General features: G+C 43.6%; 12 protein-coding genes, 1 long non-coding RNA gene, 4 other non-coding genes and 4 pseudogenes across 22 annotated transcripts; 9 read left to right on the forward strand and 12 right to left on the reverse strand.

Moving 5' to 3' along the window:
* Nucleotides 1–3,849: 3,849 nt before the first annotated feature.
* Nucleotides 3,850–4,943, reverse strand: LOC127774590 (uncharacterized). The gene has a single exon (XM_052300859.1). It carries the CDS (start codon nt 4,789–4,791, stop codon nt 4,144–4,146), a length of 648 nt encoding a protein of 215 aa, XP_052156819.1. The 5' UTR covers nt 4,792–4,943; the 3' UTR covers nt 3,850–4,143.
* A 7,282-nt stretch (nt 4,944–12,225) lies between these two features.
* LOC127772593 (WEB family protein At2g38370-like) lies at nt 12,226–15,178 on the forward strand. The gene is made up of 2 exons (XM_052298534.1): nt 12,226–12,615; nt 13,469–15,178. The coding sequence occupies exons 1-2, from the start codon at nt 12,298–12,300 to the stop codon at nt 14,966–14,968; spliced, it is 1,818 nt and encodes a 605-aa protein (XP_052154494.1). The 5' UTR covers nt 12,226–12,297; the 3' UTR covers nt 14,969–15,178.
* A 289-nt stretch (nt 15,179–15,467) lies between these two features.
* Nucleotides 15,468–22,168, forward strand: LOC127772762 (DNA replication licensing factor MCM3). Of its 5 annotated transcripts, none has more exons than XR_008017464.1 (17): nt 15,468–15,664; nt 15,752–15,864; nt 15,947–16,155; nt 16,642–16,772; nt 16,862–17,100; nt 17,180–17,416; nt 17,506–17,660; nt 17,733–17,941; nt 18,029–18,191; nt 18,283–18,488; nt 18,630–18,689; nt 18,776–18,868; nt 19,076–19,239; nt 19,737–19,805; nt 19,908–20,049; nt 20,157–21,385; nt 21,484–22,168. XR_008017464.1 is itself a non-coding variant. In XM_052298724.1 (16 exons), exons 1-16 carry the CDS (start codon nt 15,599–15,601, stop codon nt 20,211–20,213), a joined length of 2,313 nt encoding a protein of 770 aa, XP_052154684.1. In that variant the 5' UTR covers nt 15,468–15,598; the 3' UTR covers nt 20,214–22,168. The 5 variants fall into 5 exon arrangements, 1 of the variants encoding a protein (XP_052154684.1); XR_008017465.1 differs by having other exon boundaries at nt 21,604–22,168; XR_008017466.1 differs by having other exon boundaries at nt 20,157–21,077; nt 21,147–22,168.
* Nucleotides 22,169–26,614: 4,446 nt separating this feature from the next.
* LOC127772763 (CBL-interacting protein kinase 28) lies at nt 26,615–30,733 on the reverse strand. 2 transcript variants are annotated; one of them, XM_052298727.1, is made up of 2 exons: nt 30,615–30,733; nt 26,615–28,201 (listed from the first exon to the last, which is right to left on the reverse strand). In XM_052298727.1, exon 2 carries the CDS (start codon nt 28,084–28,086, stop codon nt 26,776–26,778), a length of 1,311 nt encoding a protein of 436 aa, XP_052154687.1. In that variant the 5' UTR covers nt 28,087–28,201; nt 30,615–30,733; the 3' UTR covers nt 26,615–26,775. The 2 variants fall into 2 exon arrangements, with proteins under 2 accessions (XP_052154687.1, XP_052154685.1); XM_052298725.1 differs by lacking the exon at nt 30,615–30,733 and adding an exon at nt 28,998–29,292.
* Nucleotides 30,698–32,400, reverse strand: LOC127772764 (uncharacterized). The gene is made up of 3 exons (XM_052298728.1): nt 31,874–32,400; nt 31,532–31,581; nt 30,698–30,907 (listed from the first exon to the last, which is right to left on the reverse strand). The coding sequence occupies exons 1-3, from the start codon at nt 32,058–32,060 to the stop codon at nt 30,698–30,700; spliced, it is 447 nt and encodes a 148-aa protein (XP_052154688.1). The 5' UTR covers nt 32,061–32,400.
* Nucleotides 32,401–33,532: 1,132 nt separating this feature from the next.
* On the reverse strand, nt 33,533–34,448 carry LOC127774890 (CBL-interacting protein kinase 28-like; annotated as a pseudogene).
* A 57-nt stretch (nt 34,449–34,505) lies between these two features.
* Nucleotides 34,506–35,430, forward strand: LOC127774252 (CBL-interacting protein kinase 28-like; annotated as a pseudogene).
* A 518-nt stretch (nt 35,431–35,948) lies between these two features.
* On the forward strand, nt 35,949–36,655 carry LOC127774253 (CBL-interacting protein kinase 28-like; annotated as a pseudogene).
* A 672-nt stretch (nt 36,656–37,327) lies between these two features.
* LOC127774799 (CBL-interacting protein kinase 28-like) lies at nt 37,328–38,595 on the forward strand (annotated as a pseudogene).
* Nucleotides 38,596–54,583: 15,988 nt separating this feature from the next.
* Nucleotides 54,584–54,722, reverse strand: LOC127775270 (small nucleolar RNA Z247). The gene has a single exon (XR_008017941.1). It is a non-coding gene; the product is annotated as a small nucleolar RNA Z247 (small nucleolar RNA).
* A 4,807-nt stretch (nt 54,723–59,529) lies between these two features.
* LOC127775036 (U-box domain-containing protein 16-like) lies at nt 59,530–61,863 on the forward strand. The gene has a single exon (XM_052301345.1). The coding sequence runs from the start codon at nt 59,618–59,620 to the stop codon at nt 61,661–61,663; it is 2,046 nt and encodes a 681-aa protein (XP_052157305.1). The 5' UTR covers nt 59,530–59,617; the 3' UTR covers nt 61,664–61,863.
* Nucleotides 61,864–70,772: 8,909 nt separating this feature from the next.
* On the reverse strand, nt 70,773–71,328 carry LOC127772724 (NEP1-interacting protein-like 2). Its single transcript, XM_052298679.1, has one exon. It carries the CDS (start codon nt 71,326–71,328, stop codon nt 70,885–70,887), a length of 444 nt encoding a protein of 147 aa, XP_052154639.1. The 3' UTR covers nt 70,773–70,884.
* Nucleotides 71,329–74,704: 3,376 nt separating this feature from the next.
* On the forward strand, nt 74,705–76,443 carry LOC127774706 (uncharacterized). The gene has a single exon (XM_052300989.1). The coding sequence runs from the start codon at nt 74,705–74,707 to the stop codon at nt 76,127–76,129; it is 1,425 nt and encodes a 474-aa protein (XP_052156949.1). The 3' UTR covers nt 76,130–76,443.
* Nucleotides 76,444–81,098: 4,655 nt separating this feature from the next.
* On the reverse strand, nt 81,099–83,554 carry LOC127774079 (40S ribosomal protein S26-like). Its single transcript, XM_052300351.1, has 5 exons — nt 83,403–83,554; nt 83,175–83,267; nt 82,970–83,054; nt 82,744–82,874; nt 81,099–81,354 (listed from the first exon to the last, which is right to left on the reverse strand). Exons 1-5 carry the CDS (start codon nt 83,403–83,405, stop codon nt 81,256–81,258), a joined length of 411 nt encoding a protein of 136 aa, XP_052156311.1. The 5' UTR covers nt 83,406–83,554; the 3' UTR covers nt 81,099–81,255.
* On the reverse strand, nt 81,605–81,704 carry LOC127775285 (small nucleolar RNA snoR99). Its single transcript, XR_008017955.1, has one exon. It is a non-coding gene; the product is annotated as a small nucleolar RNA snoR99 (small nucleolar RNA).
* Nucleotides 81,896–81,996, reverse strand: LOC127775287 (small nucleolar RNA snoR99). The gene has a single exon (XR_008017957.1). It is a non-coding gene; the product is annotated as a small nucleolar RNA snoR99 (small nucleolar RNA).
* On the reverse strand, nt 82,244–82,341 carry LOC127775286 (small nucleolar RNA snoR99). The gene has a single exon (XR_008017956.1). It is a non-coding gene; the product is annotated as a small nucleolar RNA snoR99 (small nucleolar RNA).
* A 1,741-nt stretch (nt 83,555–85,295) lies between the features above and the next one.
* Nucleotides 85,296–88,088, reverse strand: LOC127774610 (uncharacterized). Its single transcript, XM_052300880.1, has 5 exons — nt 87,951–88,088; nt 87,672–87,870; nt 86,367–86,522; nt 86,096–86,283; nt 85,296–85,970 (listed from the first exon to the last, which is right to left on the reverse strand). Exons 3-5 carry the CDS (start codon nt 86,515–86,517, stop codon nt 85,650–85,652), a joined length of 660 nt encoding a protein of 219 aa, XP_052156840.1. The 5' UTR covers nt 86,518–86,522; nt 87,672–87,870; nt 87,951–88,088; the 3' UTR covers nt 85,296–85,649.
* Nucleotides 88,089–97,714: 9,626 nt separating this feature from the next.
* Nucleotides 97,715–99,166, forward strand: LOC127775171 (uncharacterized). Its single transcript, XR_008017882.1, has 3 exons — nt 97,715–97,933; nt 98,014–98,090; nt 98,989–99,166. It is a non-coding gene; the product is annotated as an uncharacterized LOC127775171 (long non-coding RNA).
* A 6,674-nt stretch (nt 99,167–105,840) lies between these two features.
* On the forward strand, nt 105,841–109,451 carry LOC127775170 (uncharacterized). Its single transcript, XM_052301489.1, has 5 exons — nt 105,841–105,919; nt 106,061–106,241; nt 106,655–106,874; nt 106,986–107,081; nt 109,205–109,451. The coding sequence occupies exons 1-5, from the start codon at nt 105,897–105,899 to the stop codon at nt 109,261–109,263; spliced, it is 579 nt and encodes a 192-aa protein (XP_052157449.1). The 5' UTR covers nt 105,841–105,896; the 3' UTR covers nt 109,264–109,451.
* A 2,616-nt stretch (nt 109,452–112,067) lies between these two features.
* Nucleotides 112,068–115,119, reverse strand: LOC127772693 (uncharacterized). The gene is made up of 4 exons (XM_052298646.1): nt 114,803–115,119; nt 113,514–113,631; nt 113,123–113,399; nt 112,068–112,458 (listed from the first exon to the last, which is right to left on the reverse strand). The coding sequence occupies exons 1-4, from the start codon at nt 115,036–115,038 to the stop codon at nt 112,298–112,300; spliced, it is 792 nt and encodes a 263-aa protein (XP_052154606.1). The 5' UTR covers nt 115,039–115,119; the 3' UTR covers nt 112,068–112,297.
* Between the last annotated feature and the right edge of the window lie 8,108 nt (nt 115,120–123,227).

Genomic DNA, 123,227 nt, shown 5'->3' on the forward strand with positions numbered 1-123,227 from the left:
CCGCGAGTAGCGGCGCCGTTAACCGTGTAGAAGTTACTGCTCGATCTCCGGATGTCGGATGGCCCCGACACAGGTACAAAACTCTGACCGTGTACAACTATCAGCTGTACATGCATATGGCCTCATAAAGTTGGCACTTGGCAGTAATTTGGTAGCTAGGCTAGATTACTGATGTCAACGAGTTAGATTTGGTAATTGGTACTGCCAATTTATACTAATTAATTAATAGAAGCGTACGTGAATGCAGCTACACGCCCATGGCAACTTGCTCTGCATATGGAAGCTGTCATTGACCGTACAACGTTATTTTCTGAGTTACTCCATTTCGTTAATTAGCACTTCTGCACGAGAGAAATGGATTGTCTCGTTAACACGGGGGCTTCCATAGCACTTCTGTTTTGTTGGCATGCATATACATGGATGCGAGAGAGAACAGATAAAAAAAATGAGTTGTGTCGTTACACGGGGACTTATAGAGACAATTGTTGCCTCAACCTGCACATACGTACCTGAGTTTCATGATCATGATGGTATGTGTTTTGTTGTGGAATATATATGGATGAATATATAAGTTAGTACGGAGTATATTTTAGGATGGATGGAGTAAGCATTATACAAATGATGAGTAAATATGTTAAAATACTATGAAAACGATATGAGAGATCACTGGTGGAGGAGAAACCATCTTTGGTCGGTCGACCAAATTCCATAATAGTCCCGGTTGCAAAAAAAAAAAGGGACTAAAGATTATTTTTAGTTCCGGTTAAAAAAAATTTGATCTTTAGTCCCGATTGGTAACAGATCATTTTTACTCCCAGTTCAAAGAAGTTGGTGGGTCGAGTCAGGCTCCAGTTATCTTTAGTCCGGTTGGTATAAACAACTGAGACTAAAGATCTATTTTTAGTCCCGATTGTTTATACCAACCGGGACCAAAATAAACTGCCAAGCCACGCGCCGAACTTATCTCCTCGGTATCCCCTCCCCTTTTTTCTCTCTTCATTAAGACTCGGTATCCCCTCCCCATTCCTTCTCTCGAAGTCTCGATCAGAGAGAGGCCCCCTCCCCTTCCTCCCCCTTCCCCTCTCCTCCGATCCCCCTCCCCGCCTCCTCCTCCTCCTCCTTCCCCTCTCTGTTGCGGCCGGGCGGTGGCGATGGAGCGAGCCGACCGCGCGGCAGGCGGCCGTGCGGCGAACGGGTGGCGGCGGAGCGAGGCGGACGCGCGACAGGCGGCCGTGCGGTGGACATGTGGCGGCGGCGGCCGGTGGGGCCGCGCCTGGCGGCCGTCGGGGCCGCAGGCGCGGTGGCCGTGGCGGGCGGCGGCAGCGGCAGCCCGCGTTGTTTTCTTTTTTTTATTAATTTGTGATTATCTGAGATGTACTTTTGTATGGATAATTTTGTGATTCATTGCACATTTGTATGGATCTATGGTGTATTTGATTTGTTTGTAATTTTTATAGGATTTGTGATGTATTTGATTTGTGTGTATAAGTAACTTTAAGATTTGTGATGTAGATTTGGGATGTTACTTTGATTTGGGGATTTGGGGTTTGATTTGGGGATATGTATCCCACTTGATTCTGGAGAAAATAAAAAAGAAAAAAAGAAAAGGAGACCTCTCACTGCCGCTACCCTCTCTTTAGTCCCAGTTGGTAACACCAACCAGGACTAAAGATACCAACCAGAACTAAAGATCGATCTTTAGTCCCGGGTATTTGAACCGGGACTAAAAATAGCGATCTTTAGTCCCGGATTCTTACTCCCGGTTGAAAAACCGGGACTATAGAGGGTTACCAACCGGGAGTAAAAAGGGTTTTTGCACCAGTGGATGATGATTAGATATGTTTGCATGTTGATATGTATAATTCATTAATTTGTGATATATTCATGTATAAGTTTTGACATGTAATAATAATTGATAGGGCATGATGACGTGGTATGTTTGTATGTTATGCTTTTTAAGTTTAGTGTGTAGGTATATAGAATTTATAGATACGTTACGGTCCGAAATCCCCGCTAGGGATGGTAATTTTGCTCATGGGTCCGGGTATACCGCGCAATGGGCACGGGTGTGGGTGTGATTTTTTACCCGTGGGCACGCCCGCCCGAAACCCGTAGACATCATGGGCAACAGCCGGGTTTCATTTTTTGCCTGTGGGTAATACATGCCCGACCCGATACATATGTATTAGCTAATTTCGACTTATCTCTTAATTCTTATCCCCCTTTCTTTTGGTTTATTTGTGATACTAACTAATATAAGTTATGATGTAATTCAAATTATTATTGATAACTGATAATTTGGTAAATTGTCGATTTTATTTCTCTTTGTTAAATTATATATCTTTCGAGTTATTATTCATGTGAGATCCATGGATACCCGCCGGGTATATCCGTGCCCGTCGGGCATGGTTACAGACACAGAGTTTTACCCGCTAACCCTAGTGGGTAGGGTTTGGGCGGGCGACGACGGGCATGGGTTCGGACATGGTTTTGCTCTATCCGTGCCCGACTCGATCCGCTGCCATCCCTGATCCCCGCTACCAAGGACCTCATCTTTATGGACTACTGCTGATAGCCTAAAAATGTCCATCTTTGCATTCAAGTTCAATCATAACTGCGGACGTTGACATCCACATGATGGTTGATGTGTACCAGTTGATTGATTCCGCATGAGAAAACAAGAAAAGGATTCGGTCATTCCATTTTGTAGGCAAAAAAAGGAATCATTTCGCCATGACCAACCATTAAAACTAGAATTATTTACAGCGCTAGATTGGTACCGGACAGACAAAATCTCTGAATTTATTTCATCATCTAAAACCAATTATCTTATCTGGATAAGACATCAAAGACGAGATCAATTTTTATTGTTTTAACAAAGAAAACAAAAAGAAATTGCAGAGGAGATGAGAAAATTGAGCATGTTGCCATGTTCATGCATCTTGATGTGCTGATATCTTAACTAATTCGCCATGCTTAACTAGCAAGGAATGCTTAGTCAGGTAGAGAGATGACCACCGTTCATAGCTTTCTTTTTCACTCCAGTGACCTGATCACTACACCAGAACTTCAGAATTGAGACCACCGGACACATAAACACGTGAACTGTCAGTTCCATTCGCCATCGACAAAACTCATTTTCCACAATCCAATCACCGGCATTTTAAAGGCAAGGCAGAAGAACAAACGTTCCAGCCAGAGATAGAACGCCAACCCATCGATGATATGCTTGTGTGTGTGTGTGTGTGTTTTTATATATATATATATATATATATATATATATATATATATATATATGGGAGCGTATCCTATGCACACAGGCCCTTACATGTACACACCGTGTACACCAACTAAAAATTATCACAAAAAATTCTAGGAAAATTCATACATATACTTTCAATAGTATTACATCTACGTGCAAAGTCGCATCTTCAAATTCATTCTACATAGAGAATAACAAAAAAGATAAAATTCTGACAAAATTGCAACCTTAAAACTGTCAGATTTTTTGTTTTTTTTGTTACGGCTAAAATATAATGAATTTGACGTTAAGATTTTAACCCTAGGTGTAATACAATTGAAAGTATGTGTATGATTTTTTCTAGATTTTTTGGTGACATTTTTTAGTTGGTGTGCACGTGTGTACACGTGAGGGCCTGTGTGCATAGGATATGTTGCCTATATATATATATATATATATATATATATATATATATATATATATATATATATATATATATATATATATATATATATATATATATATATATATATATATATATATCCAGCCATCCAGGCACCTAGCAGCAGCCACACAATACGGCACAACCAAAAAAACGAATCATGCAAATCCATACACTTAATATTGAGAATTTCTTATATGTTGTACATTATCAGGACACAGCAGCAGACACTGGATCGAACAGCTAGCTAATTACCAATGCACACAAATACGTGACAGGAACGATCGATGTCGTGTACACCAATCTTTCTATAGTAGGTTAATTTAAGAAGGCCCAACCACTGCATGTGACGCATGATGGAGTACGTCCGTGTACGTGGACGACGGTGTACGTGCATTTCTGTTACTGTTACACTTACTACCGACGCCGACTTGTCGCCGGCTCGCCGGCGGCGACCGGCCTACGCCCAGCCGTGCGTAGCCCAGCTGCTGCCGGTGTCGACCCTCCTGATGCTCCGGACGCCGCAGAGCTGCACCATCCACGGGCTCGGCCGGACCCCGAGGCAGAGGAGGCCTCCCTGCTTCGTCGACGCCGGCGAAATCGCCGGCGGCTGCGGCTCGTCGCTGGTCTCGACGCTGCCGGAGCCGGAGAAGAGCCAGCGGGTGGACGGCGAGGGCTGCACGGCCGACGAGGAAGCCGACGCGCGGGATGGCTTGCCGAGCGCGAGGCGGCGGAAGACGGCGGCGATGAAGCCGATCTTGATCCACTTGAGCCTGCAGTAGCCGCAGTACTTGCCGCGACCATTAACAACATTCCTGCGGCCGCTACGGCCGTGCGGCTGCGGCGACGACGACATGGCGGCGGCGGCGCGGAGGTGGTAGGACGGCGGCGGGGTGATGGCCGGGACGCCGCCGGCCTCGGCGAAGGGGGAGGAGGCGTCGACCTTGGGCGTGCCCGGGTGGGACTCCCAGACGAAGGGGACGGCGCCGGTGCCGGCGCCGTAGTAGCGGAACGACGGGTTGCCCTGGGAGCTCTCCTTGGTGAGCAGCCGCGCGTAGAACTCGCCGTCGTGCGTGATGCGCAGCGGGCTCTGCGGCTTGCTCGCCATCTCTCTCTCTCTCTCTCACTCTCACTGTCTCAGTCTCACACACGAACTGCCACTATTGTGTGAAGTGGAGGAGTGGATCGGTCAGTGTAGGGGGTGAGAGAGAGAGAGTGCGGTGTGGCGCGAACGAACGATCCGAGAAGACGAGAGATCCAATGGCGCTTTTTTATACTTGGCCTCCAGATCGATCGGCGCGGTCACTTGCGACTCAAGGTACTTAGAGGCACTTTTTTCACCCACTTGATGACATGCTGGCGTCTTAATTTCAGAGGAGTGGACAAGTCAGCGGGATAATCTTTGCTCTTTTTTACTAAGTTCTTCTACTAGTTCTTGTAGCTTAGCAAACCATATGTTCCAAAACATAAATATTTCTAGGTTATTTAGTAACTATAAAAAAAATTTTAGTCACTTCAGTTGTTAATTTTGGATTACTAAGATTTAGAGTATATGTGGTTTATTTTGGAATTATTGACATGATGGAATCATCAGAATTAGTGTATTTTGATACAAAATTTGAATCATACTAATTCTTATATTTCAATAGGATAGGAGCCCGTGCATTACAACGGAAAACAAATTAAGTTACTAGCTTATTAAATCAATTAATAAACACTTATTCAGTCTAAGTAGTACTATGATTTTTTTTATTGAACAACTAAATAATTTTGAAATTTGGTGAGCCAATAGTGAAATGGGGCGACTTATTGAAAAGTGGTGTAATAGTACAGATTGTAAATCTAGATGTTAGTGGTAGAGGTGGTGTGAGTATGAACATCACCACCAACAACATTTTAAGCATATAGAAAACATTGATATATATGAAATGTTGAGAGGGATAGAGCGGACAAGGTCGTGAGTTCTCTGCCTGAGCCTAACATGCTTGATCGAACATGCCTGCTGTCTGTTTGAGTGTCATAGGTGCAGTGAAACATGCATGAAGGCTGCCTGCCGATTCAGTGACATACTGGCGTGCAGAAACATGCATATGCATGCTCCACACACTTGCTTACAAAACCATTCGGCGTCACCACAAAAATGTGTTGGTGGGACTCAATTCAGGTTCAAGTGTCTGATTAGGAAAAAGGAATTTTTGACACGCGAAATTAATGCCAGTTGGAATCTGAGACAGGTTTGTCGAAATCTGGCATTCTGACTGTCAAACTTGGGCCAAGAAAAATAGATGGAAAAAAACAAGTAAAAAACAGTTTTCGTGATATACAGCAGAGTACAAGTTTTTTTAAGAGGAATACTTATACAGGCAACATATAGTACATGTAAAATAGAAAGTGAGGTGACCACTGACCAAGCATGGTCCGACCTGGCCCATGTACAGCCCATAGCAAGGCCCAGTCCTCGTAGGAATCCTCTGAAATGGACCGTTAGTACCCTACTGGGCTAATTAATTTGTAAAGCCCAACCAATATCCAGGTCACGGGCTAATTTCCTATGTAGGCCCAACCCACTGTAATGGGCCTCTTAGGGCCATCTGTAATGCGTTCAGTTCACGGCGAACGTGAGATGACGACTCCCTTATTCATGGCACCGTTCCTTGTGACAAAATTACAGATTTACAGGAACGAATGAAGCGCAGCTGCTCTCACTAAAACAGCATGACCAACAAAGACACAAACATGCATCATGCATTCGAACACTGCACTAGTTATTACTCTTACACGTCCGTACGCACCCCATAGTCCCTACACAGAGAGAAGCGTGCGTGTATGTGTATTTATTTAGGCTCCATTTACTTCCCACACAAAAAAAATTCCACCATGTCTCATCGAACGTTTGAACACCTGTATGAAGTATTAAATATAGGTTAAAAATAACTAACTACACATATTGCAACTAATTTACGAGACGAATTTTTTAAACCTAATTGCTCTATGATTTCAAAATGTGTTGCTACAGTAATCATTTGCTGATGGCGGATTAATTAGGCTTAATAAATTCATCTCACTGTTTACTGATGGATTCTACAATTAGTTTTTTTATTAGTGCCCGAATACCCCACACGACACTCTATATAATACCCAATTTAAGATTGAAAATTTAAAATTTGGGTGATAAGCATAAGCGAAAAAAATGAAATGAGATCCTGTAATTAAGCATGCTTACTAAATCAAATCAATCACCCTTTTCCAGTTCAGTGATGAGGTTTTTTCTTTTTACAGCGGTCAATGTATGCTCCAGTACTCCGTACAAAGGGGCGATGGCAAGAAGAGGGTACTCTACAACTGTACAAAGACAGTAGTGAGACATCCATCATCACGGTGACGGCTTCATGGGCAGGTGGGACCGATGCACTACCATGATCAGCCTCATACTGGCCATATGCCCCGTCCTGTCTCCTGCAGGCGCAGCGAGACGTACGTACGACAATATGGAACCTCGAGGGGTTTCCGATGCGCCGCAGTGAAAGTTCCCAGCTTTTTACCACACAGCCTTCTACTGTAATTCTCGCGAACAGAGTGCAGAGACAGTCTTGCACTTGCAGTGCAGCATTGAGGCTAGAACACACTCATTACTTCTGTTTTTACCTTGTTGCTTAGTACCGTAGTACGTGTCTACAGGATAAAAAAAAAAGTAATTTGGAACCATGCCATTATAATTTTTCAAAGTTTGAGATATGTCATCGGTATCTCAATGACATGTAGGACCCATATGAGTCAATAACATGTGGGTTAGGATGACATATCTCAAATTTTAAAAAATTATAATGGCATGGTTCTAATTTTCCAAAAAAAAGGGATCAGATCTAAGAGCAAGGTCAATAGTGCAGCCCACTAATAGCTCCAAATCTCTATAGCCAATGTAATAGCTAATTCATACAATAGTTGCTTACTATACTATTTATACCTGGTCCCACTTGTCATACACACATTATATCTTGGAGTTCGTATTGTAGCTGGCTACAGATATGTAGCCCGCTGTCCTTCTCTCTTTTCTTTTATCTCTTTAAAATATGTTTATAGGTGGCTTATAGCCTCCTATTGTACCTGCACTAAGTGCCCGGGAGGATTGGTTAAAAAAAACAACCATAAAAAGCGGGATACTCCAATTAACCCTTGCATGATGATTCAGGACTCGTATTAGAAACTGACAAAGCCCTGGTGCCACCGACTGCATCCATGGAGGTAAGCCAGATTCCAAACAAGGGCCCACATTTGACCCCTCCTCTCATGTGATGCGGTCTGGCAGGTGGGCCCGGCTCTCTTTGGGCACCGGGGCCCACTGTCAGGGTCTGGTCTCTTTAGCAGTGCAGCTTTTGGTTTGGATTAGTGTAAGCGCGCACCGAATCTGAGTAGGACAAAGGCGTACAGGACACGTCGTTCTCACGAGTGCGCGCGTGCAGCGCAGGGAAGGACCGAAGAGGACGAGTCTAAGATTCAAAAAAAAAAAAAAAACGAGGACGAGTGTGAAATTGGTGGATTTCGCCAACTCAAGATTAAACATTCAGGGATTGTCCTATGACTTTGCTGGGATTTAAATTCTAAAAGCTTAATTTTAAAATTAACTAACATGGTGGCCCGAACAGATTACGTGGCTAGCATCATTATATTTTCTCTCATATAATAGCATATATGTTTTCTCATTATATTATTCAAATATATTAAAATGACAACATAATTTTAAATTTTGCAATAACTTTACAAAACTACTAATGTGTAATATTCATATTATATTTTATATATGTGTTAGTTATTAACTATTTTTAATATCAAATTTTAGTTATTTGTAAATTATATATATTCCTATATGGACTCTAGACTCGTCTTTTAATATTTCTTTTTTAAAATTATGAATTTTCTGTAAATTGTATTTCTATATAGACTCTATGTTCTTCTTCCAATATTATTTATTTTTATTTCTAAATTTTTATTATTTCTAATTGTATTTCTATGTGGACTCTAAACTCAACTTTCAATATTTTTTAATTTTTAATTTCGAATTTCAGTTACTTCTAAATTGTATTCCTATAGTTGTATTCCTTTATTGACCTTAAACTCTTCTTCCCATGTTTTTCTCAATTTTGAATTTTAGTTTTTTTGTAAATTGTATTTTTATACGGACTCTAAACTCTACTTTTAATTTTATTATGTTTATTCCAAATTTTAGTTAGTTTTAAATTCCTATATGGACTCTATACTCTACTTCTAATATTCCTTTTTTTTAATTCCGAATTTCTATTTTTTTTCTTAATTGTATTTCTATATGAACTCTATACTCTACTATTTCCTAATTGTATTTCTATATGGACTCTATATTCTACTTCTAATATTTCTTATTTTTAATTCCAAATTTCAGTTATTTCCTAATTATATTTCTATATAGACTCTATACTCTACTTCTAATATTCTTTATTTTTAATTCCGAATTTTAGTTATTTCCTAATTGTATTTCTATATGGACTCTATACTCCACTTCTAATATTCCTTATTTTTAATTTCGAATTTCAGTTACTTCCTAATTATATTTCTATATGGATTCTAGTCTCCTCTTCTAATATTCCTTATTTTTTTAATTCCGAATTTTAACTATTTCTAAACTGGATTTCTATATGGACTCTAGCCTCCTCTTCTAATATTCCTTATTTTTTAATTCCGAATTTTAGCTATTTCTAAATTGTATTTCTATATGGACTCTGCTTTTTCTTTTTCTCCGATTGATGTGAGAATTTCTAGGCTATGAGAGCGAACGTGGAGACTCTTTTTTCTATTCCTTTAATAATATAATAGATTTTTGACATTAACGTAGTTCTTTTTAATATTGACTTTTAAATTGCTAAAAACACGTATGTAAAAGTTTTATGCATATATTATTTTTTATTATTAATAAATCGCATGATTTATAATCTGTCATAGGTAACCGATGATGGAGACTTTATAATGCAATTTTGACAGCAGTACGTGCTGTACTTCGTAGTATTAATGTGGAGTACTATTTATGGAGTACCCTGCACTGTTTACCGATTTCGTTTTTATCTCGCCGACATTTCATGTTGCGTAACGTGTCTCGGTATGATAATCACACAAATTTTGAGTGCTCGATTTAAGATTGGCATTTCAGCAGTGCCAACTTAATTATGAACGAGAGAAATACCAAATTATTAACATTTTAGTCCTCATATAAAACTTGTTTTGAAACATAAACCCTTGCAAAAAAAAATTAACACATAAATAGACCATCCTCGAAGAAAGTTGAGGTATTGTCTGAGATGACATGAATTTTCGATGTCACAATAGCACTCTATTGTACGAGTAGTTAAAAATGTGTACGGGCGGGGTCTGTTTAGGAAAGAGGGACTTATTCCAAGTCCTTGTCATATAAGATGTTTGGATACTAATTTGGAATATTAAACATACACTAATTATAAAACCCATTCCATAACCTTGGACTAATTCGCGAGACGAATCTTTTGAGTCTAATTACGCCATGATTTGACAATGTGATGCTACAGTAAACTTTCATATATTATGGATTAATTAGGCTTAAAAAATTCGTCTCGCAGATTAGCTCTTATTTATGAAATTAGTTTTTTTATTAGTCTATGTATAATACTCCAAATTAGCGTCCAAACATCCCATGTGACATGGACTAAAAAGTTTTAGCCCCATCTAAACACCCCATAGCTAGCAAGGAGTAGATAGTACTTAGTACTCCTAGGTCTTTTGACTCTCGTCCAAGGGACCAATGTTTAAACCCCGTCCATGCTTTTCTTTTTTAAAAATAAGTTTCACTTGAGAATTACTCTTCTAATCTTCTCTTTCTTAGAACAATATATACTCCCTCCTCCGTCCCACAATATAAGGGATTTTAAATTTTTCTTACAACGTTTGACCACTCGTCTTATTCAATTTTTTTTACAAATATAAAAAACGAAAAGTTATGCTTAAAATACTATAGATAATAAAGTAAGTCACAAATAAAATAAATAATAATTTCAAAAATTTTTGAATAAGACGAGTGGTCAAACGTTGCAAGTAAAAACTCAAAATCCTTTATATTATGGGACGGAGGGAGTATGTTTTAAAAATTATCTCTGAATATAATTTAGAATTTAGAGTATAAGTGATCTTAAATAAAAGATTGTAAGAGTACCTATAAAGTACAAGGCTACTAGAAGATTAAGAGAGTGACATCATAAATTTATGCCACCTTACGCAAGATCTTAGAGCCAGTGTTGAACGCATTAAGGCGTTATAACGTAGCACCTCTGGGGATGATCGATGCTGAGCCGAGTGTCCATTATTGTGATTAGTTTTTTAGGGATTATTTATGAAATAAGTTTTATATAAGGACACAAATGTCAAAAATTGGAAGCACTGCTCCACGTAGAATTCTATGATGGCGGTGTCACGATGGTGAGTTGAACGATAAGGGGGCGCCAAGGATATGCCAACTAATTGGAGCTACATATAAAGGATGCACGGGAAAAGTTAAGAGCTCATAAGGAGTTTCCCCTCTCTACTACGGTATAAAATATACGTATGTAGAAAATAATATAAAAATTACCATTCACCAGCAACACATGAGAAACACGCGATAGACTTCTAAGAAAATTATACTTCATCTGGATCGATTAAAAGTTGGAATGTCTACCCAAAAACTCAAGCTCAACATGTAGCATTTTACGTAGCTGAGAATGGTTATCATGGGATATGGATATAAAATAAGATGTAAATTCAATTTTGATTTAGAAGTATTTGGATGGTTACCGGTAAAATCCCTTCAAATATTGGATTTGATCCCCCCAACCCACTCACTAACATATGTTTGACTAGTCTGTCACCCTACTCAATCCGTCTCAAAATATAAAAATCTAGAATTTGGAGAGACATGTCTAAAATATACTCCCTCCGTTCCATAATATAAGAGATTTTGAGTTTTTGCTTGCACCGTTTTACCACTCGTCTAATTAAAAAAAATTATGCAAATATAAAAAACGAAAATTTATGCTTAAAGTACTTTTGATAATAAAGTAAGTCAAAAAAAATAATTTTAAAATTTTTTGAATAAGACGAGTGGTCAAACAGTGCAAGTAAAAACTTAAAATCTCTTATATTATATTATGTGACGGAGGGAGTAAGAACTTAGACGTACTGGATTCATATTCATAGTACTGGGAAATATTTTGGGACGGAGGAAGTATTATGGCATGTGTACCGAGCCGGCGAGAGCGAGACCAAAACCCATATACACCGCCGCCGCGCCACCACTTTCACCCCTTGATCGATCACGCCAATTACCGGGTGCAGCTTCAAGCCTGCAACGGCCAAAATGTCCTGGAGGCTGGAGTTACGGTTTTACCTCTCCGCTCCGCTCCGCGCGTCCAGCCGCGGCCCGCCCGACCACCTTTTCACCTCCGGATCACCACCGCAATGGCTCGCCGCACCACGCGACTATTTTACGGCTCCCCAGGCAGCCGCCTAACCACAGCCCACACACCCACATCCCACAGGCCGCGCTTTCTTTCTCAAAGCTTTAAAGCGCTCTCCCCCGCACGCTATGGACACGACAACGGGAGCCGAAAACCGCAGGGGGGTCACGGGCCGCCGCCCCCACTGCACCCTCTCCCACCCCCATCACGGCGCCTCCTCGCCCTCGCGCCGCCCGCCGTGTGCCATGGCGGAAGTAGCGGCGACGCAGCACGGCCACGCCGTCGCCGCGCGCGCAATGCCGGGCCGCGGCGAGGTGGACACGTCGTCCCCGTTCGAGTCCGTGCGCCAGGCCGTCGACCTGTTCGGCGGCGGCGCCCTCTCCCCCTGGCGCCACCACCACCCGCCTCCGCCTCCGCCGCCCCCACCCCTGCAACTCCGCCCGGAGGTCAGTCCATGTCCATCCCTCGCAGCTACTCTACCCTGTCGGCATCTCGCCTAGCCCATCCAACTGACTGCTTTTGCTTCTGCTCACGCCGCGACGCTCGCCACCTTCGCCTTTTATCTCCACTCCGTTCCCAAATCGCTCCATTTCTTGACCCATCTGCTCCGAGAAATCTTAGTACAAACGAATTGATCGTGGTAGTACGGGTGGTTCTGTAATCCCACCATGTTTGCACTTTCCCACGTTGTTCAAAGCTTCAGCGACTGTCAGGTTCGCATTAAATTTGGGGGTGAGGAGGATTGGTTGTTTGCAGCGCTAAAAATGCTTCCTTTTCGGTGGAGTGGTTCGAGCACTGGTTGTTGTGGGCGGCTGTGACATCACACTATGAGGGGCATTGTCGATCGATTCCGAGCGGAAAGTAGCCGGATACATCATCACATTTAGTATCGGTAGATACACACGACCTGCTCGGCCCGACATTGCGAGGGCATAAAGGGCCACAGCGATTGGATCTTGATGTTGACGGTTTAATTACTGCCAGTAGGTGAAACAGGCCCCTGGCATTGCATTGCATTTCCAGATCGAATTATGGGTATCAGTTCGACATTACAGAACAGAAATCTCTGCATAGTGGGAGCAAATTAGTTTCTGAATTTTATGTTTGTAGTGGCATTGTTGGTTGTTAGTGGCACCGCCATGATTCTCATTGCTAGCAAGCTTCTTTTAACATGTTTGGCCTATGAAATTGTTGCTCTTGTCCTATACATTTGTTACTGTCTACGAAATATCTCGGTTTCTCGGTTCACATTGCCTGAATATAGACATTCATTGTGCAATCTGGGATGCCCTTTTTCAGGAGGTAGAACTTATGAAAGTTGAGGAACAAACTGTGAAGTTAGAGATGGAGCTTTTTGTCAAGGAAAAAGAAACGTTTAAGGTTTTGAAAGAATTACAGGCAACAAAGCAGGTTGCTGACAACCTGAAGTTACAGTTAGAGAAGGCGGCATCTGAGAGTGCAGCTTCTGCAAGAGGTCACAGTGATGCAGGGAAGGTGTATCCACTCCCTGACACCGAACGGAAATGCAGTTACCATACTGAGCAGCTGGTCGAGAGCGCAAAAGGAAATCAGTCCGCGCTAACCACATTGATCAAGCTGAATCAGGCAAAGGCATTCCTAAACATGGATACTGTCATGACGATTAAGAGGCAGATAGAGGAGGAGAAAGGATCACTTGAAAAAACTCGTGAGAGGTTACAGTTGAACAGAGCGAAGGCTTCATCACTTGAAGCAGACTTAAACAAAATTGTTTCACAGTTACAAGCAGCAAGAGGCCCCAAACCTACTCTTGAACCTTCTGATATCTGGTTGCAGATGAAACAGTTAAATTCAGAGAAAGAGAAACACAGGAAGATTGCTGATGACTCGAAGAATGAGATTGGCGAATTAACCGCCACGATTGAGCACACAAAGTCCAGGACGAAGACCCTACAATTCAGGATTGTCATGGCTGAAAAATTGAAGGAAGCCTCAAGGCGCGGAGAAGCTCTTGCTCTTGCAGAGAGAAATAACCTGAGCAATGGGGAGCACGAGGCCAGTACCGCATCCGATGTCACACTTTCTGTCGAAGAACACTCAGTGCTGGTGCAAAAAGCAGAAGAAGCAGACGCCGCGTGTAGGAAGAAAATCGACGCGGCAATGCAAGAGCTGGATCAAGCAAACCGGGGCAAACTGGAACTCTTGGAAAGAGTAGAGGAGGCAATGGCTGCGGTTGAGACCAGCAGGAAGGCTTTGGAGGAAGCCCTAAAGAGGGAGGAATCCACGAACAAAGCGAAGCTCGTAGCCGAAGAATCACTCAGAAAGCTGAGGTCCGAGCAAATCATCCAGAATTGGCGGCCCACCGGCAACAGCTCCGTCAAATTCAAGACCTCAGCGACGACGACGGCGGCGGTGGTGGCTCACCGGAGAGCCGGCTCCGGGATCTACGACGTGAACGGGCTGAGCCTGGTGACGGCGACGCCCAAGAGCACGAAGGCGATGTCCATCGGGCAGATCCTGAGCATGAAGCTGGACCACCGGGAGCTCGAGGTCGCCGGCAAGGGCGGCGGCGCCAAGAAGAAGGTGTCGCTGGGGCAGATCCTGAGCCAGAAGTACGACGCCCTGTCGCCGCTGAGGATCGATCACGGCGGCGCGTCGCGCAGGCAGTTCCACCCCAGGAGGAGGAAGCTGGGGTTCGTCGTGTACGCGCTGCTCCTCGCCAAGCACAGGCACAGGAAGAAGAGGCAGCCCGCCGCCGCCGCCGCCGCCGCCGACTCCTCTTGCACCCATGGCAGCTTTAGCACCAAGGCTGTGTATTAATTAGCAACATTTTTTTTTTCTTCTGGATCAATGAGTAGTAGCTATGCAGTGTAATAGTACAGACTTATGAATAATCAGCATGTGTAATTAGTTAGTGCTATGCACAAAGTTGAAATTCAGCAGCTACTCCCGGTTGTAAGTATGTACAAACATCTACTGTTCTTGCGGTTTCGAGAGAAATTTCAACCGCGGCGATGATTGCTCTGTTAAATTTACTGGATTTGGGCCGTAGCTTTAATGTGGGCCGTGAGACCCAGAAAGCCCATGCATGAAAATGTGGAGTCCTTTTAGGCCCTGTTTGAATTCCTGAATTGGGCCTTAAATTAGGAATTCAATTGGAGGCCCAGTACAATTCAATACTCCTTTACTTCCGGCCCATTTTTAACCCAGGGGCCCACACGGATCGCGGTCACGTCACGTGGTCCAGAGTCCAGAGTCCCGAGCGCGGGAAAGGGCACCTCTTCCCGCCACACCGCGCGCCTCTTCCCGCCAAGACGTGCCCTGTTCCTCCCCAAATTCTACCCCCAAATCCGAACCCGCCGCCACAATCCCCCGCCCATTCCCGGCTTCCCGCTCCTCTCTCTCTCTCCCTCCCCTCCGGTCGCGCGTCCCGTCTCCGGAGCAGCAGCCATGGACGTCAACGAGGAGGCAATGGTGGCGCACAAGCGCGCGTTCCTCGACTTCCTCGACCAGGATGTGAGTCCCTCTCGCCGTCGCTTTGCCTCCCGCCGCCGCCGCCGCCGTGTTCTCCGGATCCGTGGCTGACGCCCGTTGCATCTGCAGGTCGGGAAGGGGGTGTACATGCAGGCCGTGCGCGACATGGTGCAGAACAAGCGCCACCGGCTCATCATCGGCATGGACGACCTCCGGAACCACAGCCTCGATCTCGCCCGCAGGTGGGTCTTCTCCCCCGCCTGTGTGCTGCCCGTTCTTGCCTGGTCGATTGGTCTGTGATTGGATCTGTTCTTGCGTTTGTAGGGTGATACGGAGCCCTGCGGAGTACATGCAGCCGGCGTCGGACGCGGTGACGGAGGTGGCGAGGAACCTGGACCCCAAGTTCTTGAAGGAAGGGCAGCGCGTGCTGGTGGGATTCTCGGGGCCCTTCGGCTTCCACAGGGTCACGCCCAGGGACCTCATGTCGTCCTTCATCGGGACTATGGTCTGCGTCGAGGGCATCGTCACGAAATGTAATTGAATCTCCCTAATTTTGGACATAATCTAGTTTGTTCATAGATTTTCGGGTTGCAGTTGGCTGATCTGGGTTTAACTTGTGGTCTTTATGATTTAAGAAGTTCAAGTTAAGTTATAATGTTCTACAGTTGATCCTGCTGGTGGAAAAAGTATATATCACAGTCCAGTCGGTTAGTAGTAATGGTAAAGCATAGCTAAGAATGTGACTAGAAATTGCGAATATTAGCTCTGGCTGAGACAGCGAAAAATTTAGGGATAAGAATGTTCACCTGTTGCTTATGCTTGATTAAGTAATACTATGTGTATCTATGTTTAGTTTAGTGTTCAACTGATCATTCAATTAAGTTGTGCATATTCCATATATTAAGTTGATAGCTCATTAGGCCTATTACATCATTACTCTGTGCCTGGCTGCCTGCTACTTCACAGTTCAGAATCATTTAAAGATATATTGCTAATGCTATTTTACTTAAAAAATTCAGGTTCACTAGTAAGGCCGAAAGTTGTTAAGAGTGTTCACTATTGCCCTGCTACTGGAGGTACTCTCTCACGTGAATACAGGGACATCACATCTTTCGTAGGCCTACCTACTGGTTCGGTTTATCCAACAAGGGTACATTCTTTTGATCATCCTTTTGCTATTTTATTCAATGAAACCTATTTGTTGTTTTGTTTGTAACGCTGCTAATTTGGAATACTTAGGATGAAAATGGTAACTTGTTGGTCACTGAGTATGGGATGTGTGAATACAAGGATCACCAAACACTCTCCATGCAAGAAGTGCCTGAAAATTCTGCCCCTGGACAGCTCCCAAGAACAGTGGACATTATTGTAGAAGATGACCTAGTAGATTCTTGCAAGCCAGGTGACCGAGTATCAATTGTTGGTGTTTACAAGGCTCTTCCAGGGAAAAGCAAGGGCAGTGTTAGTGGTGTGTTCAGGTGAGTTCTATGACCTTAAACTTTCCTGAACTAAACTTCATTGTTTTCTGAAATCCTTTATATTATACAATGCCTATAGGACTGTCCTTATTGCAAACAATGTTTCACTTATGAACAAAGAAGCAAATGCACCTGTCTATACTCGGGAGGATTTGAAGAGGATGAAAGAAATATCAAGGAGAAATGACACATTTGACTTACTAGGAAATTCACTTGCTCCATCTATATATGGCCATCTGTGGATAAAGAAAGCAGTAGTTCTATTAATGCTTGGTGGTGTCGAGAAGAATCTGAAGAATGGAACTCACTTGAGAGGGTCAGTGCTGTTTCTTCGTATCATTGCTTCTGTTGTAACTTGCTTTCAATGATTGTAGTGTAAATATATCTTACTTATGTGGTATGCAGAGATATAAACATGATGATGGTAGGAGATCCTTCAGTTGCCAAGTCCCAGCTTCTAAGAGCGGTTATGAACATTGCCCCTTTGGCTATTTCAACTACTGGAAGGGGTTCATCTGGTGTTGGTTTGACTGCTGCTGTCACTTCTGATCAAGAGACTGGTAATTATTGAAACTTGTTTCATACATATTTGTTTGATTCTTATAGAAGGTCTGAGCGATTCTTGTGGTTAGGTGAGAGAAGGCTGGAGGCTGGTGCCATGGTTCTTGCTGATCGTGGTGTTGTCTGCATTGATGAGTTTGATAAGATGAATGATCAGGACCGAGTGGCTATTCATGAAGTTATGGAACAGCAAACTGTGACGATTGCAAAGGCAGGAATTCATGCGTCACTAAATGCGAGATGTAGTGTGATTGCTGCAGCAAATCCAATATATGGAACTGTAAGTTCTTATTATTTCTCGTCCGCTGCTTTTATGGCGTGATAATGTTCTTGCATTTTCTGATAATAATTTTTGGCTGTGTTACAGTATGACCGTTCATTGACACCAACCAAGAACATTGGGCTTCCAGATTCATTACTCTCACGTTTTGATTTGCTTTTTATTGTTCTTGATCAAATGGATCCTGAGATTGATCGTCAAATTTCTGAACATGTTGCACGGATGCATAGATATTGCACTGATGATGGAGGTATTTTTGTGTTTTATTACAACAAAGTGAGATATTTCAGCCTTTTCAGTTATTCTATTTGCTTAACTGAAAACAAACATGTAAACTGCAGGAGCAAGATCTCTTGATAAAACAGGATATGCTGAAGAAGATGACGGTGATGTTAATGCAGCCATATTTGTTAAATATGATAGAATGCTCCATGGGCAGGACAGAAGGAGAGGCAAGAAATCCAAACAGGACAGACTGACTGTCAAATTCCTGAAGAAATATATTCATTATGCAAAGAACCTTATTCAGCCAAGACTCACTGATGAGGTGATTTTCTTAAATGAGATATTATTCTTGTTTATCATCGCTATGTATGAAGTGTTATGTTGATAACTTTCTTCATAGTAAAAGAAAATTTCTGTTGATAGCTTCTTCAGATATATCATTTAAGCTTTTGTGCTCCTACAGGCATCTGATCATATTGCAACTTCATATGCTGAGCTCAGGGATGGTGGTGCAAATGCAAAGGTTTGCTCTAAGCATGGCTCCTTGTTTTGTTTTGATGTAATGATGTTATATGTTTGTAATTGTTTTCTTTTCCATTTGTTCTATAGTCTGGTGGAGGTACACTTCCGATCACAGCGAGGACACTGGAAACCATAATTCGTCTATCTACTGCTCATGCCAAGATGAAATTGAGACATGAGGTAATTTGCTACATACACCATGGGCTTGTTTAATCAAGTAACCTGTAAGAATTATCTAGATGAACTGACATATAGTTCCCTGAAACATGACAGAAACTTGTCCTTTCTACTGTAGTATTATAATTCTGGGAATAGTTTTATCTCATTGTTTTGAAGGATAGAAAATGCAGGGCAATCTAATGAAGTTGCATTTATCTTGCATTGCAGGTTCTAAAAACTGACGTTGAAGCTGCACTGCAAGTTCTGAATTTTGCAATATACCACAAAGAGTTAACTGAGATGGAAGAGCGTGAACAGAGAGAAATGGAAATGAAACAACAAGCTGATCATGATGCAGGTGCAAGTGGTGGTAATGCAGATGAGCATAGAAGGTGAGCATAGTGCCTGTCTTCTTAAAAATGATCCTTTAAAATGGAAAAGCATTTGACACTGATTTCTGCAGTCCTATTTTTAATGTAAAGCAATGTTCTCATAATGCATTCTCGTTCCTTTTTTTCCTCAATAAATCTTGCTCGCTTTGACTTTGCAAAAAAAAAGAGCCACATTTAACTGACATAATGTTTATTTTGCACTAAAATGCATCCTTCTCCATTGACATAAAAGAACTGTTTGTAGCATGAAAATGAAAGGTCAATTTCTTTTAGAAATGAATGGCGTGCTATGGAAAATTGTTTGTCACCATGCAAACATGTAAAAACATAGAATAACAACTCAGCACTCAAAACTGCAGTATTTTCTTAACTGCAATAATCTTATTTTCTGCAAATTAAAATGAATGCAGTTTTATTCTCCAGATTACAATACATCGTGTTTAGCTAGTTGCTTTAAATAGTCTCACATATTTTTATCCCCTTTCAACTCCTGCCAGTTCTGGAAACGACCCAATGGATGTGGATGTAGGAAATGCATCGAATGATCAGGATGTTCCTGCGGAGAGGTTACTACATGACATGACCTCAAATTGCAAAATCTGAATCTTTAGCTTAGGTTTCTTTTTCTCAGCTAATTGTATTCTTCCTGTTATGTCATATTTCTGCAGAATTGAAGCATTTGAGGTGATTCTTGGTCAGCATGTGTTGGCAAATCATCTCGATCAAATATCAATTGACGAAATTGAGCAAACTGTTAATAGAGAGGCAGCTGCACCTTACAATAGACGTCAAGTAGAATTCATTTTGGAGGTACAAACAAGAACCGGCTATGCTTTCAGTATTGTCCCAAAATTAACTATGATATGCCACTTATTTTTGGTTCAGTTGTATTTAGTTTCATTTCCTTGTTTTTTCAGAGGATGCAAGATGCAAACAGGATAATGATACGAGATGGCATCGTTCGGATAATCTAACTTCAAAAATCATGTCTTGCATTGTGGACAAGCTGATTACTGTGCATCATCCTTGTCTTTTTCATCTGATACTTAGCCAGTTTGGCATTGCAGAATGTCTGCATCTGCACCGGAGGTTGATGTACCCGTGTATCTTAATTTTTAACAGCGAGATTTATGATGATCATCTGTGTCTTTGTACTTTAAATTCATGTACCGTAGCGTAACAATTCTCCTGATCTAGTGATATGTAGTCCCTGATTTTATATGGTCACCATTGTGTGCTGATAGATAGTCTGGTTACTGTCTTGGAATGGCTTCCAATTAGATGCAACTGTTTCTTCAGACCACCTGAGGTTACAAACTATAAACTCGTTTCAGAAGAAAGCACCGGTCGTAAAATTGCATATACTACTCCAATCAGCTTTATTTCCTTAACGGTTATAAAGCTCGTTTTCGCCTTTCTTTCTTTTTTTCTTTTGATGAAAAAAATGCTCTTTTTTCACATTTGCCAGACTGCAGCCAGACGATGGTTTCTCTGAGAAACACCAAGGCAAGTTCTAGGCTATTACCGATTTAATGATAGTATGTACTTAGTACGGTACCGATCAATCAGCTTCAGTGTAAAGTATCCGTGTTACCGTGTGGACCGAGGTGCAAGCAGACATTTGCACAGTTTCACATCAACTTCATACAACGAGTTCATATTTATATAGCTTGGCTTGTTCGATTGGGAATTTGGGAGACGACTTGCTCCGTGGACTTGCAAAGGTGAAGAAGTACTACTACTAGTTGGCGTCTTGGCGATGGCCAGGGATCGAGCCGCTGCCGCTGGCATCTGATGAGGAATCTCCCGGCAAATCCGCGGTCTCTGCAGCTTCCCGGGTGAGTCCGTGTACGCCCAACTCCGCCTTCTCTAGCATTATCACCTACTCCCTTTTTTTTGCTTGCTAGCTAGAGTTCAGGCTCGCAGTCGTCGTGCTAGTGGCCTCGCCGCTCGCCGGCCGATCATACGCACGGCCGTCGGTCGGTTAGTTCGCTCGCCGCTCTCGATCGGGCTCTGTACGTCTTCGGATCTATACATGCTACTGCCCGTCCCGTATGAATTGTACTGCTACGAATTTTAACGTGCCTTCTGGTTCTGGTTCAAGTCAGGGTTCCAAAATGCAGCCATAAACTCTCGGTTATCACAGGTAAAATTTGATGATTTTAAACTATTCTTTTTTTATTTATTGTAATAGCACTTGCGACAATGATATGTGGGTCATCATTTTGACGCTGCACAAAATAGGCTTCGATTATTTGGCATCCTGGTCCATTGTTATTGGCTCGTATGGCTCCACATATCGTCGAGTGCCAATACAATGAAAATGGTAACAAATAGATTGTCAAATCATCAAATTTTACATAGACGCTTAGAAGGAAAGAGAAGCCCCCTCCGTACAAAGCTCGGGAGGTGGCTCCACAGGGTCTCTCGGAGGACCGATGGGGAGGAGCGCGGCCCCTTTGAGGGGGCTCCGAAGATGTCTGTAGCGTGGACTAACTGGACCTCCGGAGGCCAGACAAGATCGTGGCCAACGGATTCTAGTGGGCAGGCGAAGGGCTGAGAAGAAAAGGCCGGAGACAACCTCTGAAGAGAATTAATGTGAGAAGACCCGACCTACCACAACGCATTCAATACCCCACCAACCAGCTGACACACTCCGCCACAGGGCGCAGGTGGGGCGGATGATGAGGCAACTTTAGGGGCATGCATTAGCCTTACCGGTCACACACAGGATCCACGGGTTTCCGAATGCCTGAATTAATTGGGCTTGATCTCCTAGGTTTTTACCATTCTGCCCCAAGGGCTAGGGCCACCTGCCAGTCGGGGTGCCCTTGTAACATTCCATACGATTCATGGGGCTATATAAGTGTATTCCGCTTCCCGAAGGAGGCAAAAGAAACAGAAATAGAGCAATCTCGTTTTCACTCTAGACTCTCATCAATCTCTGGGTGTGTTTAGTTTACGTCAAAATTGGATGTTTGGTTGAAATTGGAATGATGTGACGGAAAAGTTGAAAGTTTATGTGTGTAGGAAAGTTTTGATGTGATAGAAAAGTAGGAAGTTTGAAAAAAAAAAGTTGGAAACTAAACCATGCCTCTGTTGGATTTTGTTCCAACGGATCGCATTCTGAAACCCTACTTGAAACCCGGTCCATTTTGAGTCTCATCATGCATGTATTGGAATCGATGACAAAAATGACTCGTAAAGAAAATAGCAAAATCCCACGCAAAAATGGAGATCGCTATAACTAGTATACTCTACAAGTAGCGTTACTTAATTAACGTGCCCGAAGTAGAAATGTACAAAGATTTTGACAAACAAAGGGATGGCGATCACCAACGCGAGGCCGGGGAAGACGAGCGACACCGCGCCGGCGGCCACCGCCCACCAACCCCTCGCCCTCGACCGCCCGAACGGCCGCAGCATCTGCCTCAGGCTCGACACCACGGCGGCCAGCATCACCAGCATGGCCGCCCTCAGGTACACGTCGTACTTCTTCTGCCCTAGGTACACCGCGTACGTGCCCGCCATGAGCGTGAAGCTCATGGTCGCCACGGCCCTGAACCCCTTCGCCCTCCTCTCTCTCGCCCCCGCCGATGCCGCTGCCGCTGCCGCCGCCGCCTCAACGCCGCCGTCGACGACGTTTGCGCCGCCTTCGGTCGTCCACGCCATGATGGCGACGTTGAGCGCGACGGCGATGGCCTCCGGGAGGAGGGAGAGCATGAACCACCACTGCAAGAACTCGACGGCGAGGATCGTGGCCATCGAGACGAGCGCGGCGAGCATCGCGCGGTTGAGGTGGCCGGCGACCGCGACGGCGCGCGCCCTGGCTGACGGGAACAGGGTGCGCACGGGCAGCGCGGTGGCCGCCATGGCGAGCACGGACACCGTCGAGGCGAAGGACGCCACGGCGAGGTCCACCTGCGCCGGCGGCGAGCGGCCGCAGCCATCGAGCGACGAGGGGTACTTGAGGTAGCCCAGGATGAGAGCCCCTTCGATGGCGAACGCCGCCGTGGCGCCGAACGTCGCGAGCTCGGCGCTGCTCTTCATCGCCTCCTCGTAGGCCTCGTCCTGCGCCACCGCGGCCGCCGTGACCGCCCCCTCCGTCGGCGGCAGGTCGGCGCCGGCGAGCATGCCGAGCACGAGCACGACGGGGAGGACAAGGATCACGAGCACGGTGTCGTTGTCCCTGTCCATGAGCGCGACGAACATCCCGTTGGTCGCGACGAGGAGGACGCCGGTGAGCGAGACGAGCACCGCCGACGAGAGGTCGGCGCAGCGGCTGCGCGGGGCGGCGGGCGGCTGGTGCATCTGGAAGTGCATCAGCACGACGGCGGAGACGAACGTGACGAGCAGCGAGAACCCGCCGGCCTTGAACAGGAGGGTGGTAGCGGCGCCCTTGCCGATGTCCTTGTAGCCGGAGACGCCGGCGACGATGGCGGAGCCGGTGATCCCGATGGCCTCCTTGCCGAAGGCGGTGGCTCGCTCGACCTGCGTGTCGTTGCGTTGCCGGAGGAGGTGTGCATGTGGCTGGTTTTCCATGGATGCTCTCGATCGTTGCCGTATTCGTGAAGACACCGTTTGGTTTGTAACTTTGGTTATATAGAAAACATAGCCAAACTAAACGGTGATCATCGCGTCGCGAGAAGGTTCAGAGAAATAGCAGGGAAAAACGAACGAAAAGTAGAAAAATGGAGGATTCTGCTGCCATAGCGTTTTTGCAGCGGTTGCTGTTCAGACCATTATGCCTGCCTGACAGTAATTTCCCCTTGCTTTAGAAGAAAAAGAAGGCACACTATATATTGTTATTGGAGAAGTTTATTCATCCCTAGAGGGAACGCCCCTCGCTAAAAAAATAAGTCATAAATAATTTTCAGTATGTGATATATAACTCCAAGAAAAATAACAAATTTAACTCCAAATAAAACATGTAATTTTACAACCATTTTTTTATTTTTGTTTCTAATTGTATAGACTGAATTTGAATTTACGTGCTTGTGGAGTAGCATATCATAGTTATCTATCTTTATGACTTTTAGAGTTTAGACGACATGTGTAAAACAGATGCACGTCCCCTCGAGAAAAAAAAATCCATCTCTGTTATTATTTGGTTATGTTGATACTTATCTATGTGTATAGCCAAAAATAGTTATATTTGAGAACAGAGAGAGTGGATCTTTTACTTTGATATACTGCCCTTGTTTGGTTCACGAAAAGAAATTTTTTGGGTGTCACATTGGACGTTTGACCGGATGTTAGAAGAGGTTTTCGGACACGAACTTAAAAACTAATTTCATAACTCGTCTGGAAACCACGAAACAAATTTATTAAGCCTAATTAATCCGTCATCAGCACATGTGAATCATGGACTAATTAGGCTCAAAAGATTCGTCTCGCGATTTCCATATAAACTGTGTAATTAGTTTTCATTTTATCTATATTTAATATTTTATGCATGTGTTCAAAGATTCGATGTGATGTCTTTAGGAAAAAAAAATTAGGAACTAAACAAGACCCTATACCAGGCCCTATATGGTATGATCCTTTTCAACGTTCTCTAATTTTTAATACAGTTCAGCTTAAGTCAAGGTGCCCTTTATAATCCCTTGGGATTGCCAAGTCATGTCTTTCCTCTCAAAACACACAAAAGCTCGGCACGTTAATCTTTAGACACTAAGAGATAATTTTACAAAACAACCATGCAGCCCCAGCCCACAAGAAATGCCAGTCATCATTGTAACAACTCTGTAGTTTATCAACATAGCTGCATTCAGCCATTCAGTGCTAAACACATTTTTCATTTATCAGAACTGAACAAAATAGATAGTACCTTGTACATAACTTTCTAAGAGAAGACAGAAAAGTTGAAAACAATGTTGTGTAACGGCCTGTTTTAAAGTGAGGATCGGCTTAACTACTTTCTCGATTTCTCGATTTCCGTTAGTACACCTTTTAAGTTGCCAAACAATGTATTTTCGTGTGAAAACTTTTATATAGAAGTTGCTTTTAAAAAATCAAATAAATTTATTTTTTTTAAAAATCAACTAAATTTACTTTTAAATATTTTTAATAATTAATACTCGATTAATCGTATACTAATCCTATTTCTCGTTTTGCTTGCGGTTAGTCAGTCATTTCCAACCTTTCTTTAGGACGGAACCTATCAATTAGTTTACATCTCCGGCGGTCCAGCCTATCAATTAGTTTAGTCATCTGATCATCTGGCTCTAGCAATTTGGCACAGACCTCTGTAATGATGTGATCATTTCTAGTAAAAGAAATGGGGCCCCTCAGGCTCTAGTTCAAGAAAAAAAAAATCTGGTTCTAGCAATGTTGTGCAAGGAAATTTCTATGAAAACAACCTTCCTAATGCAAACCATGTACAGATCTCCGCAGAGTTATTGAAATTTCAAAGAAACGGGATGGCTGAACGAAATGACAGTTCTCCGTCTAGAAGGCTGCCCTTCGTAATATACTGGGCGTATGTGCACTGGTGCTATAGTTCTTTTACACCCAATTTGACACTCTACACGGAAGGATTCTCAGTTTTGCATTGAGAAATAAATACAGTACTAATTAAGTTAGCTTATAAATTATTTCATTCCTTCTGCACGCAATGCGTAAATCTGGATTCCTTTTAAATCAGGTGAGCTGAAGTGAAGGCTTCTACTATCATCACAACAGAAAAAGTGAGAGGTGTCTAGTTAGTAGCTGTAGAGTGTGTGGACTTACCAATAGACCTCCTGGAGACACAATCTGCATTGTAAGCCTCGCCTTTGATTCCATTTTTGCTTGCATTCTTACTGCAGTTTCCGTGACCATGAGTCCATGACCAGGAAGTTCTACTAGTGGAATAAGTAACCGTGACCCTGACCAGGAAATTCTACTAGTGGAACAAAAAGAGTGTTATTGTGTTACCAACCACTATGCTGAGAAAAGGCCAACATGCCATTATCAAACTTGACATTGGTCAGATTTGCTGCTTCCGTTGAGATAGCCGCAATTTTCAGTACAACTTCCTACTAGTAGTTGGCCATCTTGACCACACTTGATTAACACAAGTGGGGAGATTAAATGCACAATAGAACACCTAACCTTGATGCTTGGTAGCCTTGATTGCTTCTGTACTTCACCTTCACTACATTGGACCGTCAATTCATCATTTGGCAGCTCGATAGAGTTTCCTGACATAACAGACCAGCCGGCACATTTTGTAGTGCTCAAAAAAACTGCACAAAATATACAACACCTTCTGTACATGCCTCCCCCCTTCCCTTCGGGGGGGGGGGGGGGATGGATAAGAAAGATGAAGCTGCAATGTTACTCATTTATGTAAGAACTACAGATAAATTATTTAATCTATGGCCAATGTCAATAGGACAAAACGCGCCTTCGATTTTATTGACATTCCATGATTCTAGCTTGGTTTGTGATGGACATGGAGGGGAATAAAACAAAACATTCACAATTAGTCCTATTTTTTCTTTGTGGAGATGGTAAGTTGGTGATAGAGGTGCATGATACAGCATGTTGTGACTATTGTTGATCACCTTGCCATGTCCAAATAATATCCTTGAGTGATGGCCTAATGTCCTCTTTCATCATCCTTTGATACTCCAATGTGTCACCATTAGTTTTCTTCAACTCAACTAAGAGAAAAGAAGGAGCAACCTCAGAAACCTCTGCATCAAGCTCAAGTCTGCCCTTCCTTCCTTCCTTCGTCGTAGCCAATTTAAGCACTCCATTGTCAGTTTTTGTAACTTTGAGATTCAAGGCTTTGGCCAGTTCCTTCAGCTTCACAAGTACAGCTGCAGCTGGCTTTCTAGATGTAAACCGTGACTCTCTTCGGCCATATCTTTCACCAAATAAACCTGATAGATCGAATCCAGTAGAGAGAAAAATGATGTCAAATGCATTCAAGTTGTGTAGGTTTGGTGGCTCTTGATTTCTCTCAGAACTGATGCAGATTGTTGGGCCAGAGAAAGGAGCCTCACTTGTACAATTCTTCTTTCCTGTTTCATTGTTCAATGCAGATATGGCGATGGGTTTCCTGTACCAAGCACTTCTCTTTATCCTTGAGATAGACATCCTAGTACTAGGATCAGGATCAAGGATTCCATAAAGGAGCTCCTTTAGCTCAGCTGAAAAATGACGAGGGCATCTATACTCAGCCTTTGCGATCTTCCTATACATTTGTATGATATTTCTATCATGGAAAGGAAGATAATTGGCCACAAGCACAAACAGAATCACTCCACAAGACCACACATCCGCCTTTGAGCCACTGTAGCCTTTCCTACTAAGCACTTCTGGAGCAACATAAGCTGGAGTTCCACATGCGGTGTGTAGAAGACCATCTTGTCTCCTTGATTCAGCTAACACACTTAATCCAAAGTCAGAGACTTTAAGGGTTTCATTCTCATCCAGTAGTAAGTTTTCCGGCTTCAAGTCACGATGATAAACACCTCGGTTATGGCAATAGTCCATTGCAGAGATCAACTGTTGAAAATAATTTCTCGCAGACTCCTCATTGAGCTTTGATCTGGCCATTTTGTGGAAAAGCTCGCCACCCTTAGCATACTCTAAAGCAAAGTAAATCTTGCTCTTGGTAGCCATTACCTCGAAGAGCTGGAGAACATTTGGATGCCTCACCAATCTCATTATCGAGATCTCCCTCTTTATCTGCTCCATGAGGCCAACCTTCAAGATCTTCTCCTTATCAATCATCTTTATCGCAACAGACTGACCAGAACTAAGATTACGGGCATAATAAACCTTTCCAAAGGTTCCTTGCCCCAATTGTCTCCCAATTACATACCGTTCCATCAACACACTCCTCTCTTCCATTATATCAGCACCGCGCCGAAATTAAAAATGGGTCTACTATCTACATAGTGTTACTGACTGGCACATATCTCTGCATTTCCAGGTGAATCACTTTCAGTCTTCACCAAGATGCTACCTGCAAAATGAACAGGCCAAGAATGGAAGATTAGTCCAACATCTATAACGCAAATGGCTGCATCACAGGTATTATACGAACTGGGAACATCAAGAAGACATTTTTTTAGACGTTACAATTGTGGATCGATGGCATCCAATTCCAGAAGAATCCAATTTTCTCGCATCCGTGGAAAAATGCAATACATTTGATTTAAAATCACTAACGATACGATAGGAAGGGAAGAGGTTTCCCATAGATTCAGTACATGGGGTGTAGCTGCGATCAAATATCAGAACTGAAGCTTCACCGAACGAGACAGCTACAACTGCAATCTATGATGGCTAGAAACTCCTCTGACATAGGACGGAAAAAAGAACTGCAGAGAATATATCTGTACTTGTGACAAAAATGGATGTCCAAATATTTGATGCGAGCAATTGAATCGCATCGGGATGCATATATTGTTTTTTGGCTCCTTCCAAGTAGCAGCGAAAAGCAATGCTCGATAGAAACACTGAAATAAACTGTTCTTTTGTCGACACATACGGCATGAAATTTAATGCTTATGCATCATTTTTTTTTCATATTGAGTATACCTTCCTTTGAGTTTGTTTTCTGTTCTGGTGGCACTTTGGCCGTGAGATTTTATGGGACACAACCCAAGGAGAAAAACCGTTAATCTCGCAACAGAAAAACTAAAGAGAAGTTCCCAATCAACAAGAACTCGAATCAAATCGAGTGAAGCCGGCAACAATCCAACAACAGATCCCTCAACGGAGACTAGCATGACAGATCACAATCGAATTAGACTCACCGACTCAGCTGCTGATCGAGGCAGATCCGAGGCTCCGAGCACCGGACTCCATTCGACTCGATCCGGCCGCGCGGCAAGCGGAGGGCGATGATTCTCTGCATCACGGTCGGGGAGGATATGCCCTCTTCTCACCCTGCATTACACGGCGGCTGGCCTGCTCGCCCTCGGCGAGGATGAGGGCTTCTGCTCCAAATTCGGCTGATCGGCTCCCTCCTCGTGCCAGTCGCCGCCCGTCGGCGTCGAGCGGGTCGCCGCGGCGATGTGGGGACGAACAGGCAGAGGCAGGGGCAGAGGCGTTTTTCCGGATTGGCCCCTCCAGTTTTGGGTATTTCTGCATCTCGCCACATCATGTGTGGGATGGGATGCCGATGGGCTCCACTAGGCCCATCTAACAATCCAATCGAATAGGCCCACATAGAGAGGCCTTGTTCTTCAGGGCCCAACTCCACGTCTCCGTGTTTAGGCCCATTTAGCAGTCACACACAGCCACATGACACACTGTGTCACTGTGTCTGGACGACCTCTCGATCCAGAGAGAGAGAAAAAAAAAGGGCCAGGAACACTGCACAATCACACTGTTGGTGAATGCATAAATCAGGCATGGTACCATCAGGCCGTGACTATTCGTCTACACTGTTGATGGTTGGACGGGTCGGCGGCCGGCTGGTGCCACCGGGGTTAGGTCCATGAACAGGGAGCGCCACTGTGGAAGCGTGAGTTCCCCAGGTTTTTACCGCTTCGGGAGAGGTTTTTAACTCGGGCGGTGGTGAACTCCGCTGCGCAACACACGCGCTGCCCACTTCACAGGGCCAACCGTACGTGCGTGTGGTGCCAATTCGGCCTGCGTCCATGTGTGTGAGCTCAGTAAAACTCACCAGCAACGCACCAAATGTCTGCAGATCAGCAGCCATGGCTGCTGCAGCTGACCTGCTGTGTGTGTGCTGCCTGCTGCTGCACAGCTGCAGGACATGTCGTGGCACGAGGACTCATGCCCATGTTTTCGCGCACATATTCAAACATTACAATCGGACTATATGATAGACGACGATGAGTCTTGTTACAAATGAGAAATGTACACTTGATCGATCTGTTGCATGCCCCGTGCAGGCATGATGCGAGAACTGAAAGCACCGGGAGATAACTAGGAGTGAAAAAAAAGGGGAGATATATATATATATGTATAACATGGCAAAGGGACTCGGCCGGTGGTGGTACTGTGTTTTTCAGTTTTTCACTAGGTAGCCAAGAATGATGTGCGCAGGGATCACATGAAGAGGCGCCTGGGGGCAGCAGCTTTCCTCCTCATCTCTCCTCTGCGCCATCGCCTCGTGGTAGGCCCAACCAAAAGCCACACTGCAATGCCACAGTTTTCACAGACGATCACGCTGGCCCAGGCCCCGGCCCCCCCAGCTGCCGCCGTGCCACCGCGCGCGCGTGGTAGGCCAGTCCACCGCGCCACCATCCGTCACGCGCCCCGTGCCCCACCTGCACCACCCATGCACGCATGCCCCCACGCGCGCGCGCGAGACGGCGAGAGAGAGAGAGAGAGAAAGAGAGGCATGCCGCACCGGACGCGATGATGCAGCGGCAGAGACGACGGGCGGACGGTGCGCCTACCTGTTGTGTCACGGCGCCATCTCGGTGGTCTCGTGCGGTTGGATCGAGACGGCGTACGTAGAGGGGTGGGGGGTGTGGAGTCGTCACGGCATGTAGAGGCGGTTGCGGCACTTGCAACGCCAGGCCTCGGGGTAGTACTCGGTGGTGACGAGGACGCCGGGGGGGACGGACACGTGCACGGGGGAGCACGGGCTGCAGCTGCCGCACTTGGACGTGCAACGCGGCGGGTGCGACCCTGGCCCTCCCGACAGCAGCCGACGCCCCAGCCCGACGTGGTAGTGACCACCACCTTCCTGCATGCACACACGCAACACCAGTTAATTTAACCAGCCATATGCGTCGTCGATCTATGCGCCGGTCAGGCCACCGCCGTCGTCGTGAGCAGCTGAGATTCGCCGCGCTGCTCGTGTTGATGGTTGTGCAGGGACCATTGAGATCTTTGCATATGTATAAGCATCTATAGATGAATAATACTACATGAACTGATGTTCACATTCATAGTTATAGGATTGAGACACATCCTAAGTTGCTACTCCCTCCATTTCAGAATATAGTAACCTAGAATCGGATAGAATATATTTTAGTAATACGAAACTGGACATGCCCTTTCCCTCTGTCCGAATTCGTAGTACTAGAATATGTCCAATTCGATTGTAGATTGCTATATTCTGAGATAGAGGGAGTATATTTTAAGACGTACGGATGGAGGATGGAGTATATGATAGGGATCTGTTTGAAACTTTCAGTCGTGTGATTTGACTCGTCATCAGCATGTAGTGTATCATCAGCTATTCAGCTGCTGGCGTCAAACGACTAGCGAAGCACAGTGCAACATGCCTAGCCTGTGAGGAGACTGACACGGTGGTTTTCTGCTACTACTGCTGCTCTTTAGCTAGTAGGGGAGATGCAGAACTCACCAGAAGGTCGCCGGAATGGGCTCCTGCTCCTTCCAGCCTCCCGAAATGATCTGTTCAGCGAGAGGCAACTGAAACGAGTTAACTCCTATCGCCAAAACGTGCTAAAAAGACGTAGAGTTCTGTGCAGCAGCACAAGCATCAACATATCTCTAGTGGGGTTCTTCTCTCAGATCCGCAGAGATCAGTTGATACTTGATTCTGCAGCCAAAGGAGATACACCAAACACCAAAAAACTCGCTTTCTAGCTAGTACAGAATCTTTGCACGCAAAGAGCAGGAGAGCTGCCAAGAATCAGCTCTCAACTCTCAAGTGCTAGCTACATCTCACACAGCATATGCTTACCGGAGTAACGGCGCACGTCGTCGTCGTCCCTGCCGGCGCCGCCGCACGCAGCGATGAAGCAGCCGGAGAGGCAGCACAGCTGCAGGGAGGTCACCGCAACCGCCGCGAGGCATGCGACGGCGAGTTTGGATCCGCCGCTCCATCTCCTCGGCCGTCTCGACGACCCCATGCCGCAGGCCGGCATCATCAGCTAGCTAGAAGTTAAGAAAACGAGCTAGCTAGCTCTCCCTAGCTTCCACTTCCACCCTTTGGAGTGGTAGTAAGCCAGCTAGTGGCTGAGGAAGGAAGAGATCGAGATCAGCAAAATGGCAAAGGTGATGGCGGAAGCGGCCGACCGGCTGGCTGGGCTGGCCGGTTTGTTGCAGGCGCGGGGAGGAAGAAGACACGGAGACGAGGGGCTTTGTACGTGCGCGCGCCCGTGTGTGGGTGGGTGCGCGTGCTTGCCTTTCGTCTTGCTCTCGGCGACTGTAGCTGCGTCACAACTGGGAGTGCAGGTGCAGCTCCCCCCCCTGAGCTATGTAGGAGACGAGACGGTCAAATTTAATATCGGCGAGCACAAAGTACGGCGTAGGGTAGCTGCATTTCAGTCGTTCACCTAAGTACTCTCTGATCTCGATCTCTATATATCTCCTTGTTTTTTGGTTCTAGAAACAGAGATGGAGAGCGCGAGCGTGTACGCCATACGTGCCCGGCCATTGCGGCTTATATATATATGTATTTTGCACATGTTGTTGACATGCAATCTTGTTTTGAGCAGCATATGACACGATGTTTGGGAGGCCCGGTTTTCACGTGATTGTCATATAAGATAATGAGAATCAGATCGATTGTTTCCTGATGAAATCAGGATGGGGCCGGCAAATAAAATATTTGCTGGAGTGGTGAGATAAAAATATGCAGTATAAATCATTGTGTTCTCATAAGGTCTAGTGATGGCGTAAAAGATTGATCTGGTTATATAATTTGTTCGAGATGTCAAATGAATATTTATAATCTATGTACTTTCTCCGTTTTACAATGTAAGAATTTCTAGCATTACCCACATACATATAGATGTTAATGAATTTAAACACATACATATGTCTAGATTCATTAACATTTAAATGAATATGGACAATGCTAGAAAGTCTTACATTGTGAAACGGATGAAGTACTTTAAAAGGCTCCAACGGTGATGGTGACACTAATATATCTGTTACCACCCACTAATTAACACGTGAGTGAAATTAACAATTTATCTGTTAGAGAACAACACCCTCCATCCTAAAAAAAAACTTCTAGGGATAAATCTGGACAAATGCGTATTTGTCCAGGTTTTTTTCCAGAAGATGTTTTTTATGGTAAGGAGGAAGTATGTCTTTAAGAAAAAAAAAAGTCATCCTTAAAAATTCAAAAGATAATCTTCAAAAATTTGCTCTCTAAGTAAAATACAAACCAAGCAATCTAATCATTTATGTAAGAACTACAAATAAATTCTCTAATCTATGGCCAATGTCAATAGGACAAAACGTGCCTTCGATTTTATTGACATTCCATGATTCTAGCTTGGTTTGTGATGGACATGGAGGGGAATAAAACAAAACATTCACAATTAGTCCTATTTTTTCTTTGTGGAGATGGTAAGTTGGTGATAGAGGTGCATGATGCAGCATGCTGTGACTACTGTTGATCACCTTGCCATGTCCAAATAATATCCTTGAGTGATGACCTAATGTCCTCTTACATCAGCCTTTGATACTCAAATGTGTCACCATTGGTCTTCTTCAACTCAACTAGGATAAAAGAAGGAGCAACATCAGAAACCTCTGCATCAAGCTCAAGTCTGCCCTTCCTTCATTCCTTCATCGTGGCCAATTTAAGCACTCCATTGTCAGTTTTTGTAACTTTGAGCTTCAAGGCTTTGGCCAGTTCCTTCAGCTTCACAAGTACAATTGTAGCTGGCTTTCTGGATTTAAACCGTGCCTCTCTTCGACCATACCTTTCACCAAATAAAACAGATAGATCGAATCTAGTAGAGAGAGAAATGATGTCAAATGCATTCAACTTGTGCAGGTTTGGTGGCTCTTGATTTCTCTCAGAACTGATGCAGGTTGTTGGGCCAGAGAAAGGAGCCTCACTTGTACAACTCTTCTTTCCTGTTTCGCTATTCAGTACAGATATGGCGATGGGTTTCCTATACCAAGCACTTCTCTTTATCCTTGAGATAGACATCCTAGTACTAGGATAAGTATCAAGGATTCCATAAAGGAGCTCCTTCAGCTCAGCTGAAAAATGACGAGGGCATCTGTACTCAGCCTTTGCAATCTTCCTATACATATTGGAAAGGAAGATAATTGGCCACAAGCACAAATAAAATCACTCCACAAGACCACACATCTGCCATTGAGCCACTGTAGCCTTTCCTACTAAGCACTTCTGGAGCAACATAAGCTGGAGTTCCACATGCAGTGTGGAAAAGACCATCTTGCCTCCTTGATTCGGCTAGCGCAAATAATCCAAAGTCAGAGACTTTAAGAGTTTCATTCTCATCCAGCAATAAGTTTTCCGGCTTCAAGTCACGATGATAAACACCTCGGGTGTGACTTTAAGAGTATCATTCTTGGATGATAAACACCTTGGCTAACGATGATATTGCCACAACGGAGGTGTTTATCAAAGTGACTTGAAGTCGGAAAACTTACTGCAAGACGAGAATGAAAATCTTAAAGTATTTGACTTTGGATTAAGTGCGTTAGCCGAACCAAGGAGGTTTGATGGTCTTCTCCACACCGCATGTGGAACTCCAGCTTATGTTGCTCCAGAAGTGCTCAGTAGGAAAGGCAACAGTGGCTCAAAGGCAAATGTGTGGTCTTGTGGAGTGATTTTGTTTGTGCTTGTGGCAAATTATCTTCCTTTCCATGATAGAAATCTCATAGAAATGTGTAGGAATATCACAAAGGCTGAGTACAAATGCCCTTGTTATTTTTAGGCTGAGCTGAAGGAGCTCCTTTATGGAATCCTTGATCCTGATCCTAGTACTAGGATGTCTATCTCAAGGATAAAGAGAAGTGCTCGGTATAGGTAGCCCATCTCCATATCTGCACTGAACAGCGAAACAGGAAAGAAGAGTTGTACAAGTGAGGCTCCTTGCATCAGTTCTAGGAGAAATCAAGAGCCACCAAACCTGCACAACTTGATGCATTTGAAATCATTTCTCTCTCTATTGGGTTCGATATATCAGGTTTATTTGGTGAAAGGTATGGCTGAAGAGAGGCACGGTTTACATCTAGAAAGCCAGCTGCTACTGTACTTGTGAAGCTGAAGGAACTGACCAAAGCCTTGAAGCTCAAAGTTACAAAAACTGACAATGCAGTGCTTAAATTACCCATGACGAAGGAAGGAAGGAAGGGCAGACTTGAGCTTGATGCAGTGGTTTTTCTGAGGTTGCTCCTTCTTTTCTCTTCGTTGAGTTGAAGAAGACCAATGGTGACACATTGGAGTATCAAAGGCAGGTGAAAGAGGACATTAGGCCATCACTCAAGGATATTATTTGGTCATGGCAAGGTGATCAACAGTAGTCACTGCATGCTGCATCATGCACCTCAGTCACCAACTTACCATCTCCACACGGAAAAGACAGGACTAATTGTGAATGTTTTGTTTTTTCCCCTCCATCCCCATCACAAACCAAGCTAAAATCATGGAATGTCAATAAAATCGAAGGCACGTTTTGTCCTATTGACATGGGCCATAGATTAGAGAATTTATCTATAGTTCTTGCATAAATGAGTAACATGGAAGCTTCATCATTTCTGATGTTTCTTTCTTCCCCATCCCCCAAGTTCTGAGCACTGCAAAATGTGTCGGTTGGCCTGTTATGTCAGGAAACTCTATCGAGCTGCCAAATGATGAATTGACAGTCCAATGTAGTGAAGGTGAAGCACAGAAGCAATCAAGGCTACCAAGCATCAAGGTTAAGGTGTTCTGTTGTGCATTTAATCTCCCTACTTGGTGTTAATCAAGTGTGGTCAAGATGGCCAACAACTAGTAGGAAGTTGTACTGAAAATTGCGGCTATCTCAACGGAAGCAGCAAATATGACCAACGCCAAGTTTGATAATGGCATGTTGGCCTTTTCTCAGCAGAGTGGTTGGTAACATAGTAACACTCTTCTTATTCCACTGGTAGAGTGGCTGGATAAGAATGAAACTCTTAAATTTTCTGACTTTGGATTAAGTGCGTTAGCCGAATCAAGGAGGCAAGATACTCTTCTCCACACCGCATGTGGAACTCCAGTTTATGTTGCTCTAGAAGTGCTTAGTAGGAAAGGCTACAGTGGATCAAAGGCAGATGTGTGGTCTTGTGGAGTGATTCTGTTTGTACTTGTGGCCAATTATCTTCTTTTCCATCATTGAAATCTCATAGAAATGTATAGGAAGATCGCAAAGGCTGAGTACAGATGCCCTCGTCATTTTTCGGCTGAGTTGAAGGAGCTCCTTTATGGAATCCTTGATACTGATCCTAGTACTAGGATGTCTATCTCAACTTCTCAATGATAAAGAGAAGTGCTTGGTATAGGAAACCTATCGCCATATCTGCACTGAACAGCGAAACAGGAAAGAAGAGTTGTACAAGTGAGGCTTCTTTCTCTGGCCCAACAACTTGCATCAGTTCTGAGAGAAATCAGGAGCCACCAAATCTGCACAACTTGAATGCATTTGACATCATTTCACTCTCTACTGGATTCGATCGATCAGGTTTATTTGGTGAAAGGTATGGTCGAAGAAAGGCACGGTTTAAATGATGCATCAACATTAAATTTCATGATGTATGTGTCGAAAAAAAAAGAACCGTTGTATTTCAATGTTTCTATCGAACATTGCTTTTTGCTACTACTTGGAAGGAGCCACAAAAACAAGATATGCATCCCGATGCGATTCAATTGCTCGCATCAGATATTTGGACATCCATTTTTGTCACATGCACAGATATATTCTCTTTAGTTCTTTTTTCCGTCCTATGTCAGAGGAGTTTCTAGCCATCATAGATTCTAGTTGTAGCTGTCTCGTTCGGTGAAGCTTCAGTTCTGACATTTGATCACAGCTACACCTCATGTACTGAATCTATGGGAAACCTCTTCCCTTCCCATTGTATTGTTAGTGATTTTAAATCAAATGTACTGCATTTTTCCACGAATGTGAGGAAATTGGATTCTTCTGGAATTGGATGCCATCGATCCACAATTGTAGCGTCTAAAAAAATGTCTTCTTGATGTTTCCGATTCGTGTAATACTTATGATGCAGCCATTTACGTTATAGATATTGGACAAATCTTCCATTCTTGGCCTGTTCATTTTTCCGGTAGCATCTTGGTGAAGACTGAAAGTGATTCACCTGGAAATGCAGAGATATGTGCCAGTCAGTAACACTCTGTAGATTGTAGACCCATTTTTAATTTCGGCGTGGTGCTAATATAATGGAAGATAGGAGTGTGTTGATGGAACGGTATGAAATTGGGAGACAATTAGGGCATGGGACCTTTGGAAAGGTTTACTATGCTCGTAATCTTAGTTCTGGTCACTCTGTTGCAATAAAGATGATTGATAAGGAGATAATCATGAAAGTTAGCCTCGTGGAGCAGATAAAGAGGGAGATCTCCATAATGAGATTAGTGAGGCATCCAAATGTTCTCCAGCTCTTTGAGGTAATGGCTACCAAGAGCAAGATTTACTTTGCTTTGGAGTATGCCAAGGGTGGCAAGCTTTTCCAAAAAATGGCTAGGCCAAAGCTCAATGAGGAGTCGGCGAGAAAGTATTTTTAACAGTTGATCTCTGCAGTGAACTATTGCCACAACTGATGTGTTTATCATCGTGACTTGAAGACGGAAAACTTACTGCTAGATGAGAATGAAACTCTTAATCTCTAACTTTGGATTAAGTGCGTTACCCGAATCAAGGAGGCAAGATGGTCTTCTCCACACCGCATGTGGAACTCCAGCTTATGTTGCAGTGGCTCAAAGGCAGATGTATGGTGTTGTGGAGTGATTTTGTTTGTGCTTGTGGCCAATTATCTTCCTGAAATTTCATAGAAATGTATAGGAAGATCGCAAAGGCTGAGTACAGATGCCCTCGTCATTTTTCGGCTGAGCTGAAGGAGCTCCTTTATGGAATCCTTGATCCTGATCCTAGTACTAGGATGTCTATCTTAAGGATAAAGATAAGTGCTTGGTACAAGAAACCCATCGCCATATCTGCACTGAACAGCGAAACAAGAAAGAAGAGTTGTATAAGTGAGGCTCCTTTCTCTGGCTCAACAACCTGCATTAGTTCTGAGAGAAATCAAGAGCCACCAAACCTGCACAACTTGAATGCATTTGACATCATTTCTCTCTCTACTGGATTCGATCTATCAGGTTTATTTGGTGAAAGGTATGGCCGGAGAGAGGCACGGTTTTCATCCAGAAAGCCAGCTGCAGCTGTACTTGTGAAGCTGAAGGAGCTAGCCAAATCCTTGAATCTCAAAGTTACAAAAACTGACAATGGAGTGCTTAAATTAGCCACGACGAAGGAATGAAGGAAGGGCGGACTTAAGCTTGATGCAGAGGTTTCTGAGGTTGCTCCTTCTTTTCTCTTAGTTGAGTTGAAGAAGACCAATGGTGACACATTGGAGTATCAAAGGCTGATGAAAGAGGACAGAGTATCAGTCAAGGATATTATTTGGACATGGCAAGGTGATCAACAGTAGTCACAGCATGCTGGATCATGCACCTCTGTCACCACATTACCATCTCCACACAGAAAAAACAGGAGTAATTGTGAATGTTTTCTTTTTAAGAACTTTTACGATACGATGTATTGCTAATATATACTGGCAGTATAAATGATCCAATGGTATAGATTAATTTGCTTTCTCCACTTAAATTGATTTTAGTGTAAAATTAAAAAGATTATTTTTTTCTTTCTACTTTAGAATGTGTTGGCGTTTTGTGTTTCCATCCACTCCATCCAATCTCGTCATCAGCACGAGTGATGGCGTCGCTCCGGCAACCAACTCTACTGACCATGCTACCACCAGCACGCAGCACCGTCGCCTCTCTGAAATCAAATTGATTTTTTCTCATCACCTTCTCCGTTCCTCCTCCTGTCGCCCTTTCCATCTGCCCAAAATCCTTGCTAGGTCATTTACATGGAAGCAGAAGCAACCATGGCAGTTCACCTGCTGCACCATAATTAGTTTGATCAGATCACCCAACAAATCATTGTTATGATTAGTTAATTACTATGGTTTAATTTCTACCAGTGAATATTGCTACCACAGAGCACGTAGCCGGTCGAGAAGTCCTTGTTCTCCCAGCTGGCGTCGCCGAAGGACCGGCTCTTGCTAATCCTGATTGGATTGAATCTAATCCAATAAATCACTAGAAAGCTCTTTTCAATTTTCTATCGAATTTCTAGTATACCCTTTTATATACTGCCAGTATATACTAGTAGTATATTGTACTATAAAAATTCTCTTATTTTTCCCCCTCCATGTCCATCACAAACCAAACTAGAATCATAGAATGTCAATACAATTTCTTTGTTCCCTTTATCTTCCATATATCTATTTGCTTCTCTAGTTGTGTATCCATGAAGAGACAACCCCTCTTCTTAATTGTCACTACTCTATTTAGCTGATGTGTGTGAAAACAGAGATGACTTATTTAGCTGACTAATTGTCACTACTCTATCACTAGGGATGAAAACGGAACGGATACGAACGGATAATGCTCATACCATATTTGTTTTCATATTTTTTTGCCGGATACGGAAACGAATACGGATAGCTCGAATACGGAAACAAATATGGACTATCTCGAATACGAATAAGAATCGAATATGATCGGACACGAATGCGGAAACAAATTTTTCTCGGAACACGAAAACCAATTCAACTTCTAATAGAAACAAATATCAACATATATAATTAGCTCATTTTATATAAAATGTAGTATAATTTATAAATATTTTTAAAATTTTAAATAATATTAATAATGTGGACTAGTGTTAAGACATGAACTACTATTAAAATCTAAAAAGGTATATTGAAGGTCATAGAGTTATAAAGAAATGGGATATGTCTTGTGACTTCTGCGGATATTCGAATAGCACTGTTCACCGGATATCCGAATTATTATCCGTATCCGACGGAAACCCTGATACCATATTCATATTCGTATCTGAGAGAAAATATCCGTTTCGGATATTGAGAGAAAATATCCGTATCCGTATCCGAACTATCCGAGAATTATCCGATCCGAAAGGTATCTGTATTCGTTTTTATCCGGAGCGGACGGAAACTATACGCTCCGTTTTCATCCCTATCTATCACACCTCCATGTAAACCAACCCCCCCCCCCCCCCCCCCCCCCACAAATCTATTATTATTTTCTTGTCCTTGTTACCTTTGCCTTCCGTGGGTTAACAAGGACGGCAGGAGAGGAGGACCGCGCTGTTGCATGTGTGCACACAAACACTGTGGTACCTATCGGACTTACGCAATGGTCATTTTAGTGGTCCAGCCAACACACACGAGACGAGGAGTCGACGGGGGCCAAAGGTAAGGTCTTGTCTTCATTTCTGTGGCCAAGTGTTTCTCCAGTTGTTCGATTTGCCTAAGATTCCTGCACGAGATTAATTATGCATGCCCCTGCATCAGTTCATCACATGTCCACTGGTCCATTTCTTAATCACCAGTAAAATAATTCACCGAGCCATATGCATGCGATCTTGTTTTTTAATTTGTTTTTGTGGCATATGGTCGTGTTTGCACAAGCCGCGTGTTCTACGCTTAATCACAACCGTAGAAACGACCTATGATGAAGTACTCTTCTAGGTTTTCTCTCGTTTGGTGTCATGTGCTAATGCATGCTAGTCAAAGTGGCTCGTTCGATCGTGGATTTAATCTTGTTTCCACTCGGTCGTGGGGCCCCTGACTGTTTGGTCTCTCCGACAGGCAGATCTGGTGCAGAGACAGTGATAGATTTTGGACCATGTTTTGACGCAGCACTTGCCGATGTCAAGAACCCCCTTTAAGGGGCTTTTACCTACTGATCGATACGTGTGCTTTCTGTTCAGGTCACGGCGTTACGCAGCACTTTCACAGTCCAATACGTTTACCGATTTGACTTAAAGCGTTGCATTGCCCTGCATAATGCGATCTTTGGTAAGTTTTGGTTGCTGAAATGAAGGAGCAAGATGCCACATCACGTCTTGCTGGAACGAATTCGCAAAGCTTTGCTCTTTTGCAAGCTTTCTTCGGTGAGCCACCCTAATCAAACACATGCATACGTAGTACTAATCCCTCCATTTCACAATGTAAGTCATTCTAGTATTTCTCATATTTATAGTGATGTTAATTAATCTAGACATATATATCTATCTAGATTCATTAATATCAATATAAATATAGAAAATACTATAATAACTTACATTCTGAAACGGAAGGAGGAAGTAGTAACATAGTATAGCTAGCTAGCGTAGCATGCACTGCAGATAGCAGCATGGAGGGGCAAAACCTAGCTAGGCTTGCTTCACTTCTGCATCCATCACATCAAGTGACCTGCCATTTCATCAGCTAAACTGGCCGTGGCCCCATTTTTCGGACCGACCACAAGGATATTGGCCTGATCAACCCCATGGAGGCAGCTACTACCTGATCAATGGCCAAATAATTGGCCAGCTCCAGGATGATCAGGGAGGAAGAAGAAGAAGAAGACGGAGATCGACCTGAAACAAACCAAAACCTCAAAACCCTTCGATGTGAAATAGATGCAGCCGGCTATAGTACGTACGTACAGCAGCAGAGCTGCAGGCTCGTCAGTCTCTCAGCCATGTCGCCGTACGTTCTCAGGGCATCCCGATGCAGTCACTGACCTGTCCCTTCACCGGCCATGCCCTGCAGCACGGAGCTTCTTCTCCCGTAAAAACCACCACTCCTCCATCGATCTTTGAATTGAGCTCCCACTGCATGCAGAGAGACGACGACGCCTCGCCTGCGTGCATGCCGGTGACTAGACCACTTGCGTGACTGCGTCGATCGAGCCGCGCGCCCGCGTCGCCGTCGATCTGATAGATGCTGCCTCAGCAGCAAACGGTAGAGACTAGCTAGCGCGTATGGGAAACTGTTTTAGGTAGTGTTTGGGAAGGAGGGACTTAACAAACACCACCTTGGACTAGCAGAACGTCCACCTATTTCTAACATGTCATCTAAATGATTATAAATTTTTTTAAAAAAAATTAACATGATAGGTTATATATATAATATATTACTTCACAAACATACAAGTTCAAATTCGACTTCTATAAGTTGTAACAAAAATAACAAATTTGACTATATATATAGGCAACATATCCTATGCACACAGGTCCTCACGTGTACACACATACACACCAACTAAAAAATATCACCAAAAAATCTAGAAAAATTCATACACGTACTTTCAATTGTATTATACCTAGGGTTAAAATCTTAACCTCAAATTCATTATATTTTAGCCGTAACAAAAAAAAATATGATAATTTTAAGGTTGCAATTTTCTTAGAATTTTATCTTTTTTGTTATTCTCTATGTAGAATGAATTTGAAGATGCGACTTTGCACGTATATGTAATACTATTGAAAGTACATGTATGAATTTTTCTAGATTTTTTTGTGATAATTTTTAGTTGGTGTATACGATGTGTACACGGGAGGGTCTGTGTGCATAGGATACGCTCCCATATATATAGGCAACATATCCTATGCACACAGGCCCTCACGTGTACACACATGCACACCAACTAAAAAATATCACCAAAAAATCTAGAAAAATTCATACACGTACTTTCAATTGTATTACACCTAGGGTTAAAATCTTAACCTCATATATATATATATATATATATATATATATATATATATATATATATATATATATATATATATATATATATATAGTCAAATTTGTTATTTTTGTTACAACTTGTAGAATTCGAATTTGAATTTGCATTTTTATGAAGTGATATAGTATTAAATATTAATTTATCTTGTATTTTCTTTAAAAAAATTATAATCATTTAGTTGACATGCAAGAAACATGTGGACGTCCACCCGAGAGATTAAAATCCATCTTCTAGCGCGTATAGCTCTTGCCTTCTTGGCGCATTGGTCGGCTCGGGCATCTCGGCATCTCGTTACCTCTTATCTGAAACCCTCTCAACTCTGAAGCTAGAGACCATGCATATGCATGGGCAAGACATTTGATCCGGCCGCGCGCGGCTAGCCCGACCGATCGTGCCGTCTCGCGGGAGCAGTAAAATTCCGGTTAGTAACAGCGCGAATTGAACACCGGTGGAGAAATCATCTTTGCTCGGTTAGCCAAAATCCAGAATAGTCCCGGTTGCAATAAAAACCGGGATTAAAGATTATCTTTAGTCCCGATTCAAAAGTTTAGAGCTGCTTTTTAATCTTTAGTCCCGGTTGGTGTTGGTGTTACCAACCGGAACTAAAGATCTATTTTTAGTCCCGGTTGGTAACACCAACCGGGAAAAAAGATGCCTACTATCTTTAGTCCCGGTGTTACCAACTGGGACTAAAGATCTATTTTTAGTCCCGGTTAGTAATACCAATCGGAACAAAAGATCATGGCGGAGAGTACGAGGCATCTGCCATCTGCGAGATCGAGGAGGAGGAGACGGGCAGCCTTATCTCTTCACCTCTTCCTCCACTAACCTTATCTCTTCATCCCATCTCTTCCTCTTCCTCTTCCTCCTCCTCCTCTCCTCTAACTCCTCTCCTTCCCTCCCCCATCATCCCTTCCTCTTCCTCCTCTCTAACTTCTCCTCTAACTCCTCTCCTTCCCTCCCCATCATCCCATCGGGCGGCGGGCGGCCTCGCGGCGGGGCGGAGGCCCGGGCGGCGGCCTCGCGGCGGTGGGCGGCGGACCACGGGGCCTCGCGGCGGGCGGCGCGCCGGCGGCCGGCGCGGCAGCGGCCAACAGCCTGTGTTTTTTTTCTTTTTTTTAAGAATTTATGATTCGGATCTGTGTATTTGATTTGTGTGTGATGTCCATGAATATGTGATGAATTTTGTAGAAGTTGTGATGTAATTTTGTTTTAAGATTTTGTGATCTATTTGAATATGGCCGATTTGGGATTCGAGGATTGGGGATAATTTATTTGGGATTTTGGGATGGGTATAGAGTAAAATCAATATATTAAAAACACAATGAAGAAAAAATAATAATAATAGAGCAATCGGATCTAGCTAGCTAGGCTAGCTCTATCTTTAGTCCCGGTTGGTGTTACCAACCGGGACTAAAGATGTATTTTTACTCGCGGTTTTTTTACCAACCGGGACTCGATGGTTTGAAAACCAGGACTACAGGGGGGTTACGAACCGGGAGTAAAGCCCCTTTCTCCACCAGTGGAAGGCGAGGTTGGGTCACATCAGATCAGCTGCCTGCATCCTGCTGCGTACGTACTCGATCGGGATCGTGTCCGTTTCAGAGAGGCTGTGTTTAGATCCAAAGTTTGGATCCAAACTTCAGTCCTTTTTCATTACATCAACCTGTCATACACACATAACTTTTCAGTCACATCATCTATAATTTCAATCAAAATCCAAACTTTACGCTGAACTAAACATAGCCAGAGGAGATATATCGATTCGGAAACGGAAAGGGCTCAAAGCATCTCTGCCTCCTGCTATAGCTATCACTCTATCGTCGATCTACCCGGTCTCTTTCCAGCTGCTCGATCGATCGATCGATCGATCTTTCGCCGATCATCGTGGTCTAGGCTCAGTGCGTGGTCAGGTCATGTGCTTCAACAGTGGCACATGATTGCCGTGTTCTCTCTCATGCTGCTTCCGTATGCGTGTTTGTGGGAGCGACACACTGTACGCCTTGTTCGTGCCACTACTGCCGTTTGCTATTGGAGTACTTGACCAGTGATGCTACTACTCGGGCGCTCTAGCTTGCTCTACATTTGTGTGTGTACACTGATCTCATCGAAGAGTAAAAAGCTCATTAGGATAGAAACCAATGGAGTTACAAAGCTGCAAGAGTTAAGATCATAATTAACCATCGTATTATTGGCACCGATCATCATATCATAACCATCGTATTATTGGCAACGACGTTGAGTTTTCGTTGTCACTATGCTAGGGCCTAACGTCATGTCCTCCGTTTGGATGGCCAATCAATGGGGAGATCCATCAAGGGCAGCCAGCATTAATTGTGTGCCTGCGACGTACGACGTCGTGTTGGGCCACATGTCGGGCAGGGAAGCGCCCGGCTGATTGAGCTCCGTTGTGTCCACCTCTTGCATGCATTGTTGTCCTGATAATCTTACGAAATTTGTTTTTTGTCGTCCTCGTGTCACACTGCTCAAAAATCAAACCGTGCACCGCTATATGTAACTAGACCATAAGAGAAGAGTCGCAATAAAGCAACGATGAAGAGGATGGACACAATGATGATATATGTCGACTGTTTAATTTCAAGTGAAGTAGCTAGATTGCTTGCATTTTACTCATTTTCGGTCTAAAATATTTGACGTTGGTTAGTCTGAAGTACTTTATTTTCAGTCTCTCTGTAAGCATATATCAACCGAGCGAAAACACATGCATTGATATATCCAAGAAGCATTGCTGCATATGAACAGGGCACACCACTATCACTATACGTGGCCCATCAGTTAAGAAAGTACCAGGTGCTATACGAAGGATGCATCATGCATGTGGCTGCTTCATGTGAGATTTGTGTACATCGCAGTGGCGACGTGCGTTCGTTTTCAAGCAGACAGATTTTCCCAAATGGGCCAGTCCATGGGGTCATGGCCACTCTAATTCAAATCACCTTTTCTGCGTTGTGTGTGGAACTGTGAGCTTGTGATCTGAAGTCTACTCAAGCATGTGTGATATATCTCCGTCCTTGCCCCCACTCGCAATCAATTGATTTTGCAAAACATTGTTCTATTGCTTGGGGCTTGCTTCATCAGTCGAACTGCTGCACGGCCGCACGGGCACTGACGCTACTGAGTACTGACCATGCATTCTTCTAGTTTTTTTTTTGGTATATATATTCCCAGCAGAAAGTATGAATGCAATTAGGAGGTACAGCTCTCTGTAGCTAATTAATCACTCTTACGAATACGTACAATATCTAAGTAAATGTAGCACTGTAGATATATATTAGTACTACTTCCGTCCCAAAATATAACAAGATATAACCAAATTAGATACTACATCTTAGAACGATGATCTAAACATGGACATGTCCAGATTCATAAATAGTGGGTTATGTCTAATACAATACTAAGTTGGTATATTTTGGGATGAACAGAGAGGACACAATAATTGAAGATTGTATTTGAGTGTGTAGTAGCTAAGAGCCTCATTGGCTGCCCTAATAAGTCAAAGCAAAAACTAAAATTTAGATTTTCAAACTTAATTTCAAAACTGATTTTAAGATATTTTTAACGTAGTTTTTTTTTCAATATTAGCTTTTAAATCAATAAGAAAATTAATAAGAACAAGTACATAAAAATTTTATCTATAAAATAACTTTTATTCCCTAATAAACCATATATAGCCATATAGGCAACCAATGAGGCTAATACTGCATAGCCTATATAGCTATAGGAGGCTTTACCAATTGGGATAAGTTCACTTTAGTCCCTCAATTTGTTTCCGAGTCTAAAATTCATCCCTTTATAGCGAAACCGGATACAACGCATCCCCCAACTTATAAAACCAGTGCAAACGAGATCCCTTAATAGTATTGTCCCCGGTTTTGGCCGATGTGGCGCATGCATGGTTCCTTTGACTAGGTCGTTGTCCTAGGTGGAAATGACGAGATGATTATGTGGCAGTTTGATCAAAAAAAAAATAAAAGAGCAAGATTGAAAATAAAAAAATTAAACAAAATATGTTTGGCCCATATGTCAGTCAAACACAAAACAAAAAATAGTGGGACCTAGACCCACATGTTAGTGGGCCCACTTCTGCCACCCCACCCTCTCTACCTCTATCGCCTCTCTCCATCGACAAGCCGAAGACAGCTAAGCGCGCGCGGAGAGGAAGGAAGCAGGGAGGCTGGCAAGCAGGATGGGAAGGGAGGAGGCGGGGAGGGTGGACTTGGGCAGTGGAGAGAAGGGTGACGATGGGTGTTGGTCGACCAGGAGAGAGATGGGGCTGGGCATGAGAAAGGTGGGGCACCGACAACTTCTTGGTTCTCTTCGTCTTTGTCGTCAACATCTCTTCACCTCTATCCTTCTCCTCGCCTACTACCTCTTCCTTGTCATCCCCTCTACGGTAAGGTAGCAACGGCAGTGGGCGATCAGCAAGGAGGAGGGCCACGGCGGTTTGTGGCGACGGAGAAGGTGAGGGAGAGTGGCGGGGAGGAGGGAGGCGAGGGAGCCAGTGAGCTCAAGCTCGCCATCCCTTCCGCGTTAAGGCAGCAACGGCGAGGAAGGGCCCGGAGCTTTCTGATCCTGCCTAAACCAATGCTTCAATGTCGTCCTCCCCCGACGCCTTCCCTTCTTAGCCATCGTGTCCGTGGGCCCAACACATTTACGGCTGGTTATTCCAACCTCTCCATGCCACTTGCTGCGCGTCACCTGAAGATGGGAAGAAAGGTGTTGATGGCGAAGGGTGTGCCCGCGGTTTGGGAGGGGGAGGGGGTCAATTCTGGCACTGGCAGGGCGTACGGCGACGGGGATGGTGCTGGAGCTGATTGTGGCAATGCTGTTGCTGATGCTCTTAAACTCCGTGCTAGTGTTTGTTGTCGTTGCAGCGTCGCTGTTGGCAGCCAGGTTTGCGTCCTCCGTGCGGCATGATGGTGTGGATGTACCACTCGCCAGCCTCCAGGCCTCCTCCTCCTCCTCCTTGTCCTACTTCCTGCCTCCTCCCTCTCCGCACACACTCTCTGCCCTCCCCACTAACTTCGGTTGGCTTCAGCTCACCAGCAGAGAGAGGAGATAGAGGTAGATACGGTGAGGTGGCGGAAGTGGGACCCACTGACATATGGGTCTCACTAATTTTTTTGACAGACATATAGGTCCTGTGTACTTTGTTTTAGTATTTTAGTTTTCGATTGTGCTCATGTTCTTTTTTGGATGAAACTGCCACGTAAGCGCCACATCATTGTCACGTTGGACGAAGAATTAGTCAAAGGAACCATGTAGGTGTCATGTCAATCAAAACTATGGGACAATACTGCTGAGAGATCTCTTTTGCGCTTGTTTTGTAAGTTGGGGGATGAGTTGTATCCGGTTTTGCGGTCCCAAATATAAGAATCGGAGACAAAATGAGGGGCCCAATGTGTTCTTCCCAGTTCGTGTCCACAGAGCGTGAAGGCCCATAGTGCGCGAGCGTGCGCACCTGACCTGACTGCCAGAGCTGCTCGCTAGCCCGTACATTCGGCCTGGCCCATCTAACTGCCTCGCGCTCCAGAGAGATGGGCCGTCTACGCATTGCAGCTCCCGGCTGACCAGGCCGCTCACACTTTGGGCCGAGCCGGCGAATCAGGCTGGCCTGGGCCAAGACTGGTGAGTACTGGGCTATGGGCTATTGCTCCTTCAGGCCGGCGAGTTTGTTCCGGCGAACTCCACTGGACCACCTTCATCATCGACGAAGACGTGAACCAGTGCACGTACGCTCACCAAGCATGCTGAAAATGAAGGGGGCGAAGGGGGTTGTGCAATCAATGAAGATATGAATTAATATCAAGATTGATTTTTCATATCCTAATTAAATATATGTATTAATATCAAGATCGATTTTCATATCCTAAATTCCTTATTAAGTTGTTTGATTAGTTCGAGTATCTTACAAGACCATTGGTACATCTCCTTCCAACAACATGTATTCTGCATACTACTGTCTGCTGATTTGTAAGATTTTTTATCAAGTTTTTTTTTTTCACCCTCAGAACATTACCCCGTTTCCCGATCTAAAATTTGAACTCCGAACCAGGCAAGAAGCCAAGAACACTCTGAACACCTGCACACCACTCCAAGAATCCGAGCCCAAAACCACGGGCGAGAAATGATGATCCGTGGATGGAAGGACCAGCTCCATCGACCGGGGAGCACGCCATTGATTGGCCGTGTGCCCACGTCGCCGGCTCTGAAACTGAAATCCAGCAAAGCGATCATATCGCCAGCGCCAGCGATTCAGTCGGCCACGATTTGGCGCAGAAATCTACGTGCCCACCACGGCAGCCAAGCCAGTCGGGCCGGCACTGAATTTTTTTGGCGCTCCGATCGGCTGCTGTGTCTACGCTGCGCGCGATTCGCCCACAAATCTGGTCGCATCCGCGCCCAACTTGACAACTTGCTGCAAGGATTGCTCGTCTCGTCAGATGGCTGGTTCCAATTCAACCGTTCCAGCCGCCCGTTGCCGTAGCCTGGACGACTGATTCCCTTCTGTTGCAAACAAGTACTCCATTCCAATTTCCGTGGGAGCGCGGGGGCAGGTTTGGCTGCGCGTCTGGAACAGCGGTGGACGCGGTCGATCGGTTGCAGTTAGCGAATGGCTTGGTCGCTTGTGACGGTGGATTACACGTTACAGTACCGGATTGGGTGCCGCTCTGCATGTTGATGTTCCCAGATGTTGGGATCGATATCAGATTTTACGGAAGCACAACGTTCTTTCCAGTTTCGCTTTGGAACCTGGGATATCAGGTTTAAACAAATGCTATTGACACCAGCAGGGTGATGGAAGCAAACTCTTCCGTTTAAATTACTGGACAGGCAGGACAGCCGCAGGGAAACGAAAATGGGAGAGAAGCCTGGCAAAAAGAGATGGAAAAGAAAATTGGAGTAAAAAAATACTCCCTCCATCCCATAATATAAGGAATTTTGACTTTTTCTTGCACTGTTTGACCATTCGTCTAACCAAAAAATTTTAGAATTATTATTTATTTTATTTGTGACTTACTTTATTATCCAAAGTACTTTAAACACAACTTTCTATTTTTTATATTTGCACAAATTTTTTGAATAAGACGAGTGGTCAAACGGTACAAGAAAAAATTTAAAATCTTTTATATTATGGGATGGAGGGAGTAGCGATTTTCGTAGACACTTTCGAGCAAATGGGTGGTTCAACTGCATGAATAAATAGGGTTTGATCGTCTGAAAAAATGTTTCTTTCTTTTGTAGTGTACGTATTTTTCATTATCTACTTCTAGAAGTTATGCTGACATTACTGGTACTGGTTGCGTGCTTAGTATATTATGGACTATGGACCGTCGATCCATCATTGACATTGCTAGTTGAAGTGCTGACAGAGCTAATTTACTTTAGTCCATCATTTCCCGTTGAATATTATATTGATACTCTCTCTTACAAATGCATAAGTACTATAATTGACACATGAGACTTAAGCTCGCTCTGCACTCTGCAGTAGTATGCAGCACTGTATAAGTGTATATATATATACTACATCATTGTACATTTCTAGTTTTCTACTCTCTCGAGCCAAGAAATTGAAGAACGATTCCACGAAAAGTTAGACTCAGAATCTCATACTCTGATCCCAGACACTTGTACTCAATATTGCTGGTTGAACTCAACCATCCACGTAGTACTCAATAGTGAATACACAACGTAGCGCGTATCATGTATACGCACGTGCGTATGTACAGCCAAGCATATCCATACGCTTGTAATACCGCGGTATCATGCATCCATTAAACACACAAGTAAACGTTAAACCTCACGGTACCTCAACCGACGGACTGTAAATCTGGCAGAAGCGTCTAACCTCTCTCGAGGCCGCGTTGCATGTTAATATAGGTGAGAATAGCCCTCACCGAGGCGTGTACAGATTGGAGACATATTACATCTTGCAATACAAGAAAGAAAACCAAAACCGATTCTATCTCTAACCATAGATACGACATATAAACTGCATTAACATATGCGTGTATCATTGTCACATGTACAAGGACTCTTATAATTCTAACACTCCCCCTCAATCATAACTTATCTAAGTTAAGATTGTATCTAAAATTTCTTAGCAGCTGAACCGACAATGGTTTAGTAAAACCATCAGCAACTTGGTCTCCTGAAGATATAAATTTTATCACCAATTGTTTCCTGGCAACTCTTTCTATGAAAAAATGATAATCCACTTCTATATGCTTAGTTCTGGCATAAAACACAGGATTAACTGAAAGATATGTAGCACCAAGATTATCACACCATAAACAAGCAGCTTGAGATGTATTAACTCCAATTTCCTTAAGAAAAGTTTGTATCCACATTACTTCTGCAGTTGCATTAGCTACTGCCTTGTATTCTGCCTCTGTACTTGACCTGGATACAGTAGCTTGCTCTCTAGCACTCTAGGATACTAAGTTGGATCCCAAAAACACAACAAAGCCTCCAGTTGACCTTCTATCATCCACAGATCCTGCCCAATCAGCATCTGAAAAAGCACTCACAAGCATAGAGGATGAATGACATATTTTCAAACCCAAATCAACTGAAGACTTTATATATCTCAGTATCATTTTCACTACTGTCCAATGTTCAACTGTTGGACTATGCAAAAATTGACAAACCTTGTTCACTGAGAAGGAAATATCAAGTCTGGTTAAAGTCAAATATTGCAAAGCTCCAACTATACTTCTATATTTAGTTGCATCATTTTCACCCAGAACAGTACCACTATAGGCTGATAATTTCTCTGAAGTAGAAATAGGAGTACTAACTGGTTTACAATCCATCATTCCAGCTTTCTTCAGTAAATCCGTAGCATATTTTTCCTGTTTTAGTAGTATACCATCATGTAACTTACGCACCTCTATACCCAAGAAATAATGAAAATTCCCCAAGTCTTTCAGTGCAAACTCTTGTCTCAAGTCTGCCAATAATGCAGTAGCTGCCCCTTCTGTAGAACTTGCAACAATTATATCATCAACATAGATAAGCACAAAGATTGTAACATCCCCTTTATTATAAAAGAACAATGATGTGTCAGCCTTAGATGCCTTAAAACCAAGATCACATAATTTCATACTCAACCTTGAGTACCAAGCACGAGGAGCCTGTTTCAACCCATAAAGAGCTTTGTCTAACTTGCAAATATAATTAGGCTTACTTTTATCTTCATATCCAGGGGGCTGTCTCATATATACTTCCTCCTCAAGATAACCATAAAGAAAAGCATTCTGCACATCAAGCTGTCAAAGACACCATCCTCTAGATACAGCAATAGACAAGATAATTCTGATAGTAGCCGCTTTAACCACTGGACAGAAAGTATCTTCATAATCAATTCCATATCGTTGTTTAAAGCCCTTAGCCACTAATCGAGCTTTATAACGATCCAGACTTCCATCAGACTTCCTTTTGATTTTATATACCCACTTGCAATCTATAATATTCTTGCCATGACTAGGTGGAACAAGATGCCATGTTTTATTATTCAAAAGAGCAGAAAACTCAATATCCATAGCATTCTTCCAATCATTATTAGCTAATGCTTCACTTAAATTATTTGGTTCCCCATTAGTAGCAAGAAAAGAATACCGCACAGTCCCATCAGTGTATACCTTTTCTTTTCTTATCCCTCGTTGAAGACGAGTAGTGGGTCGAGTCTGATGTCCTGTCTGCTGTACATCTTGCTGTTGTTGTATTATCTGCATGTCCTGCTGCTGCACATCTTCCTGCAAAGACGTGACTGGCGATACAGGCGACTCAACAGGCGATGATGAAGACGACGTGGTGGCAGTGGCAGGCGGTGATTGGCTCTCTTGCTCCCCTTGCGACGCAACACTAACATCCTCGTCAACATCAAACCGCACGGCATCAGAAAAAATACCATGGGAGTCCTCGCTATTAGACTGATTATTTGCATCATGATCTGGATTTTCTGTGCCACTAGGATCTTCTGTATTTGCGCCAAAAATTCTTGTATCACCCGTATTTATATGCTCCCCATAATCTGAACTTTGCCCCTGCTGATCTGTAACATTCTCAGATACACCATTAGAATGTTCAGGAGTATTAAGCATATGATCATTACTATATTCAACCCCAGAAGGACTTAAAAATGAAGGTAAAAGCAATATTTCTGATCTCAACCTAGCTCCTGCATTTGAATGCAGTTTAGAGAAAGGAAAAATATTCTCATCAAAAACAACATCCTTGAAATATAAACTCTGCCACTGGATATGTCTAGGCACTTGAAACCTTTATGTATGTTACTATATCCAAAGAAGACACATTGCTTTGAGCGAAACTGAAGTTTACGCTTATTATAGGGACGAAGATTAGGCCAACAAGCACACCTAAAGGTTCTCAAGGCAGAGTAGTTGGGTTTTTGATTAAGGAGTCGCTCCAGAGGAGTATCATATTGTATGACTTTGCTAGGTAGGCGATTTATAAGATATGTGGCTGCAAGGAAAGCTTCATCCCAAAATTTAAGCGGCATTGAAGCATGAGCAAGAAGAGATAGCCCAACCTCTACAATGTGTCTGTGTTTGCGCTCTGCGGAACCATTTTGTTGGTGAGCATAGGGACAGGAGACATGATGAGAGATACCAATCTTATTAAAGAAAGAATTTATTTTTTCATACTCTCCTCCCTAGTCATTTTGCATAGAGATGATCTTGCGATTAAACAGTCTCTCAACACGTTGTTGAAACTCATGAAACTTGGAAAACACCTCAAACTTATTCTTTAACAAGTAAATCCAAGTAAATTTGCTGAAATCATCTATGAAACTGACATATTATTTTCTACCCCCAACAGAAATAGGGGCAGGTCCTCACACATCAGAAAACACTAGCTCTAAAGGATGACTCGACACACTAGAGGATTTGGGATAGGGAAGCTGATGACTCTTAGCCTGTTGACAGGCATCACACACACCTAACTCATTAATTTCTCCTAAACATGAGAGTTTATTATTGCTAACAATCTTTTGAACAATGGCTAAAGATGGGTGACCCAGACGACTGTGCCACTTAGAATAGGTAGGCTTGACGACTCCGAGGACTTGCTTGGATGAGGAAAACGAAGATGTTGGCAACAGGTAAAATCCATTGCGGCATGGCCCTCTAAGAAGAAGATTCTTCGTGACCTGATCCTTGATGGCAAAGAAACGAGAGTGAACTTCAACAAAAGCATTGTTATCAACGGCTAATCTATGGGCAGATATGAGATTCTTTTTAGCCTTAGGAACATGAAGAATATTTTTGAGATAAATATTGCGAACTGGGGTATGAATAGTAGAATGACCAATATGCTTAATATTCATACATGCTCCACTCGCCGTGTGGATTTGATCTTTGCCATTGTATTTCTCATGAGTCGACAATTTCTCCAACTCTCCTGTGATGTGATCGGTAGCTCCGATGTCCATGTACCAGTTTGTATCTACACCATAGGAGGCAGCTGCTGCTGTTCGGAAATCCGGAACGAAGCTTTCATCATATCTGTGCCAACAATCAGCCACTACATGGTCGATTTTTCCACAAAGCTGGCAGGTAAGACGAGGTTTGTTGCTGAAACCGCGCGCGCCACCGTTTCCTTGGCCGCGACCGCCACGATCGCCGCGACCACCACCTCCGCGCCTGCGGAAGGAATTGGCTGAGTTGCTGTTGAAGTTGCTCTTGAAGCCGCCATTATTCTTCCCTCCACGCTTGGCGCTGTTGACAGATGAAGAGCTCGCCTGCTGCCGCAATCTAGCTCTGCTTTCAAAGCTTAGAAGCTGAGAATAGATTTCTGTGATAGGAGCCGGCTCTGCCCTTCCAACCAGATTGGACACAACAGGCTCATAGTCATCATCGAGTCCAGCGAGAATATAAGACATCATCTCCTCGTCATCAAGCGGCTTCCCAGCAGATGCCATCTCATCTGCCAATGATTTCATCTTCCCGATATACTCTGCAACGCTGAGGTCACCCTTGCGAGTTGTCGACAACGCGAGATGCGTGTTCAGAGCACGCGATCGGGACTGGGAGGACAACATCGTTGTGATTGCCCTCCAGGCTTCAGCGGCTGTCTCTATGTTGACAACCTGAGTCAGAATCTCCTTTGATACCGATGCCAAGATATAACTTAGCACCTGCTGGTCTTCAGCAACCCAAGTCTCATAGGCTGGATTGGAAACCTTGACAAGCTTATCACCTTCCTTGGCGTCAACTTCTGCAGCTGGAGCTTGCTTTGCGCCGGTGATGTAACCTTCCATGCATGCACCTCTGATTGCTGGTAAGATCTGTGTCTTCCATAACAGGAAGTTATTCCTGGTAAGCTTCTCTGGAATAGGTTGTCCCGAGAGAGGGTTGGCGCCGCTGGAACTAGACGAACTCGCCATCGCCGTAGATGCAATCTCGTCGTGGCTATCCTGCTCTGATACCATGTAAATCTGGCAGAAGCATCTTACCTCTCTCGAAGCCGCGTTGCATGTTAATATAGGCGAGAATAGCCCTCACCGAGGCGTGTACAGATTGGAGACATATTACATCTTTCAATACATGAAAGAAAACCAAAACCGATTCTATCTCTAACCATAGATACGACATATACACTGTATTAACATATGCGTGTATCATTGTCACATGTACAAGGATTCTTGTAATTCTAACACGGACCACGTGGCCGGCATGGATGGCCCAGGAAAGCCGTGTCAGTGTGTGTCACCGCACCGGAGTAGTGTGTGTGAGCGTGTCACCGCACCGGATAGATCAGCTATCGTAAATGGCGCATCCGGATATGTCACGCTCGCGAGTCCCAGGCGCCCCGGCCCCAACACCCATCTGGCTGCTGATGGCCATCCCCATCACCATACGGTGTGCGAGTGACACCGCCGTACGTGTCGCCGCTAGCTAGCAGGCGCTCAATCGTGTATGCGTATATGCATCGCGTCCTATGATTTCGTTTGAGGTATTATGTTTTTTTCTTCTTTTTTATGATTTTTATAGGCAGTGGTTGAACAATCTAGCTTTTGAGTAATAGCGATCTGCATTACGTCCTTATGCAAATACAAGTGATGGTGATTAATATAATTACATAAGCTCTTTCCTTGGTCCGCTTCTGAGTGTTTTCATTATCTACTTCTAGAAGTTATGCTGACATTTGGTACTAGTTGCGTGCTTAGTATATTATGGACTTTGGACTGTTGATCCATCATTGACATTACTAGTTGAAGTGCTGACAGAGTTAATTCTTTAATCCATCATTTCCCGTTGAATATTATTGATACTCTCTCTTACAAATGCATAAGTACTATAATTGACACATGAAACTTAAGCTCTGCACTCTGCAGTAGTATGCAGCACTGTATATATATACATCATTGTACATTTTTAGTTTTCTACTCTCGAGCCGAGAAACTAAATAACGATTCCACGAAAAGTTAACTCAGGATCTCATAGCGTTCAACCCAGACCATCCACAGTCGAAAATTCGACGCCACGCAATATCTACCTTTTCCAACTGAAGAACACGGAGCCAAACAAAGCAACCCGTTCTTCGTCAGAACTGGCAGGCGTGGGGCGAGGGGCACATTGGGAGGGGGCATGGCCCCATGCGACGCCCCCATACCCATGCAATGGCGGCGGCGGTATAGGGAGAAGAAGAGAAGATAGCAACTGCGGTGGCGTAGGGCGTAAAAAGGAAGATGCCGGCGGCGGAGGAAGAGAAGGTGGTGGATCTAGCACCTAACTTCATCGTTGTCATTGTTCCGCGCCACCTCCAAACGCAACAGTGACAGATCGACGGCGTCGAGCTATGCCACGTAGTCCCCCGCAAGCGCGCTGCCGAACTCTGCCGCGCTGTCCGTCGCAGGCGCGCCGCCGAGCTCCCCCTGCGTCATCCGCTAGTCGGAGGAGGAGGAGAAGCGGCGCCGCGCTTGGGCTAGGCCGCCGCCGAGCTCCGTTGTGCCGTTCGTTGCGGGTGCGTAGCTCAGTCGCCAGGGAGACGCTCACTTTCTCTCCGCTAGGCAAAATTGCTAGGAGAGGAGAGAGATGGGGAGAAAAAGTGAAGGAGAAATAATGACGAGACCCACTACAAATGATTTGTATTGTGGAGCATATGATAAATACAGTTCTTAGTCTACGTGTTATGTAGGGTTCGGTATAAATCTGTGACGCACTGCTATTGTCATCATACTCTGATCCCATACACTTGTACTCAATATTGCTGGTTGAACTCAACCATCCACGTACTGCTCAATAGTGAATACACAACGTAGCGCGTATCATGTATACGTGCGTGTGTACGTACAGGCAAGCATATCCATACGCTTGTAATACCGCGGTATCATGCATCCATTAAACACACACGTAAACGTTAAACCTCACGGTCCCTCAACCGACGGACCACGTGGCCGGCATGGACGATGGCCCAGGAAAGCCGTGTCAGTGTGTGTCACCGCACCGGGTAGTGTGTGTGAGCGTGTCACCGCATCGGATAGATCAGCTAGTAGCTAGTAGCGACCACTCGATCGTAAATGGCGCATCCGGATATGTCACGCTCGCGAGTCCCAGGGGCCCCGGCCCCCATCTGGCTGCTGCTGGGCATCCCCATCACCATACGGTGTGCGAGTGACACCGCCGGCCGTACGTGTCGCCGCTAGCTAGCAGGCGCTCGAGATCGCGTATGCGCCTGCATCGCGTCCTATACGTTTCCACACGCATACGATGGCATCACCGCGCGCACACGTCGCTCTCCCAAGCTAGTAAGCCGCTGCACCTCGCGACGAGCCGCTACCGCTCGCTACTCGTCGCGATTGCGGCGCCCCCACGACGACACGCCCCCGCGCATCCTCCCCGTACGTACACGCAATCCTCCCGCGCGCGCATCTTATCGCGTCGCGTCGCGGAAACGTTTCGGCGATTTGGGGCGGCAGAGGCGTGTGGCCTGGTGTTATTACCTGGTTAATCTCCACCACGTCGTAACGTGGCGCCGCCCACGCGAGAACGGCCGCTTTGCTCGTTGGATTAGTAGCTGGAGCTTACCGCGCTCCACTAATTACCAGCCGGGCCGGCCCGGCCGGTGGTCAGAGGTTGACGCCGCTGCTCCGCTGCCGCCACGTGTCGCCGTGGCCGCTAATTCGCGAGATCGTGCGTGTGGTTTCTGATCAAGTCAAACGTTAATCCCGGCTAGCCGCGGGCTACCAATCACGCATAGATTACTCGATTGGATTAGGACGGCTGGTAAATATGTACTCCCACCGTTTCAGGTTATAAGATTTTTTAAATATAGTCAAAGTCAAACCGCATTAAATTTCACTAAGTTTGTAAAGAAATATAGTAATAATATTTATATTACCAAATTAGTTTTATTAAATTAATAATTAAATATATTTTTATAATAAATTTATCTTGGGTTTATTTAATTAAACTTAAAAGTAGTTTGAGTTTGATCAAAGCCAAAATATCTTATCACCTAAAACGGAGGGAGTATTTTATACTACTAGTTTAATCCGCATGTGCGTGCTCGATCTATCTATCGCGCGTGTTCGGTGACCTGTATAACTTGATCGCCTGTTTACTTTTGGGGCGGTCAAACTGGGATCCTTTTCATTTGCCCGGATCCGTGAAGAAAACTTTGACCGCTACGTGGCGTTGGATGCTGATCGTGCGATCCGGTTTTGGCCGGTTTGTTTGTTATTCTCGCCTTCGTCTGACGTGAGAATGAGATGAGATCGTTCCTGCCTTCATTGCTGCCGTACTGCGTGTACTATACTGTGTGGAATTCGGCCTGGGCAGCTGTTGATTTTAGCCATCGGCGGCGGTGGCCGACGTGAATGAGCCGTCGCCGCCATATTTTGTTCCTTTCGGTTGCTACTTCTATAGTAGGATTATGTTGTTGGGTTAGTACAGCGACGGGTACTGTAAATTTATGCTCGTTTCTTAATTTCCTACTCTACTTTTGATTTTGGGGATTCCTTGTCTATCTGTTTGGATCAACGTGACATTAGATTTGAATCTAGCTAGCTGGAAAGCTCTCTAGGCGTGGTGCATGACTAATCACAGATGTATAACCTATTTGCATTCACACAAACTAGTGTAACAGTAGATAAAGTTTCCCCGCGTTAAGCAATTCTTCACAAAAGGAGGCCTTAGCCCTTAAGCTTCGCGTAGGCCTGTGAGGGAGGAAGCATTTAGCTACAGTCCTTTTACATTCTTCTTTTTTTTTTTTGAACGAAGTACTTTTACATTGTGTTCACCAACAGATCGAAGAGGAAATGGTCACGAGTGACCCTGCCGCCCTGCACACACATGCACATTGGCACGAGCTTAGAGGAACATTTCCAACCCTTAACCCGGCCTTCTCATAAGAAAGCATTGCTTGGAAGCGATCCGATCAACTCAAAACCAAACCCAGCCGGCCAGCCAGCCCCAAGCTGAGTCATCAAACACACCCCCACCAAAACACACCCATCTCACCCGTCCATCGACCACAATCCAGCGGTCAGAAACTCACAACATCTTCTTCAGTCTATCAAACCAAAAAAAAATAATAATAATAAGGAGAACTCAATAAAATAAGCACACGATGGGTAGCCATCACATCAAGGTAAACAAAAGTCAGGAGGATTCCTTCCAGGTTCCACTTCCAACCCCTTCCCAGCTCTCGAACAACTCAACGCGCCAAACGTCTCTCTCGCACGTATATATATACTACGGCCTCACGCCTTCGTCTCCGCAACCATACAATTTTTTTTCTGAGTTCCAATTCGATTTGTTCATTCGGTTACTGCAAAAGAAAGTCAGCAACAAAATGGCCAACGCGAGGAACGCGGCTGCCGCGTCGCCGCCGCCGCCGCCGCCGCCGCCGTCGTCGTCTTCTTCGTATTCCTCGTCGGCGTCCGACGGGGAGATCCTCCGGTCGCTGCACCGCCTGGCGAGGGATCTGGCTGCGGCGGAGGCGCCGGCGCCGTTCTTGGAGACGGTGTTCGCGGCGGTGTCCAGGCGCGCGAAGCTTCTCGCCGCGGTGTTCGACGACCTGCTCCGGTGCGGGAGGCTGCCGCGGTCGGCGTCGCTGTGCCTGCGCGAGGTGCTGCTCGTGCTGCAGCGGTTCAAGGCGGTGGTGGCCGACTGCTCGGCGCGCAGCCGGATGCGGCTGCTGCTGCAGGCCGACGAGGTGGCGGCGCGGGTGCGTGAGCTGCAGCATGACCTGGCCACGCTGCTGGATCTTCTCCCCGTTCCCGAGCTCGGGCTCGCCGACGACGTGGTGGACCTCCTCGCGCTCGCGTCCCGGCAGTGCCGGCGGAGCTCGCCGTCGGCGGACGCCGCGGAGCACGAGCTGAAGACCGGGGTGCTGGCGCTGATCCAGGAGGTGGAGAGGGAGATCGTGCCGGAGAGGGAGAGGCTGGAGGGCATCCTCGAGGAGGTTGGCATCAACGACCCGGCGTGCTGCAGCGACGAGATCGAGACACTGGAGCGGGAGATCGGCGACCGCGTGGCGGAGAGGTGGACGTCGGCCATGATTGCGCTCGTTGGGCTCCTCCGGTACGCCAAGTGCGTCCTCTTCACCGCGGCCACGCCGCGGCCGATGGACACCAAGGTGGATGTTGACGACGATGATGATGACGACGACGCCGAGCCGCCGTCGCCGCCGCCGGACTTCCGGTGCCCCATCTCTCTCGATCTGATGCGCGACCCGGTTGTGTCGGCGAGCGGCCAGACGTACGACCGGGAGTCCATCACCCGGTGGTTCGGCTCCGGCAAGTCGACATGCCCCAAGACTGGGCAGGTGCTGGCCAATCTGGAGCTTGTCCCCAACAAGGCGCTCAAGAACTTGATCTCGCGGTGGTGCCGGGAGAACGGCGTCGCCATGGAGAGCTCCGAGCCAAGCAAGCCCGAGCCAGCGCCGGTGGTGACCGCGAACAAGGCGGCGCTGGAGGCGGCGCGCATGACGGCGTCGTTCCTCGTCAAGAAGCTCTCCGTCTCCTTCTCCCCCGCCGCGGCCAACCGCGTGGTGCACGAGATCCGGCAGCTCGCCAGGTCCGGCAACGACACGCGCGCCTTCATCGGGGAGGCCGGCGCCGTCCCGCTCCTCGTGCCGCTGCTCCACTCCGACGACACCGCCACCCAGCTCAACGCCGTCACGGCGCTGCTCAACCTGTCCATCCTCGACGCCAACAAGAAGCGCATCATGCACGCCGAGGGCGCCGTCGAGGCGATCTGCCACGCCATGGGCTCCGGCGCGACGTGGCGCGCCAAGGAGAATGCGGCGGCCACCGTGCTCAGCCTGGCGTCCGTCCATTCCTACCGCCGCCGGCTTGGCCGGAACCCACGCGTCGTCGAGAGGGTCGTGCACCTCGTGCGCACCGGCCCCTCCAGCACCAAGAAGGACGCGCTCGCCGCGCTCCTGTGCCTGTCCGGCGAGAGGGAGAACGTCGGGAAGCTCGTGGAAGCCGGCGCCGCGGAGGCGGCGCTGTCGGCGATCAGCGAGGAGGAGACCGCCGTGGCGGTGCTGGCGTCGCTGGCCAAGCGCGGCGGCGCGGAGGCGATCGTGAACATCGACGGCGCGGTGGTGCGCCTCGTGGCCGAGCTGCGGCGCGGCACGGAGTGGTCAAGGGAGTGCGCGGCCGCCGCGCTGGTGCTGCTCTGCCGCCGCGTGGGCGCCGCCGTGGTGGCGCAGGTGATGTCGGTCTCCGGCGTGGAGTGGGCGATATGGGAGCTGATGGCCACCGGCACGGAGCGCGCGCGGCGCAAGGCCGCGTCGCTCGGCAGGGCATGCCGGCGTTGGGCCGCGGCGGAGCAAACCGCGGAGTACCCCGCCACCTCCGACGTCACGACGACGGCCATTACAGCGTCGTGAAATTCCACCTCGGCCACATTGATTAATTCATAGGAGCAGATAAAATTTCGATTTTTTTTCCCACGCACAACGAATGCTTGTACAAAAAAAAAAAATTGTTTCTTGCCTTCAAGGCCTTCACGATTCTTTGGTTCATGGGACCAGTTTGAGTAATTGATAAACTGCACATACAATTATACAAAGATCCATTTCTCTCCAAATCTTGTCACATATTTCTCTTGTCTCATAAGAAACACAAAGAGAAAAAGAGATGTCACCAACTTGTACAAATGCTTGTGAATTGTGATCATCTCCACTTCCCCCATTCTATAATTCTTTAATTTCTGTATCCACATCGACGCAACAACTGTACGATTTCATTTCATTCCAGCTACCAATATGAAAGATGTGAACAAAAGCATCGCAATAATTGTGTAGTTGATGGCTTGCAACTAGGAGGCGCCCGTGATGAGTGCTCACTCACTTAGTTGCTTGAGCTGCCGGGGACCAAATTGCCAGCCATTCCCGGCCATCCAATTTGGAGGAGAAAAAAGAAAAAAAAAAAGAAACAAAGCGAGCGCACGCTACCTAACGAAACAACGAATATGTTGCTCCGCGCGAGAGAGTGCAGCAAAGCATAAAACAGCTTGCAAATTCACCGGCTTTTGGGCAGAAAAAGGCCGTAGCTTTAGTGCCAGCAAGAGCCAGTGTGCATCCATACTGTTGATAGAATGTAGGAATATCTCGTATCTTTGGATGCATGTCTCGCTGTTCCGGCCATTGACATCGCCTGATGCTGGCCATATGTGTTTCCCTTTGACCAATGCAAGATGGTAGTATTCTGTTCTTCTGTCTACTACTACTACTTGTCTACTAGTAGTCTATGCAATGTTAATGTTAAAAGTAGGAGGCTCCCATCCAATGACATAATAAGCTAAAGAAAAAGCCAAATTTTAAATTTTTGAGCTTAATTTTGAGATTGATTTTGAGATATTTTTAACGTAGTTTCTTTTTAACATTAGCTTTTAAGTCACAAAGAACATATTTATAAAAGTTTTACCCACAAATTTATTTTTATTTTCTAATAAGCCGTTTTAGTTTATTAGTAAATAAGCCAAACGATGGAGACCGTAAAGGCGTCTGCTGAATTTGATTAGTGTGACTTGAGACGGGTGTTGTTCCTCTTGCTGTTGCGTGGCTGGAAAGATGGGCGTGTGGTTCCTTCCTGCCAGGGAACTAAGTGTGTCATTATTGGTGTAAACAATCTAGGTTTTGTTTGTTATAATCATACGGCGCTATTTAATTACATTGCATGCCAGTTTAAACACGGTTGACAGTAGCTTTCTGGACCAGCCGTGTTGTTTCGGATGCTCTCTCTTCGTCTTTAATTGGGAAGTTATTCTGAATCATAGTATGTATGAGTGGATCGTATTTGGACTTGGAAAATTTGTCTATTTGGAGCCTGTTCATTTTGATGTCAAAAAAAACTTACTAAATTTTAGCATTAATTTTAGCAACTTACTAAAATTTTGGCAGGATTTCTTATATAGTTACCTAAATTTAACAGCAAACTAAATGTAGGTATTTTTTTTAGCAACTTTATTAAAATTTAGTAAGGTTAAAAATGGCATCAAAATGAACAGGCCTTGGACTGCATCTGAGCATGGAAAGGGTTGAAGTTAGCCTATTAATTGACAAGTAACCAGACTGAATCACTTCAGGACTCATCGGGTGGTGTTATTTTCTAATAACAACTACATACTTTTCCCCCAAATGCAGCAACACAGGACTGCTTCTTCTTTGCATACTTGTGCTACTATTAAGGAGCATGTGCTATTTAGACGTACTAGTTCTTGATAAGTCAAGGGGTGTACTTGTTGTACTACATGCAGCTATTGATCCTCATCAATCGATCAGTTATGTCTTCCAGATTGATCTGCAAGGTTGGAGAAATGGAGAGAGCTTCATGGTTGCCACAGTGTTTTTCTGTTCGGAGAGGGAGAGTTGTTAGGTGACATGTTTAACACGCCTGCATTTTGATGACAAGGACAACCGGCGTTGGGTCTCCTCTTTTAAAAAAGGTTTCGTAATCGGGTAACCATCGCCAATGGCATGAAGCAAGAGAGCAATATAACGTCAGATTATGTTCTTCCTCTTCTTTTTTTTTAACCTGGCAGTTGGCCAGTTGTTACTTGTTACTGACCAACTGAGGAAGGAGGTAAAGATATTTTAAAGTGGCATGCTAATTAGTAACTGGAGTTGTATGTTTAGTTGTACTATATGCTTAGGGATATTGCAAGATTAGAGAGAACAAAAATGTTTGAATATACTCCCTCCTTCTCTAAATGTTTGACACTGTTGATTTTTTTAAACATGTTTGACCGTTCGTCTTATTCAAAAACTTTTATGAAATGTGTAAAACTATTATATACATGAAAGTATATTTAACAATAAATCAAATGATACGAAAAGAATTAATAATTACTTAAATTTTTTGAATAAGACGAACGGTCAAACATTTTTAAAAAAGTCAACGGCGTCAAACATTTTGGGATGGAGGGAGTAGTTGATTGGATGATTTGAGAATAAAAAAATGTAGGATTTTGGATAAATGATGTGAATTACATTAAAAAAAATCCTAAAACTATATTGACTTATTCGTTATTCTAAATGGTCAGACAGGAGAAGTTTCCTTAGAATTTCAAATCTCACATAGATTCCTGAAGACTAAAGAGAGCCACTGTTCCAAAGGGCACATGGTTCCCTTCCAAAAGGGACTCGGATTCGGTGACTTTACTATGGCATGTCACGGTGTGACATTGGAGCGATCTGGGGCGTTGAAAACTAATCCAACGGGAAGCAGCGCCGGCCCACCTCCAGCACCAGCAGCATCTGCTTCCTCCCCTCTTCCTCGCCAGGCGCAGGGGCACAAGGTGGTGAGCCTGGCGCAGCTGCACAACAAGCGGCCGCCGGCGGCGACGGGGCTCCGCCTCGACTTTGACGATGGCGGGTCGGAGCACGTGTCGACGACGACCACCTCCTCCGCGTCGTCTATCCTCTCTGACGAGCTCGCCACGCAGTTCGACCGGTACAAGAACGAGATGGCGCGTATGTTCCAGGATCATGTGAGGATCGTCGACGTCGTCGATCGTGTTGATTCGTTGCTTGCTGCTGCTGGTGTTCGACTATGCGTTTTCTACGGTGGTGGCGTCGCTTTTGCTTGCTTGTTGCAGACGGAGAGGCTGCGCCGGACTGCCGGAGGGAGAAGGAGGCGGAGGACTCGAATGCGGCGCGGCGCGGCGCCGAGCTGGAGGAGCGTGTCGCGCGGCTGCGGGCGGAGGCGGCAGCGTGGCACCCTGCCGTCCAGCCGCGGCCAGGGAGGCGCGTGGAAGCCGCCGGCTGCCCCTGACGTAGACGAGGTCCGGCCGCCATTGCTCAAGCCACCGTGTCCGTCCCTCTAAAGATCATCTCCTAAAGAAAAAAAAACAAGAAACCAATCCATGAAAACGCCATGGACGTTTCCTTCTCGAGCTTTAAAGACGACGACGACGAGACTTACCCAAAGAACAGCGATCATGTCGGAGTCTGACATCTTCTCCTCTCCCTGGAGGTCGTGGAGAACGTCGACGAAGTCGCCCAAGACGCCGCTCATCTTCGTGGTCGTCCTCGCCGCGCTCCTCCTGTGGCTCTCGCCGGGTGGCCCCGCGTGGGCGCTGTCCCGTTGCCGTGGCACGACGCCGCCGCCGCCGGGCTGCCCCTGACCCCTCCCTGTCCGCGGCGGGACGGCAGGGCCCCGGCTGGACGGCCGGACGCGGGCGGGCGAGGCGGTCCTCGGTCTCCGCGACGGCCGGACGAGGACGACGCGAGCGCGGACGCCTCGCGCGGCGCTCGCGGCGAGCCCGGCGAGGCACGACGGCGGACGCTCGCAGCCCTCCCCACTCGCGGCGAGGCCGGCGAGTCACGGCGGCGGCGCGCCTCCCAGCTCGCGTCGACGGGCGAACGAGAGGAGAGCCGCACGCGGGATGGATGGATTGGGGCGCCGTCTCCCGTCGGGATGGATGGATTGGGGATTTTTTTTTTTTACCTGCAGGCGGGCCCAACAAAACAGGCGTTGGATTTAATTTGGATGGCTGAGATCCACCGAATGTTACACTGTGACATGGTTACACGATGTCACCGAAGCTGAGTCCTTCCAAAAGATGGGCGCAGTGCCTAATTGCTCAGTGCAGTTCAGCTGGCAGGAAAGCAACGCAGCAGGCATAACATTAGACGGATTTGTATGATCTTCAGATACCAATTCAGCATTTCAGTTCAGTGATTTATTTATAACTGACTGTCACCCAACAAAATCTCGATGTAAAGCAAATCAGAAGTGTTTTTTTCTTGTTGACAACTTGACATTATGCATCATGATACAGACATATGTTTTTAGGTATCATCCAGAGGATTTCTAATCGGTCCATTCGGCTTCCAGAAATTTCAATTCAGATCATGTTGTTGTGATCTCTGATCTGTACTCCCTCTTGTACAGTTGTACTGGCTGTTTGCTTATTCAAATCTTCAGACATGCAGTGCACCACTGTCATCAGGTATCCCCATTCAACTTGATCCTGCAGACCATGAAAGTGGCAGATTTCTCATGACTATATCAGATTTCAAACTCCCGTATGCAAACAAGGTACCGCACTCGCAAAAAGGAAAAATCTTAATGCAGTGATTCGAATCACGTCCTGTTCTCCCTCTCCCTTTGCGTCTCTGCTTGATGATATTGATGCTTAATGCTATATTATACGCTTTGGTATCTCCCAGACGATTTGGAAACTGGAATCAGGCCATTCGGCTTAGAGATTTCAATGATCAGGGCGTGGATATTTTCGAAAATGCTGCGCGTCGGCCGCCCGAGCGGCTGAAGAAAAAAATCGGGCGCCTCGAACCACGTACTAAGTATTTTAAATAGCTTTAAAATGATTTTTCTCCTCAACTAATTATCCAATCTACGATCCGATCACACCGTTATATTCGTTGCAATTAAATCTTTATAATAAGACCACACATGATTATATTTCGACAAAAAAATATTTTAGCTTTTTATTGATATTGTTTTAGAATGCTGCATATGGTTTTTTTTTATGTTTCGACCAGTAATTTTACGATGTTTCAGCTAGTGTACTCGTGATGTTTCACAATGTACTGATCAAATTTTGCAGTGGATTTTAATATTATAGAACGCGTCGTTGCAACAAATCACCCATATATTTTCGAAACTCTCTATTAAGATAATTTGTTTCTTTTTTTTCACCAAAAAGTTTCACCTAGCGTACTCACAATGTTTCACTTTATATAGATCTAATGTTGCAGCGAACTAAAACATTCCATTGCAACAAAAAAATCCACATATTTTAGAAACCCCCTATGAAGGGAATTCGTTTCATTTTTTGTTCCATCGAAAAATATTTCACCCAGTGTACTCACAATGTTTCGCTATGTATGGATCAAATATTGCAGTGAACTTACATTCTTTCGCTATTTGCTGAAACATTGTTTTTTATATAAGGTGAAACAACACCCGATTTAAACGAGTGAAACATTTTCGCTCTACTTAGTGAAACAATTCCGATATACCTAGCGGAACATCGTGTAATCTATTATATACTAAAAGTCCATTAAACTTCCTACAAACGCTCCTAAACCACCACATGGCTCCTAGAAACGCTCCCATACCGCCACGTGGCGCTCTAACAAATTATAGAAATTCCAAGAAAAAAACAAACATCCGACCATTGATTTTCACTTAACATGGTGGATCCATCGTTTTACAACATTAGATCTATCTTATATATTAAAAATATATTCAAAAAACCCATCCATATCCCCTCCGTCACGTACATACCTAGTACTCCTCTCTCCTTTCTTCCATTTTTAGGAAGCAAAGTTTTTTATATTAAAATATCAATCTATTATATAGTAAAAATCCATTACACTTCCTATAAATATTCTTAAGCCACGTGGTGTTCCTATACTCGTACGCCGTCACATGATACTGTTTAATCTCATGGTCGATTTTCACTTAAATTGATAGATCCGTTATTTTAGATCACTAGATTAGATGTATTATTTAAAAAAGTAATAATTCCCTCGTGTATATTGTGGGCCGGAATATAAGAAACCAAACAAAATACTCCGAGTACGTACGTACGTACGACTGGAAAATAAAAGATGAAGCTTACCTACTGTTCCTAGAAGAAAGAAATCATACGTACGGACTTACGATAAAAACGATAAAACAAAAAAAAAACATACGTAACATACGTACATACTGCCATTGAAAAAAAACAATGGTCTATAATATAGGATTTTCTACTATTTAAAAAATAAAATATAATACTCTATAAACTTATGCAAATATATGTAGTTAAAATAGATCTTCAACAATAAAAAAAATATCCTATCATTAAACATCATTTAAATTATTTTAAAATTATATATCTAATTTGTGATCAAGTCGGATTCCTATAATTAAATAAATATTGATGTATATATACCTAAATACATCATAACACATGAGACCGACATATAATAAATAATGTTATCATAATATTTTAAAGGAAAAAGGACAAAGTACCCCCGAATTATTATGGTCGACCGAATTACCCCCATAAACCCGAAAGCCACACATCTTTCACCCTCAACTATTAATACCGAACGAATTACTAGTTGTCTTAACCCGGGGTGGTTTTGATCCTACGTGGCAGTCCAGTCAGTATTTTCTAAAAAAAATTGGTGGGACCCGCCTATCATATCTCCCCCTCCCCTCTTCCCCCTCTCTCACTTTCTTATCCCTCCACGTTTGTCAATCGACAAGGTTGGGGACGACGAGCGGCGGGGCGAAGGAGTATGAGTGGTGAGTGGCGGACGCGGCTAGGGGCGACGAGCAGTGGAGGCGGCTCCTCCTCAGCCTCCGCTGGTGCGCACCTCCTTGACGACCGCGTGGCTTCTCCACGGCCTCCACCAGCACGCGAAGAGGACAACAACGGCGGGGCGGAGGAGCTTGAGTGGTGGAGGCAGCGAGCGGTGGAGGCGGCTACTCCTCGGCTATCTCAGCCGCCACATGCGCACTCCGACGGATGCCATCGTCTCCATCCTTTTTGTCACATCTCATCATCACATGACAGTCGGCGGAAGCGAGCAGGTGCGCTGGTCCTCCATTGCCAGGTTCGGTTGCACCCCCGCCATCGAGAACTCCCCTAAAAAATGCAGTCGCAGCTCCATCTACCATAGCATGCCATCCCACCACGTTTCTTAATCGATCCCCACCACCAATGCCTCTCTCCTGACGAGACAAAAAGCACCAATCAATCAAAGAACAACGAGGTGGATCAATCGTGAGAGCAAGAGCACGGCAATAGATGAAGGAGAAGGAGAAGAGAGTTGAGGCGGTGAAGACCCTGCAGCAAGGGGAGGGAGAAGAAAGACAGGCTGGGGAAAGGGATTGAGGAAGAGAGGGAGAGATAGGTGAGAGGGGAGAGAGATAGAGAGGGTAGAGGGTGTGACATGTAGGTCTCACCTATTTTATTTTTTTAAAAAAATACCGACTAGATTGTCGCGTAGGAATAAAACCACTCCAGGTTGAGTTAGGGGGTAATTCGTCCGGTATTAATAGTTGAGGGTGAAAGATGTCTGGTTTCGGGTTTAGGGGGCTAATTTATACTTTTTCCTATTTTAAATAATTTCACATCATATTTCAGGTGTCAAATATCACTTGATGACTATATAGTGCTAATTTAAATTTACGTATGTAAAATAAATGAAAATAACACAATTTAGTTGTGTATTTTTAAGTAAATCTGATTTACTTTTAATTTGTTTGAAAACAACACAATTTTGGTTGATAATTTGTTTGATTTTTTACAACTATTTCATTAGTATCTGATAAGTGGGAAACATAAATGTTACACAGATGTAAAAAATATGAAAAATATTTTAAGCCAATGATCTTGCTATAATACAACCACTTAATCCATCATGAGATTTATGGTCATATATGTATGTTTTTGTCTTTTTTAAATAGTTTTGATAACAAATGAACAATCAAGTAACATGCACATTAAACTACTTATGATATATTTTCTAATAGTTGAGGAATTCCCACACATCAGACATAATTTGATGGATGTATGTTATACACCCTATTGACGTGTCTATAAAGTATACTTCAATAAATTAGTTATTGTAAATAAGTTTGGGAAAATAGATTCATTCATCAAATTAATTAGTAAAAGTGTCTCATATAATTATGAACAATTAATAGGCGTTGAAAAAACCAAACGCAAAAGTATTGATATTTATCAAAATATAACAAATAATATGGTGCTTTGGAGATTATCGTGGTAGCATTTAAAAAACATTTATCCTGATTAAAAAAATCACATATAGTATAAATAGATATGAAACAACTCCAGTATTCCATTATTATTCCATTATCATGACACGTGTTTAAAAAAACATGTTTAAAATAGAGTCAAGATCTATTTTAAAAATATCAACTACACGTAAACATTCATAATAAAAATTCAATCAACATTAAATAAGTGCCCGCGCATGTGCGCGGGCTACCTTCCTAGTATTTAAAAATAATTCAATAATAAGCTAATTTTTTTCGTCGAAATATACCATGTGTGGTCTTGTTTTGAAGATTTAATTACAACGAATTTAATAGTGCAATCGAATCATGATTTGGACAAATAATTTAAGAGAAAAATCAGTTTTAAAGTAGTTTTGCACGTAAATCGGATGCTGACGTCAGCGCCTGATTGCGCGTCCGGATTTTTTGACCTACTTGATCCATGCGTGTTTGCATCTGCAAACGAGTTGATTAAGATTATCACTCGGCCACGTGCACCACATGGCTCGAGCACAGAATATAGATGCAGAGGAACCAAAACTGGGGAAGACATTAACGATGTAATCGTCGATCAGCTTCCAAATTCACTGAAATTTGGCGACGTAAGTTCAGAGAACTGACTGTACAAAAAGCCTGAGGCATAACTCCGGTCAGGATTCATAACTGTACAAAAGTTGATTTTTTTTTTTTTTTGGGGGGGGGGGGGGGGGGGGGCGGCGGGGAGGGGGGGACAGATGAAGTACACTTCTACAATATCAGCAAACTAGTTTCAAAACCAGAATTAGAACTGCAGCCGGTATATTTCAGTATTTGTTCGTGCCGAAAAGTTTAGTGACATCGTCTACCGATACGTGGGAGCAGCTAGCCTTGCAGCCGGAGGGACCAGGACGAGCTCACGGCAGCACGGGCAGGTGCGTCTCGTCGTCAGCCACTCGTCGACGCAGGCGGCGTGGAATGCGTGCCGGCAGCGACCCGGCCGCCGGCACCTCTCGCCGTCGCGCATCTCCTCCAGGCATATGCTGCAGCTCCTGCCGCCGCCGCCGCAGTAGGCGAACCACGGCAACCGCCGCAGCCCGTCTGGCGTTAAACCGTCCTTATTGTCGCCGCCAACGTCGTCGTCGTCTTCGTCGCTATAATCTGTGTACCAGGAATCAGAGTCGTAAGAGTCATCGACGACGCCGTCGATGTAGGTGTCGTCGTCCTCGCCGACGGCGCACCACCAAGGGAGGACCAACATCGCGACTCCAGCGACGGCGCCGGTGAAGAGTAACAGGGAGAACGGCATCTGCACGAAGAGAAGGATCAGTTTGCGTATCGCCGAAGGCGAAGCAGCGTCGTGATCGGATTTATTGGTTAGCAACTTTGCATTGTCCGATATCGGAATTCGAAACCGGCCATGAACATGAAGAGGGGTTGCGAATCAGAAGGGAAGAAGGATAGGGAGGAGGAGAAAGGAACGGGGATTTGTTGAGTTCGAAGGATAAAACGACGGCCCATATACGCTTAGGTGGGCCTACGGTTGTAGGGCCCTTTCACCATCTTCCTCTTTAGTGGGCCGAGGCCGAATGGGCTGGCAGGCGGCGACGCGAGAACAGCCCAATCTTTTACCGACGGCGACCGACGAACGTTCCCGTGTGCGAACAAGGCGCCACGGCCGCGTTCTCACCTCGCTCACTGGCTTCTCCGGCGAGGTGACGCGAGAATTTTTCTTAATGCAGCGGGGCGTACTGCGTGTTCTCCCCCGACCTTTTGCTTGCTATCACTATAGATTTTCTAGGGACTTTTTTAAAATTTTAATATCTCGAGTGAACGTCTCTTTGTTTATCTATAAATCGTCTAAATAGTTATAGAAAATATTTAAAAATTTATAGCATTTTTACAACATATATATCATTTAAAAGATTTTAGATCCAAACACAACTCACACATTGAACTTAAAAAAAAGATAATAATGTCGGAAAAAAAACCCTAGGGTTTAGGGCTTTAAGTTTGGAAGGTGGTAGAGGGGATAGGAAGGTGGAAGGGAGGCTTTAGAAAGATGGTCTTGGACGGCTATTGGACCTACCATGCAGAGCTGCACGTATGAAGCAGGGTGGCAGGCAGGATGAACGACAATGGCATTGGATCTAGAGCGGTTAGGAGAAAAGGGGGTGAGAACTGAGAAGGGCCAGTGTGGCGGGCCTCACATTTTGCATTCCCTTGTAGAGTGGGGTTTTAAATGTTTACATCTCTGCGACAAAGCCCCATGAAAAAAAGGGCTAAATGAGAATGATGCATTGATAAAAGTGAAAAAAAAAATACTCCCTCCGTCCTAAAATATAACAATTTTGGGGTTGAATGGGACACATCCTAATCCAATGAATCTAGATAAAAGATTGTCCAAATTCGTTGGACTAATATATGTCTCATCCAATTCTAAATTGTTGTATTTTGGAATGGATATAGTAATAATGTTTGGGAGCATAAAAGATGGTCAAAGAGTGTGGTGCTAACTCAATGGGAAGAATCATTTGTTCGTTCATCTGTCCTGAATAACATGAACGGAACATATGCATCGCATTGACCATGGGAAAAATTCCAAAACCCCCCATCACTGTAGACGTCACCTTTTACTCCATTTTGATTAGCCATCACGTACCCGACCCCTAGACGACCTGAGCGATCGGGACAACCTCACGTCAAACCGCAACCCGGGGGCACGCACACACACACGCCGCGGAGACCAACTGGCGAGCCATGCCTGACGCGCGCGCGCGAACGTGGCGGCCATCCTACGAACCTCCACCGTATTCCCACGCCTCGTCTCGCTCCCGGCGTCAGCCGTCGACACACGCTTGGCACAGCCCACGACCACACGAGGAGCAAAGCAAAGTTAAGAGAGCAACGCGACGCGACGCCCTGGCCCCTGCATGCGTGCCGCGCGCGCGGCTGCGGGGGTTTCTCGCGGTAGCGTACGCGCGTCCTCCCGGGTACCAGCTGCCGCGCCGCGCGCGCGCTTTGGCTCAGACCGAATCGAGTCGCAATCGCATCGCATCCCGCGCAAACCTGTGTGTGCCGGGGTGGTGCCGTACGTGGTGGTGAGCGCAACGCAAGCCGCGCGCGTTTGCGGGGAGCGATGTGCATCGGAGTTTCACGGGAAAAAAACACGTACGTCACGTACGAGAAGCGGTGTGCGCGCCCGGTGGTTCGTTCATACGAGCAGCGCACGGGGCAAGCGATCGATCGAACTCCGAGGGAGAAGAAAACTGTCCCGAGTCTCATAAGCGATTCTCAAATACTAATAGTCTAACTGTTGTCAGTTTGTTAACCCCGTTTGAGCACGTGAGTGTGTATGCTCAGCTCGTATGACACGACCAAACCCGGACGGAGAGATAAAGAAGAGAGGATGCGTGGCACTTATTACGACCTGACGTTGCAAAAGGCACCTTTGACAAATCGTGTCCGGAAATAGTAACGTGCATGGGTTTTTTTCTGTGTCAGTTTTGTCTTGCCCGTGCACCAAAACACAAGAGTTAATACAGGGTAGTCTATTGTGTGTCTACTCCTAGAGAATTACTGTAGATAATACCCCACCTCAAGGTGAATTAACCATCGCCCGCCTCCATATGAGTTGTGACAAAATAAAAAGGATATATGTAATGTAACTAGCTAGTTGTCGAACAACATCGATCATCATCATCTCGCGCAGTCGGCCCCAAGATGTGCAACAAGCACGGGATATTACCGGAGGACGCTGGTTCTCTGTGTGCATCATTTCGGACTCTTAAGCATTACACACGTACGTCAAGAATGCAACCTGATCAATAGAATGCTTCCCTCTCAACCCTATTTCTCACATCGTACTTTTAAGCTAAAGTTTTGTTCGTGACCATGGAAGCCTTGGGTGGACTGAGTTGATCTTCCATTGATTACCTGAAAAAACCATCCATGTTAATTGGTTCCTGTCTAGTTTTGTCACAGCATATCTTAGGTGTGCTACAATTTTATATATATGTGTTTATCATACCTCACGTGTCGTATATAGACTCGGTTTCTAATTAAACATTTGCATACTTGTTTGTTGTGACACTCGTTTTCTTTGCCACATTTACACTTTGCTGAAATTTACGCGATAAACTTCAATGTGTTAACCAAATAGCTCTAGATACCGCGGAATAGACGTGAGTAGCAATAATAAAAAAAATAGACACTGATATTTTTAAATGGATAACGTTGTAGAATACATGCAATATATGAACTCTTAATTCTAAAATCAATAATAAATGTAAAAAAATATTATTTGATATATAAACATACAATTAATAGTTTATTAAAAGAGTGTGTCATGCAGATACAGTATTATATCGTCTTTTTATGACATAGGAGTATGTTGAAAAAGGCCATAATAAAACATGAAGAACGAGATGTATAGATAACACATTCAGAGGTACAGAAGGGTGGTGTTTTTTTAGGAAATAAAAGTATGGTATTGTGTGTGTAGTGATGTGCATGTGTGTGTTGATTTGGCCGTGTAATAAAAAAAGATTATATAAAAGGTTATTAAATGAATGCCTTTTTATGAACAAAGAAAATGAATGCTTGGAATAGTAGCTTATCCGGTGATCCTACTCAATGTAGTCATCCCGTATTAACCTTTTTCTGCAAAAAACCATGCGAGCCCCATGTTGTCCAGCGAACCAGGTGTGCTGCTGACCGGACGGTATGGCCCACCGTTCAGTGAGACGAGAAAGGAACAAAAAGAGCAGCGAAACCTCGCTCCGCACGCTCTCTCCCGCCGCTACTTATCCCGCGCGGGTCACGGCGTGGTCGCGCTCTGGCCTGGCCCCCCATTCGATCTCTCCCTGCTCCTCCACTCCTCCTCCTCGTACAGCGCCGAAGAACGGAGGCGGCGCCGCCGCCGCGCCGGCGAGAGGAGAGCGAGGGAGGACATGGGCCGGCGGAAGTTCAGGCTCTCCGACATGATGCCCAACGCGTGGTTCTACAAGCTCCGCGACATGCGCGCGCGGGGCGGCCGCGGTGCAACTGCGATGCAGCCGCCGTCGTCGTCGTCGTTGATGAGGGGGAGCAGGGCGGCGCAGCAGCAGGCGGGCACGTCGAGGCTGGGGACGTCGTCGTCGTCGTCGTCGTTGCTGCCGCACAGGGCGTCGTACTACTACACCACCCGGGACAGGGAGGTCCCGCCGCCGCCGCCGCCACCGCCGAGGGGCGTGGATGATCAATTCCCTTCCCTCACGCTGTCGCCGCCGTTGCCGACGAGGAACAGCAGGAGGCGGCACAGGGTTGGGAGATTTGGTTCGACGGAGATGGATGGCGGCGAGCTCGTACTAGCGCCGTCCGACGACCACGACGGCTGCAGCCACCAGGAGCCGCCAGTGGCCGATGCGTCCGGGAGCTCCCGGTGCCGTCGCGACATGTTCATCGGGAGAGATGGCGGCCGGGGCGTGGAGTTCCGGCGCCGGGCGACGACGGTGGATGGTCCTGAGGAGGACGCCACCGTCGATGTCAAGGTGATCACGTCGGACGCGGACATAATCATCGACCTCGGCGCTGACGACGACGACGACGACGACACGCCGGAGAGGGTGCTCCGGCCTGTCGTGACCAGGCCCGCGAGGAGGGAGCTCGACTGGTGCGAGCCGGCGGAGGTGAAGCACGTCGACCTCGCCGAGCTGATGACACCGAGAGCGAGCTCTGCCTCTGCCTCCTCGGAGAAGAGCATCAGCAGGGGCAAGCCGAGGCGTTCGTCCGTGTCGTCTCGACGCCGCCTCAAGACGCGCACCAACAGCCCGCGCCTCGCCGCGTGCAGGAAAGGCAAGCCGACGGCGCGGGCAACGACGACGACGCCGACGCAGCCGCCGCTCGCGCACAGCTTCGCGGTGGTGAAGACGTCGTCGGACCCGAGGAGGGACTTCCTCGAGTCCATGGAGGAGATGATCGCCGAGAACGGCATCCGCGACGCCGGCGACCTGGAGGACCTCCTCGCCTGCTACCTCTCCCTCAACTCCGGCGAGTACCATGACCTCATCGTCGAGGTGTTCGAGCAGGTCTGGACCGGCCTCGCCGCTGCCTGTGGCGTCATGCCATGAGAAAACGCCAAGAGTTCATCGCTCACCAAAGCCTCCATGCTCATTGATTGCTGCTTGGTGAATCGCTGAATCTCGCCATGAATTATTATAGTAGAGTAGTTTAGTTCTTTGATTTCTAGTAGATGATGGTTAATTAGCAGAGTTTAGTTCTTTGATTTCTAGTAGATGATGGTTAATTAGCAGCAAGAAATTAGCCATAAAGCAATAGAAATAAAATCGATCGAAAAGTTTGGTTCTTTTCTTGCTAGGTGATTTGCCTGATTCTCCTCGCCTGTCAGTTTGCTTTCCTCAGTGTCACACTGACTGTAGTTATGAGCTGCACTGCACTGCATCACCGCTAGTTGATTAATACAGCTAATGATGAATCACCAGTACATTTTCAGCTACTGCAAATCTTCCAAGGCTGTCCATTTTCTGAAAAAGAAAACGAAAAATACATTGTCTTAGCGTACGTTCTAAACATCAATTTGGAACGGCTACTTTCTCCTTATCTGTGTAGCTTCCCGGACTGCTAGATGGTATATTTTGTGCAAAAGTTTTTTATATAGAATTTTCTTAAAAAATCAAATATAAATGCATTTTTTAAGTTTGTAACATTTAATACGCAATTAATCATGTACTCCCTCCTTCCCTAAATGCTTGACGCCGTTAACTTTTTTAAACATATTTGACCGTTCGTCTTATTCAAAAACTTTTGTTAAATGTGTAAAACTATATGTATACATAAATCAAATGATACGAAAATAATTAATAATTACTTAAATTTTTTGAATAAGACGAACGGTCAAACATTTTTAAAAAAGTCAACGGCGTCAAATATTTTGGGATGGAGGGAGTATTAGTGGTTTGACTTGTTTTTAGTGTTGCCGACAATCTTAGCCCAACCTCTGTTCCGAACAAAGCCTTAACCCTTGTACGATCAGGTGCTCAGGACAGTAGGCTGAAGTAAAGCATGCTAAGGTACAGGTGCTGAAAGTCAAGCAAGCAACTGAATGTCTGGATCCAATCCGCCGTAGCACACGTTTTGACATGATTAACCGACGTGTCGCTGTTACTTCTGACATGATAATATCCAAGTGATTTGTACGGCGTCAGATAGTAATATGTCGGCGATCGAGGGTAGTGTAACCACGTCTCGAAATCCTTGTGTTCTTGTGGATGTTGAACGCCGTAGCAGGGATCTTGGTGACCAGTTACAAGTCACCAACTGTTGCTACAAGCTGGGAGATGTAGTGGTAGTAGGACGACAGGGATGCAGCTGCAGCAGCTAGCTCCTGACAAGAAAAGCCTAGCATGTAGCAAGACAAGTATCGAGCAATCATGCCTCATATGCGTTTCAACTCGTACAGGGAGTAACCTGTGTAGCAAATGGAGATGCCACTACTGACTAGGAGTAGTAATTTGCTTAGCTAATGCAGGCCAAGTAGGAGCAATTCAGCTCAAATCATTTGAGAAGATCATATCTGTGATTGTCCTCATGGTTAGTATATATATGAAATGATCGAGATGCCATTACATATTGATCAAAACATAGGGACCCAAGGCAACAAAGGAGCAGTGGTGAAAAACCTGAAACTGAAAGATTCTTTTCTTTTGTGTGGTCAGAAACATGGGGTGATACCCCTTGAATGGTACAAGGAGTAGCCCCTTGTCGAGACACTGGAGTAAGCAAGACGAGGCCGATTTTGGAAGCCCAGCGGTTGCTGATCCACTGGCAATGCTGGCTGCAGCATAAGAACGGTAAGTCAGTAACTAACTCAATATTTGTGCAACTGCCTCACATAATTGGTAGGACATACTCTGAAGGTTTCAGGCTGAAATTACCCAATCCAATTCATTCATACTACCACAATTGACCGTTGGAGGAGGAATGATTTTACATTCATTAATAAGAACATTCTAGGGAACACTCTGAAATTTTACACACACACAAAAAAAAAACACCAAGTACGTAGTACAATAAAATTTCTCTTGGAGAATACAGTATATGATATTTGCTGCTAAATTGATTCAGAAAAAAAAAACATTGACTGCACTAGGGAAAAATAGATTCAGAGATCGTGCTAAAGTCCAAGAAGGAATCAAAGAACCTCTTCATTTCTGCAAGTCAATTACTACATGTTTTCTTTTTTCACTTCAGACATACTGCTACTGTATTAACGTATCCACAATGCAGAGGCTGGATGTAAATTTTGTTGTATCTAAACATTTCTGCAAGCTGCATGTCTCAACTCTCAAAGATCTCTTGCCCCTCGTGTCCCCTAGCCAAATCACCCCGTCACCTCACACTGCTCCATCTTTTGTCCCGTGCTCTTGGCTGGGCTCCCAGGTCAACACACATGTACGTGGACAGGAGAAGCTATAGCCTCCTGTGATCTTCAGATACTGCACTGTGCCTGTGTCTTTCTCGCCCAGAGTGCAAGACAGCAAAGGGATCAGCTGCTCATGCAATGCAGGTCACTGTTGGCCGAAGCTTCCATGGAGAGGTCACAGAGAGCGAAAGGATCGCGGGTCGATTCGGCGGTGACAGCCGTGCAGCGATCTGTCTCCCGGCCATTGCAGCTTCGGCCAAAACAAAACAAAAACAAAAACATTTTGATGTGTTTAGTTTCTGAAAAAAGTTAGAAGTTTGAAGAAAGTTAGAAGTTTGGAAAAAAAGTTGGAAGTTCATGTGTGTAAGAAAGTTTTTTGATGTGATATGATGTGATGGAAAGTTGGGAATAAGGGGAAAAATAAACACGGCAAAAAAAACATGCAGGAAAAGTTCAGAAAAGTGTCCTGCCTGACTGTCCCAGAATGTGTACGTGGTCATACATACACGGTCAAATTTGATTGTTTCTTCGCTTTTGTTTTGGGATTTTGCAATTTTTGCAGGCGGTTGGTGCAGCACAATGTCAATCACTGCTTGTATCTAGCGTTCCTATCGTTGTCCCTGAAGTATGATTCAGGAATCGGCTCCTTGTGCTGTGCGTGTATCGTGACAAGAGAGCAAAGGTGTGTGTGATATACTTGTATCACGAGTTCACTGTGCTTTCCGGGATGTCTTCTGTAAGTGCAGTGCTGCTCGGCTAGCAGTGACTAGACGAGCCAAACCTAACGCTGGGATATCATGTCGATGAGCAGAGAAGTAGAACCGGTGATGTGGAAGAAGACACCGGAGCAGGTGTAAACAGGGGTGTAAGTGGGTCAGCCGCGAACCCACTTATAGGTCAAAATAAACGGGCTCACGGCTTATTTTAGCCTATAAGTGGGTTTTGCGGGTTAGCCACTTACACCCCTAGGTGTAGAGAGAAAGGTAGCGAAACAAGAATCTTCACCAACGTGGCAACATCCAGTTCTTTGCTGAAAATTTGACGATTGGACCCTTTTGAAAACCTTGTTTTAAGAATGAGATGCGTCAAAAACTTGTTTTAAAAATAAACCACCATGCTAGCGTCAAGCTTGATGACACTGTGTCCCAATATCCAAATATCGGTATGATTGGCACTGGCATATCTCCTCCGTCTTAAAAAAAAACTAATCCTAGCTATGAATCTGGATATATACGTATCCATGTTCATAGCTAGAATTTGTTTTTTTCTAGAACGGAGTAGTAGTGGCATTGAATTTGAGCTGGCCGACCGACTTTACAGGTGGTCAACGCCAAATGCACCGGTGCTGAACTCCCAAACTCATCGCCAATAAGCAGTCTTTGTGAGTTCGCCAATGTCTCGTCGATGCATCACCACGAATTTGGGAGTTCAGTGCACCTGAACATTTGGCATTGACCACCTGAACCCGGCGGTGCCACGTTGCTGAGATGTTGGAGCTCAACGTCACGGTTTAGTTTTGAAATTAAAATTTAAGGGGGTTCTTTGCTTGGACGCTGCAAAAAGGAAACGAAATAAAGAAAGGTGACGACAGAAGGAAAACAAAGACCGGAACGAAAGCAAAGATGGCCTCTCGAGTGATTCCGATGATTAGGAGCAGAGAACACGAGGCCGTCCGCTGTTCTGTGGCCGTCCGGCTGTTTTGCATAATTGCATCAGTTCAGATCCTGCGAGAATTGCCTCGCTGTTCTCAGCCTTTTCGCCCGGCCCACCGCTGGTCCTCGGTCCCAACCGCGTTTACCGTGCACGACACGAGCACGGCGGAGCACGCGACGCCCGCCCGGTGACGGCGAGGTGGCTAACCACCCAGGTAAGGCTGTGTTTAGTTTACACCAGAATTGAAAGTTTGGTTGAAATTAAAACAATATGACGGAAAAGTTGAAAGTTTGTATGTGTAGAAAAGTTTTGACGTGATGAAAAAGTTAAAAGTTTGAAGAAATATTTCGGCGCAAGGTGAATTACTTGTCCGAGGAGTAGATGTGACGAGGACGACAGCAGCGCGATATCCCGTTGTCTTTGCGGCGATAGTGCAAGACGGCGCAACGCTACAAGCCGCTACTGTTCGCGCGACTGTGGGGGTGAGGACGACGGCGCGTCGCCATGTCGCGCAGATTAGGCGCCGCATTTTCTACGGATGGACTGACTTGATCGCTCCCGAGTCCTGACCCTGTTTACCTTCAGTATTTGCCTCTTGCCATGCTGCCAGTGTTGCGTCGATGACAACTATTAGCGCTCAACTGTTGACACAAACCTAAAGAAACTCAAACAAACTTCGCCCAAAATTGAATAAGATTGAAAAGTTTCGAACTTGTCCGGTTTACAAGCCTGAGTTGATCATGCTAAGGGGTTGTGTAGAAAACAACAGAATAACAGATACGAACCGAGCAACTGCCAATTGAAACAATGTCGCACTGGCCAAGATTTCAAAATCAATTCAGCTTTCACTGCACAGTGGCCAGGCACCTTGCATATCACAGGTTTTCAACTCGAATAGTAATAATGAAAGCCCAAGAAATGAGCATATTAATAGCTTCAGATTTTGAAAAAAAAAGCATAACTAGCAAAAAAGCAACGATAGCGGTCTAAAATAGATAAACAACTCAGGCAAAAATTCAGACTTCCATTGTCACACTGCCAATCGCGAAGTACAAGCTAGTTCCAAGAAAGACTTTGACCTCATGAAAGACCATAACGATGATATCCATGGAGCCATTAACAGGATATGATATAGAGTAGCAAAGGAGCGACTACGGCTGTTTAGGTGCGAGCAACATTAGGGGGGCCACCAGGTCCAGCAGCAGCAGGGGCACCAGGTCCACCAGCACCACCAGGGCGAGGTCCAGTAGGCCTATCCTCCTGAACAAAGAGCAGCAATCACAGATCAGCAACCAATTATCATGTCTTACTAAAAACAGGACTTGCGCAGACAACAAGTAGGTAATAGCAGTCTAGCAGGAAGATCAGTTAGGAGAAAATTGAGCAAGACTGCATGCAACACTCACGGACTGGGTTACTACATGAAGTCGAGATGGGCACTTGATGAAAAGAGTAAAATTCTCATAAACCATCAATGTTGCTATAAGGGATGAAAGGCTGAATCATATTCAGATTTCCCATCCTTAATGATCAGCTAAAAATTAGAGTTATTAGCCAACAAAGTGAACGAAATGGATGTAACTATGGGGACCTGTTCATCCCTTAGGCACAATGCAATAGCCATCGGGGCAGACAAAGTCCCGAGTTTTAACATGACGTGCATAGAAACAGGTCCAACAAAAGACATATAAAGCATGTAAATGCAAATAAAGGTAGTGAAACTAATCAATGGTGAAACAGAAACTATATAGAAGTACCTCATTGATCAGTAAAATTTAATATTGTTCAAGAGCAATGTAAATCGTTTCCCATTCTCAACGATCAGCTTAAGACAAAAGACTATAAGCTGACAAAGTGAACTAAATGGTGGTAACTACTGTGACCTGTTCATCCCACAGACGCTGTATAATTGCCATCAGGACAACATAAAAGTCAAAAGACAAAATTCCATAATCCAATAATTAACACCCTTGCTACAAGACTGGATATAGTTACGTATTGAACAGCATAATAAAGCATACAAAAGCTATGTTAAGAAATAACTCAGATCAGTAAACCATATTCTGTTCATTACACTCTCCCAATCATGATGATCAGTTAAATGTACTCCGATACCAGCTGTAGAGATGAATTGAGACAAGATATGTTAGTATTTCCCATTCTCAATGATCAGCTAAAAATATGACCATTAGCTGACAAAGTGAATAAAATGGTGTAAATATTGGGACCTGTTCATCCCACAGGCACTGTAATTGCCATCGGGGCAACGTAAAAGTCCCAGGTGAAAATCCGATGCTCCGCTAAACCTAGTGCGGAGAAAACAGAACTACTAGTACAAAAATACATTGCATCTAAGAGAATAAACGGGGTCAGCACAGCACATTACATCTAAAACTAAATCATCTCTCATTACCACTAAATGAGATTATTATAATGTGACGAATTAAATCAACGAAAGGCTAAAGTCACCCATCCCACATGTGCTAAACAATACCCATCAACACAGGTGCTAAACAATACCCATCAAGACGCCCAAATCAGTATTAGCAAGCATAATGAGTATATTGATAAGTAGAATTTCTTAAGCAATTTGCTTCTTCACGAAAAATAGATTTGCCAAAATAGGAGCAAAGGATTAAAAGGGCATACCCTGCGCCTGAACCTCTCCGGCGGCCTGCGGTCCCTGCGGTTCTCGCGGGAGCGGACACGGACGATGTGGGCGTGGATGGCGCAGGAGACGCAGTGATGGACCTTGGCGTACAGCTTCGGGAGGACGTATCCTGAACAAAAACAACATGTTCTTTTTGGCTCAACGAAAAGTTCAATCCATACACAGATTTCGGACAAAGAGACAGCTCGTAGCAAGATTGGTTACCGTCATGGACGCACGCCTCCTGGACATCCCTGATGGCCGCCTGCTCGACGATGTTCCTCACCTGGAACCTCTTGATGGCCTTGTCCTGCGACAAGGCGACGACCCAAGAACCAACGAATCAGCCAAGCCGAAACCGCAGATTTCGCGTAACAGTAATAACACGCTGAATGATAACAAATCCACAAGAGAATCTGAATCCGCGTACCTTGGGACAGCACTTGGCGCAGTTGGAGCAGCGGATGTACTTGACATGGCCGCGGCCATGCTTGTTGCGGCCGCCGTTCCTGCGCTTGAAGGTCTGCGAGGGAAAAGGAGGAAACCAATCAGAAGGGGCTAACCGAGAGATTGAGCAGAGAAGATGACGCCGCCGAAGCGGCCGCCGCGGCGGCGGCGGCGGCGGCTAGGGCGGATCTGGAAGCGGCGAGCTCCTTACCATGGCTGACGATCGGAGGTGGCGGCGCAGGGGTTGGGTGCTCTCCTCGACTAGGGTTTGTGGCTGCACAAGGGGGAGAGTATTTATAGGCGACGAAACGTGGCTACTGGGCCTTCTCCTCTCTTGGGCTGGAGGTCCAATCTATCACTGGTTATCTCTCAGATATTGGAATAAGTTCATCTATTGTCTCTCAACTTTCCACCGAGTTTGTATTACATCCCTAAACCCCAAAACCGGAAATCTTCATCCTAAAATATATAAACCGTGCAATTTTTGCTGATGTGACATCCTAGTAAGCAAAATAAAAAATAAAATTTTTGTGGGACCCATTTGCAAGTCTCTTTCTTACTTCTCTGTTCTTCTCTCCTCTCTTCTCCTCTTCAGTGATGGCTGAGAGGGGACAGGCTGGCGGCCCCAGAGAGGGGAGTCGCGGCTGGTGAGCTCCGCCGCCTCAAGACGCTCCGCCACTGCCGTCGCCTCACGACGGGAGGAAGGAAAGGGGGAGATGGGAGGCAGCAGGCGCGGAGAGATGTGGGAGGGGAGAGGCGCGGCGACGAGACGGCGAGGCGATGAGGGACGGGGTGCGAGGCGGGTGGCGAGATCCTGCCGGACGCCAGGGACGGCAACAGTGGTGGAGACGAACCGCCGGAAGCTCGCGGACGGTCACGTCGCCCTGACCACGGTGACGGCGGCAGCGGCTGCGCCCCCTCCTCGGCGGACCCGCGCCCCCATCGCCATCGTCCTCGTCGCCACGCCTCTCCCCTCCACCACCTCCTACCGGCTGCCTCCCCTCTCCCCCTTTCCCTCATCCCGTCGCGAGGCGGCGGCGGCGGGCAGAGATGGAGGCGCTCCCTTCACTGTCGCCGGGAGGCTCACCACACTTTTGTCACCAGCATCGGCACTGGCATGCAGCCGCTGCTCATGTGGAGGTTCTTCTCGGCGATGTGCACCACATCGAACACATTGGTGTAGTGAGCGGCTTGAACAACGTGTTAAGCATGAGCGGGGTCGGGGGAAGCAGCATGAGCGAGCGCGGAGGTGGAGACGAAGGCGACAGGCGAGAGCGGCGGCCGCCTCTTTCCCACTCTCCCGCCGGCGCCCCCTCTCCAGCTAGTCTCATCTCCCCCCTCTCCGACCGGCACCAGCTACTACCGTCGCAGTCGCTGCCGCTCTCTCCCTTCTCCCGCCACCCCCGCTCCACCGCCGCCACCTCTCTCCCCTCTGCCCCCGTGCCCACTCGAGAGAATCTAGAGAGAAGAGAGGAGAAAAAGAAAAGAAAGGAGAAATGTGGGGCCCACACCATTTTCTCACTTACATGTGGGCTCTACATATTTTTTTTGCCGACTAGGATGTCACGTCAGCGAAACTGGGGGACTATAATGTCTCGGGACCTTTTTTGGACAGTTTTACATGGTTTAGGGTACACATTTCTGGTTTCGTGGTTAAGGGATATAAAAAAATCTCGGTGTTAAGTTGAGGGACCACCAGTGAACTTATTCCTCAAGACATTTCCTTATCTAAATGGGCCGCCTCAAAGAACTTGAGCGTATGGGCCTTGTCAAATGAGGCCGTGGGCCTGAGAGCTTTTCCATGGAGTTTCACTTTTGCGTTCAGATGAAGGCATAAAGCAACCTGTATTTCTTACGTATAAATGAAGCTAGAACATAGAGGAAATCCTCACCTGTATTTCTTAAGCATGTCATCGATGGATGATATACATTGAGCTAGCTAGTACCAGGTCCAAAGAGAACAGCAGAAGAAAACATCTAACCAAACTGTGGACATCTCTGGAAAATTGAGAAAAACTGCATACATTTTGCAACCTGAACATCATGCATGGATGCTTCTGAATAAAAGTCACAAATAAATTGCGAATAACACAAATAGCTCCCATGCCGTGCATAAATATATCCAGCTGGGAATATGTCGTGGAGATACAATCTCACGCATGAGTGCAATTCAATTTGACATACAAACAAGTTCACAGCGACACTGGAATTGCAGGAATGCAATTCAATTTGACATACAAACAAGTTCACAGCGACACTGGAATTTCTAGACCGTCAACTGAAGTGCTCATATTCATCTCACATTTATTTACACAGATTTAGTTGGCAGAATACGCTGAATCTTCATAAGTAGTGCAACTAATCAACAACGTCAAAACCATAGAGACTAATTATGCTGCTAGGTGATATTCTCCCATATCCCTTCTTACCAAACCTTTCACCGTTGCAATCTAAAAAATCAAAATAAGGAGTATTTTTCCTCGAACCCAAAGCTAGTAATAACAGCAGCATGTGTAATGATCCGATCTGTTCCATCATTGTCACATACCGGATCATTCAAATCATACTGATAGATGTGTTCAAATCCATTTTCAAAATCATAGTAGTTGTAGCTTATCGGAAATGAGGCAATCATCACTGTCTTGCTTAGAAAGTTGTTTATTGCTCCTTTGACATTGTGCTGGTCCAAGCCACACGGAATGCCATCATCGTTGATTTGGTCCACATTACAAAATTCATAAAATTGTGATATCTTGAATCGTTTAGCAGTAACGTTCCCCTGTGAACACGATGTCAAACCAAACAGAAGTTGTGAAACAAAACGCAATACAATATAATTCTGAAACAAATACATTAACCCACAAGTTAAATCGAATGCGCAAACTCAAGTTAGCAAGAATTTACCTTCTTGTAGTCCAACTCTCTTCTGATTCCACGAGACTTGAGCACTCGAAGCGAAGCATAAATGCGACATGGATTATTCTCATCAACCCAGTTACAAAGATCCTCCCATGAGAGCCTACCAGTGTTCACTCCACAAATACGGTTCGCAGCCTCAAGTGCAGTGCATAAGGAATAAAACACGCAGCTCCCTATAATAGCAAACTTATAAGTATCCACATATTATCTATAGAATTAGTGGCCTGGTACAAGAAGCATAGAAAACAAAATGCACCTGGAACATTAACAGTTTTATCATAGACTCGATCCCGAGCACATGATAAAATCTTACGACCTGTACGCTTCTTGGGACCAGCACGGCATTGAAGTGCACCTCTCCATGTGAATCTTTCATGAGACCGGTCGTAGTGGTTTCGAACAGCCATCCCTCCTGAAGCATTAGTAAGACAGCCCATGATTTGTCAAAATATGTGGCACATGCAGAGTAAAACTGTTTCTTTTATGGCCATAGTATTAGCTTGTGCAACATAAGTTTCTTCCTGTGAGTACAGGCATGTGCAAGTAAAAACAATCAGAATAAATAACACCTAACCTGTTGTACAAAAGTTGGTCAGACCAATAGCTCACTAATCAAAGAATAATTAGAAAGCATTTCAGGACGTTAACTTTGACATTAGTTGATTTTTTTTTCAAAACCCCAGAAATACAGTAATATAACATTTTTAAATAAATATTCTGAGCTCACATGAAAAGAGAATGTGCTCTGAATGAAAACAAGGAGAGGTACATAATTATGCATTCCATTTCAGGCTGGAGATTTCAAGATGTCACCACCATAGAGCTAAAACTTTTCAGCCATATTTCAGGTATAACACACTTCACAAGTTTTGCAACCAGCAAACTGCTTTAAGCCATTTGATCGTATTACTGTAAGAAGGAAAACCAAACATAGAAAAGACAAAATACTCCACCACAAATACTGGTGAACAAAGAAAAAGCTTTGCAAGTCTTAATCATTTAATGGGAACTGTGAATCAGAATAACATCGGAACATAGGAAAGATGATATTACGAAATATTCTGTTTGGAGCCGTGGATAACAGTCTGTACAGAATAAAAGTCAATGGGTTTGTTCGCACATTTAAGTTTGCCATGTGTATTATAATTAACAAGCAAATCATCATGAGTGACAGGAGGACAAAAATTTTGGGGCGCTAAAACTTTTCCCAAAAGCATTTTTAATGCAGAATTGGCACGACCCTGATATGAAATGTCCAGGTGATCCTGAGCAAACTTGAAGCCCCAAATTACTACTCCTACATCACAATGGCTAGGGATATCACATATACCTGGTACGGTAAACATCTAGCAGAGAAATACTGCAGCACATAGAATACATAATAGTAAATGGGGGATGCGAACAACAACTCTATTTTCGTCAAAATAGTAAACCACGGGATCCATCAGTAGAAAGAACACATGTTATATAGGTCTCTCTATTTCCGATCCAAATAGAAACCAACGGTTATGCTCTGATCCAGATGACTTGCTAATCAAAAGCAGGGCAGCTGATGCCTCACCTCAAAAGACGGCGACGGGGGAGGACCGACGGGTGCTATCGGAGCGCGCGCAGCGGGTGGCTGCTGGCAGAAGATCGGCGCGGGACATGCGACGGCGGGGTGGGTCGACGCGGCCGGCCCTGGGAACTGCGGAGGTGGACCTTGGAGCTGCGGCGGCGATGCGAGGCTTCTTTGATCTCCCCCCAAAAAAACCTCACCTCTATACAAGAAAGACCTAATTAGAACGCGGCAAGAAATGGGTGACTGGTGTCTGGTGCGGCTCAGGGGTCGGAAACTCACCGGTTCGGATCAGCGATGCCGACGGGGAGGAGGAGTAGCGGCGGCGGTCGGGTTTTCTTTATCCCGGAGGGCGGGGCGGAGACGAGATGACGAGAAAGGAGACGAGGGTTTTTGGTTTGGGGGACTTCGGCAGGCGGCGACGCGGCGGCAGCCTGAAATCTCGAAGTCCAAGGGGCAAGGGCTGGTAGTGAGGAGGGTTTTTGCTTGCTTTCATCGTGCTGGGCCTCGGAACGCGATGGGGGGTCTAGCTCAACCTGCTAATGGGCTTTGTCGGTCAGGACCGTCGGTTTATGGGTTTTGGGCTGTTTCTCCAGGAGATTTTGCGGGGGAAATTAAGTCTATTGTACCTCTCTCAACTCTTGCTCCATGTTGAATCGTACACTTCAACCGCAAAACCGGGTATAGCATGCCCCAACTTCAAAAACCATTGCAAATCAACTCTGGATGTTTGGGAGGTGGTCTCATTTGGCGTGGCATCTTTGCCCCCGTTGACTGTTGTGGGATCCACATGCTAGTTTTAATTTCTTTTAGAAAATAACGGTCTCACATGTTAGTCATACTTTTATCCCCCATTACCCTTTCTCTTTCTTCCCATCTGGTCTCCCTTTCCACGATGGCCACGACTGCACCGTCCGCGATGGATCCCTGAAGGAGCGGGATGGCGTGCACACCCTAGCGGACGAGGTCGAGGTAGGCGACGGTGAGCGCCGTGACATGGGATAAGAGGGATATGGAGTAGCTGAAGAGGTGGCAGTTTATGTCTTCCCATGTCCGCACAGTAATCAACGGTGGCGGTGTTGGCCAAAGAGCAGTTGGAGGCAGCCGTGGAAGTACCGCTATATCGACTAACTTTTATAACAGCCAGCGCAAGTAAAGTGGAAGACGAGGTAGGGTGTTGCGACAGGGCGGACCTAGGTGGGGTGCCGAGTAGGCACGGGCATACCCAGAAGTTTTTTTTTTTTTAAAAAAAAAGGATCTAGAATGCTTCAGTTGGCCTAAACAATGGATTTGTAACTCGTTTCATCGGGAAGTCGACACATCAAGGCCCAATTCCATCGTTCTCGCATAGCTCACTAGGAGGCTGCCTGTAGTGACCAAGGTCCACCCATGCATGTATGCTCTTTCTCCTTTTTTTTTCTGCCACTCTAATCTTGTCTTTGGCAGTGGAAGAGATTAACTGAAAAACTGAAAAAAAAAATCTGAAGTTTCAAAACCTCTCATCTTGCTTCTCTAGACGGCTATATTCGATTGAAAACTGAAATGCAAATCAATGAAGGCATGTTCCGTGATTTGTAGGATTAGGTCAAATTGAATCAATCAACTACGAAGAGGAGCATAGACATTAACTCTTTCTCTATTGTACTCATTCTACATCACCAATGCTATGCACAGGGTTTTCTTCTAGTATAATGGTGATGAGGAAATTCAGAACAGGGAAAAAATAATATTGGAAGAAAATAGGAATAAGTTGTAATTTGTGTTGTTCCATTTTTGTTTAGTTCGGATGCACTTTGGTTCAACGCCAAAATAAATAAATAATAACTATTTATGTTATACTTTTTGATAAACTAAAACTTTATTTATGTGTGAAGGCTTTGATTTTGCTTGTGACATGGGTACACCTAGCATAAAAATCCAGGTCCGCTACTGTGCTGCGACCCACAAAATGCCATGTGCTTGAAATGTGGCGTTCCCGGCGGTGGCGGCGCATTTGAGTAGGAGGCAGACGAGACCGCGGCTGGGTGGAGTGGCATGTTGAAGAAAATCCGAAGGTGATGATGTCACTGACTGCATGGCCGGATGATCAGCCTCATCAGCGTGGCCGCTTGGACCTTGATCCGATTCTACGTACTACGCTAGCTAGCACGGGCGCATTTGTGCCTCTTGAAGGTAAAGACTACACTAATCGACCCTCCTCTCCTAGCCGTCTCGTGATTGCTAGGAGAGAAATGTTCTCTCAAATTTCCCACACACCATAAAGATGCAAGTAGCCCCCATTTGGCACAGCTCTAACTCCCAACTCCAATTTACCTGGAGCCGGAGCTGTGCCAAATGGTCCATATTCATCTTTTCTTGAGTGGAGTTGGCAGAGCTACTCCTAGAAAATGAACTACGGGGGTGGAGCTGGGTTTTTCTACTCCATAGCTCCACTCCACCCCAAAAGACCCACTATCCTCTAATTTTTTTAGTGTATTTACACGAAAATGTCACTCAACTACCCCTTCACTCCTCCTTTCCTCCCGTTCTCTCTCCTCCCCCAATATTCCTCCCAATCCTGAGCTAGTGTGGCGGCGTTGGCGGGCTGCGGCGGCAGCGTCGGCGTCGGCGGTGGGCTGCTGCAGCAGCAGCGTCGTTGGCGGCGGCGGGCGGCAGCGGCAGCGGTACGACGACGGGCGGCGACAGGCGACGACGGACAACGATGGGCGGCGCGGCGGCCGGGACGACTACGGGCGGCGCACGCGCCACGCGGCCGGAGGCCGGTGGTGGCGGGCTTTGGCAGCGTCGACGGAGAGCGGCTGTTGCACGACGAGGACAGGCGGCGCGGCGGCTGGGACGACAACGGGCGGCGCACGAAGACAACACGCAGCCGGCGGCCGGCGGCGCGGCGGGGGCCAGCATGGCTTGGTTTCGTTTTTTTTTTCATTTTTTCACTTTTTTTTAAGATCTGGAGCTGAAAGTATAGCCAAACACTTTTAACGAATTTCCTACTCCAACAGGAGATAGCTCTCACTGGAGTTGGAGTTTAGAGTTAGGAGTTGGAGTTTGGAGCCCTACCAAATAGGGCCTAGGTCACGAGGACTATCGTGCCACTAGGACGCAGACGCTGCCGCCATTGACTACATACATATATACTCCTATGAAGCAATTTTTCCTGTGGCAACCCAATGAATGCCTTACTAGTAATAATAATAATAAAATATTTTGCTGAAATGCCCAATGGATTAGCGAACACGATGGCAATGGCTATATTTTGCTGAGCATTCATCCATTGTTCTGCAACTGATATACGTTTTTTTTTTTAGGGCCGGCGCGTGCGGAAAACCTCAACGTCAAGCCAGGTGTTCCCTATGATCGTTCATAATTGGCAACCCCACGAGATGGATTGAATCGAGGAGCACGATGCAATTCCAGGGAGAGCGAAACTTTTTCTCAAAAATATCGCATCGAATCTTTGACACATATATAAAGTATTAAATATAGATAAATTAAAAAACAAATTACACAGTTAGGGGGAAATCGCGATACGAATCTTTTAAAGCCTAATTAGTCTATGATTAGCCATAAGTGCTACATCAACCAACACTTGCTAATGATGGATTAATTAGGCTCAAAAGATTCGTCTCGCGGTTTCCAGACGAGTTATGAAATTAGTTTTTTCACATGTGTCTGAAAATCCCTTCCGACATCCTGTCAAACGTCTGATGTGACACCTAAAAATTTTCTTTCTGCGAATTAAACAGGCCCTGAGCGAAACTGGATTAGGTGGTGTTTAGGAAGGAGGGATTAAAGTTTAGTCCCTCTCACAAAAACATAATTCCTTATAGGAGGGACTAAAATTTTTGTGTCCCTTCTCCCCAAACACCCCTTAATACACCTCCTGGTCATGTCATGCTGTAGCTGTCAAATTATTCGTGTACTTCCATAGATCATATCTATTGACTAGATTGAGATCCAGTGCAGATGTTGCCAACAACTTTACCAGTTGCAAGGTAACTGATGGATAAAAACCAGCGGCTTAAATCAAATAATGCTCACGAATTACTGTAGCACCTAATGCGCGATAGGGTGAGAGAGCAAATCCAAGCTGTTGGTTGCATCGATCTAATGGTTATAATGTGCTCTGACTGCTAAAGTTGCAGTAGTTACTATGACAGAAACGAAGTGGCTGCTTTTCAGAACAAAGGGTTATTACAAGATAAAAAAAAGAACTAAGGATTATTACGATTAATGCGCGAAATTAGCATCTATTGTTCACGTTTGCCTCCTGCTTGTGCTATTTGATACAGGCATACCTAAAGTTTGCTGCATCATGCAATCTTGAAGGATTTTTTTTTTTGAAGGATTTCTTGCAGGAATTTGTTAGGCGCGCTCTTTAGTAACAAGTTTGTTTTTTCAGGTAACAAGAGTTGAACTACAGACTATAGAGTGGTCGATCAAACGATGAAACAAGTTAATCCGTCAATGCTTTGTCTAAATAAACCAGGTCTCTGATTTGGTTGTGTCTGTGAGATGGTAGATGGACTTCTATTTCTTAAAGGATGTGTTCTCTTTTTGATATATTGTTTAAATAGAATAAGATAGATCGATATATGATATGTCAAAGTGGATTCTAATCCCTCGAAGGGATGTCTCCTCTTGTATCTTTTGTTCCAAACTAGCTGGGTGGCCCGCGCAATTACACGGGTAGCACCTAAACAAAATCATATATTTTTCAATATGATTTTACTTAAGATTTATTAAATAGCTATCCCGTATTTCTAATTATATAGTTTTTAAAAGTCACACCAGCTGTTATACCCCTTACTTCTATCATATCCTTCTTTATTTGCTTGCTCGGTCTACCACTATTTCTATTCATTCTCCTTAAAACTTTTAAAATTAGATCTTATAGTTTTTTGAGTTTATTATCTCGTTGGGTTTCATTTTTATAATTTCTAGAAGTCCCGTCAAACGCTGCCATTATACTTCTCTATGGTCTGTCCACTGTCTTTTTTTCTCTTTATTGTTATTGGGATTTTACAAATCGAACATAATTATCGTTTGGGTTCATTTTTTACTTTCTATAAGTCCTGTCAAACCGTTAGCGGCTTTGCCATTGTACTCCTTTATGGCTCGCCCGCTGCCTCCCTTCTTTATTATCATTGAGATTTTAAAATCAAACATGATTATCATTGTTTTTTTTTTTACTTTTTAGAAGTTTCGAACCTTTAAAAATTGGACCTTTGTAGTTTTTAAAGTTTATTATCTTGTTGGGTTTTATTTTTTTATAATTCTTAGAAATCCTGTCAAACGATGCCACTATACTCCTCTACGGCCCATTCGCCGCCTATTCTTTATTGTCATTGGGATTATAAAAATCGAACATAACAATCGTTGGAATTCATTTTTTATTTTCTAGAAGTCCCGCCAACCGTCGGCGGCTCTGCAACTGTACTCCTATACACCCCGCACGCTGCTTCTCCTTTTTATTCTCATTGAGATTTTAAAAATCGAATATGATTATCAATGGGGTTTATTTTTCTTACTTCCTAGAAGTCCCGGCAACCGTCTTACCTGTTTGCTTCACGGCCTGCCTGTCGTCCCTCGTTTTAATCATCATTAGGATTCTATTTGGTGTTGTACTAACAGTTTTCATATGTCGTATCAACCGCCATCATTCTACTCTTTTATAGTTCTATTACTTAATTTATCTCGCCATGTGTTTTAGATGGTCTTTTTTTCAATAGTCTTTATTTTTTTATCATCAATTTTTGTTATTTATAAATTGTATTCCCAATTGACTTTTTTTTTTATTTTTCTAATTTCAGAATTTATTTTTTTTCAAATTTTAATTAATACCGTACAGTGTTCTTTTAATATTTTTATTTTTTATTTTTTGAATTTCAGTAGTTTTAAAATTGTATTACTACTTGAACTCTCTTTTAATTTTCCTAATTTTGGATATTATTTTATTTTTTATTCTGAATTTTAATTAATCTCGTATTGGGTTCTTATATAGATTCTTCTTTCAATATTGCTTATTTTTAATTCCGAATTTCAGTTGATTTTAAATTGTATTCCTACTTGAACTATTCTTTTCCTTTTCTATTTTCGGATTTTATTTTTAATTTTATTCCGAATATTAACTAATCTTGTATTGGGTTCTTATATGGATTCTTCCCTCAATATTCCTTATTTTTAATTCCGAATTTTAGTTATTTTTAAATTATATTCCTACTTGGACTCTCCTTTTATTTTCTAATTTCGGATTTTATTTTATTTTATTTCGAATTTCGATTAATTTTGTATTGGGTTCTTATATTGACACTTCTTTCAATATTGCTTATTTTTAATTCCGAATTTCAAGTATTTTGAGTTGTATTTCTACTTTGACTCTCATTTTATTTTTTTTTCCGATTAATGTGGGAATTTCTAGCTACACAGCGAACGTGGTGCCTACTTTCAAAGCTGTTTTAATAATATAACTAGCAGGGTGGCCCACACAATTGCGCGGCTAGTACCCAACAAAATCATTTTTTTAAGTATGATTTTACTTAAAATATATTAAATAGCTATCTCATTGTCTTAAGACTTTGAAAGACCAAACCTTATCATTCTCATGTTTCTAATTATATAGTTTTTAAAAGTCACACCAGTTGCTACCCGTTATGTCATCTCCTTCTTTATTTGCTTGCTCGATCTACCACTATTTCTATTCATTCTTCTTGGAACCTTCAAAAATTGGATTTTATAGTTTTCAGAGTTTATTGTCACGTTGGGTTTCATTTTTATAATTTCTAGATGTCCCGTCAAACGTTGCCATTATACTCCTCTACGGCCCGTCCACTGTCTCTTCTCTTTATTGTCATTGAGATTTTAAAAATCAAACATAATTATTGTTTGGGTTCATTTTTACTTTCTAGAAGTCCCGCCAAACCGTCAGCCGCTTTGCCATTGTACTCCTCTACGGCTCGCCCGCTGCCTCCCTTCTTTATTGTCATTGAGATTTTAAAATCGAACATGAGTATCATTGTTTTTTTTACTTTTTAGAAGTTCCGAACCTTTAAAAATTGGACTTGTAGTTTCATTTTCTATAATTTTTAGAAGTCCCATCAAACGATGCCACTATGCCCCTCTACAGCCCGTCCGCCGCCTACTCTTTATTGTCATTGTGATTCTAAAAATCGAACATAACTATCGTTGGAATTTATTTTTTATTTTCTAGAAGTCTCGTCAACCGTCGGTGGCTCTGCAACTATACTTTTATACACCCCACCCGCTGCTTCTCATTTTTATTGTCATTGAGATTTTATCGAATATGATTATCAATGGGGTTTGTTTCTTTACTTTCTAGAAGTCCCGGCAACCTCCTTACTCGTTTGCTTCACGGCATGCCTGACGTCCCTCCTTTTAATCATCATTAGGCTTCTATTTGGTGTTTATTAACAATTTTTATATATCATATCAACCGCCACCACTCTACTCTTTTATAGGCCTGTTACTTAATTTATCTCGTCATGTGTTTTAGATGGTCTTTTCTTTCAATAATCTTTATTTTTATCAAAAATTTTAGTTATTTATAAATTGTATTCCTAATTGAAATCATATTTTTTTCTGATTTCAGATTTTTTTTTAAAAAAAATTAGTTAATACCGTATTGTGTTCTTTTAATATTTTTATTTTTTATTTTCCATTTCAATTGTTTCAAAACTATATTCCTACTTGAACTCTCTTTTAATTTTTCAAATTTTGGATATTATTTTATTTTTTATTCTAAATTTTAATTAATCTCGTATTGGGTTCTTTTATGGATTGCTTATCTTTAATTCCGAATTTCAGCTAATTTTAAATTGTATTACTGCTTGAACTCTTTTTTTTTTATTTTCTTTTGCTAATTTTGGATTTATTTATTTTTATTCCGAATTTTAATTAATCTCGTATTGGGTTCTTATATGGACTCTTCTTTTAATATTCCTTATTTTTAATTCCGAATTTCAGCTATTTGTAAATTGTATTCCTACTTGGACTCTCATTTATTTTTCTAATTTTCGATTTTATTTTATTTTTATTTCGAATTTTGATTAATCTCGTATTGGGCTCTTATATGGAAACTTTTTTCAATATTGCTTATTTTTAATTCCGAATTTCAGTTAATTTTAAATTTATTCCTACTTGGACTCTCCTTTCCTTTTCTAATTTTGGATTTTATTTTATTTTTATTTTGAATTTTGATTAATCTTGTATTGAGTTCTTATATGGAAATTTATTTTAATATTACTTATTTTTAATTCCGAATTTCAGCTATTTTTAAATTGTACTTCTACTTGGACTCTCCTTTTCTTTATTTTTCTTTTTCTCCGATTAATGTGGGAATTTCTAGCTCCCACAGCGAACGTGGTGCCTCCTTTCAGAGCTATTTTAATAATATAATAGATAGATAGATGGATGGATAGATAGATTTGATGCAAATATTAATGAAAAATTCTGAAGAAAAAAAAGACAATATAGAGTATAGTGATATCTATCGGTTCACCAAAAATCAAGTTCAAATTCGACCTACGCATTGAGAAAAAAAGTCAAATTCAAATGTAAACATTACTCTACTATTCGTACGCTGAATTTGTTTTTTTTATATCTCAACATGTGAGTTGAGTTTTGATCTAAGATTTTATGGAGTTGTATAGATATATGTGTGTTGTCAATTTTTTCTAGACCCGTTTGGAAGGCTTTAGATAAACGAGGGATATCCCCTGGAGAAATCAAAATAGTTTCCCATGATATATATGTCCTCCGCAAATATACAAGCTTAAATTCGACTTGTATAAGTGATAACAAAAGGAATAAAATTTTGTTCTTTTCTTTTACAATTTTTATAGGTCAAATTTAAACCTATATAAATAAGTGAAAGGTGAAACCCTTCACGGAAAACTGTTGCGCCATGTAACTTGCATCGTCTGATTGATGGTACGGATTGATTGTAGACCGTCGGATCCTTCATTTGGCGAAATCTCTACCCAGTCCTTCAAGAAAATTATTTTACAGCATAGTCCTTCCACATCCCTACGCAACGCCTCCCATCCTCCTAGTTGGCTAGTTCTAGTCACCTCCCGTTTCTGCCGCCACCGCCTCTGTAGTGGATCATGATCCTTTGCAGTCAAAGTTACATGCTTTATTATTGCTATATGGGTCCAATGATTCTAGGTGTACATGTAAGTGACAAAGACATCGTGCATTTGACTGCAGAAGATTGGACGTGATTCCCGCTCAAGCGCTTGATGGAAGGATGTTAAAATCGAGCGCTGACGTCAGCCCGATTTACGTGCAAAACTACTTTAAACTGATTTTATCTTAAATTACTTATCCAAATCATGATCCGATTGCACCATTAAATTCGTTGTAATTAAATTTTCAAAACAAGACCACACATAGATATATTCCGACGAAAAAAAATTACCTTATTATTGAATAATTTTTAAATATTTCACGATATTCCACCGGGTATATCGGAATTGTTTCACTAAGTAGATCGAAAATGTTTTACTCGTTTAAATCGGGTGTTGTTTCACCTTATATAAAAATAATGTTTCAGCAAATAGCGAAAAAATGTTTCACTTCACTGCAACATTAGATCTATACATAGTGAAACATTGTGAGTACAACAGGTGAAACATTTTTTGGTGGAACAAAAAATAAAATGAATTCCCTTTGTAGGGGGTTTCCAAAATATGTGGTTTTTTTTTGTTGCAATGGAATGTTTCGTTCACTGCAAAATTAGATCTATACATAGTGAAATATTGTGAGTACAGTAGGTAAAATATTTTTGGTGGAAAAAAATAAACCAAATTTTTTTAATAGAGGGGTTCTAAAATGTGTGGGTGATTTGTTGCAATGATATATAGGAGCAAAAGATACGGTGGAGCCCATGGCCTGCATGCAGCACATTAAGCATTTTTGCATAAGATCTCAATCCCTCCATAGCCGGCTAAACGCCTTTTCCACCCCATCACCTGATTCACCTCCTCTGCCCCTACTCAGCAGATGCCGCCACCACCTCCTCCCCATTTTCAACGCCGCTGCATCGTCCTACCCATCGCCGCTTCCTCTCCATCCCCTTCGGATACCCTTCACTGAGTCATCTCCTCCCAAGGTCTTTACGACGCTCCCAGTTGCGAGATGCTCACGCCTCCACATCCGCCTCTGGAACAATCTCGTACTTGCTACCTCCACCAGTCCTACCATGGGTAGCATGTTGGGAGCGGAGGGCTGTAATCTAAAGTGAATCAGTAAGTGTATCATCATCTCTATCATCTTCTTCTCTATAGTTTCTACAAACAGATTACTTTGCTGACTTTTCCTACTTCAGATACAGGAACAAAAAAAGAAGATCTTACGGGATCTTTGTTTCCAAGGAGATGATTGAATCGAACCCTTCCAATTTTTGTATGGGTCACATATTCAGACTCTAATTGTTTCGTACGTTTGCTGAATTGGCATTGAATTCTTAACATCATATCATCATTCTTGATAAGTCATCACCAGTTTGAAACTCATGTGCATCACCGACAACACATATTCACAGTATCAAGTAGTCCAAATTAGGTGGTGTTTGAATCTCCTGAAGATGAAGATGAAGATGAAAATGAAGATAAAGATTAAGTGTTGCACGCAAAACGAGTTGTTAATAACGTGTGATTAATTGAGTTTTAATTATTGTAAACTTGAAAAATGGATTAATCTCATATTGTAAAACAACTTTCATATAGAAAGTTTTCGTACGAAACGCACCGTTTAGCAGTTTGAAAAGCGTTTTCCTTACTATCTGCAAAGTTGTTATATTGAATTTACTCTCTTTTTACTGAACCTGAAAAACGTCGGGGCAACAGCTAATTGCTGAATAATTTTTTGCCTCTGTAAACTCATATTCAGATTTTCCATAAATGATTCATATCAGCCTATCTGGTTTTCTATTATTGCCACAATATTTATGATCATTAGTTCATGATATATATTGGAAAACTATCTATTTCGTGCTTCAGTTTGAGAAATTCAGACCTTATTATATAAGCTACAGTGATGAGTAATATATGGCAAAAGCTGAAATTAGCATTTCTAGATCATATAATGGAAGCACTAAGAGCATATCATTTAGCTTTGATAATAACTGGAAATAAAACCATTTTTCTAAGCGAAAGACTTTTTAAGGTGCAAGAAAGAACATACACATCCTCACAATAATTCTTCAATTTAATTCAGCAAGGGACAGTGCATCTCACTTTTTGAGTTGAAAAAAAAATATATATATAGAAGTGCTAAAGTCATGCTTTACCTTTTTTGGCAGGCCTCATATCAAAATGGTGTTAGTTCAATTTCAATTGTAAGCTGAGTCACACAAGAGAGGAATCAAGCTGCTCAACTCAAGATAGCAATTATGGAGGAAACCATTTTTTTGTGTGTGACAAACATGTAGATTCTGTAATTAGCCTCTTATTCGATCCTGCCATGGGTGGAGGAGATTCCTATATAAAAAACTTCAGTGCAGTCACAATTGTTGGAAACAGAGGCACAGCTCTTCTGCAAAAATATTTTGATTGTGGAATTCATGAATTCTTTGTTTAAGTCTGATTAGTGCAAAATAACATAAACGAGATAAGGAACCACTTAATTTCAAAGCCATTGTTAAGTCTGAATGATATTTATTAGTATAACTTACAATAGAAGGTCGATTATTTATTTCAAATAGGACATGGAACTTTGTCAAAGAGCTACTTTAACACTACACATACATGAAAATTTTGAAACAGTTTGGCAAGATAGATTAATACAAAATATATCCACAAACATATAAGTTAAAATTTAGCTTCTACAAGTTGTAACAAAAATAACAAATATAAATGTGAATGTACAATAAATATAGATGTCGAATTTGATCTTGCATTTTTGTGAAGTGATATATTTCATATTAATCTATGTTGTTAATTTGTTTTTAATTTTTTTATAACTATTTAGATGATATGCAAAAAATGAGAGGATATCCCCTCGAGGGATGAAAATCCATATCCCAATCTCTGTAATGTTGTACTGATTAATCTTTGTACAAATTCTTGAAATTTCAAAAATAGAAAGTGTCAATTGCTACTTGGTTTTTAGCCAGCACTCTTTCCCGAAGGATCTACAACACAAAAAGGGGCTCTCATTCAGGAAGAAAGAGCAGGACACACTACATGTGGGTTTTACTGCCTACTGTAGTCCTGCCTCAAAAACTTCAGGTATTCTCCTTTCTCCACCTCCTTGGCGCATACTTGATCTGATAATATTGCTGCCTTGCTTGTATATCACTGAGGTGTGTCTCCTCCTACAGGAGAAGAGGCTGCTGCAAAACGTGTGGCAGTTCCAGGTCCTCTGCAGCGTTACATGGCCCTTGTGGAAGTTCGGGTGAGCTACATACTTATTGCAGCTAACTAGGCTAATATGCCATGTTCTTCTTGTGGATAATCAGTTTGAAGAACAAAAATGAGGGGATTCAGTGACAACAAGACAACTACAACACCGCTGCCAATTATCTTAAACCAATGATCAGGTTTAAGAAGAGTTTCTTTGATTTTGAGTTAGGCCGCGTTTAGATAAAAAAAAATTGACCAAAAATATCACATCAAATATTTGAACACATGTATGGGGCATTAAATATAGGAATAAAAAAACCAATTGCACAGTTTGCATGTAAATTGTGAGACGAATCTTTTGAGCCTAATTATGTCATGATTTGGCAATGTGATGCTACAATAAATATTTGCTAATGACGGATTAATTAGGCTTAATAAATTCGTCTCACAGTTTACAGGTGGAATCTGTAATTTGTTTTGTTATTAATCTACATTTAATATTTCAAATATGCATCCGTATACTTTAAAAACTTTACACCCAAAAAATAAACACACCTTTAGTAGACTGATTTCATCTTGCCTTTTCCACTTGCAAGCTCAACTAATGCTCTCCGTTAAAATCATGTTTGATATGTAATGGTTCATGTATACGGGCTTCTTAAACAAACATCTTCAATCGCGCAAAGTGCGACCGAAGATGAGATTCCCTTCTCTCCAGAATCAAAATTACCCTGAAATCAACTAAATCAGACTAATGAGCATGAGGCCTTTACCGCTTGGACAACAAATTAAGGCGCCGATGGCCTCGGTGGCGAGTGCCTGCCTGAGTATAATTAACTATGCATCATTTTGATCTGCTGAGTTAAGTACCTTCTCTAAAGCATCTAATTATAGTAATCTCTGTTATTAAGATATAAAAGAAATACCAAAACTAATTAGTACAATAGTACTGCAAAGACATTTGGAAGACAGCCATACAAGGATATGGTCGCTCGAATGCGCGACTATATAGAGTATTATATTTGTGAAATTATATCTTCCATATTGATCTACCATGTAAATAAATTTCATATTTGTTCGTAACTATTTAAACACGAAGTATATCCCTTAAGGCATATGTGATGCTAGCTAGGTGGCACTGTAAGCCATGAACCATCTTAAGATTTGACGCAAAGATAAAATTATAACGGTAGATATGTTGCCTGACATGATAAAGATTATAGTGCCTTGTTTTGGTCCATTGCATATAGATTGGCCAACTTTGCTCTAAAACATACTCCCTCCGTTTCGAAATGTTTGACGCCGTTGACTTTTTATCACATGTTTGACCGTTCGTCTTATTTAAAAAATTTAAGTAATTATTAATTCTTTTCCTATCATTTGATTCATTGTTAAATATATTTTTATGTAGGCATATAATGTTACATATCTCACAAAAGTTTTTAAATAAGACGAACGGTCAAACATGTGTTAAAAAGTCAACTGTGTCAAACATTTCGAAACGGAGGGAGTAGCTTTTACTGTCTTAAGCGCTTGTTCGGTTAATAGTCAAGGGAGAGGGATATTGACGGGTGTAGAATTATTTCTCTCCAAGTTCTCTTCAATAGCTTTGTGAGAGGGATTAACCAAGCATAGCAGGCTAGCTGATCAGCCAGTCATCTGCGTCTTCAACGAGCGCGCGACGCCATTGGCGTGCCGACTGCCGAGTGGACGTATGTACACGTACCGATGAGCCCGCACGATGCGTGCTGCGCGCGTCTTCAACAAGCAGCATGTGAGCAACAATCAGGCGTGGCGTGCTCACGAGAAAGTAGCTGGGATCAGAGCAGATTCGATATTCGTGAGTACGACTAATTGGGTTCCATGGCGTGGTGCGTTGGCCTACGTACGCATGCACGATAAATATTGCATGACATGGCATGCATATCATATGATGCACGATATCAGCCTGTTGCGCATGCACGCTCAAAAGTGTCAGCTAGCCACGATGGACGGAGAAAAAAAAAAGGGAGTAGATCGAACAGGCAGCAACGATAGTATAATTTTTTTTTTTTAAGGAAAGGCACGAGACTGAGACTTTGCCTTATGTATTAGTAGAGAAGAAGGAGGACATAAACTTTAGTTTATGTACAAGGCTTGCTTAAAGAAAACTACAGCCCACAAAAAGAAAAGGGAAACGGCTTACTTTCCCGACAGTACAAACTCAGATAGGCATCGGGCACCTGCATTAGAGCTGTGGGCGTTTGCGCCGTATTCCGGAGGATCCTTGCGATTCTTTTGTTCCATAGTATCCATGAAACCATGATGATCAACGTTTTCAGGGGCTTCTTCGGTATTCCAGGAATTGAAACGAATCACTCCCACCACTGCACCACTGTGTCATACTCCTGCCAATCCTGTAGATGCAAATCATAGCTTGTCCAACGCTCCATTTCCTTCCAAATCTTGATGGAAAACCGGCACTTTGCAAGGTGTAATGATGTTTCCAACGTTGTCCCACACAGAGGGCATAGCGGCTGGTTTGCCATGCCACGCCTTTGAAGTCTATCTGCTGTCCATACTCTGTTTTGCAGTATTAGCCACGCAAAGAACTTACATTTGGGCGGCGCCCAAGGTTCCCAAACAATGCACTTGAAAGGCTTCGCCGTTGTGCCCTCAAATTGTATCCTGTACACCGACTTAGCTGGGTAGCTTCTCGATGCCATAACAGTCCATGTTATTTCATCCCGTTGGTTTTCAAATAAAGTGACTTGCTGCAAAGCCACCCAGAGCTGTACGAATTCCTGGAAATGTGCCGAAGTGTTGAACTCGTGGATGCGCAGGTCTTCTATCCATTTTCCTCCCGCGAAGCCCTCCTAAACTTTCTTGCTCTTTCGTTTTGACGCTCGGAATATTAGCGGTGTAATGTCTGATTGCCCATCCAGCCAGCGCGAGAACCAAAAGTTTGTCTTTGTTCCGTCCCCAGAAGGATTGTCGTCGCAGCGTTGAAGAGCTGTCGATCCATTTCGTCGCAAGGTACTGGCATACGACTCTCGCGTCGTCCTCCCCTGGGGGCGGCACGGGAGGCGGAGACCCAGCCGCCCCTCTCCCTCCCCTCCTCCCCCTCCACCTCGCCGCCGCCTGACCGCCGGCAAAGCCGGCCGGCCGCAAGGACGGCGGCGGCAGGGCCTCTCGCGTCCTCTTTTCCGGACGGGCAGGGGGCCGTCCTAGGTGGAGCGGCGGTGACCGCCAGATCCAGCTCGCTCTGGCCGGATCTGGCGGGGCGGCGACTGGCGGCGGGGAGGGTGGTGGCAACGGCGGCGGGGAGGGCGACAGCGATGCCAAGGGCGCGCGACGCTGGGCGGCGGTGGCTGAAGGCGGCGGGGATGGCGATGGCGCGGAGGCGGCGGCGGTGCTCCCGTGGCGGCAAGGTACGGTACCTGGCGGCGACGGCAGCGGTGCCCCCAGATCCGGCGCGGATCTGGAGGGTGGCGGCAGTTGGCGACGACGACGACGACGGCCGGCAGCAGTTGGCAACGGTCTCGGCCGGATTTGGATGCCGGCGGCAGTTGGCGACGATGGCGGCTGTGTGGTGACGGCGGCGGCGGCGGTAGTGGGCCGGCGGCAACGTGGTGGCTGCCGTGTCAACTGGCAACGGCGGTGGAAGCCATGGCGTTGGGCTGCTAGCTGCTCAGTGGTGGAGGGCGACGGCGCAGCGGAGGTTTTGTGGAGGCGGTGGTTAGCGTCGGTGGCAGTGGCGACAGCGGCTGTGACTCTGGAGGCGGTGGCGACGTCGGCGACGGGGAAGGAGTCGGGTGCGAGGTGGGGATGATGACGGCGAGGTGGCTGGGTGTTCGGCAGCAACGGCTGTGGTGGTGGTGACCGTGTTCGCGGTCACCGGAGGCATGGTGGCCTCGGTTGACTAGCCGAGGGCGTGGGAGACGGCCGCATCTGGCCGGCGCGGCACCGTTCGGTGGAGGGGTCGGAGATCGGCTTGGCGCAAAGAAGCGCAGCCGATGGCAGCGGAGGTCGGCTCGGCGTGAGAGGTGTGGGCGGCAGAGATGGAGGCCGGCTTGGCGCGAGAGGCGCAGCCGATGGAGGGAGGCCGGATTGGCGCGAGAGGCGCGCCCGGTAGAGGAGGCCGGCTTGGCGCAGAGAGGCATGACCGGCGGTGGAGGAGGCGACGTAGGTGTGAGGAGGAGCTGCTGGTCGGTGTGGCGCGGTCTTCGGCGCACGAAGGCTGGCCGGCGGGGGACGCCGGTGCAGGGTCCCACATGTCGGCAGAGCTTGTGTGGTGGTGGTGCATCGGTGCATCAGTCATGGTTTCGCAGGGGCGATCTCGTCTGTGCCCTTTGTTGGTCTAGTGGCGGTCGGTCACACTTAGCGGCGGCCGATCCGGTGCTAGCCTTCTCCTGATCATGTGTGTTGGCGATGTCGGCGTGTGGGTGGTGGTATATTTTTTTCTTTTCCTGGTTACGACTCTCTAGGGTTGTAATCTTGTAATATTTTTTTCTCTATCAGTAGAACTTCGCATCGTCTCGTTAGAGTCGTTAAGAAAAAATGGTACTGGCATACCGGCCCACGGCGGATTGTCCTCCTCCCAGCGATAGTACATAGGAGTAGTGTGTTACTACGATGGATATACTCATCAGTAGTTAGGCTTCTTTTTTTTTTCTGGGGGAAAGTTAGGCTTCATCTTGAAAAGAAGAAAAGCTGATTAGAGCTATAGCTAACTACTAACTCCAAATCATCTATAACCAATGTAATAGCTAATTTATACAATAGTTGCTTACTGTACTATTAATACCTGGTCCTACCTGTTATACACGCATTACGTCTTAGAGTCCGTGCTGTAGCTGGCTATATATTTGTAACCCACTACTCTTCTTTATCTCTTTAAAATATAGTTTTGCTATAAGTCTGTCGTCAATTTTTTTACTTACAATTTGACGTTTTTTCAACCTACCAATTAGCGCCTGATTAAGGCAAGGCACTGATAACCAAGTGAGGTACTGTACGCATCTTTTTATCTTTGCCACTTTATAGAACGAAAGTGATTGAACGATAATACTACTTTAATACGGGTGAGAGATCTTCCGTGATGTCTATTTCGTATGACCAGCAGTGTTTTAAAAGTTACATATAAGTTACATTGAAGTTACATAAGTTACACTATAGTTATATATGTAAGTTACAATGTAATTATACTAAAATTGTATAAAGTTACAGTCCTATATAACTAAAATTACATTTGTAAATTTAGTTGATATGACATGTAAATATACTGTAATTTTGATAAAAATACTGTGTAAGTAAATATGCATTCGTTATTTTCTTTAAAATATAAAATTATAGTCCTATATAACTAAAATTACATTTGTAAATTCAGTTGATATGACATGTAAGTACATTGTAATTTTGATAAAAATGTTGTGTAAGTAAATTTGTATTAGTTATTTTATTTTGTAGTCCGTTGGATATAAATCTAAGTGTAGAAAAAAATCTGGCTGATTTCTTGTTAAAAATCACCTGATAAATATATAGGCAGTTTCTTAAAATATGTTTATAGCTTGTTATAGCCTGCAATTGTACCTGCTCTTATCCAATCCACGTCGAAGTTAGCTGCAGCAGCACGCTGTAGCTAGCTTGTTGTACATGCATCGTGACAAATTTGCTTATATGGGGCGATGAATAATTACTGTCCTGGCCGAGCAGACATGGTGACATGCATGGATCGAGCGAGCGTGGAGCCCGTACGTGTCCGTGGACAACTGGACATCTCTATAAACGCAACCACTCCCTAGCTATTCCTACACGGTACAGGCCAGGCCAAGGAGTTGCGCTAGAGCAGTGTTAGAGCTTAGCCAGGGTACGTACGTCGGCGACGATGGCTGGCAACAACCCCGACAGGTACGTGTGCATCGTAACTGTCGTATATTTGTGCGTGCACTGTTCATGCATTTTGGTAGTAGTACTTAAATTAGTAACCTTATAGCGAGCAACATATTAGTTAATTCCATCTCGCGGTCGCGCCTGTTTATGTATATGCAGGAACCACTACTTTGAGTACCTGAGCAGTAGATTCGTTGATCACTTCAACAGCTTGCCGGAGAGGCTCAACTCCGGGGAGAAGCCTCGGCCGCTGGACAAGGAACGGTATAATGAGGACATAGATACGGACCAATCTAACACGTGTGCAGAGTTGGCGGTGCAGTTTTACAACCAGCAGGAGGTATGCCATTCTATATATTAGTAGTATTAAAAAGCATTTTCAGGCAAATTAAGTTGAAAGCGCTAATTTACAACTTGTGGTAACTTCTATCTTTGACACTCCCCACTGCTAACTAACACAGTACTCCTGCCACTCTAGTAGTAGTACTCCCTCTGTCCCATAAGTGATTTTAAGTTTTTACTTGTACTGTTTGACCATTCGTTTTATTCAAAAAAAATTAGAATTATTATTTATTTTATTTGTGACTTACCATATTATCCAAAGTATTTTAAGCACAACTGTTCATTTTTTATATTTGTATAATTTTTTTTAATAAGATAAGTGGTCAAATATTGTAAGTAAAAACTTAAAATTTCTTGTATTATAGGACGGAGGGAGTACATCCATGCATAACAATAATCTCATCCGTGCAGGGGAACTTGCCCATCATTTTTCTGTACGCGAAAGACAGCCATAAATTCACTTCCGACGACGGGCTTGCCCATTACCACGTCAACTTCAAGGCCGCGATTTCCAGCAGCCGCCGCGGCGGAGCCGAGCCAGAGCGTTACACCTTGTTTGCCGAGGTTACCGGCGATCAAAACAGCGAAATCCCCGTGACCGTCACCATGGTCACTCTGTTCCGCACCAAAGGTAATAGAAAAAAAAAAAACCACTCCATATCCATTAGTTACGTTAATCTACGTATTCTCGTCCGTCGACTTCTATATATAATATGGATGTGCATATGCTATACATGTGCAGAGGAACGCAAGACTCGGAACAACTGCTCATACTGCACAGGCCTCAGGCACCCCCGGAACGGAGGATTCGTTGGCCACCAGCCGCAGGAAGATTCATGTAAGAACTTGCGCATGGTGATAGACTCAGATTACGTGGCTAACATTCTTATATTTTCTGTCAGATAATAACGTATCTACTTTTTTCATATTTTATAATTAAAATAACAACATAATTTTAAATTTTAGTGTTGTACTAACTTGATCAAACTAACCAACGTGTAATATTCATAATTATTTTTCAATACCAAATTTTAGTTATTTCTAATGTGTATTCCTATATGCACTCTAGACTCCTATTTCAATATTATTTGTTTTTTAATTATGAATTTCTATTATTTATAAATTATTCCCATATGGAAGCTAAAGTATATTTCTTATTTTTAAAATTTGAATTTCAGTCATTTCTAAATTATATTTCTATATGGACTCTATACTCCTCTTCCAATATTCCTTATTTTTTAATTCTATTTTTTTTATTTTTAAATTTTATTTCTATATGGACTCTAGACTATTCTTGCAATATTTTTTAATCCAAAATTTTCATTATTTCAAATTATATTTCTATATGGACTCTAAACTCATCTTTAAATATTCTTTATTTTTAAATTTTGAATTTCAATTATTTCTAAATTGTATTTCTATATGGACTCTACACTCTTCTTTCAATATTTTTTTATTTATTTTAAATTTTGGTTATTTGTAAATTATATTTCTATATGGACTCTAAACTTTACTTTTTATTTTATTATTTTTATTCAGAATTTTTATTAATTATAAATTCATGTATGTACTCCTTCCAATATCCCTTATTTTTAATTCCTAATTCTATTATTTCTCAATTTCTCAATTGTATTTCTATATGGACTCTAAACTTATTTTTCAATATATTTTAAATTATGAATTTCAGTTATTTCTAAGTTGTATATTTATATGGACTCTAGACTATTCTTCCAATATTTCTTTTTTAAAATTTTGGATTTTAGTCATTTTTAAATTGTATTTCTATATAGACTTTAACCTCTATTTCTAATTTTCTTATTTTTGATTTGGAATTTCCATTAGTTCTAAACTATGTACCGTTATGGACTCTAATATTCTGTTCTAGTATTCCTTAGTTTTAATTTCAAATGCCAGCTATTTTTAAATTGCATTCTATATGGACTCAATTTTTTCTTTTTCTCTGATTAATATAAGAATTTTTAAGCTAATAGAGCGAACATGGATGCTCCTTTTTTATTACTTTAATAAGTTAATATGTGTCGATAATATTCAATCATGTGTTGCTAGCATGCATGGCTAGGCACTACATATGTACAGATATATAATGAATTTTGGCTATACATCCTCTATATTTGTAGGGCATCTCTAGTGTGTTTCCTCTACTGCATCGAACACAAATATGGTTCAGTAGCCATAACGTATCACATAGTTGTGGTTACCACCTTAAAAAAAATTCTCTCAATTACCTGCGTCCATCCTTTCTCCCACGACGACGCCAACGGCTGCAAGCCATTTTTTAATCGCTAGCATTGACTTTTCTTCTTCTTTAGAGTTTGATTTTCTACACTGACAACAACAGCTGATGGGTGAAGTGTGTTATATTCGGATTTGTTATGCGTGGTCCAATTTTTACGCGCACACTAGAGCTGCTCTTAGAACGGACACACTCAATCCGCCCTAAATATAGAAAGTTTTAGCTACGAATCAGACAACCTTGTTTATATTTATAACTAAAAGTTATTATATTTTAAGATAGATGTAGTTGTAATTATTAGAATATAGGTAGTCTCGCTATTTCGCCATCATTAATATATCATATATCCTTTTAGGACATAAGTAATATACTCTTACCTCTTGATAAGGAAGATGGGGTCTAGCAAAAGTAGGTGTTGGTTGTTGAAACTTTCATAATGTATATGAGACAATAAGGTATCCCATGAACATATAAAAATCTTACAATGTGCAATTGCCAATAGATAGAAATGATATAATCAATTATAGGTGAGAGAATAATATTTTTTTTATTCCTCGCAACTAGGTTGTAATGCTATTGTTGGTACTTGTTGTTACTATTTCTATTATATTAACTGGTTGTAAGAGATGCATTTATTGCTTATACTATCTAATTTATTTTAGAGCACATTGTGGATGGATGTCTTTACACCTGCTGTTAATCTTCAGATTCTGAGGAGGAGGAGGAGGGGTGTGGAGACGAGGAGGATGAAGACGGTGACTACTGAGCAAGACATTGCGCATTTCAGTTGGCTAGTAAAATTGTACGTGCGTGCACTAGGCAGTATGGCAGCTTGCGAATATGTAAGCTCACACCCGTACGGTGAATGCAGCAGTATGGCAGCTTGCGAATACTGTAATAAACTTGCTGCTTACTAATTCATTTCTGTAGTTGAGACTTGATGATGACCCAGGATGACGCTGCGATGATTGCTGGCCTTCAGTGATTTTTCTTGTCTATGCATGGGAGCGATGTCTTGTGATTTGTTGGCTGTGATCATCTTTTTTTTTTTGTTTAATCTGTTGCCTGAACCTATCGAACCTTGTATTCCATCGTTTTCGTTAATGAAAGCGGGAGAGGTGCGGCCTCTCTTTATAAAAAAAAAAGACTTGAGAACTACTAGTAGTGCGTCGTTTCTATGTTGGAGGCGTCGTTTAGAAGACCCTTTCCTTAGGGGTGTTGTGTGCTTGTTATATTTCTAGCAGTACGATCAAACGTAGACGTATGGTGTGGCTATATTTTCTTTTCCCTGTCTATAGTCTTTCAGGACTATAAACATGTATTTAATTCCTAATTTATCAATAGAAACATCGCACTATCTTGTACGGGTTGTTTAAAAAAAATAAAAGAGAGCTAGTAGTAGTGGTGGCAACTCGGCAGCTGCTAAACATTCCATCCAGTCCAGCCACGCTTGTCGTAATAAGCAGCCCTAAGTAGTAACAAATAAAGAGAGCTCGCTTCATTTCATCGCCTCTAGAGTTCCCCTTCTCCTCCGACCCCTCTTTCGCCGCCGATTCCGCTAGACTTTTGTCTTGCCGTCTCATGTTGCAAGTCACCTCTTCCTCAACCTCCTTCATTGTCTCAGCAAGACAGAAGTCGTTTCGCCGCGCACCATTCCAACTCTGTTATGTCTAAGGTTGGCTGGATTTCGGAATTGTCTTCCTTTTTGTTCCCTAACAGCAGAAACCATATTGGGCTTATTATTCGGGTTGAGCTCGGACCACCTGCGTGACTTCGGTTGACAGGTTTGAAGTTAGAGCTCCTCAGATTCTATGTTGAACTCTGTGAAAATCCTTTGCTGAATCCGGTGAAGCTCATACCAAAATTTACGACTCAGCAACAAATTTCTGTTTGCTGTCATTTCCGTGGAGACAGCCAATGGAGATTACTAGCCTATCAAGCGAAGTGCATGTCAAATGAGGCTCAAGAAAGCAATTGTTGTGGCAATGCCGCAGCTCCCTGTCGAGTTGCTCCTTTTCCTCTATCTGATTTCATTAGGAAAGATGCTTATTTGGTTCAGTTAACCCTCATCAAAAGGATGGCTCCTTGCTTTCAGTTCCTATCTTTTGGTAGTGTTTTGGGGTTTATCCCCTAAAACTTTGCTTTACTTAATAAAATGTTTATGTGTTAAAAAAAATACTCATTCCGTCCCAAAATATAACAACTTCTCCACCAACATTACCTTCTCAACCAATTATAATCCTCCACCATTCAATTTCTCTACCTACATTTACTTCTCAACCAATCACAGTCTTTCACCATTTAATTCTAACTACTTTCTTAATAACCGTGTCCAACTTTAAAACTCCTTATATTTTGGGACAGAGGAAATAATTAATAAAGTATTCTCTCGGTTACAATATAAATGCATTTAGGATATTGAATGTGACATTTTAAAGTACCAACAAATTGTTTTACTTTATATTACATCTGATCCTATGTGCATTTATATTGGGATGGGCAGAAGTAGCAGTAGATTAGCTGTTCTTGACGTGTTCTACTTGTTGACTCTCCATCTCCTCCGATAATCGTTGAGCTTGCTATGTGCCAACTGTGCTGTGCAAATTATCCGTCTGCATAGTACTGTGCATTAGGAACATACATACATTATTGAGAAAATTCCCTGTGTATCCCTAAAAATTCACCTAATCCCTTCTACGCTCTTGAATTTTGCTCATTCCCTTACATGCTCATTCTCTTACATACCATTTTAGTTTCGATCTCTTCCATGCCCATTCCGCTCTTGAATTTTGCTCATTCCCTTACATGCTCATTCCCTTACATAACCATGAATTTTAGTTTCGATTTCTTCCATGCCCATTCCGCTAGTTGACTGTTAAATTCTTATGAAAAAGCCAATTTTACCCTTTACTATAAAGAAGCATATAAATTAATAGAATATATTGTTGGAGCATAGAAATTTGTTATATGAGACTATTAAATTTATTTATGAGATAGTTACGCACCATATTATTTACGATAAATATACTTTTAGATATGACATACAAAATTAATACTTATTTATTAGTTAGTAAAAGTTTTTTTATGTAGCATATGTGTACATAGTAATAAACAAATCTATTGTATTACTATTAAAACACATATGCTACGTAAAAGAACTTTTAATAACTAATAAATAAGTATTAACTTTTATTCATATCTAAAAGTAAATTTGCCACAAATAATATGGTGCATCACAAACTCATAAATATAATAGTCTCATTCGATAAATTTTTACATTCGAATAATGTACTCCATTAATTTATTATGTTTCTTCATAGCAAAGGGTAAAATGGACGTTTTCATAAAAATTTAACGATCAACTAGCGGAAAGGGCATGGAAGGGATCCAAACTAAAATTTAGAGGTATTGAGCAAAATTCAGAGGCATAAAAGGAATTATGTGAACTTTCATAGGTACATAGGGAATTTTCTCTAAATTATTCTCATTAAGGAACCATCCAAACAAAATTATGAACGTGATCATGAAAACCAATATAATCATGACGCCATCTTGCATGGTAACGAACAATGATGGAAGCAAAATATTTCTTTCGAAAACCTGTCGTTTTCTGCTATGCACCACCATATGAGCATAGCAGTAGTAGCCTACATACCATAAAACAGAGTACCATGTTGTGGCGATACAAGCAAAATACTCGGAGGTACAAACAGAATTCCAAATGTTAGTCTACTTATAATTGAGTGACACAGATAGTGTTGCAGTGATTAGTCCTCGAGCATATTAGCATTACAGCGATACTAACGCACACCCTCATAAACATGCGGAATGTTACAGTGTCCAGCGATATACATTTCACCCTTGGGATGGGATATCATCTGCGGACAGCCATAGCAGTAGGTGAAATCGGCGTTCTTCCTCACCACCTTAGTATCATCACGCTCAAGAAGCTTACGCCCAACTGCACCAAACACAAGACAGAAGAAGCGTTAATCTCAGAACAAACAGAAACATAATAGTTTTCGGTTTGGCATTTAACATTCAGATTATACTTAATTTTTTAATATGTGTGAACCTTTTTCATAACTTCCTATGACAAGCAAAGCTGCCAAGACGCAATACTATCAAATACTTGACAAATATGCAACACTAAAACATGACAAATTGTTTCAAAGATGATAAACAACAAAGAAAATAAAAGAAAACATACTTACTCCTATATTATTAGTTTACATGTGTGGATGTAAGTGCTCAGCATTAATATATGTAACATAATTCACATTGTAGTGGATAAACGAGATAAAACTAAAGGAGGAACAAATTCAAACAGGGCAGATATAAATTAAGGTGTGTTTGACATGTCAACTGAGATTTCCAAATTGCCAAAATAATACACTCAACTAAATATATGTTTTCTTATGATCTGCTAGGATAAAAATCCAGATTATTTGGTCTCCAAAACCACAAATCATAAACAGATCCACCTAAAAAGAAAAATATGCTAACTGCTAAAAACCAACCACATTAATCTCACATACAAGACTTAAGGTTTTATTTATGTTCATATTAGATCTATTTTTCAGAGAGAAACGGTTAATTTTCATCTGATTAGCAGGAAAACTCACCCATAGAATCAGGACCCAATGGCTCACAGCAAGTCACAACAAAGCCTCTCTGAACCAGGCTTCTGCCAGCGTTGGAAGGTTCTTCCCGTGAACCTTTCTTGCTTGACCTTGCGGTGAAGACTTCCCGCCTTCTCTGACAATGGTAAAGCTCTGCGAAGAAAAGTTGTTCCTGCGAACCCTTCTTGCTGGACCTGGCAGTGAAGTTGATGTGGGTGTAAATACAGTGTGGCTCGGGTATACCAATACAAGGCACAGCATCCACGAGCTCAAACTTGACCTAGACACAAAAAATTAAGAAAGGTCGTGACAACACAAGTTATTACCAATCCAAGATACATAAAGCAGTATATATGTTATTTTCTAGATCAAGTGAATAAATTGCATAGCGCACCTTCTTCCTTCTGTTGTAGTGCTCCAAGGCACCCTCTGCAAACCTTTTGGCCTGTGCAAGACGAACTTGTGGATTGACCCGAGGTTCACGCGATTTTGTTGTGTCACGAGCCATTAACCTGCCCCCAACAACACAAATATAGAACAGATATCAAAATGAAGTCAACAAAATCAATAACTACAAGTATAAACTATAAACATGCAATAATACACCGTTAGAAGAATAATAAAAATCATATAATTTCCCATTCGAATAGATTAAACAGAAATTTTATGGAACACACATATATGACATCGATGGTGCAAGGGTAGTTTTACCATCCGTGAGGAGATACCACATTTTTCAAGTGTAACTCGGTAGTCGGTACCTCTAGGACCTTGAGGTACTTTCTTAAGGACCGTAAAATTCCTCATGGTGAAATAATTGGGCCTTACTTTGTCAATAAGATTTAGGTCAGTAGCATAGAACAGTAGATATCAATGCACGACCTTTAAGCAAAACTGATAGTGTGCACCACTTATTTGGAGATAACAGTCAAGTCTACACTAGATTACACTTAACAACAGACTAGACAATACTGACAAGGGATGCACATTTGCCCTGACGTGGGTGTCAGTTATCCATGCATAAATACATGCCCGATGCGAATCGGGCTAGAGGGGTTTGCAAGTGGATAAAGAGGGATCAGATTACAAAATTACGGCAAATGTTTGCTTGACTATACAACATGCTGCAATAAGATCAAATGCGCTAATTACAAGTGCATGATGAGATATAAATATATAAGAACAACTAATTTTACTTTACAACATTTAACAAGTAACAACTATGACCTCAAACCAATACACAAATCAACCTCTCTCAACACCACACAGCACTAAGAAAATTTCAAATGCTGCTAACCAATGTGCAACTGTTCGCACGGGTGTGATTATGCACAGAACCAACAGTTGCGCCAGTTTGCAAAAAGGTGGTTCATGCTACATTGCTACTATTATCTCATACTATGCCTGGTGCTTTATAAAAGACACTCGCGATAACATGAAGTACTCTGAGCAGTCTTGCGAATTTGCCATAAAAATAAGTAGCCATGAGTACGGAAAGGAGGGAAATTTGACAATTCACCAACATAATTGCTGCACACTATAAAATGCTTGCACGAGCTCTGGAATAATTAATTTAATTTCAGTGTCCAATAAGGTCTCCTTGGCATGCAAAGTGTCTGAATTGGAGGGACGAGGGGAAACAAAATAAAATAGTAAATTAACCATTAAATTTGCTTTTCTTACCGAGCAGGCGCAGGCGATGTTGGAACAAGCGAGGACACGCTTGAGTCGGAGCGGTCGGAGGGCGCCTCAAGGAATTGGAATCCGCCCATGATCCTTCCGGGGGATTCCAACTCCGAGCCCCCGAAGGAGGACGGCGAGAGAGGGCACGATCCACCCCCAAGTTCTCCAACCTGCGGCGGGGCGCCGTACGCGTAGGGCAGGTGCTGCGCCTCCGCGATCCTGGGCACCACCGCCATGACGAGATCGCCGTTCGCCGCCGCGGGCTCAACCCTAGCGTAGGTTGCGTAGGTTTGTGGTGGTCGTGAGGTCGGAGGAGGAGGGTGGGGAAAAAAATAGGTCCAGGGGCAGGCCGGGTCCCACTCCGAGTCCGGTCCAAGTCTCCAACTGGACCGAAACGGACCTGGGCGAACCTTCTGGTACTGGGCCCCAACGGACTGGTCGGCGAATTCGCGTTCATTTTCGAAAAACTCGGTCCCTCGACTTGTAATCAAGTTACAAAATCATTCGCCAACCGTAAATATATATATATATATATATATATATATATATATATATATATATATATATATATATATATATATATATAAAACTTACATAACCATTCACTTTAAATCTTTTAGTGGTTTTTATTCCGGTTTTATCAGACGTGACGTCTGAGTCAGCGTGGAACCCACATAGGCTACACATGTCAGGATGCCACATCATCATTCTCTCTCCCCTCCTCTCTGGGCAGGGCGGCCAGCCGGTGGGGAGGAGGTCGCCGGGGCGAGGAGGTCCGACAGCCGGCCAGCGACACAGGAGAAGGAGAGGGGGGGGTCGTAGAGGACGAGATCAAGCACGGCGATTGCAGCGGCCTCCGGTCTCCCCCGGCCTTAGCCCATTTTCGTCACCGAGCGTCGCCACCGCTCTTCTCCATGCCGGCCACCAGATCTCACCGGCGGATCTCCCCAAAGTCGTGGTCCATGCGCAAGATTGTAAGCCTCGACACCCACCTAGCGCTTGCCTACGCGTGGCTCAAGGAGGACGCCCGCGTGCTCATCATTTCATCCACAGGGGGCGTGCCGAGTGCCAGAGCCACTGCCTCAACAGGGCATAGGCGACAGGAGCAGGCGACGGGGAAAGGAGCTGCGCGTCGGCGATGGGCAGGGGGGAGAGGAGTTGCACGTGGGCAGTAGGGGAACATCTGTGCACGGACGGCAACCGGAGATCGAACTCATCGCTATCGCCATGGCTGGCAACGAAGCTAATGGCATACGAGTGCAACAGCTATTGTATTGAGAGAGTTCTCGAGGACAAGGAAGGAGGTGGCGTGCGCCCACGAGGCGGCGGTGAAGGCGTGGCTGTTCTCCATGCCGCTCGGCGAGGAGCTCGAGAGGCTCCGAGCCAAGCTGGCCGCAGCCAAGAATCGCCTCGCCACGACGGCGTCCGAGATACGCCGCTCAAGTATGTCATCGTGTTGATGAACAACGCCACCGTCGCAAGGAAGGAGGAGGCGGAGAAGAAGTGGGCAGTGGTGGAGGAGCTCCGGCGTCGCGTTGATCGCGGGCGCAACGAGTTGTGTCGGCTGCGGTCGGAGTTCGCCGCGACGAGGGAGGAGAAAGGGGCAGTGGAGCAGCGGGTGCTCGTCCCGCGCCGCCCATGAAGAGGAGAGCATAGAGGACGAGAGGGGAAGGGAAGAAGAGGCCGACGTGTGGAGCCGTCAGATAAAACTGGAGTTAAAACCGTTGAGAAATCTTGCTTGCACTAGTTTTGTAATTAGGGGATGTCATATAGCTGGTTTAACGGTTAGGTGACGATTTTATAACTCGACGGATAGGGTAAGATGTCAACGTTTCAGACCATTTTTGCAAACCATTTGCACTTTCGTTGGTACTCCGTATTTTGTTATTTTTCTACCAGGGATGCTACAGTACGGTTTGTCGTATTTGTTACTATCTTCGGGTTTTTTTAGTATTTCCCTGAAGAAGCTCAATTAGATTTGCAATAAGTTCACTTTAAGGTGGTGTTTGGATCCAGTGATTAAACTTTAGTCCCTGTCATATCGGATGAATTTGGAGTATTAAACATAAACTACTTATAAAACTAATTACATAAATGAGAGCTAATTCACGTGACAAAAGTTTTAAGCCTAATTAATCTATAATTAGTGCATGTTTACTGTAGCATCACATAGGCTAATCATGGATTAATTAGGCTCAATAGATTCGTCTCGCGAATTAGTCGAAGATTATGGATGGGTTTTATTAATAGTCTACGTTTAATATTTATAATTAGTGTCCAAACATCCGATGTGATAGAGACTAAAAAGTTTTAGTCCCATCTAAACAGGTTCTAAGTCTCTCAATTTATCGCTCATTCTAAAATTTATCCTTGATACGAAATATCAGGTATAATCTATCCCCATAACTTACAATATTATATCAACTTTGATCCCTCATCAGTATAGGGACTGGTTTTAACTAATGTAGCGAATAGAACCCCCGCTATAGATGGCCATAAGGCCTGCCCGGCACGGCCCACCAGCCATCGGGCCGGCACGACCCGGTCGGCACGAAGCCGTGCCGGCCCATGGGCTGCACCTCCTGCCCAGGCACGGCTCACCAGCTGTCAGGCCATGCCGTGCCGGCCCGAAGGCACGGGTGGCCTATCAGGGCTTTTTTAAAATAAGTCTATTTTTCCTCCCTCATTTTTGGGTTGTTACATATGTATAGCTAAAATAAGTCTATTTTCCGTCCCTCTGGCGAGGTCAGGTGGCTGGATTTTTTATTCGTTTGCCATTTTGCAATTATTGTATTTAGGGTCTAATTCGAGGAAATTTTGTAATCAATTTTTATATGTTGTATATGTAAGTTATTCTAGAGTAACACTAACTTCTTTATTTTTTTGTGTTATTTGACCTGGAAACGGGATGATTTTTGTGTGTTGGACTCAGGATGTTGAGGACGAAAAAATTTAGGTGAGGACAGACGATAACTTTCACCGGAATTCTTGCATACTTTTTTTATTATTAGGTACTATAGATTAACACCATACAAAATGCTTGTGGGCCCTTTGCATGCAAATTAAACTTTTGTTTCTTTCACGGAAAAAAAAGGGCATTAATTTTGTATACTTGAATATATATTACATCTTGTATATCGGTAAGCATATATTTATACTGATTTTTGTGTGTATAATATAATTATCTTTAGTTTTTGGATTAAATAATAGTTCATTATAAGATTTCATAAGAAAGGGTTCATTATAAGATTTCATAATCAATAAACATCTGTGGAAGAAAGAGGCGTGGAAATATGATTTGACACGAGGGAGGGATAGTAGACTTATTCGAGGAGAGGAGAGGCCCATAGCCACCGTGCAAGTAATAACAGGTGCAAAATTGAGTGCAAGGGGAATTGATCCCTGGTGGCCGCAGTGAAAGCTTACCTTCTTAACCAAGTAGGCAAATTGCTACATGTGCTACATGGTTACACGAAACTTACATATATTATATCAAGCTCGGTTTTGGTGTAGATTGAAAAAGGCCCGACCCAACTATAAATCGGATTAAAACGGATTTTGACGGACGAAAAAAAAAACCACGGAATCCTTATATATTTTTTTATTAGGTACTGGAACAAATGACCGTGCGTTGCAACGGGTAAAAACATTTTTGGATAGCTATATATTTTACTCTTTGGTTTTGGACCCAAAAGCTCATTTCATTCCTTCCTTGTCAAGTGGAGCTATAGGTCCAGCTCGCATAGCCCGACTGTTATTTCCAACCTCCGAAAGACAATGTCGTGTCCGTACATGTCAAAACCGATCCTCCCCGTCAAATCCTCCACATCAAATTCAGTCGAATCTTTCTCGATCTTCCACAAAATTGGTTGAGGATTTTTAATACACTCGTTCTTCTCTTTCCGTTTTTATTAAAATTGGAGCGACAAAACTCGGGATAAAAACTGTGATTTTTAAATGGAGATTAAATTCAGTGAATTAAAGCGGAGTTAAAATGAAAAATCATGAGGAAAATGGTGAGGGAGTTACCACATGCGGAAAAATGCAACTAAAAAAAGCAATGAAGAAAAAACATATGAAAAAAACCCGGAATAAAGGCAAAAAAAAAGAGTAAAAAACAGATTGAAAAAAAAGCAGAAAAAAAGGCGGACGAAAAAACAGAAAAGAAAGGAAAAAGAAAAAGGGTGAAAAAGGACGAAAAGAAAAAAAAAAGCCCAATACGCTGTTTTTTTGGCCGGTTTTTTTTCGTCCGATTGTTTTTATGCACGCTGTTTTTTTGGCCGGTTTTTTTGCCCGGTTTTTTTTTCCGTCCGAGTGATTTTTTTAGCACGCCGTTTTTTCCCGGTTTTTTCCGTCCGATTTTTTCTTAGTGGTCGTGATTAGTGGTTTTTTTTGTGGGTCCAGTTTTTTCATTGAATCCACATAGATTCCTACGGTTACAATCTATGGTTACACAAAGAAAGAAAAAAAAACGGATAGAGAAAAAAAAGGAAAAATAGCGAAAAAGAAAAAAATGACGGACGAATTTTTTTTACGGAAACCTTACTTATTTTTTAATTAGGTATAGATTAGGTATATATATATATATACACTAGCAATATACCCGTGCTTCGCTATGGGTAAAATAAATCATTAAATTGTAAAAAAGACATTCAAAGACGGTGTACTCCCTCCGTCCAAAAAAAAAGATAAACCCTGGTTTCCGTGCCCAACATTTGACCGTTCGTCTTATTTAAAAAAAAATTATGAAAAAAATTAAAAAGACAAGTCACGCATAAAATATTAATCATGTTTTATCATCTAACAACAATGAAAATACGAATTATAAAAAAATTTCATATAAGACGGATAGTCAAAGTTGGACACGGAAATCCAGGGTTTGCTTTTTTTTTTGGACGGAGGGAGTAGGTTCTATTTTACACATATCCAGTTATCATATCTATGCTAGATTTGAATTTTATATGTTACAGTAAGTTAGTAACGTGTGGACAACGAATGACGAACGGATGAAGTGATACAACAAACAACAACATGTGAGACGTGGACAGAAAAAAAATTAAACATGCGAGTTCGCGTATGATTTTGGAAGCGAGATCATGCAATTGCCACGCAGTTGAGGAAGTAATTTCTTTTATCAGTATGCAATAGTGTGCCCAATTCTGTGAGAGAGGGAAAGTTGCTATTTCTTAAGTATGAGGGGAATTATGGCTTTGTTACTTTCAAGAATAATATATTATCAAATAGATAATACTGCATATTTCCAATTTACAATCATAAATGGCGTATGTAAACATACGGTGAAAAAGGAATTATGGGTATACATATGTAATCATGATCTAAGTAGGGTGTAATTTCAACTATTAAAAGAAAGTTTAGTTGCTCAGTTGGTCAAAGCATGTAGTGCCTTGAGCGTAGCTTTATTTTTTTATGTTCCATGCACACGAATCTTAAAGTCAATCTAATGGACTAAAAATCGACGCGTTTGCGGTGGCAGCAGCGATACGTGCCCGCAAGACGGCAAGAGGCGAATCTATCCAAGAAAAATCAATGGAAAAAAAAGGAGGCGGCCCGCGGCCCACAGTTTTTAATCCCTGTCCATCCCCACACCACACCAACCCGCCGCTCCTCAAGGACCTCAACTCCTCTCTCTTGTTCTCTCTGCCTCCGGCGATTCGGCTCTTTCTCTCCGCCTCCTCTCTCCTTCTCCCTCTACCCGCGACCCCGCACCTCCTCCTCTCCAGCCACCGTCTTCAGCCCGGAGCTCTCCTTCCGCGGGCGGCGACGGGCGGCAATGCCTCTCCGCCCCTCACCTCCTCTCCCTCGCCATGAGGCCGCGTGAGGGCTCGACGGTGGCGGGCGGTGGCAGGCGGCGGCGGCTCGGTATCCCAGATCCGGCGTCCTGGATCCAGCGGGAGCGGGAGGGGAGGGGAGGCGGTGGCGGCATGGTGTCCCAGCGGCGGCGGCGCCCTTATTTACGGTTTTTCGTCTTTTCGTTTTTCCCCTTTATTGTGGATTTAATGTGTGGTGAATTGCCTGCGAATCCGTGTGTGGGATTAAGAATCCGTGGGTCTGAATCTGTGATGAATTGGGTTTCTTTTTCTTTTTCTTTTTCTCTTTTTTTTGCAAATTTTCCATCACTAACAAAATCGGATTTGGATTGAGATATGACGGACGGACGAAAATATAGACAAAAAGAGAGGTGACGACCGGAAAAATCCAAATATTAATATTAGTTATAGATATATATCTATACCTAATATAAATATTCGGATTTTTCCTGTCGTCGCATCCTTTTCACCCGCGATTTTTCGTCCCGCCCGTGTTATCCGATTTCTTCCCACCGCACACAAGTATCACGCACAAAAAATACCCCACACCGATTCCTACTCCAGTGTGCCACATTAAGCCCACAAGCCCAAATTAAGGCCCTCTTTGATTAGGCTTATAAGCCAACTTATAAGTCAAAAAAAGTCTAAGCCATAAGCAGTTTTTTCATTTGGCTTTTTTGAAGCCATAAGCCACTCTAATACTATTAAGCCAAAAGCTAGGTTGGAGAAGCATAGATGTATGACTCCACCACTAAACTTAGGATATTAAATCTACTGGCTTATAAATCATATAAGCCAATAAGCAGACTTAAAAGTTTAGGCCAATAAGCCTAAGCCTAAACAAAGAGGGCCTAAAATAGATGAGGCACTTCAATATTTAAGATTGGAAACAGCAAAACTAGAGAAAAAATAAACAAAATTGAAGGGGGAAAAGACTAAAGTAAACAACAAAATCAAAAGAGAAATCCAATAAAACACGCATGGATTCGCAGCCGATTCGTCTCAAACCCACCTCATCGGGCAGCCAATTCATAACAGATTCAATCACAAGAAAAGAGAAAATGAAAAAGATGGAAAAAAAAGATCAACCCAATAAATCACCCACAGATTCGCAGCCGATTCATCACAGACTCGCCTTGTCGGGCAATCGGTTCTTCACAGATTCAATCACAACAAAGGGGAAAATCAAAATCAAAAAGAGGAAAAACTGCCCAAAAAAAAATCTCTAAAAACATTCATCGCAAAAAGAAAATCACAAGGAGGGGGATGGAGGAGCCTCAGCGAGCCCACCACCGCCACCCGCGACCGCTCTCGTCACCGTCGTGTCCGCTGCTGCAACACCCGCTCCAACCGCTGCCTGCTAATGTGCCGGCCCAACACCGGAAGAGGGGGATGGAGAGGAGGTCATCGCCGCTGCCGGCGAAGGGGGCCGCCGCCACAAGGAGAGGTGGATGGGGTTGAGCTGGTGGCCAACCAGAGCGTCCCCCCCTCCTCCGATTCGCCCACCATCTTCATCTCCACCTCCCGCGAATAGGGATGAAAACGGATCGGAAACGGACGGAAACTAGCTTTATCATATTCGTTTTCATATTTTTTTTTGGAATCGGAATCGGAATCGAGAACTTGGATACGGAAATAAAATCGAATATTATCGAATAAAAATACGGAGCGAATACGAGACGGAACGAATACGGTACTAAATTTACCGATATATAAAAAGCCCCTCAAATTAAGTTTCTTGATTAAGAAAGAGATATCACTTATTATTTTAGTTCAACATCTTCAACATTTATATCGTCAATTTTGTAGACGGTCTCACAGCCGCATATGAAAATCGATTTTCATGGTTGTTCCTCTAAGAGATCCATATGCAAATATGATTATCATTTTCTATTCTCAAGACCTTTTACTAAATGCATAACTTACTTGCCATTGTATAAATTGGAGATGTTATTTATTTTACTTCACATCTTCGAAACTTGTAATATTTGTTTCATGCTTTAAATGCTTTCAAATACAAATGTTATAAACTACAAAGTGGTAGATCCCTTTGAGCTCTACAACTTTGATATGGAACACATCTCCATCAGATGTCGTTTGAATTGTAGATCTGAGATTTTGTAAAAACTAGTATGGTATATTATAATAAATATTTAGACCCTTAAATGACCTCAAATAATAAAGCAGTCAATAAGAAAGTTGTAGATCTCATCAAGCTATATAATTTTGATATAAAGTTTGTCTTCATTTGATTCCGTAGTTGATTCCGTATGAAAAAGTTATGTATATATACGTGTTTTTTCTAAAATTTGCTCAATGTCTGCGGATATCCGAAAAAAATTCTGGATAGTTTCCGACCGTTTTCCGATTCCGGCGGATAGTACCCTTACTGTATTCGTTTTCGTTTCCGAGAAAAAAAATCCGAATTCGTTTTCGAATCCGAGAATTTCCGGATAGTTTCGACCGAAACTATCCGAATCCGAAAAATGGTCCGGACGGACGAAAATTATCCGAACCAGTTTCATCCCTACCCACGAATCGGACGTGGAGATGAAGCGCCTGCAGCGGCAGCAGTAGAGGAGGTTGTCGCACGGGGG

The sequence above is a fragment of the Oryza glaberrima genome, chromosome 5 (assembly GCF_000147395.1).
Source record: "Oryza glaberrima chromosome 5, OglaRS2, whole genome shotgun sequence".
Classification (NCBI taxonomy): Eukaryota; Viridiplantae; Streptophyta; class Magnoliopsida; order Poales; family Poaceae; genus Oryza; species Oryza glaberrima.

Coding starts and splice junctions, on each gene's coding strand:
- LOC127772693 (XM_052298646.1), bottom strand. CDS start 115,038: ATGGCGGTGGTGCCCAGGATCGCGGAGGCGCAGCACCTGCCCTACGCG. Junction 113,400..113,513: donor ACTACAACAGAAGGAAGAAG/GTGCGCTATGCA, acceptor TTTTGTGTCTAG/GTCAAGTTTGAGCTCGTGGA. Junction 112,459..113,122: donor ATTGGGTCCTGATTCTATGG/GTGAGTTTTCCT, acceptor TGTTTGGTGCAG/TTGGGCGTAAGCTTCTTGAG.
- LOC127772763 (XM_052298727.1), bottom strand. CDS start 28,086: ATGGAAGAGAGGAGTGTGTTGATGGAACGGTATGTAATTGGGAGACAA.
- LOC127774590 (XM_052300859.1), bottom strand. CDS start 4,791: ATGGCGAGCAAGCCGCAGAGCCCGCTGCGCATCACGCACGACGGCGAG.
- LOC127774610 (XM_052300880.1), bottom strand. CDS start 86,517: ATGGCTGTTCGAAACCACTACGACCGGTCTCATGAAAGATTCACATGG. Junction 86,284..86,366: donor TAAAACTGTTAATGTTCCAG/GTGCATTTTGTT, acceptor TTGCTATTATAG/GGAGCTGCGTGTTTTATTCC. Junction 85,971..86,095: donor GAGAGTTGGACTACAAGAAG/GTAAATTCTTGC, acceptor TCGTGTTCACAG/GGGAACGTTACTGCTAAACG.
- LOC127772762 (XM_052298724.1), top strand. CDS start 15,599: ATGGACGTCAACGAGGAGGCAATGGTGGCGCACAAGCGCGCGTTCCTC. Junction 15,865..15,946: donor AGCCTCGATCTCGCCCGCAG/GTGGGTCTTCTC, acceptor TTGCGTTTGTAG/GGTGATACGGAGCCCTGCGG. Junction 17,942..18,028: donor CAAATCCAATATATGGAACT/GTAAGTTCTTAT, acceptor GCTGTGTTACAG/TATGACCGTTCATTGACACC.
- LOC127772593 (XM_052298534.1), top strand. CDS start 12,298: ATGGACACGACAACGGGAGCCGAAAACCGCAGGGGGGTCACGGGCCGC. Junction 12,616..13,468: donor CCCTGCAACTCCGCCCGGAG/GTCAGTCCATGT, acceptor GCCCTTTTTCAG/GAGGTAGAACTTATGAAAGT.
- LOC127774079 (XM_052300351.1), bottom strand. Junction 82,875..82,969: donor GGAGGCGTGCGTCCATGACG/GTAACCAATCTT, acceptor GTTTTTGTTCAG/GATACGTCCTCCCGAAGCTG. Junction 81,355..82,743: donor CGGAGAGGTTCAGGCGCAGG/GTATGCCCTTTT, acceptor CTCTTTGTTCAG/GAGGATAGGCCTACTGGACC.
- LOC127772724 (XM_052298679.1), bottom strand. CDS start 71,328: ATGCCGTTCTCCCTGTTACTCTTCACCGGCGCCGTCGCTGGAGTCGCG.
- LOC127775170 (XM_052301489.1), top strand. CDS start 105,897: ATGGCTGGCAACAACCCCGACAG. Junction 106,242..106,654: donor AGTTTTACAACCAGCAGGAG/GTATGCCATTCT, acceptor TCATCCGTGCAG/GGGAACTTGCCCATCATTTT. Junction 107,082..109,204: donor CCAGCCGCAGGAAGATTCAT/GTAAGAACTTGC, acceptor GTTAATCTTCAG/ATTCTGAGGAGGAGGAGGAG.
- LOC127774706 (XM_052300989.1), top strand. CDS start 74,705: ATGTTGTCCAGCGAACCAGGTGTGCTGCTGACCGGACGGTATGGCCCA.
- LOC127775036 (XM_052301345.1), top strand. CDS start 59,618: ATGGCCAACGCGAGGAACGCGGCTGCCGCGTCGCCGCCGCCGCCGCCG.
- LOC127772764 (XM_052298728.1), bottom strand. CDS start 32,060: ATGATGCCGGCCTGCGGCATGGGGTCGTCGAGACGGCCGAGGAGATGG. Junction 31,582..31,873: donor CGACGTGCGCCGTTACTCCG/GTAAGCATATGC, acceptor CTCGCTGAACAG/ATCATTTCGGGAGGCTGGAA. Junction 30,908..31,531: donor CCCATTCCGGCGACCTTCTG/GTGAGTTCTGCA, acceptor GTGTGCATGCAG/GAAGGTGGTGGTCACTACCA.